General features: G+C 34.6%; 1 long non-coding RNA gene and 1 pseudogene across 1 annotated transcript; one reads left to right on the top strand and one right to left on the bottom strand.

Moving 5' to 3' along the window:
* The first annotated feature begins 28,396 nt into the window (after nucleotides 1-28,396).
* Nucleotides 28,397-136,932, top strand: LOC134731794 (uncharacterized). The gene is made up of 3 exons (XR_010114382.1): nucleotides 28,397-28,618; nucleotides 40,546-40,615; nucleotides 136,832-136,932. It is a non-coding gene; the product is annotated as an uncharacterized lncRNA (long non-coding RNA).
* LOC129457456 (protein tyrosine phosphatase type IVA 1-like) lies at nucleotides 37,424-37,913 on the bottom strand (annotated as a pseudogene).
* Nucleotides 136,933-144,179: the final 7,247 nt, after the last annotated feature.

Here is a 144,179-nt window from a genome sequence, read left to right as displayed (position 1 = left end):
AGCCTGTGTCAGACACTGCGGGTAGAAAACCAAATAAAATGGAATCCCTGCTTGAGGAAGTATACTGATTAGTACATAAAAAATGCTATTTTAAAATCAGCAGTGTCATTAATGCTATGATAGAAATTCAGATAAAGTGAAAAGTCTAAGGAGGAAGCCCTTAATTCTGTAAGTGCAGCCTCAAAAAGCATCAATCACAGAGGACATATGCTGTTGCTAAACATTGACATTTGAGAGGTGCTTTATGTAAAAATAGGAATGTTGGGATATTCTTGCCTAATAGAATAGTGTGAAAAATCACAAGGCTATATACAACGAATGATTCAAAAATTGAGAAGACATGTTTTAAGACCAGGGCATGACTTGCATTGGGCATTGAGGGTGGTAGAGGTAGAGATAAAATGTGTAGCAAGCATAAACAAAAGGAAAAGGAATTTGGAGAAAAGAGACCTTATTTCAGTGAACAGTTTGAGGACCCAGGAGATCTAGCCTTGGGTGTAAAATGAAGGCATCTACCAAAGAACAAAGGGAGGGTTCAGGTTCTATGGCAAATGCTCCTGGCCAGGTTCTCAATCAGGTCTGTTATGCAAATGAAGGATTCAAACTTGCTTAGTTCTAAGTGGTTGATACATTGGAGCCCAGGTTGGTGAAAGCAGATGAAGTCTGATTGATTGGTTTGGGTGAGCTCTAATTGATTAGTTCAGGTGACCTCTGAAAATCTCAAAGTTGAACGGAGGTGTTTGTTTTCAGGGAACTTAGAGCTTACGTGACTCTATTCAGGAAATGGCTGCTTAGCTCTATTTTAAATTTAGGTCTATTTAGCCACTTGGGATCCATCTTGAAAGATTGGCTCATTCAAGCTCACATTTATTCACACAAGATATGTACTTAAAGGGATAAGTACACATATGAGTTGCTGAATTATATAGTGTACTAAAGAATTGGTACTTAATCCTAAAGAAATGGGGAGCAAGGATAGAATTTATGAGTAGATTTTGGTGTTGAGGCAGTTAGGACACTTACAATATTCCAAATGATGACAAACATGCACTGCCGGTAGCAGTAATTATATTGAGAAGCAGTATCTTCAAAATCTTCCTTTGCTGAAGTGATTATTCAGTTTACAATGATATTTGCCTTACATTTTAAGAGGCCACTCTCTAATTTTTTGTTATTTATCTCTTATGAATCTCTTCTCAACTGGATTTTTAGGGAATAAAACTTGACCAATTTATTTATTTTTCTATTTTTCATCATATATTCCTTTTTGAGTCAGCATATAAAGAAATGTCAATATTAATTTTTGCTAGTCCAGTCTCTTTTGATTATCACCCTTCAAAGGACATATTTTATGGTATCTTATCTTGAAAAAAATACAAATCAAATACAATGTAAGTTTAAATCAAAATGTCTGTTTTACTTCACTCTGAGTTAACAATTAAATAAGATCAACAGTGAACAACAATGAGTTGTTGAGGTGGTAGCTTGACTACCCCCAGTGGTTGACATTATCAAAATCATAACCCTTCTAACCTGTTAGAACTCAGACAGAGGGCCAAGGTCAATGAAACATGTCTCCACTGGGCTTCTCTTACATTTACTTAATACATGTCATTAAGGAATCTTTGAAATTCCTTAAAGGATTTGGTTAGATATATTTATTCTGATAAGAAGTAAACACATACATCCAATAATTATTTTTATCTTCAAGGTAAACATTAAATATTTGTTGAGTGAATTTTAGCAAGTTAGTTGCTTTTAAAAATTATCATGGAATAGAAAATAAAAAATAATGTTGATATTCTAGAGAAGTAATATTCCCTTGGGTGTTATAATTTATTTTCTGTGGAGTTTAATAGTGATCACTAACTTTCTACCTGTTGATAAGAGTATTTCTTTTACATTTATTTTTGAGTATTTGGTTCATTTTATAGCTAATTTTGCATAATTGCATTAACATCTACAGTTCTGAAACTGAATCAATTTACAACTAATTGTTAAAACTCTCAATTCTCCATTAGGATAATAAAAGGAATTTTACTGTGACATAAAGTTATTTAAAAAGCTAATAAACGTGAGAAAGAGAGCAAGGTATAGGAACCATATTTCTTGAAAATTATTTGTTACATATAATGATCCTGTATAATTACCACTTGGTGTAATTAATATTGTTTTGCATGCATTTATCTTTTCAGCATAAAGAGGCTATTATTCTCTTACTAGAATGTGTTTTCTGCCTATGGCAGTCAGTCAAAGAAAGATTTAAGGAAAAATACTTATAGAAACAATACTTTATATTGTGATTATTTGCATTTATATGCAGTTTAAAACAATTTTTAAGTATTTTTGCATTACTCTCATATATTGACAGTAGCAGAGCAAATACATTAGATATATTTTGAAGAGAAAACTTTGGTTTATGGATTGCACACCATTCAGAGCATATCAAATACTGAATCTCTCTAAAATCTTCATTTTGAAGATATGAATATAGAATATATTTTCAGAGGCAAAACCATATTATGCTCTGATTAATGTGAAACATTTAAGAAGTATCTAGAAAAGTGTAGTAACTTTCTGTTACTAAATTGTGGGATGATTATTTTATTTTACCATCCTGCACATCTTTGCCCTGCATTTCCTTGTAAAATAGCCCCTGGGCTGAGATTTATTCTATTATTTCAGTAAAACAAACAACACAACAGACCATCAGGATAAAAAAAAAAATCATCAATTATTTTTGGAAGAAACCTTTTTACTTTTATCTAGTTCTTCAGGTAATATCACCAAAATTTTGAAATTATATGATTCTCTTATCATGTATGTATTAAACCACCTAAGAAAATGTACAGATGTTCATGTGTCACCCTTTGCTTTCACACCGATTTAATTTTTCATATTCCTTTATACAGGTGTGCTGTTCAGCTTGTTAGTTTGGTGATTACCCCAATAATTTTGTAAGCTGTGCTTCATCTCAGATTCAGGTAGATAGTAATTTAGTTAAATAAATCTGTTAAAACATTACTATATCAAATTGTTTAAGGTTATTTGATTATATAGCACTTGGTAATTTTATTTTATGGAAATATTTCCATAAAAGTTTCAAAAAATCAAGTATACAATTTCTCTAGCTCATGCCTTTGCTGCATGTGTTTGTTGTCTGTCTATATTGATTGAGTTGTGTAATGAATAATTGTGCACATAATCCCCACATATTTTCAGTCTCACCCAAAGATATACTCAGTTCCATGTGAAAAAGCCATACCTTCACCTAGTACTTGATGTTCCATCTTACATATAGATCACTAATTAATTTGTTGGAATAAAACACATCTCAGATCATTTTATTATACCATCACTATGCACTTCATTGTTTTTACTATATACTCAGTACTTTCTTCAGTTCTATTCCATCAAAAGAAGCTGTAAAGACATTGGCTTTGAGTTTGAATAGTTATGTATTACTAAATTACTGTTTTGAGACTGGATTTAATGAAATTTATATGTTGTTTCAGGAAAGATATTGAGTGTGTAAATAAAATATGTGGAATTATTTATTTGATTCTTTTCTGAGTCATGTTAGAAGTCTATGGAAAGATTATAGGTATTTTAATTTTCATCCATTGCTTTCTGTATATTTCAGCACTTTCAGGATGATATGCGTGTGAAATGAATAATTCAATTCCCACTTCATCCTTTTCCATCAACTTGGAATATAGTTTTGGCCAATTAATAAACATTAAAAGATCAAAAGAAAAACACAGCTACATTCTTATCCTTAATACATGTTTCTTCTCACAGGAAAAACAAACAAATAAGTCAAGCTAAATTTCAGTCTTGGCTCATGAATAAATTCATGCCCATTCAATTAGATCAGAAAACAATATGAGGCAAGGTAAGTTGTTGCCCCTTGCCTGTAGTCTCAGTACTTTGGGAGGCTCAAAAGGGAGGATCATTTGAGGCCAGTAGTTGAAGACCATTTGGGGCAACATAGTGAGACCCTCTCTTTACACACACCCACAAATATGTGGGCATGGTGTTGTGGGCTTATAGTCCCAGTTACTCGGGAGGCTGAGGTGGGAGGATCACTTGAGCTCATGAGTTTGAGGTTACAGTGAGCTATAATCACACCACTGCACTCCAGTTTGGATGAAAGCATGAGAACTTGTCTCTAAAAAAATAAAATGAAATTTAAAAAGTGAGATGATTAAGATAGGATGCATACTCATTTTAGGAATGTGCTACAGAAAGTAAAATTAGAGCATTTTAAATATATGTTTGAACAATGTTTTCTATTTTTCCTCAGACTTTGAGACAATTAAATTGAAACGCTTCTAAATAGACACATAATACATTCTATGATTCAAGATGAAAACTTTCAAATCCATCTTTTCTGTTTGGAAATAGCTGTCCTCCTAACTAATGCTCAGAATAGACGTGTCATGTTTTTCCAAGCACTTCCTTATGTTGGCCAATTTCTTTGCTGCTGAAGAAGTACACATATGACAGAAATAGGAACATGTAAGGGCATTTGGAGTTCAGAAAATATCAAAGAACTCAAAAATGTACTTGCTCTTTTTATTTAATTTTGATAGCTGTCCTCATTTCAAAGTAAGTTGTATCTATATATCTCTGTTTCAGTGCTATTGCTATCAGAAATATTATTTGGCAAGGGTTTTCTTATCCATACAATTTTTCTGAATATGCTTATGTGGCTCTCCAAAGTTTTATGTGAATCAGAAAATTGTTGTTTCCATGGATTGATAAGCTAAAAATAAAAAATTGTCATATAAGATAAATTTGCATCCCACAAGTTTGCTCCTAGTGAGACAAGTTTGTTCAGTGAAAGCAAGAATAAGTGCTGACCATAGCTAACTTTCAGTTCAGGAAGTCACCTTTGGATTCAAACATGTTTATAATATTTATGCAAACATAAGGATTTTTAGAAGTTTTAGACTAAGAGACTAATCTCTCAAATGTAGGTTTGTTAATTTTACTCTTGCTCTTTCATAAGTGGGTCTCTATCTTTCAATTTGGAAATTATATCCAGTATTGATGGTCATTTTATTTTTGAATTTTCAGCATAAGCTAAAATCTATATTTTACAATGATTTAAAATAGATTGGGAACATTTTAGTAGATATTCACATATTATTTTAAATAACATTTTTAAATTATTTGTAAATAATGTTCATTAGTAAATAGTCTTCTTCTTCAAAAAAACATTACTATTACCTATATTTAAGCAATTTGTGTGTGTGTGTGTGTGTGTGTGTGTGTGTGTGTGTATGAGAAAGGGACTTAAGACACTGCCCAGGATGCCCTAAGATGTTTTCCCCACCACCCCTCCCAGAAAGAGAGGCTCTCACTCTGTTGCCCAGGCTTAAAGTGGGATCATAGCTCACTGCAATCTTGAACTCTTGGGTTCAAGCCATCCTCCTACCTCGTGCTCCCCAGTAGCTGGGACGATAGGCTCCTACCACAACACCTGACTCCAACATGCTCTTAATACTACCCTCAGCTGGACTAAACTTTGGAGGGGCTTCTTTCTAACTCTTGACACTGACCTCACTTTTCTTTGAACATTTACTTTAAAAACAACAACAACAAAAAAGTATAAATTCTTTCTCAGCCATTGCAGATGTATGTAAACCTATTCAAAAACCTCTTGTCCATTTTACTATACAGGAATGTTTTCCTCAAAGACCTTGGAGTCATCCCTTTAAAAAGTAGTTACGAAAAGACAACAGTTTTATCTCCTAGTTTTCTAGATGGGTGAAAGCCTAACATCAGTGGGCACTCTGTTCCAAAATTATAAAGCTACCTCCTATCAAAAAGATACAAGAGGCTGGGTATGGTGGCTCACACCTGTAATCCCAGCATTTTGGGAGGCTGAGGTGGGCAGATCACCTGAGGTCAACAGTTTGAGACTAGCCTGGCCAACATGGTGAAATGCCGTTTCTACTAAAAAATAAAAATAAAATAAAAAATTAACTAGGCGTGGTGTCAGGCACCTATAATCCCATCTAGTGGGGAGGCTGAGGCAGGAAAATCACTTGAAAATGTAACTAATAATTCTACAATTTTAAGCATTCTATATCTTCATTGCAGAAAATGTGCAAAATATTTAATTTTTAAAAAATATGTAGTTATTGCATTTGGTAGTTATTTTTAGGTTTAAATTACTCCTATAAGAAACTGTAGATTGGAAAATATGGTGGATGTTTAATAATATCATTAAAGAATGAGAAGTATGGATGTGGTTAATCTTTATGTATTAAGAGTTGTATGCTGTAGTGGGCTGAATGTTAGTCTCAAAATAGATATGCCCATGTTCTAATCTCCAGAACCTGTGAATGGTAAAATAGTAAATGTTAACTTATATAGCAAAACTTATGTGGTAAATAAATTAAGGATTCTGAGAGGATGAGTTTATCTTGAATTATCCATATGGACCCTAAACCCAATGACAAGTAAGAATGAGGCCAAGGGAGGTTTGACAGATTTAAGAGGAGGCCATGTGACCATGGAGGCAGAGATTGGCGTGATGTGTCCACAAGTCAAGAAATGCTGACAGTCACCATCAAAGGGAGTATGGTTCTGCTGACATCTTGGTTTTAAACTTCTGGCCTCCAGAATTGTAGGGGAAAAATTTTTGTTGTTTTAAGTCATCGCATTTGTGGTAATTTGTTACAGCAGCCACAGGAAACCAAACCAATGTAATGCCCTTTTTCTAGAGTAATATAAAAAAATGCCATCTACTTGTTAACACAGTAAATGGCCATGTTATTCCTCTGTGAATCTTTCTAAGTTTACAGGGAGAATAATCATAATTGATGAGTTCATTTTTCTGCTAGGGCTGCCATAACCAAGTACCCAAAACTGGGTGGCTTAAAACAACTGAAGCTTATTTTATCAGAGTTCTGAAGACTAGAAGTCTGGAATCAAGGTGTCAATAAGACCATGCACTCCCTGAGGGCTCTAGTTTCTGTACTTGGCAAACATTAGAGTTCCTTGGCTTGTAGATACATCACTCCAGCATCTTCCTCTGTGTTCTCTCTGTTCATATGAGTTTTTGTGTCCAAATTTCCCTTCTTTAAGGACACCAGTTACACTGAATCCAGGACCATTCTAATGGCCTTATCTTAACTTGATTATATCTGCAAAGTCACTATTTCTAAATAAGGTCACATTCACAGTTACTAGGAGTTAAGACGTCAACATATTATTTGGAGAGTGTATGAGTCCATTTTCATATTGCTGATAAAGACATATCTGAGACTGGACAGTTTACAAAAGACAGAGGTTAATTGGACTTACAGTTCCATGTGGCTGGGGAGACCTCACAATCATGGCAGAAGGTGAAAGGCAAGGAGGAGCAAGTTACATCTTACAGGGATGATGGCAGGAAAAGAGAGAGCCTACACAGGGAAACTCCACTTTTAAAATCATCAGATCTCATGAGCCCCACTCACCATCATGAGAAGAGCACGGGAAAGATCCACCCAAATATTCAATCATCACGTGGTCTCTTCCACAACATGCAGAAATCATGAGACCCACAAGATGAGATTTGGGTGGGGACACAGAACCGAACCACATTATCCTCATTATCCTGCTCTGGCCCCTTCCAAATCTCATGTCTTCACATTTCAAAGCAAATCATACCTTTCCAACAGTCCCCCAATGTCTCATTTCAGCATTAATCAAAAAGTCCACAGTCCAAAGTTTCATCTGAGACAAGGCAAGTACCTTCCACCTATGAGCCTCCAAAATCAAAAGAAAGTAAGTTACTTCCTAGACACAATGAGGGTACAGGCGTTGGGTAAATACAGCCATTTCAAATGGGAGAAATTGGCCAAAACGAAGGGGCTGCAGGCTCCATCCAAGTCCACAATCCAATGGGGCAGTCAAATCTTAAAGCTCCAAAATGATCTCTTTTGATTCCATGTCTCACATCCAGGTCACACTGATGTAAGAGGTGGGCCCCCACAGCCTTGGACAGCTCCATCCCTGTGGCTTTGCAAGGTATTTCCCCCATCCTGGCTGCTTTCTCAGACTGGCATTGAGTGTCTGCAGATTTTCCAGGTGCACGGTGCAAGCTGTGGGTGGATCTACCATTCTGGGGTCTAGAGGACAGTGGCCCTCTTCTCACAGCTGCACTAGGCAGCACTCCACTAGCCCCAGTGGGGACTCTGCATGGAGCTCTGACCCCACATTTCCCTTCTGCACTACCCTAGCAGAGGTTCTCCAGGAGGGCCCTGCCCCTGCAGCAAACTTCTGCCTGGGAATCCAGGCATTTCCATATATCTTCTGAAATATATGTGGAGGTTCCAAATCCCCAGTTCTTGACTTCTGTGCACTCTCAGGCTCAGCACCACGTGGAAGCTGCCAAGGCTTGGGGCTTGCACCCTCTGATGCCATGGCCCAAGCTCTACATTGGCCCCTTTCAGCCACAGCTGGAGCAGCTGACATGCAGGGCACCAAGTCCCCCGGCTGCACACAGCACGGGGACCCTGGGCCTGGCCTATGAAACCACTTTTTATTCCTATGCCTCCAGGCCTGTAATCGAAGGAGGTACCATGAAGGTCTCTGACATGCCCTGGAGATATTTTCCCCACTGTCTTGGGGATTAACATTCGACTGCTCGTTACTTAAACTAATTTCTGCAGCAGGCTTGAATTTCTCCCCAGAAAAATGGGTTTTTCTTTTCTATCGCATTGTCAGGCTGCAAATTTTCTAAACTTTTATGCTCTGCTTCCCTTATAAAAATGAATGCTTTTAACAGCACCCAAGTCACCTCTTGAATGTTTTGCTGCTTAGACATTTCTCCTGCTAGATACCCTAAACCTAAATTATCTCTCTGAAGTCCAAAGTTCCACAATTTTCTAGGGCAAGGGCAAAATGCTGCCAGTCTTTTTGCTAAAATAGAAGAAGAGTCACCTTTGCTCAAGTTCCCAACAAGTTCCTCATCTCCATCTAAGATCACCTCAGCCTATATTTCATTGTTCATATCATTATCAACATTCTGGTCAAAGCCATTCAACAAGTCTCCAGGGAGTTCCAAACTTTCCCACCTTTTCCTGTCTTCTTCTGAGCCCTCCAAACTGTTCCAACCTCTGCCTGTTACCCAGTTCCAAAGTTGCTTCCACATTTTTGGGTATCTTTTCAGCAGCGCTCCACTCTACTGGTACCAATTTACTGAATCAGTTCATTCATTTTCATGCTGCTGATAAAGACTTACCTGAGACTGGGCAATTTACAAAAGAAAGAGGTTTATTGGACTTAAATTCCAGGTGGCTGAGGAGGCCTTACAATCATGACAGAAGGTGAAAGGCGAGGAGGAGCAAGTCTCATCTTACATGGATGGCAGCAGGCAAAGAGAAAGCCTGCACAGGGAAACTCCCATTTTTAAAACCATGAGATCTCAGGAGACCCACTCACCATCACAAGAACAACACGGGAAAGACCCACCCCATGATTCAATAATCTCCCACCAGGTCCCTCCCACAACATGTGGGAATCATGGGAGCCACAAGATGAAATTTGGGTGGGGACAGGGAGCCAAACCACACCAAGGAGAAAATAATTCAACCTATAACAGTGCATATTTGCATTTTGCTACAGCTTTAAAACAGGAGCATGACTTCCCTTCTCAAGAATTTTCTTTTCATGAGAATTGAATATGTATAATTTCATACAAATGAAAATACCAGATGTACACATAAAGAGAAAAGACATCAAATTAGTTTTTGGAGAATGATTTTTTCATAAAAAAGATTTCAAAAGATCATTTAGTTGTATATATTTATATTATAAATGATGATAACAATGTCCCAGAGAGGTTATGTGGCATGCCTTGAAAGTGACTCCATAGACAAACAATATATACTGAATACTGCAGTAACTAGAGTATTTATATACATTATGAGACTTTGTTATACACTAGCAGCAATTGTATTGTAGTTATTGCTCAGTTGTGCAGAGTGTTGAATTAATTCTTTCAAATATAGTGTCCAGTTTTTAACATTTAAAAATGAATTACAATCATAAAAAGATTGAGAACTACTATAGACATTTCTTCAATAATAAAGTGATATTATCTCTGCATTTTATCAAATTTTGTGTACCAGCTGTGGAACCATAATTTATATTTCAAATTATATTTGAATTGGAATATTTTTAAAGCATGCATATAGAAAGAGAATAGTGAATATGGAAACACCCAATATATAGACTAAATGTTTGCCTAACACTTTTTCAATAATTTAAAATTTCAAGAAAAAAAAGTAATAAATATTATTCTGTCATAAGAAATCAAAATAATTTATGATATGTTGTAATGTTAATCTTATACTTTTCTCTCTAAAATCAGATGAAGGAGTGTTTGGCACTTTGGCAGATTATACATCGACAGGCACAGGGCTTTGGTCTTCACGTTAATTTCACTTATGATAGGCCAATAAAGAATGGTTTAAGTGGGATTGCAAGTAAGTTCCAGGATTTCTGAGTTAAAACAGTGTCTGAACAGTTTTTGTAAATATCCCAAATTATAAAAGTGGTTACTATTTCTCATGAATACTGTATATGTGAAAGCAATCAGCATTAAAACCGACTAGAAATAATCCTTAAACATTTGTTTGCTGTTTGCAAAACCTGAGTGTTAACAGAACCCTAAATCCTGAAACCATACAACTACAGAAATTCAGAATAAATTTTTAAAATATATTGAGAAATGCAAAAATATAACCCAAGATAGATCTTAGTAAGTATAAAAAGTCCTTAGATGAATTTACACATTTCATTTTTATATCAAATAATTACAGGTACATTAAATATTTTGAAGTATTTTAATAAGATGTTCACTGAGGGTTTGGAGCTTTTGGAAAGACTGTATGAAGTAGCTGAGATTTGAATAATGAAAGAAAGAACAACTGCCCAGATTTTAAGGAGATAGTCATGTCTTCAAAGAAGGAAATTAAGGCAAGATATCCCATTTCTAAAATAAGCGAACACTGGGGATCTAAAAAATTATTATTAATCAACTTTAATGAGACTCAGTTTACATGCAATGAAATGCACCCATTTAAGTCTTTATTTTTATCAGTATATAAATATATATAAATATAAATATAAATATAAATATTTATATATATAATAAAGCTAGAGCACCAGAAAGTAAACAAGTACTTAAATATAATGCTCACAATTTTTAAGGACATGCTTTAGAAATAAAAGAATGAAGATTTATAAAATCAAAAGTATGGGGTATGTCAAATGGAGACTGGAGCTAACCTGAAAGAGTTCCTTATGGATAAATCTAGAATAATTTGAGCAACAAAATAAATAATATGTTATATTATATTCCAACACATAAGTATCCCTAAGTTTATACTATACTTATATACAAATGACTGAATAAATATATGAATAGAGGAAAAGAAAAAACATACTTTTCCAGAAAAATTGCTTTTAATATATGTAGGCACTTCCCACCTCCTGGCAATATATATGTATGTATGTATATATATATGTATATATATATATATACATACATATATATATTTGTGTAACCACCACCAAATTAGAATATGAAATATTTCCATCACTGATAAAAGACCTTTAGTGATCTTTCCCATTTAATTTCTCCCTCCCCAGTCCCAGAAAACCACTGCTTTACTTCTCTCAATATAGATTAGATTTGTCATTTCTAGGGTTTCCTATAAATGTAATCATACAGTATGTAGCCTTCTGTTCTGGCTTCATTTGCTTAATATAACGTTTTTGAGATTCATCCACATTGCTGCATTTATTAGCATATCATCAGTCATCCCACTCTGAAAGGCAAAGCGCTAACTAAGATCTGCCAGGAGGTGGAAAGTGCCTACATATATTAAATGCAATTTTTCTGGAAAAGCATGTTTTTTCTTTTCCTCTATTCATATATTTACTCAATCATTTGTATATAAGTATAAACTTAGGGATACTTACGTGTTGGAATATAACATAATACTACATTATTTATTTTGTTGTTCAAATTGTTCTAGATTTATCCGTAAGGAGCTCTTTCAGGTTGGCTCTGGTCTCCATTTGACATACCCCATACTTTTGATTTTATATATCTTCATTCTTTTATTTCTAGAGCATGTCCTTAAAAATTTTGAGCCTAATATTTAAGTATTTGTTTACATTCTGGTGCTCTAGGTTTATTTTACAATATTTTCCCTGTCACTTTCCTAGTATCAGCCATTTATTCAAGGGAGCCAAGTTTCTTTTATTGGGCATTGTATATGTACCTTGCTACAAGGTTTCATTGTTCCTAGTTTCTTTCAGGAGATAAAGCTAGGTATTACATGTATGTACATTAACATATGTGTACATATATATTTATAATTGTTTCTATATTTATCCATCTGAATATGAATATAGCTAATTATGAATCCACACTGGTATCTCTGATAGTAATTCAGTATCCCACAGGCTTCTAGTCTTTCTTGCTTGCCTATTTATTTATTTATTTTTGAGATGGAGTCTCTGTCGCCCAGACTGGAGTGCAGGGGTGCAATCTTGGCTCACTGCAACCTCTGCCTCCCAGGTTCAAGTGATTCTCCTGTCTCAGCCTCCGAAGCAACTGGGACTACAGGTGCATGCCACCACGCCAGGCTAATTTATTTTGTATTTCAGTAGGGACGAGGTTTCACCATGTTGCCCAGGCTGTTCTCGAACTCCTGAGCTGAGTCAATTCACCCTCCTCGGCCTCCCAAAGTGCTAGGATTACAGGCGTGAGCCACCGCACCCGGCCTGCTTGCTTCTTTTTAACTTCCTTCTTTCAGTGAGAGAAGCTTGGCTCTCAGCATCCACTGTCCATAATCGTTCAACCCCAGTATACATGTAAAGCAGTTTCAGAAGTTTATTAACCAATATAATCATGATAAATAGTTGCCAGTTAGGGTACTGTGTTTGTGTACAGTTTCTTTTACATTTAGTATTAAATCTCCAACCAAAGCACCATTTTCCAAAGTTATTTAGGTCAGTGCTTCTCCATTCCTTTTAGTTCTGATATAGCATATATTTATAATACAGTTAGATTCATTTGCCACAGTGTACATTTCTTCCTGGGATCTCCTGACAAATTGGTTGCTTTGTTTTAGCATCCACTAAAGTTCACTCTTTATGATTTGCATTTCTATGAGTTTTCCCAATCACAGAAAGTCAGGTTTTCACTATCCAATATCACATAGAATAATTCCTTTACCATAAAATTTTCCCAGTACATGTCATTTGTAATCAATCACTTTCCCTTTCCTTAATTTCTGGAAATCATTAAACTTTTCATCTCTATAGTATTGGCTTTCCCAGAATGCCACTTAATTTCATTTTTTTGTAGAAATATCATTGACTTTGTTACTGACCTTGTGTCCTGTGACTGTACTATACTTAGTTTCTGTGACTTTTTGGGTAAATTCATTAGGATTTTCTACGTATGTGATCATTTTGTCTGAGAATAAAGGTTTACTTCTTTATTCCCAATATGTAGTTTAATTTTGTATTCTTGCCTTATTGCACTGATTACTTCATTCAGGAAAATCTTGAATGTTAAGTGTTGAGTAAGCACATTAGTACCTGAATCCCAAGTCTTAGGGGAAAACATTCAATCTTTTACCACTAAGTGTAATGTTAGTGGTAAGTATTTCATGGATGCTCATCAGTTTGAGGAAGTTCTTTTGTATTCCTAGTTTGCAGAGAGATACATATCATGAATTTTCATTAAATAAGACTACTGTAGCTGGGCACAGTCACCCCCAGTATTTGGGTAACTGAGGTGGCCAGATCACTTGAGGTCAGGAGTTCAAGATCAGCCCGGACAACACAGTGAAATTTCATATCAACTAAAAGTACAAAAAGTAGCTGGATGTGGTAGTAATGCCTGTAACCTCAGCTACTTGGGTGGCTGAGACATGAAAATTGCTTGAACCTGGTAGGTGGAGGTTGTAGTGAACCAAGATTGCCTGGGTGACAGAGGGAGACACTGTCTCAGACAAAGGAAAAAAAAAAAAGACTACCGTGCTAAAGAGAAAAAGTAAAGCATGTTTTTGCTTAAAAGTCATTTTGAATTGGAGAGAGTTTTTTGTGTTTGTGTCCAAAGGTCATATATAAAATGTGCATTTGTTTCCAGAAGATTAGATTTTATTTTTCAAATACAATGTTTCACTAAAGTAACCAATGTTCTTTAAACAAAGAGCTTATTCCAAGCCTGGGGAAGAAAATACGAAATGAGTACATGGAACATTTTGTCAGGACATAAAGCAAGAAAGCTTTCAAAGGTTAATATTACTTCAGCATGAAAGGACTCAGAGGCCAACTTCAAAAGGTTTCCACTAGCTAATTTGGAAAAATTGAGCAGCAGTAAGATATCTGAAATATACCACAACACATAAAATATATTTAGTTCATAACATAATAATGGTAAAAACTGCTGAGTATCTTGGGGTATTTACCAGGAAACCAATTTATTTTGAAAACTTGAAAAAGTTTAAAAAAAAAGAACAAACTACCAATAAAAAATAAGCACTTTTTTGCCTTTCCTCTAGTAATTACATGTGAATAAAATCAAAAAGTTAAAGATGGGAAGTTTCAACTTTCAGAGGTATTGCTGCTGAATGAAGTAGAAAAAAATAGAATTTGGATATTACCAATTTGCAAGTTACTAAATAATAAAATAATGAATCTAGGCAATGAATATCAATCACTGCTAATACCAAAAAAATGAGAAAAATCATTTAATGTGTATTCTTCTATATCACTTGTAAAGTTATTTTCAAAAAAAAAAAGAACCAAAATGTAGTGACGCCTTTACATAAAACTACCAGTTTACAGAAAATCTGAGGGAGAGTGGAACTCTGTAATATAATCACTGTACTGATACAATCAGCAAGATTCAGAATTTAAGAACAGGACAAAACAACTTGTCTCTTTAACAAACATATTGCAAAAATATTAAAATAGAGAAAGCAAAATTATTGATTTATAAAAATTGTAAAGAAATATATGCATGTGAAAATTAGGGGTATATGCATGTGAAATTGTAAAGAAATATATGCATGTGAAAATTAGGGGTATATGCATGCGAAAATTAGGGGTATTTGAACACCAGTGGATGCACGATTTTTGTGACCCTTCATCAGACTTGCAATAGTGGTGTCATGTTTACTTGGCCTGCCATACTTAACCTCTTACAGGAGGGAGCACGTGAGGTGAGCAAGTGAGGCTGGCCGCACGAGGAGGGGCCTGCAGAGGTGCCCATGTGGGAGTGCCTGCAACCCCGAAGCCCCAGAGGGTGTTACAGTGGTCACTTAGCACTGCTGTCCATAGACTTCAGTGTATTATCAGCTCAGTTGGCCCCTTGCCTTGTCGTGTGGGGAAGCTGCCCTCTGCCTGTGAGGGCAAGAGGCCAATGTGACAGCCTTTTTTGGGTAACCCCACTTGGTGGGTCCTGAGCTTTTGTTCGGCACCCAGGAAGAATGAGGTTGCACAGACACCTGAATGATGGTGAAGGTAGAGAATCTTTTTTTCTTTTTCTTTTTTTTTTCTTTTTTTTTTTTTTTTTATTATACTTTAGGGTTTTAGGGTACATGTGCACAATGTGCAGGTTTGTTACATATGTATCCATGTGCCATGTTGATTTCCTGCACCCATTAACTCGTCATTTAGCATTAGGTGTATCTCCTAATGCTGTCCCTCCCCCCTCCCCCCACCCCACAACAGTCCCCGGAGTGTGATGTTCCCCTTCCTGTGTCCATGAGTTCTCATTGTTCAATTCCCACCTATGAGTGAGAACATGCGGTGTTTGGTTTTTTGTCCTTGCGATAGTTTACTGAGAATGATGTTTTCCAGTTTCATCCATGTCCCTACAAAGGACATGAACTCATCATTTTTTATGGCTGCATAGTATTCCATGGTGTATATGTGCCACATTTTCTTAATCCAGTCTATCGTTGTTGGACATCTGGGTTGGTTCCAAGTCTTTGCTATTGTGAATAGTGCCGCAATAAACATACGTGTGCATGTGTCTTTATAGCAGCATGATTTATAGTCCTTTGGGTATATACCCAGTAATGGGATGGCTGGGTCAAATGGTATTTCTAGTTCTAGATCCCTGAGGAATCGCCACACTGACTTCCACAATGGTTGAACTAGTTTACAGTCCCACCAACAGTGTAAAAGTGTTCCTATTTCTCCACATCCTCTCCAGCACCTGTTGTTTCCTGATTTTTTAATGATGGCCATTCTAACTGGTGTGAGATGGTATCTCACTGTGGTTTTGATTTGCATTTCTCTGATGGCCAGTGATGAGGAGCATTTCTTCATGTGTTTTTTGGCTGCATAAATGTCTTCTTTTGAGAAGTGTCTGTTCATGTCCTTTGCCCACTTTTTGATGGGGTTGTTTGTTTTTTTCTTGTAAATTTGTTTGAGTTCATTGTAGATTCTGGATATTAGCCCTTTGTCAGATGAGTAGGTTGCGAAAATTTTCTCCCATTTTGTAGGTTGCCTGTTCACTCTGATGATAGTTTCTTTTGCTGTGCAGAAGCTCTTTAGTTTAATGAGATCCCATTTGTCGATTTTGGCTTTTGTTGCCATTGCTTTTGGTGTTTTAGACATGAAGTCCTTGCCCACGCCTACGTCCTGAATGGTATTGCCTAGGTTTTCTTGTAGGATTTTAATGGTTTTAGGTCTAACATATAAGTCTTTAATCCATCTTGAATTAATTTTTGTATAAGGTGTAAGGAAGGGATCCAGTTGCAGCTTTCTACATATGGCTAGCCAGTTTTCCCAGCACCATTTATTAAATAGGGAATCCTTTCCCCATTTCTTGTTTTTGTCAGGTTTGTCAAAGATCAGATAGTTGTAGCTATGCGGCATCATTTCTGAGGGCTCTGTTCTGTTCCATTGATCTATGTCTCTGTTGTGGTACCAGTGGAGAATCTTATTTAGAGATGGAAATGGCTTAGTGGAGAGGGGAGCTGGAGAGGGGACAGGACAGGAAGGTTGACTTCCCCAAAGTCTGGCCATCTCTTCTTCCCCAAAGTCTGGCTGTCTCTTCCCTGAAGTCAAGTCACCTCTCTCCGGTCAAGCCACCTCTCTCTTCTCTAATTACTGAGTCTGGGTCTTTATAGGCACAGGATGGGGCCCGGCTGTAGGTAGTTTTGGAAAAGGCAACGGTTGATTGGCAAAAGGGCATTATTCAGAAATAACCAATCGGGAGAGAGTGGGCAAACAGGAACAGAAGTTCTCACTTTGGGCCGTGTGTTTCAGGCTTTTTGGCTTGAAGGTTGGAGTTTCACCAGGGATTCTCCACTGTCTGCCTGGGATTTATCTGCCTCCTGCTTCTATCAAAATGAGATATTTCATGCTAGTAAACTATTATTGTATTTTTTTCTTTTTGTTGTGATATTGTGAAAATATTGTGGTTATATTTGAAAAGTGAGTCTTAAACTCTTAGAGAGTGGCCATAAGTAGATAATTTTTGGTTCATTATACTATTTTTTCCTCTTTTGTAAGAATTTCATTAATAAAAATAAACACTTTGGGAGGCCGAGGTGGGTGGATCACCTGAGGTCAGGAGTTTGAGACCACCCTGGCCAACATGGTATCTACTACAAATACAAAATTAGCCAGGTGTGATTGTGCATGCCTGTAACCCCAGCTACTCAGGAGGCTGAGGCAGGAGAGTTATTTAAACCTGGGAGGCAGAGGTTGCAGTGAGCCGTGATCATGCCACTGCCCTCCAGCCTGGGTGACAAAGTGAGAATCCATCTCAAAAAAATAAAAAAGAATACATAAATAAAAATAAAATTATATGACATTAATTTGTGTGTAATGTACGTATGTATACACATACAGATATGTAAATATAATTTTTATACCTCCATATAAAGAGGAAGGAGCTAAAAGAGCTGCACTATGATTCATTCAAGACCTTTACATGGAGGGATTCTCAACGAAGTAAAAGGAAGACAGATAACCAAATATAATTTTTATGTCAATCAGATCTCTGGAAAAACATACTACTAATATTTGCTTAGAGAAAGATATCTTATCTGCAGAGGACCCTTTGCAGTGTATACTTGTCATAAGGTAGGGAGAACAGGGAACAATTTTCTTGGTTTGCCCAGGAATGATTTTGTCTTAGCACTGAAAATTCAGTGTCACAGCATATCCCTCACTGGGATTCAAAATGTACTCGTTTTGAGGTTTGAATGCAGTGGTGTGGAGGTGTGTGGAGAGGTAGGAGGTGGAGTAGAGAGAATACAAGACCCATATAGTAGCCATCCCCAAAACAAGAGCTAAAAGTAACATGTTTTCAGTATTAAATGGATAGGGCATGGATTTGCCATCTTCCATAGTTACTGTTGCTGTTTTGTTCTATAAAAGGTGATGTTGGGAAGGTAATTTGTGCCTTGCAATAATGGATCATCCATTGTTGCATCACTATAAGTAATGAGACTTAAGTGCACAATTTAAGTGTATTATAATCCTTAGTGTTAACTGTCCTTTGACATTGCCTGCACATAAAATGTTATGTTATCAATATAGTGATACTTTCATAATTTGAATATTGTGATCATGATCATATTTTATAAAAGTTCAAATAATGAAAATGAGAGCCATTAAAATACCAATGCCAGCATGATCCATACATCACCATAAATGCAGGCTAAATAGATCTGTTATTTTACTGATAGATGGAAGGTCATATGCAACTGAATTTGGGAAATAAAAAATCAAGACAGAGTATATTGCAAAATATGCAGAAAGGAATTTGAGACTGGACATGGTGAAGAAGTGGATATGGAAATACATGTTTATACTGACCCTCACAGTTCTAGGGTGAGACATATGTACTTTTAAATCAAGCAAAGGTTTTTGTCTCCCATATAAGGCTCAGTCGCAAACAACACCAGCTGAGTTAATGTGTGTGTACCACATGAGCAAATAAGCATTATCATATAGTTTCCTTGATTACTTCATGAATCTGTTTAAAGCAACATTTCCTGATTCAGAGGTTGCACCTAAGTATAAAGAAAGGGGGGATTTGATAAGAAGTGTGTTTGCCTTCTACAAATACAGCTGATATGTCAGACATTATTAACAATCATGCTTTCTACAGTATATCAACTAATGTGTCAAATGAGAGCAACAATAAAACTCTCCTTACATATTTTGGTTTGAAAAATAGAGTTTTATATAATCTATTTCTAAAAGATTTTAATAAAGCTGCAGAAAACATAAAATGAAAGATCACTGATACCTTGGCCAATATAAACTAGACTTTGTCCAACAATATGTATATTCAATAGAAAGTAAAAATACAAATTTGGGCAAATTTCATTTAACTAGAGTTAAGAAATAAAGAGAAAAGATCTTCTGTACTAAATATCCTCTAAACTTTATAGCCTTCACTCCTAAAAAGGGGTGTGATTTGTGTACCTGTGATAGTAAGGATGTCATAGTGATAATTTTGGGTGACATTTTGGTTTCCTAAAAACTTAAGGAATCGTTTATTGAGACTTTTTTTACGTTATAAAAATGGAAGAAGATAAACTTGTAGACTTGTGCCTACGAGACTGCTATCACTGCAGCCATTGATAGAATAAATATTACAATACTGACCTAATATGAAATCACATTTTCAAAGTGCAGAACAAGAAGAATGTTATTCTTTAATTTGAAAACACATTGAGCATAAGAATGGAGAAAATGGATTACTGTAAGATAAACAATTTATATGCTATTTCTCAAAAACTATTTGATGATTTTTGAAGCAGCCATAAGGAAGCATTCTAAAAAAGATGAATTGATTTCACCTGAGTGTTAGATGTTAGTGTAGGTTACAACAAAACCCAGGCAGTAAAAATATAATGATTCAATTTTTTTTTAGAAATAAGATTGTTTTTGTACACACACACACACACACACACACGTCACGAGCCACCAGCAAACTTAAGACTTTCTAAACTTCTTTATTAAAATTATAACTTTTTGGAATCCAGCTTCAATTCAAGAGTTCAAATTACCTCTCTTTTTCTGAACAAATTTCACTGAAAAATAGAAGCTTAGCTTATGAAAACATTCGATATGCTTCACAGTGTTTAAATATGATGGGCATTTTAGACATGAATAGCACATATAATGAACAGACACAAAGAACCTGATTAACAAACAGCTAGTCTGCAAAACAAGCCTGTAGATATAATGTGGATAAAAATTTTTAGAGTAATGAAAAAGGATTCCTACAAGCCTGTAGATATAATGTGGATAAAAATTTTTAGAGTAATGAAAAAGTATTCCTACAAGCCTAACCTGCTCTTGCTAGTAGGTAAAATCCTAAATACTTCATTCTCAAATGATTTTGTTGAGAGACTATTTAGCTTGAAATAATTACACTGGACTGACGCCAGAAATCAGTGTACCGTTAGCTTGATAAGAGCACAGCTATAAGTCAGAATGAATTTTCTGTTTGACTGAATTGAAATTTAACACTACATAAAAGAAAAGAAGAATGTTCTAAATGCTTCAGTCAATTTAGAGAAGTATTATTGGAAAAGGAAAAAGAAAAAATAAAACATAGTCAATCTTGCCATTGGATATAAAGAAATGTCATTGTTATTCGTTATTAAGTATAGATAATATCTCTTTAATTAATCCCATAGTATTTATGTTCTGATCTTTTTAACAGACTTGATTTTTACAGCAGCTGTAGATCCACTCTCAAAATTGAGCAGAAGTTACAGAGATTTCCCATATAATCACTTCCCCCACACGTGCACAGCCTCCCCCAATATAAACATATCCCACTAGGAGATACATTTGGTATAACTGATAAAATTAATTGATACATCTTAGTCACCCATAGTCCATAGTTTACATTAGTTCATTCTGTATGTTGTATATTTTATGAGTTTGGACAAATGTGGAATGATAAATATCCACCATTAGGGTATCATACAGAATAGTTTCACTGTCCTAAATATACTATGCATTACACCTATTCATTCCTCCCTCCCCCCAGCCCATGACAACCACTGGTCTTTTTACTGTCCCTATAGTATGTTCTCTTCTGAAGAAGTCTTATATTTATGTGTCAAGAATGCTCAGTAGTATAGCCTATATGATTTAAATATATAACGAAGAGTTTCGAAAGAGTTAAAAAACATTCAAACATGAGAGGAATTGTTGGTGACCATCATTGCAGATAATATCTTACATAACCTATAATCCAGCATATCTATCCTTTCTAGGTAAATAGTCAACAGAAATACAGGCATTTTGTGCATGTATGCGTGAATGCAACAGCAATTTTTATAATAGCTTAAAGCTAGAAATAATATAAATGTTAAGAACATTAAAATGTGAGTTAATTTTGGAATTTATGTATCACTCAATAGTCTAGAAAATGAGTGAACTAGATATATATCACAAAATGAATCTTGCAAACACAATTAGGAGCAAAATTAATCAGACACAAAAATGTACATAAAAATAAAGAGGTAAAATTAATTGCATTTTAAAGAAGGAAACATTTTAAAATATTATAATTTTCTCAGAGATATTAGTATAACCAGTCCTGCTATTATTACTGCTAATTGCCTTTGTTCCCTAATCCTATTTTTTATTTGTTTAAATAATATTTATTTAACTGAAACATAAATGGTATAGGGTTATATGTTATTTATAATAAACTCAATATTTGATATTTAAAGCATTAAATATATATAATTATTATAGATGAATTTTTTTGTCTGATATGGTTGTCTGAGTTGGCTAAGTTGATCATACTAGGTAAAAATTTTTTAATTAGTAAAAAATTACTATTTTACTAATAGTAAAATAAACCAGAATCTATTAATTTGTGAGTCAAAGCTCCTTGAAAAATGTTGGATAAGTTCTATAACTCTGTAAGATACAAAATATAAATGTTTTTAACTGAAATTCTTCCTTCTATTTGAGATAACCTCATAAACTTCACTTATATATCTCTTCTACTATTCCAGAGGAATACACCCCATGCAGGAAGGAAGGATCTGGGAGCTTTCCTTTTATTGTCAGAACTCTCCCTCTTTTCCCTGTGTTGCTTGATTGCCGGTATCCTTGAAGTTATTAATAAATCTTTAAAATGCATAAGATCTGTAATTTGCATGGGCTTTACTATGAAGTCATTCGTGTTAGTTCAACTATTATATATTAATTATAAGAGGGTACATTTAATATAATGATTTTTGCATCTGACAAGTGACGTTTCAATCTAACTTCGCCATCCTGAACTTTGTCAATTCCTTAACCTGTGAGCCTCAGTGAATCCTAAATATAAGATAAAAATAATATTATTAACTAAACAAATTTGGTGTGATGATTAAAGTAATGAAAAGAACACAGAGACTAAAACATAATAATGACAGTGACGGGAGGCAGCCAAATGCCTAGGTAGATAGAGGCGGGCTCCCGGTGAAACCCCACCTCCAAGCCAAAGACAGGTTAACGCCTGAAAGCCAAGCTACAAGTAAAATCATCTGACCACATTGAGAACTTATCGTCCCATTTGTTGCACTTTCCTCTGATTGGTCCCCACCCTTCACCTATTTTTACACATACCTACCCTTTTCTAATTGGTTTTTCTACACTGTCGTGCCCACCTTTGAATGGTGTCCTCGCTTTAACTTTTTTTGCGTACTCACAAACCTATAAGCACACACTCCCCATTCTGAGTCCATAAAAGTTCCCTGACCCAGCCACACGGGGAACTTTCCTACCTTCGGGTAGGGGAACCACCTGCCACATCCCCTTTCTGCTGAGAGCTGTTTTGTCACTCAATGAAATTCTTCTCCGCCCCCCTCACCCTTCAATGTCCAGCATATCCTTATTTTTCTTGGGAATAGTACAAAAGCTCCGGAACCTCCAAATGCAGTTACAAGCTATTACACAGCTGAGCTGGGACATGCCAGTGTGGCTGATGAAGGCCTGGCTGAGGCATCACCGGCAGAGGGGTCCCCGGTTTTCAAAGTACCCAAGAAAAAAAATCCTCCATCAATAACAAATTTGGGTATTTGCTATGTTAATTAGACTGGAGTGCAATGTGCAAATGCAAAATTTCATTCACAAAATATTTCTAATGTTTGTTTCAAAATATTTCTTCCTTCTGGTCAGATTGTGAGATTGCACTTCTCTATCCCATTTCAAGTCTAATGTTGTCATGTGACTTGAATAAATAGATAACATAGTAGTTTAGATGACATAAATAGAAATTGTTGTTTAGGAATGGTGAAAGGGAGTGGTGATTCACCAGTCTCCTGACTTTATCCCTCAGGGTTACAGTGGTCATGGTAGTATATGGGGATATTAACTTTTCCTTTACTGAGCTCCTGAGTGACGAAGCTGAACAAAGCTCCCTGATAGCCAGCACTGGGCATGTACTATGAGAGAAAATCAAAGTTTTGTTTTGTTAAACCATTGAGATTCAGGATTTGTTCTTATAGCACTACCTAGGCTAAAGTGTTTGGCTCAGAAGAAAAGAAATGCTATTTGAAAGGAAACTGTAAAAAAGCCTTTGGCAGTAGTTCTGTTATATTTTGGAGAACTCCTAATAAGATGGTACTTCAGAACGAGGTTAATTGAAGAAATGTTTCAAAATATGACAGCAAACTAAAATTTGCTTAGGGGGTAAGAATCTAAAAGAGTCAAAGAAACTCCTAAAATAATATGAAGTGATGAATGATGAAGTGATTAAACAAAGGTAGTGATTAAGTAGAATTTTTAGGTAGTAGGTAATTTATATTTAGAACATAGTGTCATCATTTAGATTCAATAAAGCAATAAAGATTAAAAGAGGCAGACAAAGAACAGTTTTCCCAGGCTAGGCACTTGGAAGATGCCCAAAGCCGGAAAGTCTAACTCGTAAAACAGAAAAATCTTTATTAAAGGAAATACTAAAATGGCATATGAAAATATAAATATGTATTTTATTTCCTCATATAGTTGTAATTATATTTTAATCTTTTGAGTATTCATTCAATTTTCAAATCGATGAATTACTTATATGCAAAGAACAAATTCTGTATTATGTGCCATTTATGTCACTTAGTAAAATACAAAACTGGAAAAAAATTTTGTGACATATTAGGCACTTAAATTTTACCTTTTTATTCTTAAACTTTTGTAATCCTATAATTACATTTTCTAACAATAAAACAAAAAATATGTAATTTGTGTTAAAGGCATATTTACATTTTGAATTTATGATCTCAATTAATTCCAGTTGTGATGGAAAGTCCATATTGATTATACTTAATTTTTCAGTATGTATCAATAATCACTCTTTATAATAAATAAAACTGGCAAAGAGATTATATCTGAGATTTTTGGTATAATAATTATTAAATATTGGATAACACAGAGGACACTCAACCCTTTTTTTTTAAATAGAGTTTATAACAAATTGGGAAGGAAAAAGAATGTACTTAACATAAATATTCACATATTTATAAAGCAACTTAGGAAATAGAAAACAACAATGATTAATTAAGGGTAGATAGTTGCAAAGGGAAGATGGCATAAATAAGCAGAGTTAATTGAGAAATTTTCTCAGAAAATAATTTTGATTGGATTTTCAACATTTTTAAAAAAAATTGTATAACATATATGGAAATATCAGGAAATTCTGGAGGGCATAAACATGAATCTCACTCCATCTGTAACTGATGGAGTGAGATTCTTCTTTCTCCAGGGTCTCTGGCTTTAACGGTAACATAAAGCATTTGTCACAATACTCCTTTCCAATAATTCATTGACTACACTTGTTTTTCTTTTTTCCTCTTACAAGACTCCAAACCTTGAGGGCATGGATTGATCATGAGAGTTGCATATTAGCTGAACTAAAGCAACTAATGAAGCAGGCTAGAACAACTGTTTTGACTGTCAAAGACAGACAAAATTGTCTGAGTGTGGAACTTTTCCAAAATAAACCAACTGGAACCAAATATTTGGATGACTTTTGTATAGAGAATGTGATATGAGCCATTAAGTTACTACTGCCCGGTTTGAGTTCACTGGCTAATTATTATAAATCATTTCACTTTTCATCATGTATAAATGATTTTCAAACGGAAAATTATATATTGAAAATGACACTGATATTCCAAAATAGCTTGCTATGATAGCCAAAGTCTTTTAATCTGCGTAGGTAGTTTGCCTCTGGAATAAGGAAAGAGGATAAATTCCTTAAACATTTTTCATTTAATACAGAAAAAAGAAAATTGGTAGAAAATGGATGGCAAAAATGACAACAAAGAAAGTAATCTTAGGCAAGTCTATAATCTTTCTCAATACATTATTTTATAGCAGCATTGGCAGTTGCAATATGCTACATTTACAGAGCAGTAATTTAAGTCTCAAAAGCAACTAAAGTACTTTGCAAATTTAAATGCATTTCTTCAGGGACCACTCAAACCACCACAAAAATAATTGTTGCATTTCACCCCTAGGTAGTTAACAAATGAAAGTGCAAAATAATTTTAAATGTTAGTTAAAGGATGGAGAAAAACACTAAAAGTAATAGTTGCTGCATAGAGAAGTTAAGTAGGCAGAACATAGTCATCTGAGAGTTAGATAATTTAGCCAGGGCTCTAGGATGGCAATCCATGTATGTCTCCATTAAATGTAAAATGTATTACACTTTATGTGCTCAATGGATAAGACTTCTGGATTTCAGATAAAGCTTTCCACTTGATTTAGCTCCTTAGGCACTGATGAAACAGAAATGGCCAAAAAGAGGCTGATTGTGCACTGTAATCTAGTGGTGAAAAATAATACATATTTCACTTAAAAAGTAAGTTATAATGTATGTTATGTTGTGGAAACCAATTAGATGGCAACTAACTGTTTTATTATTTACGTGTTCATCCATCCATCCATTCATTAATTTTTACAAATATTTTTTAGGGGTCTTCCATATGCCTAACCTAGGCAGCAAGGCAATGCAGCGGTGAAGGTGGATATGGTCTCACTTTCTGGTTTTAAGGACCGTAAATAATTGAGGAAGAGACTGTAGGACTCATTTTTTACCCCCAGGATAATTTAATACAATAAACATCTAAGGTTCAGCTCATAGATGATCAGGACATGACAGATGTGAGGCTATTCGATTTTATTTTGCCCAGCACTCTGTCCCTAACACTGTTCCCCCAGGAAAAGCCTGTCTCTTCACAAAAATACATACCTACCTATTAATTACTGCCGTGAAGAAACAACCTTGTAAATTCTAGAATATTGTTTTGTTTCATGAAATGTTTAATATAAATACACAGAAGGTGAAAGTCCTGGGAATAGCACTCACAGCTTTAGGACAACTCAGAATAACATACAGTGGAGGAAAAGGAACAGATTCAGAAGTCAAAGGTGACACTAGAAAGCCTAGATTTTCCTGCTGACCAACTCATTCTAAATAAAAGTCATGATATAAAAATAAACATTGGGTAGCCACATTGTTCTGTTCTGTGAGTTTTTAACTGAGTGAAATAAATGAAGACATAACCCTGTGAACATCTGGCTCCCGACGCTCCCTGATTCAGAATCAGGTTTTTAAATTTAGGGTACAATACAGGTAGGCTCTTTTTAAAGAATAGGCAGGCAAAGAATATTTCCTGTGGTTCCTTTCCAAATTGTTATTGTCTTTATATTTTATTGAACTCTGCATAATGTGGTTTTTAGAGCTTAAAGAGAAGGCCTCATCATATTTATAATTTTATAATGTTCATATCTTGAAAACACATCTTCAAGGGTTAATCCTTTAACCCTCTTTTGGATTCTTATGTGTGCCACTGAGCCGAAAATCCTACAGGAGGAGATGTTTACCCTTGCTCTTGACCACAGAATGCTGATGAAGCTATAAGCAAGCTCACCTCTAAGCAAGACGCTAAGGTAGCCTCTCTAGTTCCCCACAGTTCATGGGGTCTCCAAGAGAACGGTGTACCAAAACTTCTCCAGGTCTGTGTGTATGTGCTGTTCTCATCCTTTAGCACAAGCAGGGAAGAGAAAACATTTTAGCATTCACCAACTTAAAGTATACTATGGTCTCCTATCTTGTTTTATGAATGCTTTATTATCTATTTTGAAAATATTGACTTGTGGTTTGATTAATAAATGAAATGCATTTTATTCTTGTTTATCCTGATGGATTTGTTTCCTCTCCTCCTTGTTTTGATCCCGGATGTTTTCTGCACATCTGAGCAAGCTGAGCAAGTTGGGAGTGCATATATAAAACCCACATAGATTGATTGCATTTCATAGATTTCCCTCATAAAAAATATAAGAATTGCCAAGGAGATCATGATGAGAGGTGACAGCGTGCTAGCAGTCCTCACAGCCCTCACTCGCTCTCCGCGTCTCCTCTGCCTGGGCTCCCACTTTGGTGGCACTTGAGGAGCCCTTCAGCCCACCGCTGCACTGTAGGAGCCCTTTTCTGGGCTGGCCAAGGCCGGAGCCGGCTCCCTCAGCTTGCAGGGAGGTGTGGAGGGAGAGGCGCCAGCGGGAACCGGGGCTGCGCGCGCCGCTTGCGGGCCAGCTGGAGTTCCGGGTGGGCGTGGGCTTGGCGGCCCCGCACTCGGAGGAGCCGGCCGGCCCCTGGCAATCAGGGGCTTAGCACCTGGGCCAGTAGCTGCGGCGGGTGTACTGGGTCCCCCAGCAGTGCCGGCCCACCAGCACTGCGCTCGATTTCTCACCGGGCCTTAGCTGCCTTCCCGCGGGGCAGAGCTCGGAACCTGCAGCCCGCCATGCCTGAGCCTCCCACCCCCTCCGTGGGCTCCTGTGGAGCCCGGAGCCTCCCCGACGAGCGCCGCCCCCTGCTCCACGGCGCGCAGTCCCATCGACCACCCAAAGGCTGAGCAGTACGTGCGCGCGCACGGCACGGGATTGGCAGGCAGCTCCACCTGCAGCCCCTGTGCGGGATCCACTGGGTGAAGCCAGCTGGGCTCCTGAGTCTGGTGGGGAGGTGGAGAACCTTTATGTCTAGCTCGGCGACTGTAAATACACCAACGGCACTCTGTATCTAGCTCAAGGTTTGTAAACACATTAATCAGCACCCTGTGTCTAGCTCAGGGTTTGTGAATGCACCAATGGACACTCTGTATCTAGTTACTCTGGTGGGGACTTGGAGAACCTTTGTGTCCACACTCTGTATCTAGCTAATCTGGTGGGGACGTGGAGAACATTTGTGTCTAGTTCAGGGATTGTAAACACACCAATCAGCGCCCTGTCAAAACAGACCACTGGGCTCTACCAATCAGCAGGATGTGGGTGGGGCCAGATAAGAGAATAAAAGCAGGCTGCCCAAGCCGACAGTGGCAACCTGTTCCGGGGTGGAAGCTTTGTACTTTTGCTCTTTGCAGTAAGTCTTGCTACTGCTCACTCTTTTGGTCCACAATGCCTTTATGAGCTGTAACACTCACTGTGAAGGTCTGCAGCTTCACTCCTGAAACCAGCGAGACCACGAACTCACCAGAAGGAAGAAACTCTGAACACATCCGAACATCAGAAGGAACCAACTCCGGCCACGCCACCTTTAAGAAAGGTAACACTCACAGCGAGGGTCCGCGGCTTCATTCTTGAAGTCAGTGAGACCAAGAACCCACCAATTCTGGACACAATGAGGGGAACAAATGAGTGCCAGGCACTTAGGCATTGTGAAGGAATTTTTCTTATAAATTAACTTACTAAAGTTAACTGTCCAAAAAGACAAAAAAAAAAAAAAAAAAAAAGAATTCCTGGTGCAATCTCTGAATTTTCTAAAATAAAGCAGACACCTTAAAAGAAAAGAACAAAGATTTCTTAAAATGGCTGCCAAGTGAAACCTAGTTCAGAAATATACTTAGCATTATACTAGTCTACTACCTACAACTAAAACAAAGACATTGATTACCATAAATAAAATGAGAAAGAAAATGTACTGCTAATTTCTGGACATTGTTTAGCTTTCCAAGACAAGTAGAAATTGAAATCTTAGACTTTCATTCTGTATTGCTAGTCTTCAGCTTTCAATATCTTTAAAGGCAATTTAAAAAATTGTAGTGGTTTGCTTATTATTGTTGCTTTTGCTGTTGTTGTTTTGTCTTGCTTTTATTTGGCTGGAGTGACAGTCCTTATTAAGCTCTCAGGTTGTTAAGATGTTTATTTGAACTTCATTTTACTGAGACTATACCTAGAGGATGCCATTTACCTCTTTTGTGCCTAAGTATTCTTACTGTGAAGAAAAAAAGATAGGGTACTTATAAAATTCTGTGGTGAGGTAAAATGTTCTGTAAAAGTGCATCTCAAGAGAATTCCTTATATGATATTTGATAGAGAGGCTGGTTTTTCTTCCCTGCATAACACCTTATGACTACTATATATTTTCAAGCAAACTTATTTAACTTTTGAAAAGCAGATGAAATATGAATGTTTTTACAAATTTAAGTTACAGGTTGTAATCAGAACACCAAGTTTACAGCAGGTCATTATTATTTCTAACTTTTAAAATAATTTTATTTCTTTTTAAAAAAATAAAAATAGTAGCTTAAAAAATTCAGTTTAATTTTTAGTCCAAGATGGTGGCCTGAAAAATTATACTTAAATTTGTTTCCACCATAAAACTCTACTTAAATTACAGTAAATATTTAGTGGAATAGGTAAAATTCATAAAAACATAGAGAATATTTTAAGCTGCCTGAACAATTTTTCCCTCACAAAATCTTGAGATAATATAAAGAAGATGGGATTGAGGAAGTAAATAAACCAAACTGGAGAAAACTGCAGACCAGCAGACCAAAAGAAGCACAAGAAAAATCACCACTAGTAAAACCCATTCTACTCAAGGGTCTCAAGTATAAGATAACTTTATAATATTTGTGGAAAAAATAAAAGATAAAATAAAAAATATAAAACTTTATTTCCCAACAAAAGCTCCATAAAAGTCAAGGCAATTTCGAAAGCAGGGATACCAGCTTTTTAGTCTGTCCCTAAAGAACTTTAACCACATCAATGAATTTAACCACATCAGTGCTATCTTTTTACATTATTAACTGAAGAAAAATGGGTACCCATTATAGATTTTTTTTAAATTAGAAAACAAGAAATGCTAGAAAATGTCAAATCAGGACTGTGACGTGTATGACTAATAATTTCCCATCGAAGTTCTCACTAAATTACTCTTGTTTCATGAGAGAAATGAGCAAGAGCGTTATCATGGTGGAGTAGGACTCTGTTGAAGCTTTCCCATGTGTCTTTTCTGCTAAAGCTGGCTAACTTTCTTAAAACATTCCCATAATAAGTAGATGTTATTGTTCTTCAGCCATCCAGATAATCAACAAGCAAAATCCCTCGAGCATCCCATATAGCTTTTGCCATGATCTTTGCAATTGACCAGTCTGCTTTTGCATTGACTAGACCACTTCCTCCTCTTGGTAGTCATTGTTTTGATTGTGTTTTGTCTTCAGGATCATACTGGAAAAGCCATGTTTCACCTTCTATTATAAATTCTTTGAAGGAATTCTTCAGGATTTTGATCTCAGATGTTTAAAATTTCCATTGAAAGCTCTGAGTTTGTCTGCAGCTGATCTGGGTTGCAATTGTTTTGGCACCCATCAAATAGAAAATTTTCCAAACTTAAATTTTTCAGTCAGAATTGTTTAAGCTGAACCAATTGAAATGCCTATGATGTTGGCTATTGTTTGTGCTGTTAGGTGTTTTCGTTTTTTGCGACAGAGTCTTGCTCTGTCACCCAGGCCGAAGTGTGGTGGCTCAATCATAGCTCTCTGGAGCCTTGACTGCTGCTTCACTGCAGTGATTCTCTCAACTCAGCCTGCAGAGTGGCTGAGACCACAGGCAAGCACCACCAGGACTAACTAATTTTTTTTATCTTTTGTAGGGATGGGGTCTCCCTATGTTGCCCAGACTAGTGTTTCTGCTGTTAATAACTGTTTTTCCTCAGTTAGAACATGAACAAGGTTAATGTTTTTCCTCACAGGTTGATGTGGTTGGTATGTCACTGAGGGCTTCAATTTCAACTTCAATTTCAATTTCTGGCCCCTTCTTACAAGTTATCAGCTAGTTATCCATTATTAAACCGCTGATTTATTTGGGGCATTGACCTATAAACATTTTGGAAACCATCTATGATTTCACCATTCTTCCACAAAAGTTTCATCATAAAGTTGATGTTAGTTCTTGCTTTAATCTTTGTGGAATTCATGTTGCTTTGCTAGGGGACCATTTCAAACTGATGTCTCATTCTGCGTAGTGCCTCAGACTAGATCTTGTTCAGACAAGTTATAAAGAATTAGTAGAAGTTCATTTTGGTGCAAAAAAATTTAAAATCCATGCATGCATAGCTTTTTCATAATATAAATTTTCTTGAACTTTTTAGAGATACTTCATATATTTATTTTAGCGGATACACAGAATTTTGTACTACAGTGTCACTGGTGGAGTGTGATTTTCCCTCTTATCAAATATAAAGTGTTTTTTTGTTTGTTTGTTTTTAAAGAAGTAAAAAAGTCCCCTAGGAAATGGACTAGGCCTCTAAATATAAATGTCGGTAATTCAAAGTAAATCTCATCTTATTTTGGTTTTGGAGGAAATGACAATATATTGCAACCTGCCCAGCTGTGCATTCAACTATAATTTTTTTTCTAAATATGTACAAATAACTTCTAAGCAGGTCTTTCATTTCAGGTATAAGACTACTGGGAAAGTAATTAGAATATGCGTACAATTACTTTTATTAAGTATCCTAACCTCAGTTTATAATTAGAGATAGACATTCAAAAAGTAGCAGTAAAGAAAAATAAAATATTAAGACAGAAGGTATGAGATGAGCAAACAGAAAAAATAATACTAGAGAAAAAGAAATACTTTGGGACATATAAAATTATATTTAAAATTCTTATCAATATTCTTAGAGAGATTAGAGAACACAGAATATCTTTAAAGCAAAATCACATTACTACTCACAGGGAAAAGTGTCAGAGAACAAAAAGGATTTCTGGAAATTACAAATATTTTATACAACACTTCCAGCTTCTGCTCTGGGAATAGAGAGCTAAAAGGAGTGCCACATTCACTTTTCTAATGTAATAGCGCTAGATTAACTTAAAATTCATTTTCTTTCAAACCCGTCGGAAAACAAAGCAAAGATCTAGCCTTTAATCTAAGGAAAGATAGACACCTGCAGGGAGAGAAGAGGTGAGTTCACATACTTAACTAGGGTTGATATACTGCAGACTTGTAAGACCTCAACTAGAATAGTTGGTGAGTTGCTTTAGGCCAAATATGTTAGACTTTAAGCCAAGTGTGAAGTTGCTTTAATCCAAGTGTGGAGTCCCTGAAAGGTCACAGAATTTGGGGAAGTTGCTATTATTTGAAAGGTATTTTCTGAACAAACCCATCTAGGCCTTCACAGATAACATCAAAATGTCTAATATCATGTAGACCTGGGAAGAGGAAGCAGCACCTTTGTGGGCAGGGCAAGAAACTCCACCCAGATCCTGTAGCTTTATCTCCCTAATATTTCCCCTATATAATTAGTAAAGGGAGGGTCAATAAACACTGTCACGCTTAGGTTTAAAACTCATTATATCTATGGGAATGAAATAGGAAAAAAAAAAAAAAGCTCTCTTGGAGATTGTCAGGAATAGGCACTGGACTCAGAAAGACAGCTTGGGAAGGGCAAAGAGAACAGATCATGCCTCACCCTAAGATTTAGGTATGTAAAGCTTGCCTAAAACTGAGGCTTATTCAGAGTAACAAGGGATGCCCAATCCCCACTGGCCCTCCCACCATTAAGCAGTGAAGGATTGAATGGGAAGTAATAGTAGAAAATTGCTGAGAAGAATAGGTAAAGAAAAGCATGCCAAGAGGCTTTCTCTGAGGCGTAGCACAAAGGGAGGACTTAAAAAAATGTCTAGCAGGCACTGCTCTGGAAAAGTAACCCTGTCCCTAAACACAAGGTTATCACGACTGAAATTTGAAAAGCGTAACTACGGCAACAGTAAACTCAAATTTAGCTCAGCTTCCCAACCAGTGAAAGACAATATCAGATTGGGTGAAAATCCAAGAACCAAACATATGCTGTCTATAAGAATCCTATTTTAAATATAAGGAGAAACAACAAATAACATAAACGAAAAAAGAAGGAGAAAGATGTATAATACAATCATTAACAAATAAAGATGACACTTTATTTTAAAGTATCAGCTTTAAAGATGACTGCTAAAGTAGCTTTCATTTCAAATAATATTCAGGGGTAAAGGACATAATATTTCCAAGACGATATAATGAAATGTGAATGTAACTAAATACAGAACTCTCCCCACCACAATAAAAAAGGTAGATGTGAAAAAGAAATAGGAAAAGCCCAATTATATTTAAGGAGTTCAATACTTCTAAGTAATTGATAGGCCGGTTTCAGTGAAAAGAAAGAAAAAAAAAAAAAAAAAAAAAAAACCAGGCTAAAATAGACCATAGCAGCACTAGACCATAACAGTCAACTAGAGCTGACTGACTTTTACAGAACATTTCACTTAACAAAAGTAGAATAAACTTTCTTTTTAGGTATTTATGAAACATTCACCAATACTGACCTTATTCTGGGCTATAAAAAAGAGATCAGCAAATTTATAATATTATAAATCATACAAACAATGTGCTTTGAACATAAGAGAATTAAAGTAAAAGACAATAAAAGAAAGATATACATTTTTATGACTATAGCTTTGTACTATAATTTTAAATCAGGAAGTGTGATGCCTCCAACTTGTTTTTTCTTTTTTAGAATTACTTTGGCTAGTTAGGGTCTTTTGTGTTGCATACAAATTTTAGTATTGCTTATTTCTATTTCTGTGAAAAATGTCATTGAAATTTTGAGGGTAGATTGTGTTGAATCTGTATATTGATTTGGGTATTATGGGTATTTTAACAATAAATTGTTTTGATGCATGAGCATGGAATATCTTTTTTATTTATTCCATCTTCTGCAATTTCTTTCATAGATGTTTTACAGTTTTCATTGTACAGGCCTTTTACTTCCTTGACTAAATTTATTCTTAAGTATTTTATTTTTTTTGGATGCTATCATAAATAAGATTGTTTTCTTCATTTTTTTAGCTAGGTTGTTATTTCTGTATAAAAATACTGTAGATGTTTGTATATTTTTTTATCTTATGACTTTACTGAATTAATTAATTTCAACAGTTTTTTTGGTGGAGACTTTTGTGATTTTTACATATAGGATCATGTCACCTGTAAATAGAGATAATTGTACTTCTTTTTTTTCCAATGTAAATACCATTTGTGTATGTATGTATGTAACTATGTATGTAGGTATGTCTGATTGCTCTTGATCATATTTCCAGTACTACGTTGAATAGAAGTGATGAGAGTTGGTATCCTTGCCTTATATCAAATCTTAGATAAAAAGCTTTCAGTTTCTCACTACTAATTATTATGTTACCTATGGGTTTTTCACAAATAACTTTTATATGTTGAGAAACTTTCCTTCTATATATAAACTCTTGAGAGCTTTTATTGAGAAAAGTTGTTGAATTTTGCCAAATGTTTTCCTGTGTCAGTTGGGATGATTATGTGTTTTTGTCTTTCAGTTAGTTAATGTAATTATTACATTGATTGATCTGCATATGTTAAGCCTCATAACACATGCAAATATATGTGCAAATCCATGTGTTATTACTCCATCATGATGTATAATCTTTTTGATACACTGTTGAATTCAATTTGCAAGCTATATTAATCAGAGCAGTATGATACTGGCATTAAAACAGATAGATAGAACAGTGGAACAGAGTGGAGAGCCCCATAATAAATCCAAACAAATTTGATATGGTGAATTAATTTTTGATAAGCACACCAAGAATAAGTAATGGGGAAATGAAAGTTTATTCAAGAAATAGTACTGGAAAAACTGAAGTTCCACATGCAAAAGAATAAAATTGGGCCGGGCGCAGTGGCTCAGACCTGTAATCCCAGCACTTTGGGAGGCCGAGGCGGGTGGATCACGAGGTCAGGAGATCGAGACCATCTTGGCTAACACGGTGAAACCCCGTCTCTACTGAAAATACAAAAAATTAGCCTGGCGCGGTGGCGGGCGTCTGTAGTCCCAGCTACTCCGGAGGCTGAGGCAGGAGAATGGCGTGAACCCGGGAGGCGGAGCTTGCAGTGAGCCGAGATAGTGCCACTGCCGTCCGGCCTGGGTGAAAGAGCAAGACTCCATCTCAAATAAAAAAAAAAAAAAAAAAAAAAAGGAATAAAATTGGATCCTTACCTAATATTGTACGCAACAATCAACTCAAAATTGATAAAGATCTAAATGGAATACCTGAAACCATAAAACTCCTAGAAGAAAACATGGGAAGAAATCTCCTTGACATTGGCCTTGGTAGTAATTTTTTGGATATTACACCAAAAGCTGAGGCTACAAAAGCAAAAATAAATGGGATTACATTAAAGTAAAAATTGTTGGCATCGCAAAGAAGATGACTTTTAAATCAGACAGACACTGTTCTGTGTGTTTTAAGCAATAAAATGACCATGCAACCTAAGGATCTGGAAAAAATATTTGCAAACCATATATCTCATAAGAGTTTATCAATCAAAATGTATAAAGAACTCATACAACTCAAAAATAAAATATATACTATTATATATAAAACAAACTATTTTACTGGTTAATTTCTTAGTTTTGATAATTGTCCTCAGAAGTAAAAACTGGGTAAAAGGTAGGGTGGAACTACATATTATTTTTGAAACTCTTCTCTAAGTCTAAAATTGTTTTAAAAGTATTTAATTAAATTTTTTAACTTTTAAGGTTTTGTAAGGTGACATTGATAAAATGCTCTGAATCTAATGCAAAAGTCAGATAGAAAATATCATAGAAAATTGATTGATGTAAAGTTCAATCTAAGTATGTCCAACTATTAAAGTGAAAACATACAAAGTGGAGGGAGAAAATATTAGAAATAAATTATTCAGAAAAAAACCTGTGTCATCACAGGTTGATTAACTACCTCACAGAAAACATGTAAAAATTCCCGCCCCCTTTTTTCTGCTTTTCAATTTCATTATTTATTTAGATGTTTAAGCTCTCACAGTAGGTTTTTCCAAGTTGGTACACACTGACAAATTATTTCTCCCAAAGAACTATAAAACATGTCCTCAGACAGTATAAATATATAGTTGAACTAATACTAATGCACATCACCATTTATCAAGTACATAATAAAACAAATTATCAGGTATCCAAATATTAAGTTACACAGCTCAAAAGACATATAAAATATTAGATGTTTACTCAATGTATTAGCAGAAACCCACTTCTCTTTTTGCAGGAGAAGTCAAGAAGAAAAGGGAAAAAAATCACAATTCAAACAAAAGTAAGTTGGTAAACAACTTCTGATGAGTACGGAAAAAATTATAAGAATTTCAGAAATGTTATGAATAAGAATTGTTTTATCTACAATAACAAAGCAACTCTACCTTTAAAAATATTTACTAAGCTAAAGAGCATATTCTACAAGTTCTGCACAAGACAAAGACAATATTTTGCTAAAAATAATTAATAGCCCCCTCCCATTCTTTTCTCTGGCCCTCCCTGTTAAGTTGTATCTCAGAGTGCAAACATTAAATTAACTGTAAGGCTGTTTTGTCTGAAGACATTAAAGACAGATGCTTCTGTATAATGTAGGTTTTCAAAATGGAGGCTTTCTCATAACAGCACAAAGTAAGATTTATAGATACATGTTAAGTAATCACTGTAAGACTTGGTAAAAAAAAAAAAAAAAAAATCGGTGTTTAAGTAAACCTGATGTGGGAGGTGTAAACATAAAGTGAGCAAGCAAATAACCATGTAGGCCCTACTTTCAATGTTTGAAAAGATTGAAGGAATAAACCACATAAGGCCTAGATTGTTCATAGTTCCTTGGGATTTTAGTTCTATATGATACTAAAAATATGCAAGTATTGTGCTGGGTATTTTGGCACCTAACCTTAAATTTCGTGTATATTGTTAAGATTCTGGCATGGGAATAGATTTAAATAAGACATAAATCAATAATGCACGATTTCAGGAAAGGTCAATTGGTATAAATGACAAGCACACTTTAAATACTGACAGCCAGAAATCTTTTGCCAAGTGTCCAAATAGTTTGACTGTAACCCAAACACAGAGGTTGTCAAATCTGTCTAGCTTGTGGTCTGGTAAAACTGCCTTTCAGTACTCCTATGGAAGATTCATTAGACTTATTCACTAAGCCAACATGTTGTCTAATATGTATAACAAAAGGTCATCTCAAGTTCCACTTCCAAGTCAATAGCATGAGGCACCCCAGTTTTACTGAATGCAACAGTTGTTTCTATGACCTTTGGAGTCTGTGAAGAGCAGCTGTATTTTGGGAGGATACTTCTCCAACTACAAAAATTTCTTGCTGTTAAATGCTTCATGCTGGTTTTGTCTTATAAATTGTACTGCATCTTCATATTTCATTCCACCTTCAATTAATGCTAAGCAACAAGTATTGGAGCTCTCTGAAGGCCTGCAACGCAATGAATAGCAATACATCAACTAGGTTCTTCACGAAATTTAATTTTTACAATACATAACCAGTCATCAACAATCTAGTTGGATTGTGGTGCACCATCATCAAAAGGCCAATCGAGAACATGGATACCTTCTTCTCCACAAGAGTAGTGCCATAAATTGCTTCACATACTCTTATTATTATGGTAACTCCATACTTCTTAAGTTCCTTTCTAAATTTGTTTAAGGTCACATTGGTTTGATTGTATGTAATAAGAAATCTCATGTTCTTTTGTGTGACTTCCACAGGAGTCAAGCCATGTTAATTTAGTTAAAAAAAAAAAAAAACACACTCAATAGGTTTATGAAAGAATTTTAAAAATTGGATACAGAAATGATGCAAAGAAACTGAAGTCGACTTCAATATACTCCATTTGAAATTTTCAGTGCTTTGAATATGAAGTTGTAAGTAATAATAAATGAAATGAACCTCCTAACAAGAAGCAGTAATTCTTCTATCCAGTAGTACTGAGGCCAACAGAAAGGAAGGGCACTGGGGTTTACCCCATCTAGGTGAGAACTCCTGTAAAATGATCTGTGGGTTTCAATTCAACACTTCTGTGTCCAGGACAAACATTCTTATGGGGCGTTCCCTACAGTTCATTTGTCTGCATAGAGGTCATGCTGTGCCTGGTAGTAATCTCCACTGCCCTTCAGAAATTTCATACATGTGTGACAGAGAACACCACAAAACTGAGGAATATGTTTACTCATTGAAGATTGTGGCCTAATCATACAGCTGGTCCTCACAGGCCACAGCAGTGGCGATGGTTGCTGGGCAGGGGGTGGCAGTGGTTGTCGCAGAGCGATGGGAGCCCCAAATTCCTTCTTTTAAAAATCGTTAAGTAATAGATTTTCAAATCACTGTGGCCAAAGAGAAGGTTGCATATGAACGTCAGACTTCTCGAGAACAATATTGGATGCTATATAATAAAACAATGGAGAAATATCTCCGGAATTTTGACTGTAATAAGTTTGAACCCACAGTTATAAACTAGGAAAGCTAAAACCAAAAGGAAATAAAAATATATTTACAGATAAACAAAGTATAGTGTCAGTGACCATATCTGTTATTTGTAGGAAAAAAAATGAACATACGCTCTAGCAAAATGAGAAAGGAATTCTAACAAGATGAATAGTGGAAAGCAGGAGCTTCCGCTGAAAAAAGATTCCAAGAACAAATGGGCAAGCCCCTTTAGAAAGCAATCAGTAATATGTAAAACATTTTTTTAGTACTATTATAAACAATCTGGATAATGTCATCCGTAGTGTGAGAAGATTTTATACTGCTTCTGCCAAGTAGGAAAAGGTCAAAGTAATCAGAATTTTTTTTTTTTAAAGCTGCACAAAACGTTGTGATCCAAATGAACCAAAATGCAAATGCAGCATGAGTTTTAGCACAATAAAATGTAATATATGTAACTTAAAAACAGATTACTGTTTTTAAAATTTTGCAGTTTCTGTGTGAAAATTAGACCTTCTTCTTTAAGCTTATGCTTTCCTCTTTATGCATTGTCAAGTTCTGTAATAAAAAATATTTACATTAATAATATAAATGCTCTGTTTTCCATTTTAGAATCAAAATATTACAAAACACAGATATTTTAAATTTTATTGCAGTAGGAACTGTAAATTTGATAAACCTTATCAATGGATTTTAGTTGTCTGAGTATCTGAAGTTAGAAGTCGAACTGGGGACAATTTGGGTAGCTAGAAGTAGGGGTATTAGCATTTTTTGTTTTTTTGTTTTTTTTTTCATCTTTTGAAGTCCGAGGTCCAATCTGTCTTTATTTAGAGAAATAAGAAATACAGATTTAAGCATATCACTTAAAATTAGAGGATAAATATATGAAAAACTAAAAATAATTTAATAAAAGGTTTGAAAAGATAAAAGAAGTCTCACAAAGCAGAATTTCTCATATTTCACAAGTAGTAAATAGAAATAGTCTAAAGTTGATAAATCAAGAAGGAAAAATAAAACAATTTTTTTTAGAATTTCATTGAAAATCCCCATAATAGTAATTAAAAGAGTTAAATGTTGTTAAATCAGAAAAGTGATACAGAAACTGGGTCTGAGTAATATGAATTTTGCATTAATTCTGTGGTGTACTGGTTTGAATTTTTTTCTTTTTAAAAAACATTTTCTTGTATTGTTTTATAACAATGTTAACATAATATAGTTGTATAAATAGATTTAATTCAAATTTTCTTAGGGTGAGTTTTCCTTGGAAAATATATCATTTCTATTAAATATGCCACTTATTTCAACTCAGAGCTATGATCTTGTTTAAAAATAATATTGACAAAAATGGCTGTAGAACGTGTGAATAGTGGTATATAAATACAGGAAACTATATATAGGGATATAAAAAAGGCTAGATGATATGTATGCTTAAAAATTTGAACATATTCTGGGGCAAACTCTTGTTATTCTTCACAATGATAATTAACATACTGGATTAAAAATATTTCTGCAATTATTTTGCTATTAACTTGGCTATCATAACAAAAATTAATTTATAAGGATAAGCAATAATGTTAATTGTAATTTTTACCTGTATTATGAAATAAATGGAAAAGAACATGTCAGATTTGGTCATTTTTAAATTATTTGCTTAACATTCAATGTCTTTCCCAATTGCACAAATTAAACAATTAAAATTCAATGCAGAGTAAAGAAAACCAACTGAAAAAAAATAAATCAATTTGATAATGTCACAGTTTTCTTTATTATACTTGTAAGGCTCAATAAGACAAATCTTGAGTTCACTTTGACAAAATTGAGTACACATGTACAAGTATGATTTTTATCCATTAAATATGTAAAAAGTTGCTCATAACTTGGTGAAATATATTTTGTTTTTATTTCTTCTCAGTTCTCTGCATGAGGCCTGATCGCAAGGAATTAAGGACAAGCCAATCAGCACTGAGTAGAACAACACTAAGGTACGAACAGATGTTTTATGGAGTTATTTTCTTCCTAAATATTCTTTACTGAGTACTCCTGAAAAAGCAGATAGCAAACTGCACTCATTAAGACCTATAAACTTTATCAGTAAAGTATGTTACAGTGAATTAAATTGCTGCTCTTCTCAAATAATCCCTTGTCACTCCCCAAATGACAAAGAATTATTACATATCTGTGATGTATAACATAATATATACACAATTAACATTTTTGTTTATACAATTAATGCTTATTCAGAGCCTACTAGGTTAACAGATTCCATACAAGATGCTGACTATATATTAGTGACTACAGCAACTCTGTAGGTGAAAATACAAACAGATGATAATCTATTTTAATAGATATTATGAAGAAAACAAATATTGTGCTGAAATGTTGAATAGTAAGGACAAGTGTCTAGATTGCTAGCCAGGTAAGGCTTTCCTAAGGATATGATGCTTACTTCGAATCATGAAAGATGGAATCTATCTAGTCATATAAAAACGAGATGATGCAAATAAGTGGAAAATGAATTATAGGCAAAGTGTCAACATATGACAAAACTCTGCAGTGGGAGGTTTGGTGGCATCTTTGGTGAAATGAAAGTAAGTTGAGTACAAAAAGAAACAGTTTTGTATATTTAGGCAAAATATATGAACAGTTATACAGAATATGTGTATTCTATAGCTTGTGTGTATGTGTACGTGCATATGTGTCTACATAATAAATATTGAGTGTTTCTATTAAGATTTTCTCACCTTTGGAATTCAAAGTTTATTTATTCTTACTTTGAATGTGCACAACTGCACTACAATTCCTCCTCCTCCCTTCTATTAATGATAGAATATATGTTATTATTGTTACTGCCATTTATTTTATAGCAATAGAAATAGAAGAAACCTTTAATTTGAATCAAACATGCTTTAAATTTGCTGTACCTGTCATTGTGAGGACTTACATATGTTTACAGAGTAATCACTTGGTGCCTAATACTTTGCCCAATGTTATTTTATTATTTAATAATATAAGCGTAGCCCAGAAGAAACTTTAGGAGCTAGAACAAATGGTTGGGTGAAATAATAAAAAAGGTAGACTGACTAGTGCTATAGGTGTTAACTATTGTTAAATGGATGCAGAATTTTAAAAAACACAAAAGCGATGTCTGTTTTTATTGAAAAATTCTATGGTTTACTGATTCTTAGAGCCTGGGAACTTTTTGAATAGTCAAGACAAGCATCGCCTGAGTAAGTCAAGGGAGATTGTTTTCAAGTCCGTATTATCCCACCTATTATAATTAGCGGACATGATAATGTAAAAAAAAAATAATAATAATAATAATTAAATCCCAAACTAGAAAATGGCAGCATTTATTATCTGGTTGTAGTCATGTTATGATTTGGCCTGTGTCATAAACAATGGTCTCTTTTGCTGCCTTAATTATTTTCCTGTTTATGTGAAAGTTTTCTAGCTCACACAAAATGTTTCAGAGAGTGGAAATTTGATTTGATATTCTTGCAAAGCAAACTTTGGTGCTGGCTTTGGGGAAAAAATGACTGAAAGCTTGGAAATAAAACAAATTTGCATAATGCTATAAAATAGAATCATTCGTATCATGGATATGACTTTTTAAAGTACAGACATCATTAACAACATTTCTTGGAACTATATAATATCACAAAAGTTACATGTGTTTTTAAAGCCCAGAAGCAAAAAAATTAAAATTTTAAAATAGTTTTTTAAAATAATATATTCTGGAAAGGATTATTTTTTAATAATTAATGCACAAAATCTAACTTTAATTATGGAATATTTTCCACTTTAACTTTTCACTGTAACTTCTATTTTTTGTTTTTTTTTTTTGATGAGCGTCTCACTGTGTTGCCCAGGCTGAAGTGCTGCAGTGCAGTGGCACCATCTCAGCTCACTGCAAGCTCCACCTCCCAGGTTCACAATATTCTCCTGCCTCAGCCTCCCGAGTAGCTGGGACTGCAGGCAGCTGCCACCACGCCTGGCTAATTTTTTGTATTTTTAGTAGAAACGGGGTTTCACTGTGTTAGCTAGGTTGGTCTAGATCTCCTGACCTCGTGATCCACCCACCTTGGCCTCCCAAAGTGCTGGGATTACAGGTGTGAGCCACTACACCCTACCAGTAGCTTCTGAGTAAGATTCTAATAAAACAAATCTGTTTATAAAGAAATAGATTCCTGCTGTCTGGGCAGGGCATCTCTGAAAAACAAGGCAGCAGCCTCAGTCAGGGTCTTATAGATAAGTCCCAGGGACATAACACCTGGGGAAAGGGGCGGCCGTGGGCGCAGCTTCAGCAGACTTGAACGTCCCTGCCTGACAGCTCTGAAAAGAGCAGCAGATCTCCTAGCACAGCACTTGAGTTCTGATAAGGGACAGACTGCCCCCTCAAGTGGGTCCCTGACCCCCGTGTATCCTGATTGGGAGACACCTCTGAGTAGGGGCTGACAGAAACTTCAAACAGGAGCGCTCTGGCTGGCATCTGGCGGTTGCCCCCTCTGGGATGAAGCTTCCAGAGAAAGGAACAGGCAGCAATCTTTGCTGTTGTGCAGACTCTGCTGGTGATACCCAAGCAAACAGGGTCTGGAGTGGACCGCCAGCAAACTCCAGCAGACCTGCAGCAGAGGGGCCAGACTGTTAGAAGGAAAACTAACAAACAGAAAGGAATAGTATCAACATCAACAAAAAGGACACCCACTCAGAGACCCCATCTGAAGGTCACCAACATCAAAGACCAAAGGCAGATAAATCCACAAAGATGGGGAGAAACCAGCACAAAAAGGCTGAAAATTCTAAAAGCCAGAATGCCTCTTCTCCTCCAAAGGATCACAACTCCTCGTCAGCAAGGAAACAAAACTGGATGGAGAATGAGTTTGACGAATTGACAAAAGTAGGCTTCAGAAGGTGGGGAATAACAAACTCCTCTGAGCTAAGGAGCATGTTCTAACCAAATGCAAGGAAGCTAAAAACCTTGAAAAAATGTTAGATGAATTGCTAACTAGAATAACTAGTTTAGAGAAGAACATAAATGACCTGATGGAGCTGAAAAACACAGCACGAGAACTTCGTGAAGCATAAACAAGTATCAATAGCTGAATCGATCAAGCAGAAGAAAGGATATCAGATATTGAAGATCAACTCAATAAAATAAAGTGAGAAGACAAGATTAGAGAAAAAAGAGCGAAAAGAAACAAACTTCCAAGAAACATGGGACTATGTGAAAAGACCAAATCTATGTTTGATTGGTGTACCTGAACGTGACCGGGAGAGTGGAACCAAGTTAGAAAACACTCTTCAGGATATTATCCAGGAGAACTTCCCCAACTTAGCAAGGCAGGCCAACATTCAGATTCAGGAAATACAGAGAACACCGCAAAGATACTCCTCGAGAAGAGCAACTCCAAGACACATAATTGTCAGATGCACCAAGGTTGAAATGAAGGAAAAAAATGTAAAGGACAGCCAGAGAGAAAGTTCAGGTTACCCATAAAGGGAGGCCCATGAGATCAACAGCAGATGTCTTGGCAGAAACCCTACAAGCCAGAAGAGAGTGGGGTCCAATATTTGACATTCTTTTTTTTTTTTTTTTTTTTTTGAGACGGAGTCTCGCTCTGTCGCCCAGGCTGGAGTGCAGTGGTGCAATCTCAGCTCACTGCAAGCTCCGCCTCCTGGGTTCACGCCATTCTCTTGCCTCAGCCTCTCTGAGTAGCTGGGACTACAGGTGCCCACCACCACGCCCGGCTAATTTTTTGTATTTTTTTAGTAGAGACGGGGTTTCACCGTGGTCTCGATCTCCTGACCTCATGATCCGCCCGCCTTGGCCTCCCAGCGTGAGCCACCGCGCCCAGCCTTGACATTCTTAAAAAATGAATTTTCAACCCTAGATAGAATTTCATATCTAGCCAAACTAAGCTTCATAAATGAAGGACAAATAAAATCCTTTACAGACAAGCAAATGCTCAGAGATTTTGTCACCACCAGGCCTGCCTTACAAGAGCTCCTGAAGGAAGCACTAAACATGGAAAGGAACAACTGGTACAATCCACTACAAAAACATACCAAATTATAAAGACCATTAATGCTATGAAGAAACATCATCGACTAATGGGAAAAATAACCAGCTAGCATCATGATGACAGGATCAAATTCACACATAACAATATTAACGTTAAATGTAATTGGCAAAATGCCTCAATTGAAAGACACAGAGTGGCAAATTGGATAAAGAGTCAAAACCCATCAGTGTGCTGTATTCAGGAGACCCATCTCACATACAAAGACACACATAGGCTCAAAATAAACTGATGGAAGAAGATTTACCAAGCAAAAGGAAAGCAAATAAAAAGCAGGGGTTGCAATTCTATCTCTGATAAAACAGACTTTAAAGCAACAAAGATCAGAAAAGACAAAGAATGGCATTACATAATGGTAAAGGGATCAATTCAACAAGAAGAGCTAACTATCCTAAATACATATGCACCCAATACAGGAGCACCCAGATTCATAACACAAGTTCTTAGAGACCTCCAAAGAGACGTAGTCTCCCACACAGTGATAGTGGAAGACTTTAACTCCCCACTGTCAACATTAGACAGATCAACAAGACAGAACATTAAAAAGGATATCCAGGACTTGACCTCAGCTCCAGACTAAGCAGACCTAATAGACATCTATAGAACTCTCTACCCCAAATCAACAGAATACACATTCTTCTCAGCACCACACCACAATTAGGCTAAAATTGACCACATAATTGGAAGTAAAACACTCCTCAGCAAATGCAAAAGAACAGAAATCATAACAAGCTGTCTCTCAGACCACAGTGCAATCAAATTAGAACTCAAGATTAAGAAACTCACACAAAACTGCACAACTACATGGAAACAGATCAACCTGCTCCTGAATGACTACTGGGTAAATCACGAAATGAAGGCAGGAATAAAGATGTTCTTTGAAACCAATGAGAACAAAGACACAAGGTACCAGAATCTGTGGGACACATTTAAACCAATATGTAGAGGGAAATTTATAGCACTAAGTGCCCACAAGAGAAAGCAGGAAAGATCTAAAATTGACACCTTAATATCACAATTAAAAGAACTAGAGAAGCAAGAGCAAACAAATTCAAAAGCTAGCAGAAGACAAGAATTAAGATTAGAGCAGAACTGAAGGAGATGGAGACACGAAAATCCCTTCAAAAAAATCAATGAATTCAGAAGCTGTTTTTTTGAAAGGATCAACAAAATAGACAGACTGCTAGCCAGACTAATAAAGAAGAAAAGAGAGAATAATCAAATAGATGCAATAAAAAATAATACAGGGAATATCACCATCAATCCCACAGAAATACAAACTACCTTCAGAGAATACTATAAACAGTTCTACACAAATAAACTAGAAAATCTAGAGTAAATGGATAAATTCCTGGACACATACACCCTCCCAAGACTAAACCAGGAAGAAGTCAAATCCCTGAATAGACCAATGGCAAGTTCTGAAATTGAAGCAGTAATTAATAGCCTACCAACCAAAAAAAGTCCAGGACCAGACAGATTCACAGCCAAATTCTACCAGAAGTACAAAGAGGAGCTGGTACTATTCCTTCTGAAACTAATCCAAAATATAGAGAAAGAGGGAATCTTCCCTAACTCATTTTATGAGGCCAGCATCATCCTGATTCCAAAACCTGGCAGAGAAACACCAAAAAAAAAAAAAAAAAAAAAAAAATCAGGCCAATATCCTTGATGAACATTGATGCAAAAATCCTCAATAAAATACTGGCAAACTGAATCCAGCAGCACATCAAAAATGTTATCCACTACGATCAAGTCGGCTTCATCCCTGGGATACAAGGCTGGTCCAACATATGCAAATCAATAAACATAATCCATCGCATAAACAAAACCAATGACAAAAACCATATGATTATCTCAATAGATGCAGAAAAAGCCTTTGAAAAAATTCAACAGCCTTTCATGCTAAAAACTCTCAATAAACTAGGTATTGATGGAAAGTATCTCAAAATAATAAGAGCTATTTATGACAAACCCACAGCCAATATCATATTGAATGGGCAAAACCTGGAAGAATTCCCTTTGAAAACCAGCACAAGACAAGGATGCCCTCTCTCACCACTTCTATTCAACATAGTATTGGAATTCCTGGCCAGAGAAATCAGGCAAGAGAAAGAAATAAAGGGTATTCAATTAGGAAAAGAGGAAGTCAAATTGTCTCTGTTTGTGGATGACATGATTGTATATTTAGAAAACCCCATCATCTCAGCCCAAAACCTCCTTAAGCTGATAAGCAACTTCAGCAAAGTCTTAGGATAAAAAATCAATGTGCAAAAATCACAGGCATTCCTATACGCCAATAACAGACAAACAGAGAGTCAAAATATGAGTGAACTCCCATTCACAGTTGCTACAAAGAGAATAAAATACCTAGGAATACAACTTACAAGGGATTATCTCAAACTATCTATATATGAAGGACCTCTTTCAGCAGAACTATAAACCACTGCTTAACGAAATAAGAGAGGACACAAATAAATGGAAAAACATTCCATGCTTATGGATAGGAAGAATCAATATCATGAAAATGGCCATACTTCCCAAAGTAATTTATAGACTCAATGCTATCCCCATCAAGCTAACACCAACTTTCTTCACAGAATTAGAAAAAAAAAAACTACTTTAAATTTCATATGGAACCAACCAAGAGCCCTCATAGCCAAGACAATCCTAAGCAAAAAGAACAAAGCTGGAGGCACCATACTACTTGTCTTGAAACTGTATTACAAGGCTATAGTAACCAAAACAGCATGATACTGGTACCAAAACAGATAGACCGACCAATGGAACAGAACAGAGACCTCAGAAATAACACCAAACATCTACAAGCATCTGATCTTTGACAAACCTGACACAAACAAGCAATGGGGAAAGCATTCCCTATTTAATAAATGGTGTTGGGAAAACTGGCTAGCCATATGCAGAAAACTGAAACTGGATCCCTTCCTTACACCATATACAAAAATTAACTCAAGATGGATTACAGACTTAAACGTAAGACCTAAAACCATAAAAGCACTAGAAGAAAACCTAGGCAATACCATTCAGGACATAGGCATGGGCAAAGACTTCATGACCAAAATACCAAAAGCAATGGCAACAAAAGCCAGAATAGACAAATGAGACCTAATAAAACTAAAGAGCTTCTGCACAGCAAAAGAAACTGTCATCAGAGTGAGCAGGCAACCTACAGAATGGGAGAAAATTTTTGCAATCTATCCATCTGACAAAGAGCTAATATCCAGAATCTACAAAGAACTTAAACAAATTTACAAGAAAAAAACAACCCCATCAAAAAGTGGGGTTTGAGACACTTCTCAAAAGAAGATATTTATGCAGCCAACATACATATGAAAAAGGCTCATCATCACTGGTCATTAGAGAAATGCAAACCAAAACCTCAATGAGATACCATCTTATGCCAGTTAGAATGGTGATCATTAAAAAGTCAGGAAACAACAGCTGCTGGAGAGGATGTGGAGAAATAGGAAAGCTTTTACACTGTTGGTGGGAGTGTAAATTAGTTCAACCATTGTGGAAGACAGTGTGGCGATTCCTGAAGCATCTAGAACTAGAAACACCATGTGACCCAGCAATCCCATTACTGGCTATATACCCAAAGTGTTATAAATCATTCTACTATAAAGACACATGCACATGTATGTTTCTTGCGGCACTGTTCACAATAGCAAAGACTTGCAACCAATCTAAATGCCCATCAATGATAGACTGGATAAAGGAAATGTGTCACATATACACCATGGAATGCTATGCAGCCATAAAAAAGGATGAGTTCATGTCCTTTGCAGGGACATGGATGAAACTGGAAACCATCATTCTCAGCAAACTAACACAAGAACAGAAAACCAAACACCACATGTTCTCACTCATAAATGGGAGTTGAACAATAAGAACACATGGACACAGGGACGGGAACATCACACATGGGGGCCTATAGGGGTGGGGACTTGGGGAGGGATAGCATTAGAAGAAATACCTAATGTAGACAATGGGTTGATGGGTGCAGCACACCACCATGGCCTGTATATACCTGTGTAACAAATCTTCACATTCTGCCTATGGCCCCCAGAACTTAAAGTATAATAATAATAATAATAATAATAATAATAATAATAAAAGAAATAGCATAGGATTATGCAAAAAAAACCTAAAAAATTAACCTTATACACCTTCTGGATCACATGTTTGATAAATAACACATTTTGATAAATAATTTTGATGTTTTTCATGTGTTTGTGTTTCACCATAGATATGTTTTTCAACTTTTCCATCACATTGATTTCCAAAAACAGGTATAGATTCTACTAATGGAATCAAATTAGAAAATAAAAGGTGAATAATGAGATAACCTTTATATGAATCTTTCCTTGATCTCTGTTTTCTTATTATTGTTTTGAAAGCCATCAAGTGGTAAATGTTTTGAAAAATCTGCATTTGATATTAGTGGCAATTTTATATATAGAGTCCATTTTCTATTACCAAATGTGTAATGTGTGCTTTTCAGAAGGTCTAGTATTACTCAATCTAGATGACAGAATTTTGAATGCAATGTGAACAGAGAATATAAAGGGTAACATTTTCCTTCTGAAAATCTAGGACTGAAAATGGTACTATGCTTTGTATGCAAAATAAAAAATATTTATAATTAAAACCTGTTATTACTCTCCATCACCTGAACATATTTCCAGTTTTAAAGCTGGAAAATTACTGGTATGATAGATGTTGAGAAGAGAAATAATCTTAGAAGTTACATTTTGTAATTCATTCATTCTTCAATTAGTGAAACAGAACCAGAGAAATGTAGTGTTTTTCTCATTACTACATAACTGATTCATCAAGGCAACTAGAATGAGATTCAATCCATGGGCTTTAATTATTCTCTTACCCTTTTTCCATGCTTCAATTTTTGCCCAACACAGACTGATCATTTCTCATGGGTTATCAAGGCTTGCCTTTTGTGTATGTATCAGCAACATAAGTTTTTTCATAAACTGGTTATAGGAAACTTTTATAACCTACAGTTGAAGAGTTTAATGATAACTACAGCTAATAACTTTTATAGTCACTTAAATAAATGTAGGCTGCAAAAATATCTTCAGGCTTAGATAAAGATTTACAATGCAATGACCGAAAAACCCACACTTGCTCCCGTCGTCAATTCTGACTTCTAATGCGCTTGTGTATGTCACGCGGAGTCTTGATTTATACCAGCCACACAAAGGAAGTTGGTTAATAAGAAGCCAGCTAATTCTCAAGAAAGTATATTTTCTTAAGTGTAATTTACTATCTTGTATATGCATGGAAAATAGACTGTAACATTATACTTTAACATCTATTGGTTACTACAGAGTGAGCAGAGAAAGATTAGAAACTTACTTTATAAAGCACACCAAGACACTGTTGTGCACAGTACAAAAATACTGGGAAATCATAAATGCATTGAAACCATCTGGCCTATTGTGATTGAATTTGGGGTGAGTATTTTTTTTAAGAGAAAACACGTGTTGGAATGTAAGATTAAAAAAAGCTTCAGAGTATAAAAGGCTTCTGTGCTGAAGTTATCAACATGTAATGTAAGAGGACTTTAGAGATCAGTGAAATACGAGTACAGTACGCAGATGGAGGTAATGTAAAAGGAAAGGAGGCTTAAAATCTTCTATCAAGTTTAGAAAAATGTTAGGACAATAGTGTCCACATAAAGGTATGTTTTGTTAAGATCAATGGTAGCTCAGGAGTTTATGCTTGCCTTGAAGTAGAATCAGTGTTGAATTGAATAGAAAGGGTCAGCTGTCGATGGTGCCTTCTGAAAACCTGATAACTTTGAGAAAATAGAATAAAAATTAAAGTATAAACAGTAAAGAAGTGATGAGTACTAGAGATATTTTGAAGAAAATTCAATAATACTTTCTGACCAATTCAATAAAGAGAATGAAGAAACTTTAAATTGATACTCTTTCTTTAAAAATCCCAAATGTTTTTACTCATCATAAAGTTGGGTTTTCCTATTATGACCCTATCAACAATATTTTTCTCTTTTTTCCCCAATGAATCAGTTCATTACAGATTTTAAGCCAACATATCTTTAACCACTTTTCTCATTAATCTAACCTGTCTCCACACCCTACATAGGTAGTTCGCAGATTTGTATCATCCACCTATCTATGTAAGGTCGACTTTTTGCTTTCTCTGTGACAATATTCAATCCCTGAACACAGTGGGACAAAAACACCTACTTCTTCAGCTAAGAACCAATACTTAGTTGCAGTTTCAGGTGACATTTGGTCTTTCACTACCAGATTCAGAGCCTTCCTAGGAGTCTACGTCAGCAAACTTTCTCATGCAGCCAATTTTGCATACTCATTGCACACTCACTGGTAGCAGCTCTCTTTTGTTTCTTCCCATGAACATGCATACAAACACACAGTATGGACATGCTCCAATAAATTAAGGGCATCATCTTGGAACTCTTCTGTTTTTCTGCCTAAACCAAATTTTCTGCATCCATACTCCTGCTCTCCTCTCTTTTGTTATTAAAGCTATGTGAAACAAATATATCTGTGGAAAGTCCTTATGGTTCTCCTTTTACTGGGTGGCTTGGTTTTCAATCAGTAATCACCATGAGTTCTGCTTATTCTCACATTATAATTTTTCTCTGTGTCTCCTTAAATATGGATATTAGTAATACCATTACATATAAATAGTTTTTTAAAAAAAATTCCTTATCTTTCGTAGTTGAATACTTTCGTATTGCCTTTGCATGCCACTCTTGGTATTCACTTTGGTTTTCTCCTCTCTGTATTGAAATTATCCTATCTAAATTAGCTCACTTATGTTCATGATTTCCTCTCAACAGTTAAGTCTTGATAACAAATTATATAAGCATGCCAAACTTCTCTCCAAGTTTTCAGAAAATTATAGTCAGTTGATAACTAGACATCCCAGTTGCCCCTAACTTAACAATCATATACGAAATTTAAATTACCTGCCTCATACCCTTAGCACTACAGCCAGAATGCTCTTGTATTCTCTGTAGCAGTGACCACCACAGACATCACTGTCAGTGACATCCCTTTCTACTAAGTTACTTGGGTAGAGTGTAACATACTTTAATTTCCTTTCATTATCTCTCATATCCAATTTATGCCCATGTTTTGATGACAGCACAACCTAAATATTTTGTTTCTTCATTCTGACCCTGATTCCTTCATTCGTTTTCCTTCTCTCTCCCTAACCTCTATCTCTCTGTTTCTTACCTGTTGTCCAGCACTTGGAACTTTCCTCCAATTCATGTATTACAAATGTTTAGTAAGATTTTTCCTTCCAAATCTAAATCTGGTTACACAGTTCTACTGTTTACAAACCTTCAGTGCTTCCCCATTTTCTTCAGAATTTTGGTAAAATCCCAGAGCAGAAATACTTTGGGTTCTTCTCTACCCACTTACAGCTTCATCTCATGCCTGTCATACCAGTGTAAATCTAAAGGTCCCATTTGACAGTTTCCTTTAAAAATGTACAGGTTTCAAAATCAACCCACCTTGGGAAGAACTTGTGATTCATGGAATCATTCTGTCTCGAGTAAAAAAAAAAAATGTGTATATATATATATCTATATATATATATTATATATATATTTTATATATATTATATATTATATATATTATATATTTATATATTATATATATTTTATATATATATTATATATATAATATATATATAATCATGATTTCCTCAAATTATTGACATATTGATTAATGTATGACATGCCCACATTGAAAAGGATGATTTATTTCTGAGTCATGAAGTTTTGCTGCTTGTTTCCCACTTAGATATTTTAGCCTGTATGTTGCAATCTATAGCTGTTTGTAACTTCTGTATTATACCATAAATATAAAAGGACAACTAGAGTACAAGGAGCCCCTCCTCTCTTCTAATCTCTACTGTAAAGAGCTTTCCAATTTGTAACAGACTGTGGGACACTCTCACCTTTGTTGGTATGTCTTCTTAAGTTAATCCTCACATTTGCCTTCCAATAAACCTTTATCAAATTATTTCTGCCTCAACAGCCTTAATTCCAATTGATATTCACAAGTATTTCTTCAAAAATAGTCCAATGCTTTCTTAAGCCTCTTATTTCTTAAATATCCATCCCACTTTCCAGAGCAATTCATTCCACTATCTCTGTCCTATTCTTACCTTCCCAAACAGCACTCCCTTCTCAAAAACAAACAAAAAACAGTTTTCCAGGTTTTTAAATTAGGTCTCTCCCTTCTGGTCTCTGATTTTGTACTTTAATAATTATTTTCTGTGTTCCATACTTATTTGACTCCAGAAACCATATCTTACTTATCCCTTACTTCACAAACTTGGTATATTTATGATGTTATTGACACCCAGAATGATTTAATTGAATAAATCAATGACAAAGTGGCTATTTAGCAAGACGGAGACAACTAGGAGAAGGGTATCTACACTGGAAAGATAGAGAAAGAGAGGGAAAAAAGTAGTTTTGAAAGCAAGAAAATGGTAACTGTTTTAGAACAACTTCAGCATACCCTCAATTGCCAACTTTAAAAGGAAAAAAATAGTGAAAAAGAGATTTTACACAGTTATCAATCCTATTTTATATTTTAATGCAAATTTCCACTTGATTGGAAATGATAGGAATATGTTATTTTTTAAATTTTATTATTATTATACTTTAAGTTTTAGGGTACATGTGCACAATGTGCAGGTTTGTTACATATGTATACATGTGCCATGTTGGTGTGCTGCACCCATTAACTCGTCATTTAGCATTAGGTATATCTCCTAATGCTATCCCTGCCCCCTCCCCCAACCCCACAACAGTCCCCGGAGTGTGATATTCCCCTTCCGGTGTCCATGTGTTCTCATTGTTCAGTTCCCACCTATGAATGAGAACATGCGGTGTTTGGTTTTTGTCCTTGCGATAGCTTACTGAGAATGATGATTTCCAGTTTAATCCATGTCCCTACAAAGGACATGAACTCATCATTTTTTATGGCTGCATAGTATTCCATGGTGTATATGTGCCACATTTTCTTAATCCAGTCTATCGTTATTGGACATTTGGGTTGGTTCCAAGTCTTTGCTATTGTGAATACTGCCACAATAAACATATGTGTGCATGTGTCTTTATAGCAGCATGATTTATAGTCCTTTGGGTATATACCCAGTAATGGGATGGCTGGGTCAGATGGTATTTCTAGTTCTAGATCCCTGAGGAATCACCACACTGACTTCCATAATGGTTTACAGTTTACAGTCCCACCAACAGTGTAAAAGTGTTCCTATTTCTCCACATCCTCTCCAGTATCTGTTGTTTCCTGACTTTTTAATGATTGCCATTCTAACTGGTGTAAGATGGTATCTCATTGTGGTTTTGATTTGCATTTCTCTGATGGCCAGTGATGATGAGCATTTTTTCATGTGTTTTTTGGCTGCATAAATGTCTTCTTTTGAGAAGTGTCTGTTCATGTCCTTTGCCCACTTTTTGATGGGGTTGTTTGTTTTTTTCTTGTAAATCTGTTTGAGTTCATTGTAGATTCTGGATATTAGCCCTTTGTCAGATGAGTAGGTTGCAAAAATTTTCTCCCATTTTGTAGGTTGTCTGTTCATTCTCATGGTAGTTTCTTTTGCTGTGCAGAAGCTCTTTAGTTTAATTAGATCCCATTTGTCAATTTTGGCTTTTCTTGCCATTGGTGTTTTAGACATGAAGTCCTTGCCCATGCCTATGTCCTGAATGGTATTGCCTAGGTTTTTTTCTAGGATTTTTATGGTTTTAGGTCTAACATATAAGTCTTTAATCTATCTTGAATTAATTTTTGTATAAGGTGTAAGGAAGGGATCCAGTTTCAGCTTTCTACATATGGCTAGCCAGTTTTCCCAGCACCATTTATTAAATAGGGAATCCTTTCCCCATTGCTTCTTTTTGTCAGGTTTGTCAAAGAGCAGATAGTTGTAGATACACGGTGTTATTTCTGAGGGCTCTGTTCTGTTCCATTGATCTATATCTCTGTTTTGGTACCAGTACCATGCTGTTTTGTTACTGTAGCCTTGTAGTATAGTTTGAAGTCAGGTAGCGTGATGCCTCCAGCTTTGTTCTTTTAGCTTAGGATTGACTTGGTGATGCAGGCTCTTTTTTGGTTCCATATGAACTTTAAAGTAGTTTTTTCCATTTCTGTGAAGAAAGTCATTGGTAGCTTGATGGGGATGGCATTGAATCTATAAATTACTTTGGGCAGTATGGCCATTTTCATGATATTGATTCTTCCAACCCATGAGCATGGAATGTTCTTCCATTTGTTTGTATCCTCTTTTATTTCATTGAGCAGTGGTTTGTAGTTCTCCTTGAAGAGGTCCTTCACATCCCTTGTAAGTTGGATTCCTAGGTATTTTATTCTCTTTGAAGCAATTGTGAATGGTAGTTCACTCATGATTTGGCTCTCTGTTTGTCTGTTATTGGTGTATAAGAATGCTTGTGATTTTTGTACATTGATTTTGTATCCTGAGACATTGCTGAAGTTGCTTATCAGCTAAAGGAGATTTTGGGCTGAGACAATGGGGTTTTCTAGATATACAATCATGTCATCTGCAAACAGGGACTATTTGACTTCCTCTTTTCCTAATTGAATACCCTTTATTTCCTTCTCCTGCCTAATTGCCCTGGCCAGAACTTCCAACACTATGTTGAATAGGAGTGGTGAGAGAGGGCATCCCTGTCTTGTGCCAGTTTTCAAAGGGAATGCTTCCAGTTTTTGCCCATTCAGTATGATATTGGCTGTAGGTTAGTCATAGATAGCTCTTATTATTTTGAGATACGTCCCATCAATACCTAATTTATTGAGAGTTTTTAGCATGAAGTGTTGTTGAATTTTGTCAAAGGCCATTTCTGTATCTATTGAGATAATCATGTGGTTTTTGTCTTTGGTTCTGTTAATATGCTGGATTACATTTATTGATGTGTGTATGTTCAACCAGCCTTGCATCCCAGGAATGAAGCCCACTTGATCATGGTGGATAAGCTTTTTGATGTGCTGCTGGATTCGGTTTTCCAGTATTTTATTGAGGATTTTTGCATCGATGTTCATCAAGGATATTGGTCTAAAATTCTCTTTTTTGGCTGTGTCTCTGCTAGGCTTTGGTATCAGGATGATGCTGGCCTCACAAAATGAGTTAGGGAGGATTCCCTCTTTTTCTGTTGATTGGAATAGTTTCAGAAGGAATGGTACCAGCTCCACCTTGTACCTCTGGTAGAATTCGGCTGTGAATCCATCTGGTCCTGGACTCTTTTTGGTTGGTAAGCTATTGATTATTGCCACAATTTCAGAGCCTTTTATTGGTCTATTAAGAGATTCAACTTCTTCCTGGTTTAGTCTTGGGAGGGTGTATTTGTCGAGGAATTTATCCATTTCTTCTAGATTTTCTAGTTTATTTGCGTAGAGGTGTTTGTAGTATTCTCTGATGGTAGATTATATTTCTGTGGGATCGGTGGTGATATCCCCTTTATCATTTTTTATTGCGTCTATTTGATTCTTCTCTCTTTTCTTCTTTATTAGTCTTGCTAGCAGTCTATCAATTTTGTTGATCTTTTCAAAAAACCGGCTCCTAGATTCATTAATTTTTTGAAGGGTTTTTTGTGTCTCTATTTCCTTCAGTTCTGCTCTGATTTTAGTTATTTCTTGCCTTCTGCTAGCTTTTGAATGTGTTTGCTCTTGCTTTTCTAGTTCTTTTAATTGTGATGTTAGGGTGTCAGTTTTGGATCTTTCTTGCTTTCTCTTGTGGGCATTTAGTGCTATAAATTTCCCTCTACACACTGCTTTGAATGTGTCCCAGAGATTCTGTTATGTTGTGTCTTTGTTCTCGTTGGTTTCAAAGAACGTCTTTATTTCTGCCTTCATTTTGTTAGGTACCCAGTAGTCATTCAGGAGCAGGTTGTTCAGTTTCCATGTAGTTGAGCAGTTTTGAGTGAGTTTCTTAATCCTGAGTTCTAGTTTGATTGCCCTGTGGTCTGAGAGACAGTTTGTTATAATTTCTGTTCTTTTACATTTGCTGAGGAGTGCTTTACTTCCAACTATGTGGTCAATTTTGGAATAGGTGTGGTGTGGTGCTGAAAAAAATGTATATTCTGTTGACTTGGGGTGGAGAGTTCTGTAGATGTCTATTAGGTCTGCTTGGTGCAGAGCTGAGTTCAATTTCTGGGTATCCTTGTTACCTTCTGCCTCGTTGATCTGTCTAATGTTGACAGTGGGGTGTTAAAGTCTCTCATTATTATTGTGTGGGAGTCTAAGTCTCTTTGTAGGTCAGTCAGGACTTGCTTTATGAATCTGGGTGCTCCTGTGTTGGGTGCATACATATTTAGGATAGTTAGCTCTTCTTGTTGAATTGATCCCTTTACCATCATGTAATGGCCTTGTCTCTTTTGATCTTTGTTGGTTTAAAGTCTGTTTTATCCGAGACTAGGATTGCAACCCCTGCCTTTTTTTGTTTTCCATTTGCTTGGTAGATCTTCCTCTATCCTTTTATGATTGGTCTTTGTTCATGTGGCATATTACTAGGGGTATTTAAAAGATGGTCATCTAGTGAAACAAAGTTCTAAAATTATTATTTTCCTTTACTTGTTTTATATTAATCTACTAAAATTCTTATCAATCTATTTGTTGTTTGGAATTGCCTATTTCGAGTGGGCAAGATCTGCTTTCTTGTTTCATTTAAAAAGTATTATATCTGAAATTTTTTACACTAAACTGCCTGATAAGAGATAATTGAAAATAAAGGTAATTAAAATTAAATAGTTAAATTGATTCACAAAGGGGTTAATTGACTATTGTCGAGTTTAACAACTCTGAGTAAGGACCTTTCCAAAATTGCAAATAACCAAAATTAGTCTTTATTAATATATTACCTTATGTAGACAATATTTTCCTGGATTATTAATTTCCTTTTGATACTATACAATACAACAGAATAGAAAACCATAGGAGATTATATTTGGAAGACATTTCAAATATATTTTCCTTCATTTGTTATATCTTTGAAGATATTTTAAGACCATTTATTTTCTGTAAGCATAAATGTATAATGTACGTTAGAACTGTGTAAGGTGCAAAATAATAACCATTTCTATGTTACACTTTCACTTATGCATTCTGTTAATATTTATCAAGTTCCTACTTTATGTTAGATATTATTCTAGGCATGAGATATTCAGTAATAAGTAAACGAACAAACAAAACAAAGCAAATAAAACCGCAAACCATTCATGGAGTTGTACAGTTTAATATTTGTGAAAATGAATTTTCTTACATAATGTTAACAGTATACCTCTGGAAAAGGAGTAGTAGCTTATATGCACGTAGTAATTGAAAACTTACTCTATAATTTTATTGTGATACTTTAAACAAGTTGTATACAGAACCCAAATTTTATTCTTGATTCTCTATCATTTCTAGGTGCCCTTATTTTTAATATCTAGATGATGTAGAGCAACAAATACATTCTTATTACTTATGATAGTTTTTTAAATATTTGAAAACAACACTAGTATTATCTTCTGTTTATCTGTAACCAATGGTGTATAATCTGATTTTGGATCACTCTTTTTATCAAAGTAGTACAGTAACAAAATTAAATAGTGAGAATTTAATCAATGCTGCTTTAATTTAAATGCAGAACTTAAATGTATTTCTCTAACATTCTGTCATTCATCTTATTTAGTATGACAACCTGTCAAAAGTATTTTGAATCATGATTGTTTAATTTAACAAATTAGTCTTTTCCTTCTTCATTCCTATGCAACAGAAGCAAGAATAGTTGTGTTCCTTATGGTTTAAAATCTTACTCTAGATAGCAAAAGGCTTAGTCCTACAGGCTCCTCCTCACTTCTTTAGCTGATAGAATCCTACTTCTCCTTAAATACCCTGTTAAAATGCCATGATTTTTGTTCCTTTTTTGTTTTGTTTTGTACCTCCTTACTATTTTTGGGGACATCTATAAATACACACACACACATACATACATGTTATACCTTTAGTTTTATTTTTTCTTCAATGCTTTATTTCATATGTAATGTCAAAATAATATTTAAGCCACCTTTTGTCTAATTGTGACAAATTCCAAATTATTAAAAGACTGACTATAGTTTGAATGCTTTCCCACAACAGTTTTTTATATTACTTATTCCTTATCATGTATTTATTCTTCTCTTCAAAAGCTGTAAAGTTTGGAAATAAATATATTTTATTCCATTACTATTGGCAAGGGAGCTAAAATTAAACCATAAAGCTAATAGGTAGATTTCAAGTTATTGCCAGCTTCAACCCTTGAAATTCCCAGCAAGTAAGCATATGGCATTGATATTATCTAACTCAGTGAGTAATTTTCTGAATAATAAATAGGTTATTTTGCTTCTAGCTGAGAGGAAAGTAATATCAAGCTAGGAGTTTGAAGATTACAGTAAAGAATTTTTTTCATTAAAATTTGTGTCATCCAGATTTGTGTTGTTTTAGCTACCACTCAAAGAAGGAAATGGTGTCCAATGTAATACTAATTGCTGGATGCATGCTTATGCACATGTCCTTGACCCCGTCTCTGGTGCAGCCGTTTGCTTTCAGAGATTGAGTACACCTGTCTTTGCTTTGTGTTCAGTCTATGACTAGCTTGGAGATGAGATAAATGAACATAAATATGCAGACAGAAGACGAATTTCATCTTTTTCTCTGCTATAGATGAATTATTTTGCATGGCAGAGAATTCACTAATTTTTTCACACATGTTCAATAAAGAAAGGTAACATTCCCACATATCTATAGAAAACCTAGCTATATTCTACTTTGCCAAAGCCTATAAAATTCTATATTCCCACTATGTCCGTGGCACCTTGTATTCAGAACATTGTTATATTTGTGTGAATTGGTTTTCAATTAATATTGTGTCATTAAAATATCTTGAATTCAAATTTCATTTGGATTATGGTAAATAACTAGAACAATGTTTGTAAAGGTAGGTATTTAGAAGATGAGTGACATGTTTAAAAAGAAGAAAACTGGCAAAATAATATCTAAAAGTAAGAAGACATAGCAAGAAACTTAAGGAAAACTGAAGATGCCCAAAATAAATAGGGCAACCCACATTAGTGGCTGGGAAGAAAGTGGTCAAGTATAGTGGGTTGTGTCATAATGGGGACATGCCATAGAAAAAAGTCAGAAACATACTGTAGTATAAATGATTCCTTTTATGGTGAAAAAAAGCATACTGATTAAATAGGAAGAAAAAGCAAGGGACTACAATGTTCAATATTCATGTGGTAGGCACAGTAGCAGCCCAAATCTCTGCATTATACAATATGACCATGTAACAACCTTGCACATGTATCACCTGAATCTATTTTTTAATACATTTTTTCCTGTAAATCAGAAAGGAATATTGACTTTATTATTTAGGAAAGGGAGACAATTATCACTAAGATTTGTTACTGTACCCAAAATAAAGATACATAAATTGACAGAATATAAAATATATTACATGATTAGGCATTAATATTGTACCCTCCATATAACTGAATTTTTGAAATAAGTGGTTACAAATTGAAATTTCAGCTAATTCATTGGTTATTATGTTTCTCCCTAAAATGCCTTTGAATGAATATGACTAGTACTATAATCTCATTTATGCATTTAATAATGAGCAAATTGGTTATTGTCATTGAAATAGAATACTGAACAAAAAGTAATTATAATACAATTATCCTTTCTTCACTTTCTTCTTTTCTAAATCTACAACTTTTAAATCTCCTTACCCTGAATCCATGCTACTTCTCCCAGTCTATGCATACAAATATTCTGCCTATTGTGAAAAGATTTTCAAATCCCAGTAGGAGTTATTCAGCTCAATGTCAGACATGCAGAGTTAAATCCCCATCAGTGAGAAACAACAAAAAATACCACTCTCTTTGGGACACTGTAGAAATGAGTTTGACTGTATGTTCTAGTACAGCAATCACTCAGCAGTGGAAAATAATTACATACTATTTCCTCCAAAGAATAAGGTTATTAGCACTTTGTGTCCCCTTAGAAATTTATTTTTGTTCTCTTACATATATTATATACTGCTCTGCTATAACCTACAAAATTGAAAATGATATTTAAAGTTACCAAAAATAAATAATAACATTTTGGCCAGGCGTGGTGGCTCAAGCCTGTAATCCCAGCGTTTTGGGAGGCAGAGGCTGGTGGATCACACGAGGTCAGGAGTTTGAGATCAGCCTGGCTAATGTGGCAAAATCCTGTCCTACTAAAAGTATAAAAATTGGCCGGGTGCAGTGGCACCAGCTTGTAGTCCCAGCTACTCGGGAGACTGAGGCAGGAGAATCGCTTGAACCTAGGAGGCAGAGGTTGCAGTGAGAGGAGATCGTGCTACTGCACTCCAGCCTGGGCAACAGAGCGAGACTCCATCTCAAAAAAAAAAAAAAAAAAAAAAAAGATTTCAATGACAATGCTTTTCCTTTTTATACTTGTATGCAAATTAATAGTGTTAGCGAAGTCAACTAAGTGACAATTTGCCAAATTGTTAAACACTAATCAAAAAATGGAAATAACAGGTCATCACCATAAATCTGACAAAATTCAATTTTCATCTTCAAATTAAAAACACTCAGCTGCTCATTTTTCTTCTTACTGGTTACCTTAATTGTAGTGTTCAAGAAAACCTACACTACAACAGTAGAATGAAAATGAATATAGTATTTATCTTTATTTTACTTTATTACTTTTGATGAAACATGATTTATTAGAATAGTTAATGAAAATGAAGTGCAGGTTTTGTATTTCAGATAAAGGCAGTGTTTTCAGGAGATGTGTGCACTTAAAGGCAAATAAAGTAAAAAGAATTGAAAGTTTAAGAATAAAAATTTTACTCCACTATTAATGTCCTAAATTTATGATTCTTCCTTACAAATGTGCCTCAGATTTACCCTTTCTTTTCTCTTGCAATCTCATACTGAGATTAAACAACAGCCTCTTTAAAAGACTTCTATGCCTTGACACCTATCTTCTAAGTTATTTTACTATTTAATTCAAATTAACATATCTAAAATAATACTTTTCTATCTATTATGTTCAAAATATCCATCTGAGGTTCTTCTTTTTCTATTTTCAGTGCAATGCTATGAAATCTCACAAAATGTTTGTATTTTTCTAAACCAAACTTATCTTTTATTATTCATCATGCTTTATTCATCTCTTTTCCCCCATACACTTACTACTGTGTCCTACTTGTTTGTTTGTTTGTTTGTTTGCAGGCAATTTTCCCAGCCTGGATAAATTGTGACTCCCTTATTCCCCCATCTTTATTTTCTATTAAGTTTTTATTATCCACCGTGATGCCTGCAGATATCTTATCTCTGAGATATTATTATCTGTGAAAGACAAATTTCAATACTACTCTATGTGATACATATTCTATGTACACTGCTTTACCTTATTATCTTCCTCGTTCTCTTCTTCACACAGTGCTTTCTATCTCCCTCCTTTCTTTTTCTTCTTCCTCTTTCCTTCCTTCTCTTTCTCCCTCCTTCCCTTCCTTTCTTTTTTGCTTCCATCGGTTTTTTCCTTTCTCTCAAAATGTGGTATACCACAGGAGCTCAACTGCATTCTGTGCCAACAGGGGAGATTATCTCCGGAATAAGATTTGTTTATGCACATTATGCTTCTCTGAGAGAAATGTGAGTGTATGCTGTTTTAGGTAGAGGTTTGCAAGACTATGGGAATAAGGCTGGAGTGTATTATCACCAGTGTAGTATATGTGGCTTATTAAAGATGTCTGTAAACTCTTTGACACCATATGCTTCAAGAGGTGGGGATTATTTTCCTCCATGTTGTTTCAAATGAGAGGATGTCATTATTTTTCATGACTGAAAAGAGCTCCTTTGTGTATATGTACCATATGTACCATATGTATATGTACCATATGTACCATATTTTCTTTATGCATTTGTCTGTTATTGGACACTTGCTTCCAAATCTTGGCTAGTGCTGCAATAAACATGGGAGTGCAGATATCTCTTTAATATACTGATTTCCTTTCTTTTGGGCATATACCTAGCAGTTGATTAGCTGGATCATATGGTAGTTCTATTTTTAGTTTTGTGAGGAACCTCCAAAGTGTTCCCCATGGTCATTGTACTCATTTACTTTCTTGAATTCTGTTTGGCCCATAATAGCTATGACCAAAGAATGTGACACAAATAACACTCTGCGCATTTAGACCCTAAAGACGGGCAGTTTCCACCTGGAAGACTCAAAGTCTAAAATCACCAAGAGAGTCTGACTACCCTGCATGAAAGGCTTCTTGGAGATGCCCTAAGATACATGGAAAAGGAAAAAGGCCTAGCTGATACCAGCCTTGCACTTCCATGCCGGGATGGCAGGCAAAGAATGATTGTTTATTCTCTAGACAGTCTTAGAAACAAAGCTGAATACCACACGGTGACCCCAGTCAATGCCTCACAAATCAGATAAATTGACAAACTAAGCTGTAAGTTCTGCTCACAAAACCAGGTGATAAAATAAAATGTTTGTTTGTTAAAGCAACTAGATTTCAGATAGTTTGTTACATAGTCATAGATAACCAGAAAATTAGATAAGACCAACAGAAAGACAATTTTGTCAGGGAGATTGACCTTAGAACTATGATGTGATTGTGATATGATGAACAGACTGGCACAGAAGTGTAACGGATGTGTTCCTGAGAAAATATGGTAGGATCTTTGAGCAAACTGATACAAAGAAATCACAGTGGTGGAGGCTGGAGCCTTTGCAATTCAGAATATCATTTTTTAAATTATTTAATTTCTAATTTCATGGTGTTTACATAATTTAGCTAAAGAAAATTGAACATACTGGCTAGTGCTAAAAGAATCCAATATCTTTACATTAAACTTATACCTCTCTTGAATCATATGGAAATACTACTGGCCTTTTTTTCTAAGCTCTCAGGTTCTTGAAAATTTTCAGGTGATCTCAAGAAAAATAGTTATTTTTCCTTGATTATCTAACTTGTAGGTATTAGAATCAGTTTTAATTTAAAAACTAAATTAACTAGGGCTTTATTATATCAAGGTGGTATTTCCAGTTATAGTCATATTATACAAGTTTATCTTCTATGTAAAATATATATACAAATATTTTGTAATATTTACTGTCTATTATTTATATGAAAGTTTACCTCTCCATCTATCTGCTATACTCTTTTAGTCTTTCTCCTTCTGAATACATTCATGAAAGCTATTTCTTAGAGACAATCTAGACCATCAATCTTTTCTTAAACCTTGGAAGATTATTTCACCAAATGATACAAGGGAGTAAAAACTGGCCCAAGAATAGTGGGTTGGTTATAATTTTAATTTTTTCTCGAAGTCTTATTTTTTGTCAGGGTATGAATTATCATAGGCTTAATCTTACTCTTTTGAAAATCTAAATCCTCTTTCGCACTATGTTGAATCACATTCTTATAAAAAAGTCTCTCTTGGTCTTTTTTTTTGTTTTTGTCGAAATTTTTTTTGTTTGTTTGTTTGTTTTTTTGAGACGGAGTCTCGCTCTGTCGCCCAGGCTGGAGTGCAGTGGCTCAATCTCGGCTCACTGCAAGCTCCGCCTCCCGGGTTCACGCCATTCTCCTGCCTCAGCCTCTCGGAGTAGGTGGGACTACAGGCGCCCGCCACTACGCCCGGCTAATTTTTTTGTATTTTTAGTAGAGGCAGGGTTTCACCGTGATCTTGATCTCCTGACCTCGTGATCCGCCCGCCTTGGCCTCCCGAAGTGCTGGGATTACAAGCGTAAGCCACCGCGCCCGGCCGAGGACAGAATTATTTGAATCTAGATTTTGTCCTACCTTTAAAGAGAAACAAAGTTCATAAACCTTAGCTTGATTGATGATGTCCTGTACAAATTTCTGCCAGTTACCTCTCCCTGTGTCTTTCTTCTCTTCTGTTTGCCCCCGAAATGCTATATGCTTTTTCTGCTTATAAATCTTGGTTCATGATATTATTTATCATTGCTTAAAATGGTCTATCTCTTATTTTTCACATGGTGAAGATACTTAAAATATATGTGTAAATTGAATGATTTTCTCTTTTCCCTTTATATGAAAGGACAAATTATCCTCCTGACAAAGCGGACACTGAACAAAACACCAACATTAGTTTTGCCTCATGTCCAGAATCATAAAAAAATTCTATCATAAGATTTTACTCTTGAGGAAAAAGCTGTACAACTATTAACTCTTATCACTTCAATAATATTCATTTATAATGCTTTTGATTCTCACATCAGAGATTTTTATTTATGTCTTAAATAACTTATTAACCATTAATCACTATAAGACTTCTTCTCTGATCTTTGTAATCTAAAGAATAAGTATATTGTTCAAATGCTTAACTGTTCATATCATTGTATTATAATAATAGATAAAATTGAATGAATATGCAAGTATTGTGTTAAACTTTAGTTTATGTTTTGTAATTTTTATATTAGTTCCATGAGGTAATGGCTATTTTTATCCTCAGTTTACAGATGATGGTTCTGAGGTTTACAGACATTAAATTTATTCATTACAACTAGAGTAAGTGATTTGTCATTCTATCATGAAAAAACATTCTAATTAATAAGCTATCATCCTTCTGTTTTTTGTTAAAGATGTCTTTAATTGCTCATGGACAAGTTTTCATATAATACCTGTGATAGAAGATTCTGTAGTAAATTTAGTTAGGAGACTCACACATATTTAATTTTAGAAATTCTGTTCTAATCTTTTCGTTACTGCTAACAATTCTATTCCTTTGGGCATTATACTGTGACATTATATTTCTGGAGCATCAAAACCTACCAAACTCTCATTAAAATTAAAAACAAAGAAAATACAGGCTACTGCACTTTTCTCTGCATTTTATCCAAAGAATTTCTAGCTTATTTCCAACATATTGTATATAAACTAAGTAACAATGATAATTAAGAGATATTTTAATAGATTGTGATAACTTAAATTTCAAACCTTAAAAATATTAGTAATAATGTTAAAATTTATTTTCTAAATACCCTGTTAGGCACATTACCAAGTGGTTTGCATACATTAGTTCATTGAATAGATTGTGGAAATGTATAAATTTGACAACTGTAATTAAAGTTATTCCCATGTTATAGCTAAGTAAACTGAAGATTAGAAGTGTCAAATAAAAATTGAAAGTAATGCCGCCAGAGACAAAGAGAATTACTATTAAAATCCAGGCCCAAGTTTGGATTCTACTCACTAATTATGCTTTGTATTGAGAAATGTACATTTTCTATTATGTCTTACTAGTTATTGCAAATCATTGATTATTCCATGTGTGATGTTTTATTTCTTAAAAGCAATTAATCTATTAAAATAATGTTAAATCCAACTTTATTACTTTTAAGAAGTGTCTAATATGCTTAATGCTGTAATTTTTAAAAAGTGAGACTTGAAAGGCAAAAGATCAAGTGTTAATTATGTTGGAGAAAGATTTTAAAAATAACATTTCAGTTATTCAAGAAATCTTCATGAGACTTCTACAATGTGCTAGACACATCTAAGTATTGTGAATGAACCAGAGAAAGCCATACTTTCATGGAGCTGACATGCTAAACTATACAGAAAAAAATCAAGTAAATAACAAATTTAAAAAAACACATTAATATTTCTACAGTGATATATGTTACAAAGAAAATAAACCTGATTTATGATTGAACATGAATGAGGAAAACAGATGCATATTTTAGATGGGATGATTTAGAGAAGTCCTTTCCGGAATTAAGACATTTGATGTAAAATCTGAATTACTGTGAGTCACCCCATGCACATATCTGGGACAGCAAGTGTAATTAACCTCAATTTGAAGAAGGTTTGGATTGTTAAAAGGGCAGAGGGAAAAAAGTTTAGTGTTTTTGTCACAGAGCAATAAGGGAGATAGAAAAGAGATGAGATTAAAGAGTCAGACAGGGGCTAGTTCACACAATACTCTATAGATCCTGGTAAGGAATTTGAATTTTATTTGAAAAATGGCTCTAAGTGACTGAAGTGTTTTTACCTAGCGAGTAATATGATTTGTTTTCCAAGAGATTAAATGAGGAAGCAGAGAAGTCAATAGGTGGCTATTTAATAAGAGCTTTGATTAAGGTGGTAAGAGAGAAACAAATGATAAGGTTTAGAATTAGTTTTGAAATAATGATGATGGGACTTTCTGATGTATCAAATCAGCTTGTAAAAAGTGTGAAAATTATGATTTTGGTTTGTAAATACAATATATCATAGTGTCACATTTTGAGTTGGGAAAAATTTGGGGAAGAACAGTTTATAGAGGTTAGAATCACTGGTTTGATTTATTTGAGTGTGAGATGATTATTAGAAATTTATGTGCACAAAACAAGCAGGCAATTAGATATATAAAAGTAGATAATGAAGAAATGCTTTAACCAAATATATATTTAAGAAAACAATAAGCTTGTAGTCGTAGTCAAAGACTTGGATGAGGCTGCTGGAGATAACATAGACAAAAAAGTGTTAAATTATAAGCTCTTGGGTGGTGTACAATTGGAAAGTCAAGCTGAGAAGGAAGAATCAGCTAAAAGGATTAAAAAAAAAAGCAACCAGTGAGATAGAAGAAATATGAGGAAGGGGAAGAAAATGTTAGAAGACAAGGAAAAAACAGTGTTCCCAGAAGTGTGTCAATGTTTTTGAGAGATGGAATAAGAGAATTGACTTTGGCAAGGAGGAGCCTTGGTTATTTGATAAAAGCATTGTAAATCAGGTAGGTGAAAATAGAAATTTCACTAAAACGAGTTCAGGGAGATTGGAAGGTTAGAGAGTAAATAAAGGTAGTATAGAAATTTTGGGGAGTTCTAGTAAAGAAAGCAGACAAATTGGACTTTATCTAAATATGGCTGTATCTAAAAGAGAATTTGGATCATGGAAATGCTTTTTTTTAATTATTATACTTTAAGTTCTAGGGTACAAGTGCACAATGTGCAGGTTTGTTACATAGGTATGCATGTGCCATGTTGGTTTGCTGCACCCATCAATTCGTCATTTACATTAGGTATTTCTCCTAATGCTATACCTTCCCCAGCCCCCCACCCTGCAACAGGCTCCAGTGTGTGATGTTCCCTGCCTGGGTCCATGTCTTCTCGTTGTTCAACTCCCACCTATGAGTGAGAACATGTGGTATTTGGTTTTCTGTCCTTGTGATAGTTTGCTTAGAATGATGGTTTCCAACTTCATCCATGTCCCTGCAAAGGACATGAACTTATCCTTTTTTATGGCTGCATAGCATTTAATGGTGTATATGTGCCACATTTTCTTAATCCAGTCTATCATTGATGGACATTTGGGTTGGTTCTAAGTCTTTGCTATTGTGAATAGTGCCGCAGTAAACATACGTGTGCATGTGTCTTTGTAGTAGCATGATTTATAATCCTTTGGGTATATACCCAGTAATGGGATTGATGGGTCAAGTGGTATTTCTAGTTCTAGATCCCTGAGGAATCGCCACACTGACTTCTGCAATGGTGTAAAAGCGTTCCTTTTTCTCCACATCCTCTCTAGCATCTGTTGTTTCCTGAATTTTTTATGATCACCATTCTAACTGGTATGAGAGGGTATCTAATTGTGGTTTTGATTTGTATTTCTCTGATGACCAGTGATGATGAGCATTTTTGCATATGACTGGTGGCTGCATAAATGTCTTATTTTGAGAAGTGTCTGTTCATATACTTCACCCATTTTTTTGATGGGGTTTTTTTCTTGTAAATTTGTTTTAGTTCTTTGTAGACTCTGGATATTATCCCTTTCTCAGATAGGTAGATTGCAAAGATTTTCTCCCATTCTGTAGGTTGCCTGTTCACTCTGATGATCATTTCTTTTGCTGTGCAGAGTTAGATCCCATTTGTCTATTTTGGCTTTTGTTGCCATTGCTTTTGGTGTTTTAGTCATGAAGTCTTCGCCCATGCCTATGTCCTGAATAGTATTGCCTAGCTTTTCTTCTACGGTTTTTATAGTGTTAGGTCTTACATTTAAGTCTTTAATCTATCTCGAGTTAATTTTTTGTATATGGTCTAAGGAAGGGATCCAATTTCAGCTTTCTGCTTATGGCTACTTACAGCTGGCCAGTTTTCCCAGCGCCATTTATTAAATAGGGAATACTTTCCCCATTTCTTGTTTTTGTCAGGTTTGTCAAAGATCAGATGATTGTAGATATGTGGTGTTATTTCTAAGGCCTCTGCTGTATTCCATTGGTCTATATATCTGTTTTGGTACCAGTGCCATGCTCTTTTAGTTACTGTAGCCTTGTAGTATAGTTTGAAGTCAGGTAGCACAATGCCTCCAGCTTTGTTCTTTTTGCTTAGGATTGTCTTGACTTTGCAGGCTCTTTTTTGGTTCCATATGAACTTTAAAGTAGTTTTTTTCGAATTCTGTGAAGAGAGTCAGTGGTAGCTTGATGGGGGGGATAGCATTGATTCTATAAATTACTTTGAGCAGTATGGACATTTTCACGATATTGATTCTTCCTATCCATGAGCATGGAATGTTGTTCCATTTGTGTCCTCTTTGATTTCGTTGAGCAGTGGTTTGTAGTTCTCCTTGAAGAGGTCCTTCACATCCCTTGTAAGTTGGATTCCTATTTTATTCTCTTTTAGTAATTGTGAATGGGAGTTCACTCATGATTTTGCTCTCTATTATTGGTGTATAAGAATGCTTGTGATTTTTGCACATTGATTTTATATCCTGAGACATTGCTGAAGTTGCTTATCAGCTTAAGGAGATTTTGGGCTGCAACAATGGGGTTTTCTAAATATACAGTCATATAATCTGGAAACACAGATAATTTGGCTTCCTCTTTTCCTAACTGAATATCCTTTATTTCTTTCTCTTGCCTGATTGCCCTGGCCAGAACTTCCAACACTATGTTGAACAGGAGTGGTGAGAGAGTGTATCCTTGTCTTGTGCCAGTTTTCAAAGGAAATGCTTACAGTTTTTGTCCATTCAGTGTGATATTGGCTGTGAGTTTGCCATAAATAGCTCCTATTATTTTGAGATACGTTCCATCAATACCTAGTTTATTGAGAGTTTTTAGAATGAAGCGCTGTTGAATTTTGTCAAATGTATTTTCTGCACCTTTTGAGATAATCATGTGGTTTTTGTTGTTTGTTCTATTTATATGATGGATTATGTTTATTGATTTATGTATGTTGAACAAGCCTTCCATCCCAGGGATGAAGCCAACTTGATCATGTTGTATAAGATTTTTGATGTGCTGCTGAATTTGCTTTGCCAATATTTTATTGAGGATTTTTGCTTCGATGTTCATCATGGATATTGGCCAAGAATTCCTTTTTTTGTTGTGTCTCTACCAGGGTTTGGTATCAGGATGATCCTAGCCTCATAAAATGAGTTAGGGAGGATTCCCTCTTTTTCTATTGATTAAAATAGTTTCAGAAGGAATGGTACCAGCTTCTCTTTGTACCTCTGGGAGAATTCGGCTGTTAATTCATCTGGTCCTGGACTTTTTTTGGTTGGTAGACTATTAATTATTGCCTCAATTGAAATGCTTTTTTCTAAGATAATCGTAGATTATAGAACATAGATGTGATCACTCCTTTCTGTGGTATAAGATCTATAAAAGCAAGAACTATATTTGTCTGTTCAATGTTACTGCATTAGTAAGCTCAATTTTCTAGGAAATAATATAAATAAACATTTCTTAGAGTGTTGGGTAAATCAATGATTGAACTCAAAGATATTTCCTTGCTTAGAATACTTTTCTTTTATTTCAACTATTAGCAGGGTTGATTTTTTTGTTGTGTATGTGAGTACATTCTGAGCAAAAAACAAAACCCAGGGAAAAACTAAAAATTTTACTAGTTGCAAAAAAGTAAAAATTTTTGCAAAGCCTGACCTAGTCTCAGAAGTAAAAGACTGCCATCTCCATAGTAACCTACTAGTAGGACAGATCATCTTTGTGTAGTGTGGGAGGGAGCTACACAATGGTGTGAACACCAGAAAGTTGGCAGAATTGGGAGCCACCATGGTGGCTGTTTCATTACTACAGCTAAAAGTTTATCTGTATGCTAATTGTAAAAAGGATTTTTTTTTGCATTTTATGTACTATCTTTTTTTCTCATTGACCTTGCATGATAGAAATTAGTCACTTAAAATGTATTAGTGTGGAAAAATCATAAGCTGTTGGTTGATTAGAAAAAAAAAAAAAAACTACAGTAGCTATCTGATACCCTTAGAGCCAAGATATTTTTACATTTAAATTAACATCAGAAATAAAGTTCTTGTATGCTATTATTTTATATGAAAACATTTACTGTGCTTACCCGAAATTGATTCTACTTGATGCTGACTATAAAATCATACAAGAATCAACAGACATAGAAGCAACACCAGGGGACCCAATAGGAATAATTATTATCATCCTCCAAGGGCTTTTTTCCTCTTCTCGGAGGTGAAAGAAAGAACTAAGAGAAGTGCAGGAACCAACACAAGAGGCCACATGTCCCAGTGGCCTCTTGACAAGACTTTTCTTTCTGCCTTCATCCCCAGTATGTCAACATCCTCTCCTGTTTTTACCCAGCCCCATTCACACTTAGGCACTCTCCAAACCAAACCAAAATGAACCAAACCAAACCAAAACAAAAAACAACCTTCTCATGATCAATTTAGAATCCTTACACTGGGTGGATGTTGTTTTCTCCCATAACCTGTCCTGAGAAGTACCGCTCCTTGAGCAGGAGTTTGTAAATTGCTCCGCTAATCTGTTAAGTATGGAATGTCAGCATACAACAGATCTTATTCTTGCCACAGTAGAAGGAATCTTTTAGACATCTCTACTTGCAGCATATTTCTTACAAAAGGAAGTGTTATGAAATAGTCTTTAGGTCTTATTTTTAAAATCTAAAGATTTGGATTATATTTGCTGATTTCAGAACATAAAAGTTTTAGCAACATTATCTTGATCAGAACCGCATTCCAATTTCTAAACATCAGACTTGCAAACTTTCCAGCACAACTCAGTCGTTAATTGAGAACATTTTGCAATATAATTGGTTACCCAACTTATATGTAAAATTAAAGATGATAAAAACATGAATTTTAAATATTGGAGTAATATTTAGCATAATGCTTTGTGAGAGAACAATTATTAAAGTTAAAAACATTTTGAGGGTGGAAAATCATGTACATAAGATAATCAGCTTACTCAAAATCATTATTTCTATTCATATATGTATATTTTGTAGAGAGAAAGGTTCATGGCTTTTCTCACATCTGTTCACACTGAATTAAGGTTTCAGGGTACAGGTTTTAGCATTTTCAGTTATTTTGTAACGTATAAACTTTGAGTTATCCACGAAAACGTAATTCGATTTATTCATGCTTAAAGTTACAAATCTTATCCTAAACTACCTCTGATATGTCTGTAAGGTTTCTTGAAACTAACATTTTTTAAAAATTTAAAAATTATTCTATATAATCAAACTCAAGTCTAGAGAGTTTCTTTTAATAGTAGCAATTTAAATGAGTGTTGCCTCTGTCCAAACATGTTCTCCATTTTATATCTGTGTTTTTGAATTAAGATTATTATAGATTATTCTAATTTTCATATGTTTAGTGCATACATTGAAGGAAAAAATCTTTATTTTACATGACATAATTATGTGGTAGAATGTTCCAGTTTCTTGCATCTGTCTCAAAAGACATGCAAAACAACAGAGAGTATCATATTTCCCTTTGACTGATGGATTTATGGCTTTCAATTTCCCTGATAAGCAGCTGTGATATTCCAATGAGCTGATCAGGGAAGCTTGTCATTTCAGTAATTCTCTAGAGACTGTCATGGACAGCAGACTCAAAAACAGGTTTACAATTAATGAAGCAGAAGGCTGTCATAAGGAAGAATCTGAGGAGCTCCTTCAGTAGCTGTCATGGGCAAATAATTCATATTGGATTGATTAGCCTGACTCTCATTCAGCTAGCAGAAGATTAGGTAGTGAGATTGTCAGATGGTATTTGAAATGCTCATGCCTGTAAACTCCAGAGGGTTACTGCTTATCTACATGTTCCGCTCTTTAAAGCTAGTCTCTAAGGAAAAGAAAGTCATCTTAATGTCATATCTAGTACTTTATACAGTCCTCTATTTCATTAGAAAAGGCTGATGTCTCATCATTCAAAACAGTTTCTTCAAAGTCATTACATTCTCTAGGCATCTTTTTTTTTCTCTAAGTTGGCCATTCATTCAGAGAAAATACTTAAAAGGGAGAATTATCAGTCTCTTCCAAACACTATCTCAAAGTGTTCTTGAATCAAATTGATATTAACATAATATTGACATTGAATCTCTTTCATCAAATGCAAAGATGTATATAGTGAATATGAATCGAAAATCTTCCATAATTAAAGTATCATTGATTCGTTCATTAACAAAAACATACTGAGCATTTCCCGAGCACTGGAGAGAATACACAGAACAAGGTAAATCTACTCATTTATTTTATTATGCTTGGAGTCTAATAACTAATATACCAAAAAGTTAACACAAAGGTATTAGTCTGTTTTCACACTGCTATAATGAAATACCCAAGACTGGGTAATTTATAAAGGATAGAGGTTTAATTGACTCACTGTTCCCCATGGCTGAGGAGGCCTCAGGAAACTTAAAATCATGGTGGAAAGTGAAGGAGAAGCAGGCACCTTCTTCACAAGGCAGCAGGAAGAGAAGAGAATGTGTAGGAGGAAACTGTCAAACACTTATAAAACCATCAGATCTTGTGGCAACTCATTTACTATCACAAGAACAGCATGGGGGAAACTCACCCCATGATCCTATCACCTCCCTCACTCTACATGTGGGGATTACAATTTGAGATAAAATTTGGGTGGGGGCACAGAGCCAAACCATATCTAAAAACAACACACAGTTGAAAAAACAGTTGTAGACTTCCGGTTTCCAGTCTGTCATGTAGGAAGCTTGGAAGTCATCATTCCCATTTTGTGGTAAGAAAAAATCTGAACAAACTGAAAATTAACACCTCTTCTTATGTCAACCAGAGAATTATGATGGTCAGACCAACTGGTATTCCAAAATTTGAGAGTTAAACTGGAGGAGACAGAGAATCCCAACTTTCTGGAGCAGGAGCCCAAGAGCAGAAACCACCCTGGGAACCAGTAACAGGGTAAAGCAAATGAAAACTCATTGACAAATTGTTGGAATGGGATTATAGAAGGAGAAGAGAGAAAGAAAAAGTGTTTGCAATACTAATGTCTGACGATTTTCCAGCATTAATGATAGACACAAAACAGCAGACAAAAGATAAAAATTTTAAAGTTTATGACTAAACATATTACACTCAAACTGCAGAAAATCAAAGAGAAAATCCTGAAAAAAATGAGAGGGGAAAATATTAAATCAGGGAAAACCATATCTGTAGAGAAGCAACGATTAGAATGACATCAGATTTCTCTTTAGGAACCATGTAAGCAAGAGACAGTAGAATGAAATACTTGAAGTTTTGAAAGAGAAAAATATTAATCTAGATATCTTTATACAGAGAAATTGTCTTTCAAAAATGTGGGGAAAATACAGACTTGCTCAAACAAACAAAAACTGAGAGACTTCATTGCCAGTAGACTTGTTTTGCCAGACATTTTAAAAGAAGTTATTCAGAAAGTGAGCAGATGAGATAGATATGCCTAATTAAAAGAAGAGTGACAAACAGGAAATAAATAACAGTAAAATACAATATTTTATTTTTCCTATTCTTAATTGATATAGGAAAATATTCAAAATAATAATAGCAACAATGTATTCAGTGATTAAAACTTATGGATAAGTGAAATAAATCGTAGCAATGTTATAGGAATTGGAAAAGGGGAATTGAGAATATTCTGTTATTAGGTATTGGCCCTACCCATGGCATATTATAGTGTTATTTAAAGGTTAACTTGGATTAGTTGTAAATACATATATATATATATATATAGAATATATATATATAGAAATATACATAGAAATATATATAGAATATATATAGAAATATATAGTATACATAGAAATATATATAGAATATATACATAGAATATATATAGAATATAAATAGAATATATATAGAAATATATAGAGAATATATATATAATATATAGAGAGAATATAGAGAATATATATATAGAATGTATATATAAAACAAGCCTAAGATCAACCCATAAAATATTATAAAGAATTATAATTGATATCTTAAGAGAGAAGAAAATTTCAAATCATATAAAATACTCAATTAAATCCAAAGAAGGCAACAAAAGAATAGGATATTAAATAAAACAACAACATGGGAGGGAGGCTGAGACCCAAGAACTGTTTCAACCCAGGAGACAGAGGTTGCAGTGAACCCATATTGCACCACTGCACTCCAGCCTGTGTGACAAAATGAGACTGTCTCCAAAAAAGAATAAATGAGATAACGACAACAAAGAGATGAAAATAATAAATGCAGTAGGTATTAATCTAAATATATGAATAACCCCTTTAACATCAATAGTCTAAATATACCTATGAAAGATGGAGACATTCAAAGTAGATAAAACACCAAGACCCAACTATATGTTTTCCACAAGAAGCCTATTTTAATATTAAGATATGGATATATTAAAATCAATGGGATAGAGACAGACATATCATGCTAACACTGCATGAAATGAAACAGCTGAAATAAGGCTGGGCATGGTGGCTCACGCCTGTAATCTCAGCACTTTGAGAGGCCGAGGCTGAGGAGAGTGGATCACCAGGTCAGGAGATAGAGACCATCCTGGCTAACATGGTGAAACCCCAACCCTACTAAAAATACAAAAAAATTAGCCAGGCATGGTGGTGGGCGCCTGTAGTCCCAGCTACTTGGGAGGCTGAGGCAGGAGAATGGCATGAACCCAGGAGGCAGAGCTTGCAGTGAGCCGAGATCATGCCACTGCATTCGAGCCTGGGTGACAGAGCAAGACTCTGTCCCCCACCAATCCCCCCCCCAAAAAAAGCTGAAATAGCTATATTAATTTTAGAAAAAATAGACTTCAGAGCATGAAAATTATCAACAATAAAGTGGGTCATTACATAATGATAATGAAGTCAATTCCATAAGAAGACAAAATAATCTTTAATGAGTATGTGCCTAATGAAAGTGTCAAAATATTTTGGCAAAAATATATTAAAATGCAAGAAGAAATGAACAAATGCACCAGTAAAGTTGGAGACCCCAAAACCCCCTATCAATAATTGACAGCGACAGAGCGAGACTCCGTCTCAAAAAAAATAATAATTGACAGCTACCACAGGGGGAAAAATCAGTAAATAAATAGTTGAATTGAACAAAATCACCAATCAACTGGATATTCAGTAGAATTAAATAAAACACTTCATCCAACGACATCAAAATACACATTGTTGTCAAGCTCACATCAAACATTCATCAAGATGGATCATATTCTGGGGAACAAAATATACCTTAACAAATATAAAATAATGCATATCGTATAAAGTAAGCTCATAGGTCACAAAATCTGTATATTTGAAAAGTGTAAAGACCAGTGATACTGGAGAACAATAGGTGGAAGGAAGAGGAATGAGGTGAGGCTATGGAACATAACAGAGCTAGATCAGTAGGGTCTTGAAGGCCATGTTAAAACATCAAGTACAAGCAAAAGTCATTGAAGAACTCTTACAGGGTACTGACAAAATTTAATTTACATTTATGAATATCACTGTATTTAGAGACTTGAGTGGAGGAAAGAGACAGAGGAAGGCAGATGATCAGTTAGTTACTTGTATTTTAGAGATGGAATTGAGTGAGAGTTGAAAGTAGGAAACATCAAAGATTTCTGCTTGGTACTAGAATTTTTCTTAAAGCTGTTTTATTGGGTTGGTATATTGGAGGGTAAGCTAATACTTACTTAGTATGTCATATAGTAAAGATATTTCTTAGTTATATTATCATTTCAAAAATCATATTAATTTTTATTTGTATTTATGCATTAGGAAAATACATATTAGAAGTTAAGCAATTTGCCTACGATCACTTACAAAGCGTCAGTTTGGCCTTTGACATGCATCACTGTCTTAGTTCCTTTAGTGTCCCTATAATAGAATAATTGAGACTAGGTCGTTTACAAAGGAAAGAGATTTAGCTTCTGGTGGCTGGAAAGTTCAAGGTTGGGCATCTGCATCTGTTGAGGGCTTCAGGGTGCAACAACTCAAAACAGAAAGCAGTAGGGGAGCTGTCCTATGCAAAGATATCATGTGGCAAGAAAACTAGAGGTGGGAGGGGGAGGTGCCAACCTTTTTTTTTTTCCCAACAATCAGCTCTTGCAGGAACTAAAAGAATAAGAACTCACTCACCCCTTAGGGAGGCCATTAATCTATTCATGAGGGATCTGTCTCCATGACCCAAACACCTCCCATCATACCCCATCTGCCAGTGTTGCCACATTAGAGATCATATTTCAAAATGAAATTTGGAGAGGACAAACATCCAAACCATAGCAATCATCCTGCCCCACCAGCTTTTAAGCTTAGTGGGGTCCAGCTAGAAAGTCATATGAGTCCTTCCCACTTTCAGCAGTAGAACGTTGCCTCCTCAGCATCAGCATCAAGAAATTCCTCCTGAGGACCTTGCTGACCTTCAAAGCACTTTCAACTAATTTATCAATCTCTGACTCATCTAATGAAATCTCCTGAAGAAGTGAAGACATTTACTAAAAAGGAAATGCTAATGTCAATTCAGTAACTTGTACTTTGGGAGTTGAATCAGGAACTGCCACCAAAGCAAAAAAGAATTTCTTTACAAAATGAAATAAAAAAGGAATTGTTTTACAAAACAAAATAAAAAATAAAACAGTAATAAAAGGAAAGGGGATGTTGCTTATCTAATTGACGTTAGAGAAAGGGGAAAATCTACAAAAATAAATTAGTTAAAATTACAATGAATTTTCTTTATTCTAATAGTATTTGTTATTTTAATAATATAATTATATGATGAAATACTTTTTATTTTGTCTTTACTTTCCTGAAGTACAGCCAAATTGGTTGTGACAATATTAATAGGTCTGGAGCAAGTTCACACTGGCTGACAAAATAATTATAAGATATTTTATATTTTCGAATATATTTCCATATATAAACATGTCTAATGTCCGAATTTAAAATCATATAATCGTATTTGGTTCTGAAAAGAAAATGGTTGTTACTATTTTAAAGTAGTAAAATCTTATCTTTTGTTTTGTAAATCCCTTTCTTCTTTTCTTTTCATCTCCGAAAAGTTATATGACATTTAGAGCATCATCACTGTCAATTAAAATTAATTTGAATTTCAGAATGTCATTTTACTTTTTGAAATAAATGGAGACACTCAATTTCTGGATTACTGCTGTGAATTTTCTTGTAATTATCATACATGTCTGATTTTAATTAGAACATTCTGGCTTTACAAAGCCTGATTTTGAGGAGACAGCGTAGAGTGGTGAGAAAAGCTTGATATTTGAAATCAGATAAAACTGAGTTTGAATTCTAGCTGTAACTTTTTTGGTTGAATTCTCAGTTTGACAAATCTCAGTCTCAATGTTCCTATCATCAATCTATCTTTTGCTGCCAGGATTAAAGTAATTTTATATTCAAATTACTTAGAACAATTCCTGGCACATAATAAGTTCCATGTTTTGAGTTAATGTTATTCCAAGAGGAATTAATCTTTAAAGAAAAAAAGTATTTAAAATGCCTAATTTTTCATTTATGTTTAATGTCTGATTCCCATTATTTCAATAAATATCTGTTTTAAAATAAATGATGAATACAAAGTCATATGGTTTTTCAGAATTTATTCACAAAGCCGGTTTGGTAATAATAATTTTCCAGGTCTCATTTATCCTCTCTTTATGTCTGTGTGTGAATCTCCTTTACGATCTTCTTCTTTTATATTGTTATCTCCCATCAATCCTTATCTCTTACGTACTATTTTACTATCAGACATATCAGAACTGGGTTATTCTAAGTAAGTTAAGACAGCATTCAAGATATCACATGATTTGGTTTACAACTCATTTACTGAATTAGAAACTTCACTTTGCTTTCCAACTATTCCAACTAAATGTAACCAATTAACAACGTTTCCTCAGAAAAATGCAAGTAATAGGGAAGTAGCTTAGATCCAATTTGCTGATTATATTAAATCCAACGGTCGCACATACAAAAAATACGTATAGCTAAGTGTGCCACGCTACTATAGAAAATTTAGCAGGGTTTTAATGACAGTGCAATAAAAAGTCAGGAGAACAAAAATAGTTTAAATTGCACTTTATGTCTACAAACAGGAATTTTAATCTTGTATAAGGAACAATTTTAAGAACTCCTACAAGTGTTCACCATTGGAATTGTCTTCAAAAGATTATACACTTTTTGTTATCACAGAGGCATTTAGTTTACCGAAAAATCTAGTCCAGTGTTTATTGGGCAGGAAGTCTGAGCCGTATTGTCTGGGGTCACATACTGACTCCACCACTTCCTTACCACTGGGAAACTTGGACTAATTACTTAATATGTCTGCAATTATCAATGTTGGATAAAAAGTTACCTATCTTAAAGAGTACTTATAAGGACTAAGTAAGCATAAAAAATCATAATACGGGGCCGGGCGCGGTGGCTCACGCTTGTAATCCCAGCACTTTGGGAGGCCGAGGCGGGCGGATCACGAGGTCAGGAGATCGAGACCACGGTGAAACCCCGTCTCTACTAAAAAATACAAAAAATTAGCCGGGCGCGGTGGCGGGCGCCTGTAGTCCCAGCTACTCGGAGGCTGAGGCAGGAGAATGGTGTGAACCCGGGAGGCGGAGCTTGCAGTGAGCCGAGATTGCGCCACTGCACTCCAGCCCGGGCGACAGAGCGAGACTCTGTCTCAAAAAAAAAAAAAAAAAAAAAAAAAATCATAATACGGCTTCTGGCATGAGTAAGTTTTCAGCATATATTGTCTGCTCTCCAGGACAAATATACCCTCTTGTATAATATCAATTATTAAGCAGACTAATTTTTGAAATTACTTTTATATTATTCTTAAGAAATATAGATAAGAATAAATTAATTTGTTTTTAATTTCTGAATTAAAACAGCTTAATACTTCTTATTTATATTTTACACTTTCTGGGATCTAATTTAATTTTTGCCTTTAAAACCATTCTCTGAATTTGTATATTTACATTATTATGTTTATCTGGCTTAGCTTCTGATAATAATTTTTAACAAAAGTTTATAGTTGACAGGAAAGAATATATAAATTAGAAAATTAAGAAACAAGCAATGGGAAAAGGATTCCCTATTTAATAAATGGTGCTGGGAAAACTGGCTAGCCATATGTAGAAAGCTGAAACTGGATCCCTTCCTTACACCTTATACAAAAATTAATTCAAGATGGATTAAAGACTTACATGTTAGACCTAAAACCATCAAAACCCTAGAAGAAAACCTAGGCAATACCATTCAGGACACAGGCACGGGAAAGGACTTCAGAGATACCATCTGACACCAGTTAGAATGGCGATCATTAAAAAGTCAGGAAACAACAGGTGCTGGAGAGGATGTGGAGAAATAGGAACACTTTTACACTGTTGGTGGGACTGTAAACTAGTTCAACCATTGTGGAAGTCAGTGTGGCAATTCCTCAGGGATATAGAACTAGAAATACCATTTGACCCAGCCATCCCATTACTGGGTATATACCCAAAGGACTATAAATCATGCTGCTATAAAGACACATGCACACATATGTTTATTGCGGCACTATTCACAATAGCAAAGACTTGGAACCAACCCAAATGTCCAACAACGATAGACTGGATTAAGAAAATGTGGCACATATACACCATGGAATACTATGCAGCCATAAAAAATGATGAGTTCATGTCCTTTGTAGGGACATGGATGAAACTGGAAACCATCATTCTCAGTAAACTATCACAAGGACAAAAAAACCAAACACCCCATGTTCTCACTCATAGGTGGGAATTGAACAATGAGAACACATGGACACAGGAAGGGCAACATCACACTCCAGGGACTGTTGTGGGGTGGGGGGAGGGGGGGGGACAGCATTAGGACATATACGTAATGCTAAATGACGAGTTAATGGGTGCAGCAAACCAACATGGCACATGGATACATATGTAACAAACCTGCACATTGTGCACATGTACCCTAAAACTTAAAGTATAATAATAATTTTTAAAAAAATTGGACTTTCAGATTTATTCAGTTGTATATTTTTGTATATTTCAAGTATATCTGTCCTCAAAATAAAGTACAAAGGACTTGAAAATCCTTACACAAGAAAAATAAAGGAGATATTTATCACATTGTCTTATGAAAGAGATTTTTAACACTTTTTTTCCTATTTGTTCATTACTGATGTTATTTCAAAATAGCAATGTTTTCAAGCCTGTAATCCCAGCACTTTGGGAGGCCGAGGCGGGCGGATCACAAGGTCAGGAGATCGAGACCATCCTGGCTAACACGGTGAAACCCCGTCTCTACTAAAAAAATACAAAAAAAATTAGCCGGGTGCCGTGGCGGGTGCCTGTATTCCCAGCTACTCGGGAGGCTGAGGCAGGAGAATGGCGTGAACCCGGGAGGCGGAGCTTGCAGTGAGCCGAGATCGCGCCACTGCACTCCAGCCTGGGGGAGAGAGCAAGACTCCGTCTCAAAAAAAAAAAAAAAAAAAAAAAAAAAAAAAATAGCAATGTTTGCAAATTTTCAGAACATGACAGGGAATGTTCTTCTGTATAAAGCTTTGTTCCTGAAAATAATCCTCAGAATATCAACACTGAAGGATAAAATGTATCACAAACATAAATAGGTACAACATTCTAACTATGCAATCATCAAGTAACATATGTCACACTTGCCACATGCTAGATAACATTCATTTGCATTATTAAACATGAAACACAACTGTTATTGCTTTTAAATTTTGTTTCTCGTGCCTCTTTACAGTTTCTTTTTTCCCATTCTGTATTCTTATTCTACTCTCTGCGATTTAGGCGGGTGCTTCCTTTGTCATAGTGAGCCAATTCACTGGAAAGCAGAAAAAAAAATCTGTAACATGGTGACTTCTCAATAAGATATTATATTATAAAAATGGCCATATTGTTTATCCCTTGAGTAGCCAAAGATTTCACCTTGACTATTCCTTCAAGGATGACAGAACTCCAAGGCAAAACTATGCATTTTGTCAGGCAGAAAGTCCCATCTACTTAAATATGATAAAGTATGTGGAATTTGCAGTTGATACTACCAGAATTTACAGTTAATACTACCATATTTTCCAATATACCCTTTTCTAGTATATTGGAAAATTGAATCTGCAAATTATTTTTACTAGAAACAAAGCCATTTTTGTATAGAATAATTATTTAGTTTGAAAATAAAATCATCAAAATTTAAAAGCTAATAAATGTTAAAATGTTATTTCTAATATAATTTTATGTAAATCTGAAAATACATGCAGCAGTTAGGTTGCTTTTAGCAAGTTGTAATGAAATACTAAATGAGGTATAGATTTCTTTATAATTCAATATAAATACCAATTTCTCTTTTAATTACTACAAGTTATCTCAGTTACCAGGCAAATGCATTTCCCCTTGATAAATAACTATCAGCTTCAGTAAATATGTTATTCTTTAATTCACTTGTAACAAATAAAAGGATTTTTTCTATTTGAATCAACAATGGTGAGAGTGAACCATGCCTTTGAAAACATCTTTTATGTAGTGTAGCAGGTCCTTGTAAATAGTTATCATTATCTGGAAAAAAATTGCTGTATTAAAAATGTGCATGAATTTAATTGTTAAAGTTGAGAACAGCTTTCATCTAAGTCAAAGATTCTATCCTTTGAAGACATCAATAAATATGCCAAAATTCATCAATGTTATACCTGACTTCAGGAAGAACATGTTGACATAGATCTAATTTATTGCTTTACTAAGAGTATCAGCTTTACTATAGACTGTTTGCTTTAACAGGAATGGATTTTTTGTTTTGTTTCTTCCCTTTCAGAAGAAGTTTGTTAACTTTAAAGTTAGCAGAAGGTGATTCAAGTCAGTACTCCAGATAACTCCTAATTATATAACTTCACTTTATGTTATCATTTTATTATTTTAGGCTTTTTTATGTAAAAGTAATACTTGATAAAAGTGACTTCTAATAATTGGTATATAAACATGTATTTAATTGCATTTTAAGATAATTGAGGAGAAAAGCAATGATGTATTAATTGAGAGTTTAAGATCTGTTTTCTTCTCATGGAGATTAGACTGTATCAGTTCTCCTGGGAAGGTGATCCTGAAAGCTGAGAGTTGAGAAATAAAAAGATGTTTGCTTAGCCGTAATGTTATTTAGGCCTTCTCAAATAGCATTTTTAATCATTTAATTTCCCCAAAGAACAGAGAGTATGAATCAGACTCTATATTTATTTGCAAAGTAACATAGAAAATTGAGTTAATTATAAGTAAATTTAGAAAGAAAACAAAAGGTTTTTTTCTATTCCAACTACCTAAATATTTGTTTTTAAAATGTGTGTGGGGTGTGTGAGTGTGTGTGTGTGTGTGTGTGTGTGTGTGTGTGTATGTGTTAGTCTTAAACAAACATCTTTATTTGTTACTTAAATTTACAAAAGAAATGTCTTAACTCATATGTAACCTAAGTAATACAGTCAAATTATTCTATTCAATGTACAAATATTGTGTTGACTAAATGTGTGTATTATTACATTTGTACATGTGAATAAATAAATCAGAGTTTTACAGTCTACCATCTTATTGATCATGAATACATAGAACATTTACTCACATTATATTTGTAAATGTATTTTTAGACTTTATAAAACACATTTGACCTTTTAAAATCTTTTCTAATTTTCTTTACTTCCTTCTCTAGAAACACTTAACAAGAAGACTTTTCTCTTTGAATCATATTTTTCATTTGAGATATGCATAGTGTTATCTTTGCTAATTTAATTTATGCAAATTTTCAAGCTGTGTATCTTGAAAATTTACATATTTATACTCTACTAACGTATTTTCCAATGATAACCACATCGATATTTTAGATATTTTATGGAATAAATATTGAGTGTATTATTCATAGTTTTTATGCTCAACAGTACTCTATTTTGACAACAATTAATTTCCTTGAATCTAAGACCTATTTAATAAAAGAGATTACCAGAGAAGTACAGATACTTCTAATAATATTGTGCTCAAAGCGTTAAACTGATGAAAAACAACCACTCAGCAGCTGACTTTTGAATAAAATACATTAATCAAATTTGTGTTTCTAGAGTGAGACAGAAACTCAGACAGAGTATAGTACTTGGAGCTCTCTGATTCTAAATCTTTCTTCAATATGAGATTCTCCTCACTGAGAGATAACGTAAAATTATGTCTTCTTCATGAATATTTAAATCATCTTCAATGCATATGTCTCTAAATTCTATAGAATTATAAATATCTTATATATTTGTTGTTTTATAAGCAGTATAGATAAAGTTGTTTTATACATAGGGAATAGTCTATAACAATTTCCTTAGCAAAAATTTTAGTTCTATCTAATAAACTTTATAATAAGTATCTAAAATTGATTAAATAATTTGAAATATTACCTGGTATTGAAAAAGAAAATGTGATTCACAGTTCAAAGTCCACATTAATTTTGTTGTGGGCAAGAAGGGGAGAGAGAAGCAGATTTGTATTTGCATTGCAAGTTATAGTGATTAAGTAGTTAATCTTGTGAATGTTATATTTAATTCAATTCTCGAATGCAACATTCAATAAGCACTTACTTTGTAGAAGCAATATGCTAAATGTTAACAAAAAATGATAATCAAATATAGTCATTGCATTTGTTTTGCCATAAAATCAAATACCTAAACAATAAATAATTAATAACAATTATTTAATATATGTATAGTTTATATAAAGTACTATAGAAACATAAAAAGAGATATGCCTTTGTTTTGCATTGATAGGGCTAGAAAGATTTCAAGGAAAGTTACAAAGTGAAAGTTTTATTTTTGGAAAATAAGGAATAAAGATAACTTTTTTTTTTTTTTTCTGGTGGCGGACGGAGTCTCGCTCTGTCGCCCAGGCTGGAGTGCAGTGGCGCGATCTCGGCTCACTGCAAGCTCCACCTCCCGGGTTCATGCCATTCTCCTGCCTCAGCCACCCGAGTAGCTGGGACTTCAGGCGCCTGCCACAACGCCCGGCTAATTTTTTGTGTTTTTAGTAGAGACGGGGTTTCACCGTGTTAGTCAGGATGGTCTCCATCTCCTGAACTTGTGATCCGCCCGCCACCGCCTCCCAAAGTGCTGGAATTCCAGGCGTGAGTCACATCGCCCAGCTGGAATAAAGATAATTTTTATGATGTTGAAAACAACGTCGCCAATGATGGTGGTAGGCTGGTGGAGATAATTCCTCAAAAAAAAAAAAAATGGCCATGAGATGAAATGTTATTGTGATGTAAAAAGTTTATGAGTATGGGAATGGCAGGGTGAAGTCTTTTCTGAAGAAAAATCTGTTGACATAGGAAAGAATATAAGGGAGTGGAAGGGCATGAAAACCATCAGATAATCTAAGGGCCTATTATTACAAGACCTTCTACCTCCATAAATTCCACACCATAAACATTTTTAAAAAGTAATCATAGTTCTATGCCTACCAGTATAGCTGAGGAAATTATCTAGAATTATTCTCTTTTTCTCAAAATATTATACTAATCTAAAACTAATCTAAATGTTATTATGTGCATCCTAACAGGTAGCAGTGTTAACTAAGAACATTTTTTTTATGAAAAACAGTGATTTCTTCACTGATTATGCCTGGACAAAAAATACCTATATAAATTATTAGTATTTTAAAATAATATAATGTGATAACATATTCAGTTACTAATGAATTTTCTACTCAAAATGTTACGGCAGATTAAAAAAGTCTTCCTGAAGATCTTACAGTTTTATATTATAGTACTTTAAGGAATTATGGTGTGGAAGATATATTTTAGAAAAATGTACAAATTATTATAATCCAAATTTATTGGGTATGGTTAAATCCAATTGATACCCAAAGACATTTTATCTTAAGGAACTTAGATAATAACAATTACTATCTTCTATCTAAAAGAAAAGGTTGAACTAATTTTCACCAAAATGAGTATGAAAATAATTAAGAGCCAATTTTTTAATGCTCATCTTTTGTTGTTGTTTTCTGATGGAATTATAGAAAACCATAACCATTGTGACTCTTGGATATATTGTATGCCAGGTTATGTATTATGGCATACATTAGGAAGAATTTCACGAAGTATTTTATGACAGTTGATTAGAAAATTAAAAGGAAGGCTATATGACCCATCTTCAATGGAAGAAAAAGGCCCAGGGATTTTTGATTCACCCTTTTTCCATCCACAGCAAAATTATGTGCAACATAATATAAAGATACATACGTGGATATGCTATGCAATGTAAAAAAGCAAAGTGTTAGCCCGTAAGAATAGCTGATGAATGCCAGAAGTGAAGTCAATAACTGATTTATCTTGTTCTACTGGAAAGACAATTACTTTAAGAAAAATATCTTTAAATACCTGTGATTTCATTTAAGAGAATAACATTAGGCACAATTCCTGGAACTATGGTAGCCATATAAATTATTCCTATTCTTCACAATTTACAATCAATATCAATTGATAATGCATGCTGTGGTAAAAGGTAATCTCTCCCTCTCTCTCTGTGTGTGTGTATATATATATATATATATATACATATGACTACATATAAGAATATATATGAATATATATACACACATACCAGCACATCAGCTAAGATTATACATATGCATATTTGAGTTGTGTTTTGTTTTTCTAAGAGGTGTTTATCTTTCTTATCATTAAGGATTTTTAAAAAATTTTCTCTTAGGCAATATTTTTTCTTCTTTAAGTAATGTCATAGATGAATAACTCACTTACCAAATTCTGTCTACCGTTTTACTGTAATTTATAATATTAGAGTCAAATCAATAAGAAGAACTAGATTTATGCACTTTGTTGGCAAATTTTATTTCATTTCTGCTTCTCCTTCTATGTTGAGAACAAAATTGAAGACCATAATTCTTTATAAATTCTTATTACTTTATTTCATTTTCTGGTCTGCTACTGTGCTTTTTTTTTTTTGTTTTGTACTTACTCTTACCTCTTGCTCCTATATTGGCAATTGTTAAAGGTTTTTTTCTTTTACCTTTACTTTTCTTCAAGTAATTTTGCACTAAGGAACTTGCTACCCCTTCTTCAACCCTTCTAAGAATCTATACATTCTAAAATGATTAGTGCTCTATAGATCTCTCTAGAGTCATCTGAGGTTACATGAAACAGTTTATAAAATATGCATGATCATGAATGAAAACAACAAAAATAGTCTCTCAAACTGTTAATCTTAGAGGAAAAAAAATAACCCACAGAGGAGAATAGATATTTTAGTTTGGCGTTCATAAACAGTGGTCAGAAGTTCATAAAGACAATAGGGCATAGGCATCAAGAAAGAGCATTAACACCCAGCTGTGTTATCAGCAGAAATAGTGAAAATAATGGAGGTGTACACAGCACAGCCAGTAATTCCCACACATGACCACAGGTAGGCAAGTTTGGGAAATACATGGCAGGGGTGGCCATAGTCTCAGAGGAAATGATTGTACATTTGTCCTCTGAGGTTCTAGACCCACTACCAGGGAGACCTTTGATGACTATAGCTTTCCGGACCTCCTCTGCCCTGGGAAAAAATGAGGATAAGGGACAGCACATATGAGCCTCAGGGACTGGTGGAGTGGGCTGGCAGTCGTGGCACTTGGGACACACTTAGGGTGATAACTACTACCTACCAGAAGAGAAATAATTTAATAGAATTATTTTTAGTGAGGGAAAGAGCAAGACAACAAAAAACATTGCTGCAGGTCCACTCATGTTGTTCTACTGTTTTTCCCCTTAGTAATTATTCATCGAAATAATTCCTTAGAGACCAATATTGCATCTTGTAATACAAGTCCAGTTATTGGAACCGCTGCTATTTAATTTTACAGCAAATACTTTGTCTTGATTCTCTAAAGATGACCTTCTTTGTATCCTTCAACTCATTAGGAGCCAATTAGGTATTTTATGTCGTTATTCCTTCTATTTCTAGCAATTCAAAACAGAATTTATCACATAATCTAGAAACAAATCTTATTTCTTCCATTTCTAGTATTTAAAGAGAAAATTTGTCACAGAATCTATATCAGAGCTAAATTGCATGGCTCCATTTGTAAACATATCATTAAGGTAGGGATTATAGAGCTAAAGGTATGTTTTAGGAAAATATCTAAATTCTGGATGATACCTAGATAGCCTAAAATATTGTGCCCTTTAGGTAAGGCCCTCTTGATCGTTTCTCCAAGCCTGCTCAATGACTTTGACCTGCAAAGTGTCAAGAACTTACTGTTCCAGGATGGAGCAAAGGTGGGACGAGAGAGTGAAATCTTTAGAAAACAGTTACCTCCTTATGAACGTCAATATTTTAGAGAAGAAGAAGACTATCAAAAGAAACCTACCCTTGTGATCACAGGATTTTTATTTAATTTTTACCACAATCTCCTACTTCCTCTGAGATACAGAGGCTGAATGTATTATCAGGGATTGGCTTGAACCGGATCTGGCATATTCGTAGTTTTCTCTGTTCTGCAAAAGGTGTGGATTCATGGTGCTCACTCGGGGTACCCATCAACCATGTCTTCTATTCTGATTGTCAACTCTGCCAACCCTTAAGTGGATATATCTCCACCAATAAACAAACTCCCTAGAATTTATAGGAAAAAAGATACTTGCTGATTTTAAAGAGATGTCATACGGGATTTAAAGTGCTTTCTTATAATTTATGTTCACAAAGGCTGTTACTCTTCACAACATGACCTATAGTGTAATAACTTATAATGAAATTATAATTACTGATTGAACAATAAAAATATTGGTTGGCACCTTGTATATAATAAATTGCTACATTGGGACAATATATTCTGTTTTGATCTTTTAAAAAGTCAAGTGTAGGAAAAATATAACTACCTTGTGATATATACTCGTTCTTCTATATTATAAACTTTATTAAGTACCTATTACATGTGAGACACAGTAATGAGTGTTGGAAATGCAAACACAATTAAGACAGGAATTTATCTTCTATTGGCAGATAAAAACTAGTAATATGGTTTGATATATGTTATTGAAAATTATCTGGAAGTTAACACAGAAGGGCAAAGGCCAAAGCAAATATTGAATAGAATGGGTCACCAAGGACATAATGTAAAAGTTGGGCCGTAGAAAATTGGGATTTCATAAACTAGAGGAATGAGAAAAAGCACATCTGGTAGTATGAATACAGTAACCACATTAAGACACAAAAGAACATGGCAGGCCTGTGTACCAATGACTCAGTTGCTATACGAGGAACATGTTATTTTAAAAAACATTTCAAAACTGAAAATAAAAATGCAGTACTACATTAAAACTAATTCCAATTCTGGTCTTTTTAAGGACACACTGTGGCCACATTAAACAAACAAACAAACATATAGGCAGGAATCAGCCCCATGACAAGTGGAAAATTCTACAGAAATAACAGCGGACGTGAAGGGAAAGGGCAAGATTTAGGAGATGTTTATAATAAAGAAATGATGGGGCCAGGCACGGTGGCTCACGCCTGTAATCCCAGCACTTTGGGAGGCTGAGGCGGGCGGATCACCAGGTCAGGAGATGGAGACCATCCTGGCTAGCATGGTGAAACCCCGTCTCCACTAAAAATACCAAAAGATTAGCCAGGTGTGGTGGTGGGCGCCTGTAGTCCCAGCTTCTCAGGAGGCTGAGGCAGGAGAATGGCATGAACCCGGGAGGCGGAGCTTGCAGTGAGCCGAGATGGCACCATCGCACTCCAGCGTGAGGGACAGAGTGAGACTCTGTCTCAAAAAAAAAAAAAAAGAAATTATGGGACTTCATGTGTGAAGGGTAGTGATGAAAAGCAAGGAGTAGATAACTCCAAGCTGGATTGCTTTGTCTGGGTAAGTGATAATGTCACTAATTGAGTTAGGACACATAGGACGAAAAACAAGTGCATACATTTTGAGAAGACTAAATGATAATCAGAATTTCTTGAAAATAACTACAAAGGTTTTTTTTTCCTGGTGAAAATCAGACAAAAGACAAAAATTAAGGAGTAGAAAATTTAAAAAAAAAAAATGTAAAAGGTAGTATTGCGTGTGCTGTGATTGAGATCTTAAGAAGAGATGTATCTTGATTTGGTATCCACCAGAAACCAGATGCAGAATCAAAAGCATTGGGGCAACAATCTTTCTGGGAAGTGACCCCAGGAAGTACTGGTGAGATGCCAGGGATATTGAGGTAAGGAGGCAGGAAAGGCCTATAAACTGTACATATTGAACTCACTGCTATAAACAAGGGGGTCTTGATCAGCAGAGAACTGCCTTGAAAAATTGTGCACCCTTCAGAGGGAAGGCTGAGCATTTATTTACAATCATCTTCCCATTGGATGAGGGTTGACTCTCAGTGAATTAATCTCTACTCCATTACTTCTTGACTGAGCTTCAAGAAGAACCCTGAGGCTCACGCTTGTAATCCCAGCACTTTGGGAGGCCGAGGCGGGCGGATCACGAGGTCAGGAGATCGAGACCACGGTGAAACCCCGTCTCTACTAAAAAATACAAAAAAATTAGCCGGGCGTGGTGGCGGGCGCCTGTAGTCCCAGCTACTCGGAGAGGCTGAGGCAGGAGAATGGCGTGAACCCGGGAGGCGGAGCTTGCAGTGAGCCGAGATCGCGCCACTGCACTCCAGCCTGGGTGACAGAGCGAGACTCTGTCTCAAAAAAAAAAAAAAAAAAAAAAAAAACAAAAGCAGGGAGACACTTGGCAGAAGATTGAGATAGGAGTCAGAGTACGTGAAATTAAACATCAGTTCCTAATAAACCTAAAATTTTCAAGGTGACCATGATAAATATTTGGAAATATCTCAAAATTGATTAATAGGCGTATTTCAACTGCTATGGATGTCAATAACTTTTTGCACATTAATTTATTTGTAAATCGAATGAGGTGTTTTAGCTTATTATTATCAGTTGTTTTTTTCAAATGTATTCTACCGTCAATTCATTTTTCTCTTTTTTTGTAGAGACTTATATAGAATTGTCATTTATCCTATTAATATGTATATATTTCATGTTTTCTTTATAAAATTCTTACATTTTTTATTCATTCTGCAAAGCTTCCTTGACAATATCTGTGTGATTTTTGCAACTACTATATTCACTCTGTAACTTGATTCACCTATTTACTTAATTTTTAAGTAAATAGGTTGGCAGATGAAATCTCCTGTCCTCTTTTCCTCCTAATGAGTTGGCATCTGTGTGTGTATTGAGGAGAAGCAAAGATATCCCCAAAAAGCCTAGTGTGGTATTCTGGGCTGAAAAAACTTGGGTTTCAGATAATCTGGCAATTCTATCCCTCAAGGAATCTCTCTGTATGACTTTTCAGAGCAATGCTATTTATGTAAAGCTTACTCTCTAAGATTGTAATGATTTACCTCACAGAGTGAAATAAAAAAGTGAGGGTGAGATGGGACCTGATTATTTGCACTCACCTCTTGTTTTCTGTTTCCCATCCCAGCCTGACTTTTGTTATGTCTTGGGTTATCTTGTTTTCTCTAACTGCAGATACATTGATTCCGAGCCAGGGCTCCTGGATTGTTTTGATTTTGTTTTTGTTTGTGGTGCCCTTGGAGCTGGAAATGATCTTCCTGGGAAAATGTAAGAGAAGGAAAAGGTACAAATTACAGTTAAAATGTCTGTCTCTGGTATCTGCCTTATTTCTACTTGTGGCTGCCATTCCACCTCCCCAGACATCAGACCTACCTACTATATATCAGTTTTGTAAGATATTTCTCACAAGAATTAAGGGAAGTTCAGGAATACATCAACTTTCCTCTTCTTTCTGTTGAATCTCTTAAGCTGTTACATCTACTTAAAACATACTGAATTATGATAGATGTGAGTAGTTATGACTTTTATCCAGTCATCATTAAATTATAGAAAAATATTCCAATGCCTTTTTTCAAATACATGGCCTGTGACAACTGATTCTTGCTTTCTCAGTCATCAGTAATTTATTTTAGGTTCTTATAAAAAGTTGAAATCAATTGAATATAGATTTATTTTTAAATTTATTTTGAGACAAGGTCTCACTCTGTTGCCCAGGCTGGGTGCAGTGGTGCAATCTTGGCTTACGATTGCAGCCTCAACTTCCTGGGCTCAAATGAACCTCCCACCTCAGCCTCCCAAGTAGCTGGATCTACAAGTGTGTGCCACGATTCCCAGCTAATTTTTGTAGAAACGAGATTTCCTCGGGCTAGTCTCAAACTCCTAGTCTCAAGTGATCTGCCTGCTTCAGCCTCCCAAAGTGCTGGGATTACAGGCATGAGTCACCATGCCCAGCCGAACATAGATTCTTAAAAGGTCTTGAAAGGTCATCTGTTCAGTAGCAGAACATATTCCTTTACCTGAAGAGTTCATTTGCTTTGATGACCTATCTTCAGAAGCTTGCACATTGCTGATTACAAAATTTCTGTGAAAGTAAATAATTCATTGGATGAAACTTATTCTACATCCTTTATTTTTAAGAGTGTGAATGCTGGATCAAATAATCTCGTAGAAAATATTTATTATTATATTTTAAATACACTCTGATATCAGATATTTTCCCATTACTTCTGTAGTAATCCCTAATCCCTATAGAATTAACAAAGATAAAAGCAGTCTACATTTATCTTCAATATGCTCAGGAGGTAAATAGACTTTTTGTTCATCACAAGTGCTTGCTGTCTTTCAAAGGCTTGGGCTCTTCAGGGTGAAGGCAGAATGAAATTACAGTGGAAGAGTGATTACTTGAATTTTTATTTGTCTATTATATTAAATATATGGCAAAAACCCTGGGAAACTATAGAGATACAAAGGAAAACGTAGAGGTAAAAAAGTCAAAGTGAAAAACTTTTTTTTTCTCTGCTTACCTCTCATCTATAGTCAATTATGTGGATAAATAGGAAGAATTAGTAAAATTCCCTCTCCCGAGGAAGACAGCTGAATCTTAAGATTTTAATCAAGTCAGAAGTCTTCCCTTGAGTAACGAAGGGAGCCATGCAGAAGATTATGCAGCCTCTTTAATTGGCATAATAACCTACTTACTTCTACTCCTCCCATTCGATGTGGATCAGTAAAGGACCAAATGCTACATTTCCTGCATTATAACGGAGCCACTACAATTTAGGGAGTGTTTCCTTCCTCAAAATGAGCTTCCTACACTAGCCCTGAAAATGATTCTCTGTTTTTTTAAGGGTGACTTGCATTTAATGTAAGAGGCTTAAAAGACTTATAATTGGATCATTCTCAATGGTGGAAAATTTCCTGGAAACTAGACCATGAGAATCTTTTCTTCATGTCAACTCTAGGACCTGAAACACTTCTCTCCTTCTGTTATTTTGAGATGCTTTAGGTCCATCTGATTCTTTTAGACTTATAAAAGGTTCCCAATATGCCGTATTTCATATTAGCAAGGAGATGTTAATAATCTATGTATTTGTGCCCCTTGATGATACCTACTTCCCTCTTTACTGCTATATCATAATGACAAAGCTGAACCCACTCTTTGCTTAGATACCTAGATTTGGGGAGGAAGGACCTTCCAGAGACTTTGAATTTGTCTCTCTTTGGTATGTCTAACTTCTCCATACCTTCACTGGCCCAAGGCTCATGAGCAGACGGTGCATCTGTGCAGTGCATTACTATCTGTGCAGTGCATTACTATTGCAGATTAGAGGGTGCAACTCTCTGAATTGTGATGAAGGGATCATAAACATTTCAGTTTCATATATTTAGTTCAAGGAAAAAAACACGCGGAAAAACTTATATAATTGTTTTTAAATGTCAAGATTTGTATTAAATGTTTAGAAAAATCACTTTTTTTTACTTAAATCTGTGTCAAAACAACTGTATCATTTAATGTGTCCTGCAGATTGCCTATCCTGAGGCTACTTGGGTTCCAGAAAGTTAATTTTATTATTATAGCTCTTTTACCAATTCACTGTGACTCAAAGTGACTCCCCAGTTGCATACCTGAAGTCTTTCCTTTGCCTTTATTTTCATGTGTAAGTATGCTTTGTGCTAATGGTGCCCCAGGATACACAAAATAAATTATATCATACTTTGAATACAAAGAAACACCCTTATCTTAAATCTAATAAGATAAACCAAAACGTGCAGCTATGTGTCCTTCCTACTGTGGCCCTGGTAGATAGACCAAGACATGCAGCTGTATATCATTCCTACTTTGGCCCTTGAATTTATTTGAATATATCAGCATAGTTATTTAAAATGTTTACATAAAGCTCATATTTTTAAAACAAAGCTATCCAATATAATTTTTTTCAAAAATTCTCACAAATAAATATATTTTTAGCAGCAGGTTATTTTAAAATGTTTTATCTCTTAAGCTGATAGTAGTATTAATGACAACATTTTGCATGCATAACGTTGAAACTTAACTTTTCTAGTTATAAAACTGTTACTTAGTGAATTGAAACACACAAGTATAAGGAGAATAAATTTGTGATCCAGAGCACCTGGAAGATTTGAGAGCTCTTGAAGCATGCTAGTCAGCCTATTATAAACTTGTGAGGAAAAACATACTTAAGATTGCCATATACATTTCAATCCTGTTTGCCACAACACCTTTTCCTACCAAGCAATTTAAAATGAAATTATGTTAATTTTTCTTAAATTCAAATGCACTCAATTGAATAATTTTGTAGCACTTTGGTTAGTAGAATTATACAAATGTGTTCACTGAATGGAAAGTAAAAGTAATTAAACAATGAAATAGGATAGCAAAGGAAGTAGTGTTCAATCATCTTTTCTCAAGGTCTTTGTAACAAAGAGCCCCGAAATCTAGGATATTTTAAATATGCTTGAAACATGTTAAATTCTTAACAAACAATTCCTGGTTAACATAAAGAAAGAAAATTAAGCTAGATTGTTTTTCTTGGTTTGTGTTTTTTGTTTGTTTGTTTTTGTTTTTACTTTAGGTTCCAGGATACATGTGCAGTGCAGAATGTGCAGGTTTGTTACGTAGGTATACATGCACCATGGTGGTTTGCTGCACCTATCAACCAGTCATTTAGGTGTTAAGCCCCACATGCATTAGGTATTTGTCTTAATGCTCTCCCTCCCTTACCCCCAATCCCCTGACAGGCTGCAGTGTGTGACTTTCCCCTCCCTGTGTCCACGTGTCCTCATTGTTCAGCTCCCGCTTATGAGTGAGAAAATGTGATGTTTTGTTTTCTGTTCCTGTGTTAGTTTGTTAAGGATGATGGCTTCCAGCTTCATCCATGTCCCTGCAAGGCATATGATCTCATTCTTTTTTTCCAGCTGCATAATATTCCATGGTGTATATGTGCCACATTTTCTTTATTCAGTCTAGCACTGATGGGCATTTCCAAGTCTTTGCTACTGTAAATAGTTCTCCAATAAATATATGTGTGCATGTGTCTTTATAGAAAAATAATTTATAATCCATTCGGTATATACCCAGTAATGGGATTGCTGGGTAAAATGGTATTTCTGGCTCTAGATCTTGGAGGAATCACCACACTGTCTTCCACAATGGTTGAACTAATTTACACTCCGACCAACAGTGTAAATGCGTTCTTATTTCTTCACAGCCTTGTCTTCATCTATTGTTTCCACACTTTTTAATAATCGCCATTCTGACTGGCATGAGATAGTATCTCACTGGGGTTTTGATTTACATTTCTCTAATGATCAATGATGACGAGCTTTTTTTCATGTTTGTTGGCCACATCAATGTCTTCTTTTGAGACATGTCTGTTCATAGCCTTTTCCCAATTTTTGATGGGATTGTTTGTTTTTTTCTTTTAAATTTATTTAAGTTCTTTGTAGATTCTTGATATTGGACCGGTGTCAGATGGATAGATTGCAAAAAAGTTCTCCCATTCTGTAGGTTGCCTGTTCACTCTGATGATAGTTCCTTCTGCGGTGCAGAAGCACTTTAGTTTAATTAGATTCCATTTGTCAATTTTGGCTTTTGTTACCATAGCTTCTTGGTGTTTAGTCATGAAGTCTTTGCCCATACCTATGTCCTCAATGATATTGCCTGTTTTCTTCTAGGGTGTTTATGGTTTTAGGTTTTACACTTAAGCCTTTAATCCATCTTGAATTAATTTTTGTATAAGGTGTAAGGAAGGGGTCCAGTTTCAGTTTTCTGCATATGGCTAGCCATTTTCCCCAACACCATTTATTAAATAGGGAATCCTTTCCCCATTGCTTGTTTTTGTCAGGTTCGTCAAAGATCAGATAGTTGTAGATGTGTGGTGTTATTTCTGAGACCTCTGTTCTGTTCCATTGGTCTATATATCTGTTTTGGTACCAGAATCATGCTGTTTTGGTTACTATAGCCTTGTAGTATAGTTTGAAGTCAGGTAACATGAAGCCTCCAGCTTTGTCCTTTTTGCTTAGGATTGTCTTGGCTATACAGGCTCTTTTTTGGTTCCATATGAAATTTAAAGTAATTTTTCCTAATTCTGCATGGAAAGTCAATGGTAGCTTGATGGGATAGCATTAAATCTATAAATTACTTTGGGCACTATGGACATTTTCACAATATTGATTCTTCCCTCCCATGAGCATGGAATGTTTTTTTTTTTTTCATTTGTTTGTGTCCTCTATTATTTCCTTGAGCAGTAGTTTGTAGTTCTCCTTGAAGAGATCCTTCACACCCCTTGTAAGTTATATTTCTAGGTATTTTGTTCTCTTTGTTGAAATTGTGAATGGGAGCTCATTCATGATTTGGCTCTCTGCTTGTCTATTGTTACTGTATAGAAATATTTGTGATTTTGGCACCCTGATTTTGTATCCTGAGACTTTGCTGAAGTTGCTTATCAGTTAAAGGAGTTTTGGGGCTGACTGCATTTTCCAAATGCAGAATCAGGTCATCTGTAAACAGAGACAATTTGACTTCCTCTATTCCTATTTAAATATCTTTTATTTCTTTCTCTTGCCTGATTGCCCTGGCCAGAGCTGACTTGTTTACTATGATACATTCTAACTTCATGACTCTGAGTATTAACAAATATTTGTAGCTGATGAGATTGGCACAAAATATCATAAACTGCAGGCACTTAAAAATTATTTATACTCTGCAAAGATCTTAAAAAATTACAGCACAACTTGACAAGAGCATTATGAGCTAAGACAATTACCAACAAATATTTCTCATGAACACAGATGCAGAATCTTTAACAAATAAGTGAATGCTCTATCAACATATAAAAAAGTATAATTTCTTATGAAAGTGTTTTTTGTCCCAAACATGCCAAGTTGCTTTAACATTTGAAAACCATTGAGTATAATTTCCAGTATTAGAAGATAAAATAAATTAACATTCCCGTAAATCATTATTTATGATAAAAACTCTGAGCAAACAGAGTGGAAAGAAATGCCCTGAACTTGTTTAAGGGCATCCACCACTGCTCAGACAAAAATGCACACAAAAAAATCATTCAAGTAAGATCATACTTAATGATGAACAATTGAATGTACACCTCTAATATAAGCACCAGGGCAAGGATGTCTGCCATCAACTGCTTTGTATAATTATATTGGAGAAAAGTAAAGAGTGTTAAGATTTAAAACTACGAAGTAAAACCATCTTTACAGAAAATATTATGATGTACATAAAAACATAAATGGATTTAATGTAACTATTAGGACTAAAAAGAGTATTTAGCAAGGTCACAAGAAACAATGTTAATATAAAAATATATTTTATTTCTAGATCATCATATATGAAACTAACATTTGAGAGAAAATGTTAAATTATGTTCTAACTCATTATAAACAAAATACATCAAAATATGGTGTCGTATTTCTTTATTTTATTTAATTTTAATTATACTTCAAGTTCTGGGATACATGTGCAGAATGTGCATGTTTATTACATAGGTATAGACGTGCCTTGGTGGTTTGCTGCACCCATCGACCCATCATCTATATTAGGTATTTCTCCTAATGCTATCCCTCCCCTACACCCCCTGCCCCCTGACAGCCCCTGGTGTGTGATGTTCCCCTCCCTGTGTCCATAAACTCCCACTTATGAGTGAGAACATGCAGTGTTTGGTTTTCTGTTCCTGGATTAGTTTGCTGAGAATTGTGGTTTTCAGCTTCATCCATTTCCCTGAAAAGGAGATGAACCCATCCTTTTTTATGGCTGCATGGTGTTCCATGGTGTATATGTGCCACATTTTCTATATCCAATGTATCATTGATGTGCATTTGGATTGGTTCCAAGTCTTTGCTATTGTGAATAGTGCTGCAATAAAACACGTGTGCATGTGTCTTTATAGTAGAATGATTTATAATCCTTTGGGTATATACCCAGTAATGAGATTGCTGAGTCAAATGGTATTTCTAGTTCTAGATCCTTGAGGAATCACCACATTGTCTTCCACAATGGTTGAACTAATTTACACTCCCACCAACGTGTAAAAGCATTCCTATTTCTCCACATCGTCTCCAGCATCTGTTGTTTCCTGACTTTTTACTGAATGAGAAAAAGCTGGAAGTGTTTCCTTTGAAAACTGGCAAAAGACAAGGGTGCCCTCTCTCACCACTCCTATTCAACATAGTATTGAAATTTCTGGCCAGGGCAATAAGGTAAAAGAAAGAAATAAAGGTATTCAAATAGAAAGAGAGGAAGCCAAATTGCCTCTGCTTGCAAATCCCATGATTATATATTTAGGAAACCCTATCATCTCAGCCCCAAAATTCCTTAAGCTGATAAGCAACTTCAGCAAAGTCCCAGGATGCAAAACAAATGTGCATAAATCACAAGCATTCCTATACTCCAATAATAGACAAACAGAGAGCCAAATCATGAGTGAAGTTCCATTTTCAATTGCTGCAAAGAGAATAAGATATCTAGGAATCCAGCTTACAAGGGGCGTGAAGGACCTCTTCAAGGAGAACTACAAACCCCTGCTCAAGACAGTAAGAGAGGACACAAAAAAATGGAAAAACATGCTATGCTCATGGATAGGAAGAATCAATATTGTGAAAATGGCTATATTGCCCAAAGTAATTTATAGATTCAATGGTATCCCCATCAAGCTACCATTGACTTTCTTCAAAAAATTAGAAAAAAAAATCTACTTTAAATTTCATATGGAACCAAAAAAGAGCCTGTATAGCTAAGACAATCCTAAGCAAAAAGGACAAAGCTGGAGGCTTCATGTTACCTGACTTCAAACTATACTACAAGGCTACAGTAACCAAACCAGCATGGTACTGGTACCAAAACAGATATATAGACCAATGGAACAGAACCAAGGTCTCAGAAATAACACCACACATCTACAACTATCTGATCTTTGACAAACCTGACAAAAACAAGCAATGGAGAAAGGATTCCCTATTTAACAAATGGTGTTGGGAAAAATGGCTAGCCATATGCAGAAAACTGAAACTGGACCCCTTCCTTACACCTTATACAAAAATTAACTCAAGATGGATTAAAGACTAAATGTCAAGGCATAAAACCATAAAAACCCTAGAAGAAAACCTAGGCAATACCATTCAGGATAAAGACTTCATGACTGAAACATCAAAAGCAATGGCAACAAAAGCCAAAATTGACAAATGGGATCCTATTAAACTAAAGCATTTCTGCACAGCAGAAGAAACTATCATCAGAGTGAACAGGCAACCTACAGAATGGGAGAACATTTTTGCAATCTATCCATCTGACAAAGGGCTAATATCCAGAATCTACAAGGAACTTAAACAAATGTAAAAGAAAATGAACAACCCCATCAAAAAGTGTGTGAAGGATATGAAAAGACACCTCTGAAAAGAGGACATTTATGTGGCCAACAAACAAAAAAAACCTTATCATTACTGGTCATTAGAGAAATGCAAATCAAAATCACAATGAGATACCATCTCACATCAGTTGGAATGTTGCTCATTAAAAAGTCATATGTCATTTCTATAAAGAAATAAAAGATTTAAAGTTGTGTCAAATTATAAAAGCAATCATTTTCTGATGATAACTAAAACGTTATTAGAATAACACTTTATTTTAGGCCAGGCATGTTGGCTCAGACCTTTAATTCCAGGACTTAGGGAAGCCAAGGCAGGTAGATCGCTTGAGCCCATGAGTTTGAGACCATCCTGGGCAACATGGTGAAGCACCATCTCTACAAAAAAATTAGCTGGGCATGATGGTGTATGCATGTAGTCCCAAGTACTCGAGAGGCTAAGGAGGAAGGATTGCTTGAGCCTCGGAGGTCGAGAGTGCAGTGAGCTGAGATCATGCCACTGCACCCCAGCCTGGGCCTTAGAGCCAGACCTTGTCTCAATAAAATAAAAAATAAAGAATAACACCTTAATTTAAAGTTATAAATTACTTATAGAGTAGTGAACTCATTGTAGTAAACAAAAACACCTAATTTTTCATTAGCTTAAAATTGTCTCAATTACTATAATTTACTATAATTAGCCAGTTTTGAAATAGAGGACAATGCACAGCTATGCTTCTATAAATGAGATAAAATTCATATGAGAATCAGAAACATCACTCTTAGTGAAATCGTAGCATTGTTTATGTAGTTATGATAAACAGATTACCCCAATAATTAAATCTATCTTTTCCAATATGAGTAATTTCTTCTAAGTAAAGAATATGGCCACTCTAATTTAATGATAGCTATTTAACCAGAAAAATTACCTTTTTTTTGAGATGGAGTCTTGCTCTGTCACCCAGGCTGGAGTGCAGTGGCGTTATCTTGGCTCACTGACACCTCCTCCTCCCGGGTTTGAACTATTCTCCTGCCTCAGCCTCCTGAGTAGCTGGGATTACAGGCGTGAGCCACCAATCCTGGGTAATTTTTTTACCTTTAGTAGAGATGGGGTGTCGCCATGTTGGCCAAGCTGGTCTCAAACTCCTGACCTCGTGATTCACCTGCCTCGGCATCCCAAAGTGCTGGAATTACAGAAGTGAGCCACCGCAACCAGCCAAAAATGACTTTTGTCTTATATTTACACTCATTATAGTCAACTTTTCTAGAAACTAGATATTTCCATTTTTTTCTCATGACCCTTTTGTCTTAATTAATATTCCAAGAATTAAAATTGAATAACATAACTGGGAATTTTTTTAACAAATGAATTTCTTAGGAAACAATTATTTTAAATGTTTTTCTTTTTTTCTTGTTTCTCCTCTTATTTATTCCTTCTTATCTTCTCTACTGTTATAATTCAGTGTATTCTTTCTTGTGTCTTTTTGTCTGTTCTTATATATTTCTCTCTATGTGGCAACATTCTAAAAAGAATTTAATGCAGATTATATGAATAAAAAGAAAATAAGAATAAATGCTATTTTCTGTAAATTGATAGCGGTTTAAAAATCAAACAAAAATATACCTGTACTCATCAGATGGGGCTAACTTCAATCAGTGGTCTGCAAGGTTTTGGTATATATTTCGCCATACTAAAAATGATAGGTACAAAAAAGCCAATATTAATTAAACCCTAACTTCTAACAGGCAAACAGGGATTTAGACCATGGAAAATCCACGGGAGCATGCAAGGGGTGGGGGGGTGGGTGGCGGGGGAGAGAGAGAGGATTTAATACAGTATGTTACAACATCTGAGACATTGTATTAGGTTTGAACAGCCTTGAGTTAACACCTTTTATGTGTCCCCTTGAATTATTTTGTAAAATATAAACAAATGCCTTGGTTTTATCATTTATTAAATTCATTATTTATCATTTTATTTATTATTAAAAGAAAGCTAATTTTAATTATTAATATAGTTGAATTCAAATATATTCTCTTGCGAGTTCTTTTCTATTTGTTCAGTAGGTTCTTTTTGCCATTTTTATCTTTTTTCCCTTCTTTTGACTGGATTCAGTATGGTTTATGAGTCCTTTTATCAGTACAGTTTGCTTATAGCTTATAACCCTTTTTAATTCATTTCAGAGATTGTCGTAAGGCTTATGTTTCAGTAATTTCTGTTGCTATAACAAAATGCTTGAGATTGAGTAACTTAAAAAGAAGGAAATGTATTTTCTCACAGTTCTGGTGGTTGGGAAGTTACAGATCAAGGCACCACAGGTTTAATGCCTGGTAAGAGCCTTGGTCTCTGCTTCCAGGATGGCATCTTGAACAGTGTGTCTTCACATGGCAGAAGGGACAGAAGAGCAAAAAAGAAAGGTGTGCTGTATCCTCCAGGCCTTTAAAAAATATTTTGATTTTATTTTGGTTTAGATTCAGGGGGTACATGTGCATCTTTGTTACATGGGTATTTTACATACTGGTGGGGACTAGGCTTCTAGGGTACCCGTTACCCAAATAGTGAACATTGTACCTGATATGTAACTTTTCAACCCTTGCTCATCTCTCATGCTCTTCACTTTTGGAGTCCCCAGTGTCCATCATTTCTATCTTTATGTCCATGTGTACCCATAATTTAGCTCCCATTTATAAGTGAGAATATACAATACATGGTTTCCTGTTTCTGAATTAGTTCACTTAGGAGAATGGCCTCCAACTCTTTCTATGTTCCTCCAAAGAACATGATTTCATTCTTTTTAATGGCTGCATAGTATTCCTTGGTGTATATATACCATATTTTCTTTATCCAGTCAATCATTACAGGAACTTAGGTTGGTTTCACGACTTTGTATTGCAAATAGTGCTTTGATGAATATGTGAGTACAGGTATCTTTTTTATATAATGATATATTTTCTTTGGGGTGGATACCTAGTAGTGGGATTGCTGGGTCAAATGATAATTCTGTTTTTAGTTATTTAAGAAATCTTCATACTGTTTTTCATAGAGGTTAAAATAACTTAAATTCCCACCAACAGTGCATAAACATTCCTTATACTCCACATCAATGCCAACATCTTGTTTTTTTTTTTTTTAACTCTTTACTAATAATCCTTCTGACTGATGTAAGGTGATATCTCATTGTGGTTTTACATTTGCATTTGTCTGATAATTAGTGATGCTGAGCATTTTGATATGTGTTTTTTGGCCACTTGTGTTTCTTATTTTGATAAATTGTTTGTTCATATCCTTTGCCCAGCTTTTAATGGGATTGTGATGCAGTTGTTTACTTTATTCATTGCTGAGTTGTTTTAGTTTCTTGTATATTCTGAATATTAGTCTTTTGTCAGAAGCATAATTTGAAAATACTTTCTCCCATTCTGTGGGTTGTCTGTTTACTCTGCTGATTATTTCTTCTGCTGCCCAGAAGCTTTTTAGTTTTATTAAGTCCCATTTGTCTATTTTTGTTTTGTTGCATTTGCTTTTGGTGTCTTCATTAGAAATTCTTTGCCTAGGCCAATGTCCAGGAAAGTTTTTTCCTATGTTGTCTTCCAGGTTTTTATACTTTCGGCTCTTACATCCGACTCTGCCCTCATGACTGAATTAATTCCTAGAAGTCCCATTTCTTAATATTGCTACATTGGAAATTTAAATTTCAGCCTGAATTTTGTAGGGGAAACCAAAATTAAAATCATAGCAGTTTACTAGATACATCTTTAATTAATTAATGTTCAAATAATGTTATATCATTTTATTTTTCATTTAGTGTAACTATCTTACAACAGTATATTCCCAAATCCTCCCTCCACCTGTTCTGTTGCTGTTGTCATATAGTTAACTTTTACATATTATTGCAAAACAGGGAATTCCCATTTACCCCACATGCAGTATCCTCTTGGGCTTCTCTAAGGTTGTTGAATTTGGGACTTGCTTTTATTATTCGTGAAATTCATGTGGCCATTATCACTTTGTATAATTCTTTTCCTGCCTCCTTCTCCATCTGAAACCTCATTGTACATATGGCACATCATTTGATATTGTTCTACAGCTCTTAGATGTTCTATTTTGTGTGCTTTCCTCTCACTCTTTTCCATCGTGTATTTCAGATTAACTAATTTTATTTGACTGATATTCAAGTCCTGTATTCAGGTAACATTCTCTTTTGAAGTGCGGTAGCCACGCTCCCAGATGACCCCTGTGATTCTTACATCCTGGCAGTCAAACCTTTATGCAATCTCTTCCTATACTAAATAGAACTTACCTGTGTAATCAGTAGGATATACCAAGCATAATACAGTGTGACTGGGAGGCTAGTTTATAAAATATATTGTGAATTCATATTATACTGTCTTGGGACACTAGTTCTAAGTGTAGAAGCAGCCAGGATAATGCTAAAAATTTCTGCAGAGAGGTTCCTGGGGCAAGAAATTGAGACCTCTGACAGAGACCAGCACTACATTGCCAAACATATGAGTGAGCCACTTTGGAAGTAAATTCTTCAGGCCTAGCAAATTTTCATATGACTGTAGCTCTGACTAACATCTTTACTACATGCTTATGAGAGACCCTGACTCCAAACCATCCAATTAAGTCACTCCTGATTTATACCCCACAGAAACTGTGGGTTTATTTAGGGGATAACATATTATCCCAAAATAGCATGTTATCCCCAAAATAAACCCACAGTTTCTGTGGGTTATAAGTTCAGGAGAAACTTAGTTGCATGTATTAGGCTAATATTGATAACTAATACTAAGTAAATTATTACTTATCACAGATTTTCTTCCCTTCTCTGTTATTATATAAGATATATCCTGGAGTCATAATATGATGGTGGAGATTATGTGACCTTATGGCCAAAAGGTGAGTGAGAGGAGTGGAAATTTCCATATCTTGAAAAATTTAGATTCGTGTGGCCTTTTCTATAGAGTAGCTAATTTAGTATGCTTCCTGACCACTTGTTGGGGAACAAGGTAATAAATATATGGCCTATAATCTACTTGTTTTCTAATTACTAGGGAGACAGCTTTATAAAGAAAAATAAAATTAAAAAAAGAAAACAGATGAATTGGTCTAACATTACTTCTTTGTGTGAACATATTGATAGCTGATTTCTTAGTAAATAGATATATGATATTTTCTAGGGTGGAAAGTACTTATTTACATTATCCACTAAAAAGAATGGCCTTGGTTTTAGGGTTCTTCATAATAAAAGAAAAAGTATCCATGAATTTATTAGACATATCTCTCTGGGAACTCCCTCCTAAACCACATAGAGATCTAAGTAAAGAATGGAGTGGAGCATTGCATAATCTAAATGCTCTTGACTGTCCGAGATGGCCATAGCACCTCATTAGACATTGCACCTTTAATCCTGGTATGGAACTTGTCCAATATGAGAAGGACATACCTCTGAAAGCCATGCAGAATGTTATAGAATCCTCTCTGTTTTTGTCTGTGATTCTCAGTTGTAGCCTTGAAATTATTAGTAAAACTTAATACTGGATAAGAGCTCTGAGTTGGCGAGTCTGATAAGGCAATCTGGCATTTTGGAACATCCTCAATCTTAACTACTACACTATTAGCAATGTATTCTTTGGAAACCTAGATTATAGTGACATGGTGTGTCTAAATGACCATCATGAAGCCCTATGGACCCTAAAACACAAATATTGGAACATATTATTTGTTAAGTGAGGTGGAATGTAAGAGTCAGGAAGCAAATGTTTTAGATTTTGTATTCCTTCTTATTCCACGAACAGTCATAATATTCTTCCTCATGATCATTAAAATACTTGAAAATATTTGCATTATTTTTAATTTTAGTTATCTGTTTTTATGACCCCCAAAGTTAATGATTAGCAAATAAAATTTATGCATGAAAAAATGCATTTTTCTGTGAAAGTTTGATAGAGAAAAAAATAAGAGAGCTTTCCTAAAGAAATGATAAATTCCAATCTACAGCCTATACTCTAGAAGTACATTTCTTATTTGGTGTCCTGATACATTGTGAAAGATTTTACCTTTGAAACATGCAACAGTATATCACCTAAACTGAAATATGGTAAAAGTCCAAGCTAAGCTTTAGTTTTCCATCCAAATTTTTCTAGTCTGAATTTTCTCCTTTCACAACTATAACCTTCAGCTGCTAAATAGATTTGAGGGGTGCTGACACTTATACAAAGCAATTTCTGGGTCAAATCCCACATGAAAAAGTATTTCCTTAGAAATTAATATCTTTATTTTTCTGTCAGCACCTATAAGATGTAGTTTATAAAGGCTGATTTTTTTAAGAAGGTAAATATTGAGGTTTATTTTAAGACTGTTTTAAACAAGTTCTCTAATTTTTTTATAAAATTATATAAAATTATATTACAAAATATTTCAACTACAAAACCTATAAAAGAAATGCTTAATTGTATTACATAAAAGTATTCTATTGAATTTTTTATGTTTATTAAACATGTAGAATGCTCATAATATAAAAGACGAAATACAAAATGATTTTTAAATACTCTCAGATAATTTTTCTTTTAAAGACGTTCATCAATCTTCCTAGTTAAGCTAGAGATCTAGCCTGACTTTTGGGAAAATGGATGATTCTTATAATCATCTCAAAACTGTGTGACTTGGATTGATAATTCCTGAAAGAAAAAAATTGTTTGCTTTGATCACTCTCTGTCTCTGTTCAGGCCTTCAACTATCTATTGGTTTCTATTCTTTCATTCATACATATATCAAGTTATCCAAATGCTTATTTCAGTTATTTGTACATTACATAATACACAAGAGATAATATACATATATATGATGCATTCATTTGTATGGAATTTTCTGGTAACAAAAATAATGTGAGTTTCAGATAAAAAATTTAAATATAAGAAATTTTATTGCTATGCATCCTCATCAACAATTGCTATTGTCCTTTTAAGATTATCATAACTTCCATCCAAGTACTAACCAGGCCTGATTCTGCTTAACTTCTGAGATCAGATGACATCGGGCACATTCAGGGTGATATGGCCATAGCGGTAAATTCATACAATGGAATCTTATTCAGTAATAATAAGAAATGAGCTATCAAGCCATGAAAAGACATGGGGAAAGAAACCTCACATGCAAATTATAAAGTGAAAGATGTCACTCTGAATAAGCTGCAGATTATGGGATTCTAAATATATAACATTTTGTACAAAGCAAAACTATCAAGAAATGAAAAGATCAGTGGTTGCCAGAAATTGGCAAGAGCAGGAAGACAGAAGAGGTAAATGAAGCACTGAGGATTTTTTTTTTGGTTAGGGATGTGAAACTATTCTGTCTGGTATTGTAATGGTTGATATATGATGAATTTGGCAAAACCTATACACCTGTGCAATAGAAAGAGTGAACCTAAACTAGGAACATTAATAATAGTTAATAGTTTATAGTTAATAATAATGTATTAATATTATTTCCTCAGTAGTAAATGTTCCATACCAATAAAATATGTTAATAACAGGAAAATGTAAGGGGTGGGTGTAGGGAGAGAATATATGGGAAAGCTTTGCTCTTTCTGTTGAATTTTTCTGTACACTAAAATCATTCTACAAAATAGTCTATTAATTAAAACCTGCAAGGAAATAAAAAGAAACCTACAATATAACTTGAGATTTCAATATCACTCTTTTAATATGAGATAGTATGCTTAAAATGAAAACCATAAAGGATAAAGTCTTGACCAACATTTTAAATCAATTTAATCTAATTTTTTACTTATAGAATAATCAATTGAAGAACATAAAAAGGAAAATTATTTTCAAGAGTACGTAGGACATTTACCAAAATAATCCGTATTCAGAGCAACTAAACAAATCACAATGAATTTAAAATGATCCAAGCTACATAAATTATTGTCTCTTACCATAATGATATCAAATTAGAAACAAAAAGTCAGAGCTCTCTCTAGAAAATTCCCAAAATATTTGGAATTAAATAACAGATTTCTAATCATTGATTAGTTATAGAAGAAATCAAGAGAAATATTGGGAAGTATTTTACCCTTAACAATGCAACATAACATTTGTAGGATGCCATTTGAAAGCAATATAAGTAAGAAAAAGATTTTGCACTGGTGTGTGATGTTCCCTTTCCTGTATTCAAGTGTTCTCATTGTTCAATTCCCACCGACAAACCTGCACATTGTGCACATGTACCCTAGAACTTAAAGTATAATAAACAAATATAAAAAAGGAAAAAGGTTTTGCACTGTAATCTATATTAGAAAGAAGAAATTTCTCACTTCAATTACCACAGCTTCCACTCAAACTAAAAAAAAAATCAAACAAAAATTATAGCCATAGTAAGCAGCAGAAAAAAAATCTAAATGAAATAAAGATAAAAAAATTAAAAATTAATGAAACCAAACCTGATTCTTTTAAGATAAAGTTTGAAATAAACTTGTCATATTAATCAGGAAAAAAGAGACGTGAATCACCACCATTAGAAATGACAAAAATGACATGGATTTTAACAAGCTCTTCAGCTAATTTTGATGCCTGACAGCCATAGAATAATAGAGTCCGATTAGCTTTCCCTTTTTCTCCTTTTTACCCCTTTATCCCCACATTGACATTTCGTATCTAAAAGTAAGTTTGTCTATACACCCCTCACATATTTTTTCTACCTGAATTCTGTATGTTACCTCACTACATAGAAGAAAAATAATAACCTTTATAAATCAAGTAAATTAAAGCAATTTAAATATATGTATAATTTTGTTATAAAATAAAATCTACATTTTTACCTTGAGCTGAAATCATTTGCCCAGTTTTGTGTGGTTTGGCATGTCTGAGTCATTAAGAGAGATGTTAAATGAAGGTAAATCATCAAGATACTGAGGAATTATGTGCTTTGATCCTCTGGGTTTCTTCAGTTCTAATAACTATATGTAAACAATTATCTATATAGTGTGCTTAGTGTTCAAAGTGTGTTTATACACATTACAGTGTCTCGTTTTTTATTGAAAGTTATAAAGCCCACAAAATAAAAGTATAAGCTTAATTTCCTTAATAACATCTTAGGTATAACATTATCTATTTAGTTTGAATTTATTCTAATTTGCATGTGATATTATTAGTTTTATTTTTAAATGATTATTTTTCATATATTTTAGTTAAACACACACAGAGAAAATAATGAGATATTTCAAACAGAATTTAAAGAAGAGCTAAAAATGAGGTTTGTCTTAGAATACAAGTATAAATAGAAATTCAACATCAGAATTTACCAAAATTGCTAACAGAATAAAACAAACCAAACAAATGGGAAAAACAAAGGACATCACTTATGGGAATTTCCTTGACAGAAAGTCAGATATGGGATAAGAAAGGTCAACAAGAATGGCATAAAAATATGTGGACGTGTAGCTGGAAATATAATGAAAGACTTACTTTTTCAGAAGTCTCCATTTTTTTTTTTTTTTTGACAGCCATTCTAAAAATCGTTTGGCAAGTGTTAGAATATCAAGATGCAAAAATCCACTCATTCAAGGGCCACAATAATCCAGAGTGGGTGTTACCATGTTTTTAGCTTTCAATTCCTTTATACTCTACTCAAATCTTTGTGAAGCTCTCAGTTGGAATCAAAGGTTGACTACATACAAGAACTTGGCAGACAACAGAAGTTAAAATGTCTTTAGTTGTTATATTACATTTTCTTCCAATGAATTTTCCAAATATGTGTAAATGTGGTCTCAAGTATACACTGCAGACTACAGACAGTAGAAGCAATGATTTTTTAAATATTTCTTCTATCTACAGAATGAATAATTTTAAGGTTTTGTGCACTATAATTCAAAATTAAACAAAGTATAACTTAAAATGACAGGATAGGCATATAGGCAATTTCCAGCCTCTGGGTGACTCACTCTTGAATAATATTATTCAATAGTAAATATAATAAAATTATATAATATGTAATAGTAAATTATTTATAATTCTATCATTTGTACTTATGCTAATCTAATTCCAATAATATTTATATTTTGTTTAGTACTAAAAATCAGTTGCAATGTTTCAGAAAATCATACAAACATGTAGCCAACCAACATATGCATTATCTCACAGTTATCATTTTTGTATTGAGAACACTTTATATTCCTAGTCTTAGCATAAATATTTACTCAGTTTAATTGTGCAGTTTAATAACTTTAGTTAACTGTATGCAGCTATGTGGGATCATCCACAATCAAGATATAGAATAAGTCTATCACCCTAAAATGTTTCCTTATGATCCTTTGCAATTGATTACTTCTCCCTGACAGCAGCCACAGGCAGACACTGATTTTTCTCTTACTATTGTATTGCTCTAGAATCTTATAGAAATTTAACTTTAAAATGTTTAATTTATGTTTTTTTCTTTCACTTTCAAAATGCTTTTGATATTAAACCAGGTTTTTTTGTAAATCAGTTGTTCATTTCTTTTAATTTTTAGGTAGCATTTCTTAGTTTGGCTATAACATAATTTGTTATCCGTTACTTGATGGATATTTTGGGTTGTTTCCAGGTTGGGGTTATTGAAAACAATGCTGGCATAAACCTTTGCATTCAACACTTTTTGTTAATGTGTTTGTACTTATCTTGGTTAAATATCTAGGAGTACCACTGATAAGTTACATGGTCTAGGTGTATTTCTGTGTTACCACCATACTGTTTTCCAAGGTGTCTGTATCATTCACATTCCCACCTGCTATGCATTTGAGAATTAAACTTGCTCCACTTTCTCACCTATACCTGATGTTGTCAATCTTTCTACTGTAATCATTTCACTGTGTAATGGTTTCCTATTGTTTTAAATTTCACTTCTCCAATGCATAGACAAACTGAGCATCTTTTCATATGATTTATTTGAATATAGGCCCATTGTTAAAAAATGTTAAATTTTGAGACAATGTTCTTATGTATATTTCAAGTTTAGTAGAAACTCTTGTAGGTCAGATATTTTAATTTCAGATAATCAAAAATCATTTTATTTTGTTTACTTTTAAATTTTTCTATTGCTATATAATTGTACATATTTTGAGAGTACATGTAGTATTTTGATACATGTATATAATGTGCAATGATCATCTCAAATATTTATCATTTCTTTGTATTGGGAACATTGCAATTCTTTTTTAGCAATTTTGAAAAATACTATAAATTATTGTTAACTATAATTTATGCTTTCAATCTCACTATATTTTTCTACCTCTTAACCAACTTCTCTTTAACCCCTTCCTGTTTAGAATTGTGAAAATTCTTCTACATGAGTAACATTTTAAAGTAATAATTCATGGCCAACACATTTTTAGAGTGTATGTCCATTCATTGGAAAATGAAGGCAATATTTGACCTTAATAATTTATTGAATTTTGACAACACTTTTAATCTTATAAGAAATAGTAATTTTATTTTATTTTTAATGTTCATACTTTATTTTGGTGGCTATCTCGTTCTAAGTTCATAATTTTTTTTAAGAATATCATTTAAAACAATAACTCTGCTCTAAAGATGCCACATCATGCTCCATGGATGAGTAACTGCTTAAACTTGTGATATATACACACACATGCAATATACATATATACACACATACATAAATATTTTATATATAAACACTATGTATATATTTGCACACTGTATATATACCCCATATACTATATATACACACAATATTTATATATACATATTTATACATATATAATACATTCAGATAAACACAAACTATATATAATATTTGTTCCTAACATAGAGTTTGGTAGTATATATATTATTGGTTTCTATATTAAACAATACAGGCTTCTTTTGTATAATAGAGTAAAAAAATTGTCACTTATTTCTTTTTAGTGCCGTGGGTAGTGACCCAAAAGGGAACTGCTGAGAAGGGTAGACTTAGATGTTGTAGTCAGATTGGGGCATAATAGGAAGTAAAAACTAAACAGAAGGAAAAACCAAACTAAAGAGCTTCTGAGCAGGAAAAGAAACTATCATCAGAGTGAACATGCAACCTACAGAATGGGAGAAAAATTTTGCAATTTATTTATCTGACATAGGGCTAATATCCAGAATCTATAAGGAACTTAAACACATTTACAGGAAGAAAACAACCCCATCAAAAAGTAGGTGAAGGATATGAACAGACACTTCTCAAAAGAAGACATTTATGTGGCCAACAAACATATGAAAAAATGCTCATCATAATTGGTTTTTAGAGAAATGCAAATCAACACCACAATGAGATACCATCTCATGCCTGTTAGAATTGTGATCATTAAAAAGTCAGGAAACAACAGGTGCTGGAGAGGATGTGGAGAAATAGGAATGCTTTTACACTGTTGGTGGGAGTGTAAATTTGTTCAACTATTGTGGAAGACAGTGTGGCAATTCTTCAAGGATCTAGAACCAGAAATACCATGTGACCCAGCAATTCCATTGCTGGGTATATACCCAAAGGATTATAAATCATTGTACTATGAAGACACATGCACATGGATGTTTATTGTGGCACTATTCACAATAGCAAAGACTTGGAACTAGCCCCAATGCCCATCAATGATAGACTGCATCAAGAAAATGTGGCTCATATACACCATGGAATACTATGCAGCCATAAAAAAGGATGAGTTCATGTCCTTTGCAGGGACATGGATGAAGCTGGAAACATCATTCTCAGCAAACTATCACAAGAATAGAAAACCAAACACTCCGTGTTCTCACTCATAAGTGGGAGCTGAACAATGAGAACACATGGACACAGGGAACAATGAGAACACATCACACACTGGGGCCTGTTGAGGGATGGGGAGCTAGGAGAAGGATGGCATTAGGAGAAATACCTAATGTAGATGATGGGTTGATGGGTGCAGCAAACCACCATGGGACATGTATATCTATGTAACAAAACTGCAAGTTCTGCACATGTACCCCAGAAGTTAAAGTAATATAAATAAATAAATAAATAAATAAATAAATAAGAAAAAAAGCCCCCTCCAAAAAAATTAGTAAGCTGAGTTTAGCAGTAAATATAATTAAAATTATAAAACACTTACTAAGAGGAATTAAAGAGTGGGATGATATAATGGAACGCTCAACATTACTAAGATGTCAACTATTTCCAAATTAATCTAAAGATCAAAAAGCGATACCAATTAAAATCCAATCAATCATTTCCTTGAAATTATGAAATGTATACTAAATTTTATACAAAAATGCAAAGGATACAGAATACCTAAAACATTTTTCAAAAAAGTACAGAATTAGCATACTTACACTACATGGTTGCAAGGCTCAAAAATTATTAAGGCTGTATGATATAATCATAAAAAGCAAATAAATAAATAGAACAAAATAGCAAATCCAGAAATAAAACCACTCATATAGAATCAATAATTTTTACACACATTCAGTAAAATTCAATGAGGAACAAAAAAAATCTGTATATCCATATGGGGAAAAGTGAGCAATGGCCTCACACAATATGAAAATAATAATTTATGAAGAATAAATGTAAATATCTTTACTACTTGCTAGCATGCCAAGATATTCTAGGCAGGACACAAAAAGATAAAACAAAAGAAAAATATATATAAATTGTACTTTGTCATCATTAAAAACTTGGCCAATAAAAACACTCAGCTAAGAACATGAAAAAGCAAGTCTTAAAAGTTTTCTGTGTTGTTGAAGAGCTTTAGAGCAGCATGGCTGTACCCAGACAATCCTGGCACTGGGGTTAAAAGCTTCATTAAAAAACTCTGTACTTGAGCTTGATTAAAAAAGAACAGAGACACCCTCTTTAGGGACCACAAAAGGTTAGAAAATGTGCATTAATTCAGTAGTGTGGCTTTATACTATAAACCTTATGCCAAAAGTTTGCATTTTATCACAACATTGAGACCTTCATTTCACCTCAAGAGTTTATTAGAAAAACAGAAGAAATATCAATAGCTGAGCTTAAATTTCCCAATACTATAATGAAAACAAAATTACGTATTTCTTGAACGTTGGTGCTGGCAATATGATATTCATGCCTTATGCAAAATATATAGTCCCCTACACACATATTTTAAAGAAATTATTCCTGGTTTTTACCAGGAGCAAAAGATGCAAAACTTTCGCAAATATTCACATAGACTTTCTTTGGAGTTCATTTTAACTCTATGTCAACAGCATAGAAAATATTGAGTCAGACCAATGACTTAATCCACAAAGTAGTCTGTGGATAGCGTGGATATTTCTCAGAGCAGAACCATCACAAATGTATTGTGATTTTATTTTAAAAGAAAGCAATAATTTCTAACCCTTGTTTTAAGTAGAAACAAAATGTAAATAGCCCTATTAACAAAATATGGATTTTGATTTTCAGAAAGATATAAATGGATGATAGTAATAGCTTTCCAAATAACATATTTTTTTCCTTGGGTAAATTCATCAGGCAAGTAAAAAAAGAACAAAGTTTTCTGAAATGGGAGAAAAGATAATAGGTAAATTTTGGAAAAGTCGAAAAAAGAGTTACTGATTTTTAGTTACTTCTAGACTGTCCTTGTACATTGTTAAATAAATAATTAAAATATTGATCCAAGAAATACTAGCAAGCAGCACAAATTATCCATAAAATAATTTACCTTCCTTTGTAAACAATCAGCAATTAGCTCAGAAAATATTATCTCTATACATAATACTGCAGAACAGTTCTCTGGGTGGCTGTGGACCCACCTAGTTTTCCCCCATTTCTTGTTCATGGTTCTCAAATAACTCAAGAATGTTCCGAGAATGCATTATTCTGAGATAGGGTAGTACTGCTTAAAACAGCTCATACCTTGTTACTGTTCCTTCAATGAAACATGGCATGTTGAGGTAGGAAGGAACTGCCCAGGACAGCCTGAGTTTCATTCCTCTCTCTCCTGGAGGCAGGATATTTATCTAGGCTTTACCCACTAATTCTCATGGTCCCCAGGTGGCTCCAGGCCTTTGGGGGGTCCTTTATCTATGGTGCAAGTGGGGCATGTGCAATCAAGGCTCCATCTACCTAGGACAGCTTTTTGATCTATGGAGGACCAACTCACAATGGATCCTAGACTCCTTTTATTGTTGCCTAACTCTAAGCAATAAATCCACTTCTTCTAACTTGTTATATATGAGTATGTTCTGTATCACTGGAGTCAGACAGATTGGTAACCAGTGCACAGTAAGCCTGCTTCACGAATCTGTGGTTTGTGAAATAAATAAGTATCACAAGTAAATTTTGCTTTTTCCTACCCTCTCTACTGCTGCGTAGTGACATGTCAAATGATTAATATATGAAGTTTTATGTAAATGTTTATAAATAAAATAAGCTAGTAAGTACAAACTTTACATTAATATTGGACTTAACAGATTTAATCAAATTAGAATTACTGCAAGAGGTGAGTAAGGCAAATAAATTCGAAAAATACACAAATTACTCTCTTTAAAAGTTTTCCTATTTAACTATCCTTTGTCTTCTGTATTTTTCTTATTAATATTAATGTATATTTCTGCTAGAGTAACTTAAAATATTTGGACTATTGCTTTTGTCCATGTAAGAAAATCTAGGGAACTAGAAATCTCATCAAGATTTTTATGCGCCTATCAAGTGACTTCGAAATCTTTTTTCCTCCACCTTTCTCTCAAACTGTGCACACATTTCAGAAAAAAAATAAAAATACTCAACTTTGCTTCTGGTTAGGATGCATATGTGAAAAGCCAGCTATCCTACCATTACAATGAAAGAATACCATGTAATTCATGCAATCAGAACTTTAATAAAACCTATCAGTGAGCTAAAGACAAAGAAATCTAAAAGACAGAGTGCTTTGGGCATTTCTTAGGTGAGCAGAGCCTAGCCTATTTTTATTCGTGGTGACAGAGGTGGATGAAGAAGCTAATCTCCCATAGAAGAAATAAAAGAATAAGTAGAGAAGGACACTCTGTTAGAGCTAGTATCCTAAACAAAACTAGACCTTAAAGTTCACCAAATCACCCACATGAGATTTTACTAATTGTGCACTGGTGCTGAGCAGGGAAGTTGAAAAGGCTCTTGTCTTCTTAGGATGGCTAGGTCCCAAATACTGATAGTACAAGTGTCCTCATTCCACCCTGAGATGCAGGAACTCAGTATAGAACTGACACTTTAAAAAGTTGCATTTCAGCTCTGGCTCAATTCAATTCTTAGTCTTATGAAAGAGAACAAATCCTCATTCTAGCCATCTGGGAAAAAAAAAGAACAAAGCCTTCCATGAGAAAAGATACTATTCTCAACTGTTATTTTATGCAAAGTGCCTTGCATCTTACGCAGATGTATGTGTGTGTGCGTGCGTGTGCACATGTGTGTGACTGTGAATTAGGAAAGTGTGGACTATAGTCAAATAAAAAAAACTGACAATAAAAGATGTCACAAAAATTGTCTAGATTACCCAGAAAATGGCAGAACTTACAGGAAAAATTAAGATAGTGAATAAAAGAATATGTACAGAATTTCAGCATAAAAACAAAAACTTTAATAAATGAACCAAATAAAAATTCTAGAACTAAAATTCTGCAGTGTTTGATCTTAAAAATATTAGATGGGTGTAACAAAAGATAAAAAAGAAGAAAAGAGAAGTGATTCATCAGTAGGTTAATATAAATTAGCTAAATCGAAGAACAGACATTTTTAGAAAAAGAATAGAGACTCTGTCATATGAAAAGATGTTCAAGATATCTAACATACATGGAAATGGATTTCCAGAAAAAGAGAAACAAAAGCTTTTAAAGTTACAATGTCTGAATATTTTCTGAAATTAGTAAATAATATTTACCCGTAGATCCAAGATCAGCAACACCCAAGAAAAGCATAACCTTTAAGTAAAAACTGCTGAAATGCAAAGATAATCAGAAAAACCTTCAAAGCTGCTAGAAACAAAAAAAATTACAGACACCTAATAATAAGAATAATGTCAAATTTTCATTAGAAACAATGAAAGCTAGGAGGTGATACAAGCATCAATAAAATATGGAAAAGAAAAAAATGCATAAGAAAAAATTATAGGCTAGATTCCCAATACAAAGAAAAAACGCTTAAAGAAAATAAAGACATAGGCAGACAAAACCTGTATACTTGTACAAGAATTGTTAAGTTCTTCAGGTTAAAGTAAAACAAAACCAAATTAAAGTATGAATTTACACTTCTATAAAAAAGAAAAAGATCCTTAAAGAGAGTAAAAGTGTGGACCAAATGAATAACAATCAATGTATTGCGTGGTTAACAATTTAAAAGTACGATATATGAGAAAATACACAAACAGTGGAAGAAAAGTTGAATGAAAGCACAGTATTATAAAGTTATGATTTTCATTTTGAAGGAGTATAATTTAAATAAATTTAAATTTTGATAAATTAATATTGCATATTTTAACCTCTGTAGTAATCAGACACACACCCACAGAAATGCAAATATACATGAAAAGAATAATTTATAAAATAGAACACTACTTAGGAATAAAAAAATGAGCAAACTCCTGATGCAGTCAGCAATGTAGAGGAATCTTAAAAACACAATGTTGCTCAAAAGAAGCCAGGCATAGAGATCACACTGTAGGATTATATGTATATGAAGTTCAAGAATATATGGAATTTATCTATGGTGAAATAAGTCAAAAAACATTGGTAAGGAAAATTAGAAATGGGCACAGAAAACTGTCTGTGGTTATGGAAATGTTTTATGTATTTACTCTTATTTTACATTGGTATATAAATATAAAATACATCAAGGTATATTCTTAAATAAGGCCTCACTATTGTGTGAATATTCATTATATTTTCCATATTTTCTGCTTTATATTTTTTCAGTGTTCTTTCTACTTAATCCCCACTTTCCTGCCATATTTATCTTTTAACCTCATAACCAAGGTCCAGATATGTATTATATATTGTTTTCTGTCATGTTTCCCATGAAGATTCATCTATAACAATTTGCCTATAACTTCTTAAATTATTGATTTTACAATAAATATGCCTATACAAATATCAGATAGTATTGTAGATAACTATTTTCTAAACTTTTGTTTTGTGTTCACAGTTCAACACTTACGTGTACTTTGCAAACAGAAACCACAGTCCTACATCATGTATCAAACATTCCCTGAAGCCATACTTATTTTATGTACAATATTCTCGTATACATTGAATTTTATTTTAACCTATTCTGTTACATTCTATTACATTTTTATTTTAATAAAAACATAATCCTGGTGGCAGTGAGTTTATGACCCACAATATGCCAAGAAATGCAATAAAAAAAACATAACTCTAGATTCCACTCTAGAGAGGTTTCTTATTCATTTCCATTTCCCTCCCAAAATGTATCTCAAGGGCAGAGCAAGATGGCCGAATAAAAGCCTACACCGTTCTTTCCTCCCAAACCCCCACAGGAACATCATATTTTAACAACGACCTGCACACAGGAAAGCACCAGTATAAGAACTAAAAATAAGATGAGCAATCACAGTGCCTTGTTTTAACTTCATATCATTGAAACAGGCATTGAGGATGGTGGGAGAAACAGTCTTGAACTGCCAATGCCGCCTCTCCCACACCCCCTGGCAGCAGCTGTGCAGCATGAAGACAGAATCTGTGCAGTTGAGAGATGGAGAGTACAGTGACTGGAGGACACCACATTGAACTCAGTGCTGCCTTGCCATAGCAGAGAGTAAAGCCTTATTGGGCTCAGTCAGTGCCCATACACAGAGGGAACATTTAGACCAGATCTAGTCAGACAGGATTGCCTATCCCATGCTTCGGAGCTTGAGTATCTCAGCAAGCCTCGCCACAGTGAGTCAAAATGCTCTGGGGTCCGAGGTAAACTTGAAAGACAGTCTAGGACACAAGAACTACAATTCCTAGGCAATTCCTATTTCTGGGTTGGGCTCAGAGCCAGAGAACTAGGGTGGCACATGATCTATGGTGACACCAGTCAGGGCGTCTAATGGAGTGCTTCAGTCATTCCTCCTCTAAACCCAGGCAGTGCAGCTCAGAGCAATGAAAGTGTCTCCTCCCTTCTGCTTAAGAAGAGGAGAGTGAAGACTAAAGAGGATTTTGTCTTGCATCTTGGATACCAGATCAGACACAGTAGAGTAGGGGACTGGGCAGTGTCTTGGGGCCGCCATGCCTAGTTAACAGACAAATTTCTAGACACACCCTGGGCCAAAAGAGAACCTATTGCCTTGAAGGGAAGGAGTCATTACCTACTGACTAAATAGCCCTTGGGCCCTCAATAAACACCACTGATACCCAGGTAGTATGTCGTGGGCCTTGGGCTCTGAGACGTGCTGCCTACAGGTGTGACCCAGCATATTCCTAGCCATGGCAGCTGTGGTGAAAGACTCCTGTTTGAGAAAAGTAGAAGAAAAAGTAAAAGGGACTCTGTCTTACATCTTATGTACCAGCATGGCCACTGGGGGTAGAGCACTAAGCAGGCTCTTTGGGTCCGCAAGTCCAGGCCCAGGCTCTTGGACAGCATTTCTAGACCTGCCTTAGGCCAGAGGGGAGCTCATTGCCCTGAAGGGCAAGTCTTAGGCTTGGCAGAATTCACCACAAGCTGACTGAAGAGCCTATGGGCCTTAAATGAACATCAACAATGGCCTGGCAGCACCCCCTCCTCCCCCGGCCCTTGGCTGGTGGTAGTGGTGACAACAAAGGCTCCTCTTCCTGTGGAAAGGGGAGGGAAAGGCAGGAATGACTTTATATTTTGGTTTGAGTGCCAGCTTGGCTGCAGTAGAAAACAACATCAAGCAAGTTTCAAAGATTTTTGACTATAAAACCTGGCTCCCAGGCAGCATCACTAGACCTTCCCACAGCCTGGGGGAACTTGCCACCCAGAAAAGAAGGTGACAAACTTGGCTGGCTTTACCACCTGCTGGTAAAGCCCTAGACCCTTGAGTGAACATAGACGGTAGCCAGGGAGTGGTTACAGCAGGCTTTGGGAAGAACCAGGGCTCTGCTGGCTTCAGGTCTGGGCCAGTGCAGTCACAGTGCTGGTGGTCACAGCAGTGCTTGCATTACCACATCTCCAACTCCAGGTGAACATCTACAAGCATCAAGATCATCCAGGCAATCATGACTTCACCAAATGAAACAAAGAAGTCGCCAGGGACCAATCAGAGAAATAGAGAAATATGGCCTTCAAGACAGAAAATTCAAAATAGCTGTTTTGAGGAAACTCAGAGAAATTCAAGATAACAGAGATAATTAAATAGGAATTCTGTCATGCAAAGTTAGCAAAGAGATTGAAATAATTTTAAAGACTCAAGCAGCTTCTAGAGTCAAAAAATGCAATTGACATGCTGAAGAATGTATCAGAGTCAATAGCAGAAATGATCAAGCAGGAAAAAGAATAAATGAGCTTGAAGACAGGCTATATGAAAATAAATAGAGGAGATAACAGAAAAAAAGAATAAAAAATAATGAAGCACGCCTATCACATCTGGAAAATAGCCTCATAAGGGCAAACTAAGAGTTACTGGCATTAAAGAGTTATTTATCTACTACTATTTATCTATAAAATAACGAAAGAGTTATTTATCTACTATTTACCTACTAAAAGAGTTACTTATCTACTAAAAGTAGAGGAAGAGATAAGGGTAGAAAATTTATTCAAAGAGAAAATATCAGAGAACTTCTCAAACCTAGATAAATGTATCAACATTCAAGTACAAGGTTATAGAACACCAAGCAGATTTATTCCAAAGAAGACTACCTTAAGGCATCTAATAATCAAACTCCAAAGGTGAAGAATAAAGAACGAATCCTAAAACTACAAGAGAAAAGAAACATATAACATAAAATGCATCTCCAATACATCAAGTCTATTATCGATGGGCATTTAGGTTGACTCCATGTCTTTTCTCTTGTGAATAATGCCACATGTGTGAATCGGCATTTCTTCAAAGAAGACACACAGTTGGAAAACAAGCATATGAAAAAGTGCTCAACGTCATTGATCATATGAGGAAGCAAATCAAAACTACAATGAGATATCATCTTACCCCAGTTGAAATGACTTATATCCAAAAGTCAGGCAATAACAAAGGCTGGAGAGGATGTGGAGAAAAGGGGTCCCTTGTACACTGTTGGTGGGAATGTTAATTAGTACAACCACAATGGAGAACAGTTTGAAGATTCCTCAAAAAATTAAAAATAGATCTACCAGATAATTTAGCAATCCCACTGTGGGGTATATACCCAAAAGAAAGGAAATCAGTATATTGAAGAGATGTTCACTCCCATGTTCGCTTCAGCACTGTTCACAATAGCCAAGATTTGGATGTAACCTAAGTGTCGGTCAACAGATAAATGGATAAAGAAGATGTGGCACTTATAAACAATTGAGTACTATTCTGCCATAAAAATGAATGCGATCCTGTCATCTGCAACAACATGGATGGAACCAAGGTTATTATGTTACGTAAAATAAGCCAGGCAGAGAAAGAGAAATACCTCATATTTTCACTTATTTGTGGGATATATAAATTAAAACAATTAAATACCTGGAGATAGATAGTAAAAGAATGGTTATTTAAGGCTTGAAAGGGCAGTGGGGGCTAGGGGGTAAGTGGGGACAGCTAATAGTTACCCCCAAAAATAGGAAGAATGAATGATACATAGTATTTGATAGCACAACAGGGCGACTATAGTCAAAATAATTTACATGTACATTATAAAATTACTAGGAGTATAATTGGATTGTTTGTAACACAAAGGATAAATGCTTAATGGAGTGTACACTTCACTTTTGTGATGTGATTATTACACATTGCATGCCTGTATCAAAATAGCTCATGTATCCCATAAATATATAAAGCTATTATGTATGCACAAAACTTTAAAAAAATTAAAAAGTATCTCATTCATCTGAGTAAAAGAATTAATCAAGAAATGAATAAAAGAAAAGATACATCATGTCTAAATTTTAAATATAAGTAGATTTATAATCAAGAATAAAAATTAGATTAATTCATATCACTATGCATTCTAATTAAACAACCCTAAACCGTTTTACTAATGTGATAAAATGTTATTTATTCAGAGCACAAATAATAAAGCCAAATACTGTGTATATATGAGACAAGTTCATCAATAGTCAGGAGCTAATTTATTATACTTTTTTTTTTCTATTGTGGTAAGAACACAACATCAGAGCTACTCTCTTAACAGATTACTTAGCATACAATACAATATTGTTATCTACAGGCACAATATTGTACAGAAAATCTCTAGAACTTACTCATCATGAATACATGAATCTTTATATCTGTTAATTAGTAACTCTCCATTTGCCCTTCCCCCAGACTCCTGACAACTCCCATTTTACATTTTGCTTCGGTGAGTTTGGTTATATTTGTTACTTCATGTAAATGCAATGGTGTAGTATTTGTACTTGTATGATTGGCTTATTTCATTTAGTGTAATGTTTTCTGGCTTTATCCATATTGGCTCATAATGTAGGATTTTCTTTTTTTTTAAGTTGAATGATATTCCATTGTATATATATACCACATTTTGTTTTGTCCATTCCTCTTTTGATGCACATTTAGATTGCGCATCAACACCAAAATTACTATTACGGAGAGTACTGCTGCAATGTACATGGGAATGCTAATATATTTTTGAGATCCTGATTTCAATTCTTCTAAATAAATACTGAGAAGTGGGATTGCTGGATCATATAGTGGTTCTATTTTTAACCTTTAGAGGAATCTCCATGTTCTTTTCATAATAGCTACACCATTTTGCATTCCCCCAAATGTGTACAAGGTTTCCAAAAATGTTTACTTAATTATCTGATCAATCTTTTTACTTACCAAAAAGATGGTAGCTAGTATTATATAGTAGTACATTTGCTACTACTGGCTATAAAAATACTTGTCAGCAAATAAAATGATTTTATATTTTGACTTTTTATTATTAAGATATGTGTAATTCTCTTTAGCTAGGTCATCATGATATATAAATGTACATTAGTTTCAGTTACAGACTCTGCATGGTCAATTATCCTAATTAGTTACCCTCTTCAAGAATTCTCCCTGCAAAAGTGATCAGCTAGCATTGCTACACTTCAAAGAAAGCTATCAAATGACTTAACTATTCATGTTCCTCTAATGCTTTATAATGTACTCTGATTAAATACCAAAGCTCTTAAGTAAATCTACAAGGTTCTTCAAAATAGCCTACCTTAACCCACCACTCTTCTCCCTTCCCTTCTGCTCTCACCAGAGAGGCTCTAACCTGAGAGGGCCTCCTGTTACTCCTCCAAAACACATGAAGCAGGTGTCTACTTCAGAGTCTTTCACTTGCTGTTTCTTCTGCTCCCTCTGCCTTACGCCAAATGTCTGCAAGACCCCATTCTCTCTGGGTCTTTATTCAAATGTTAACACAAGGAGGTCTTTTAGTTTCTCATTTAAACATTTTCAACTGACCTTCATTTTTGTATTCCCTTTTTTTGTTTTTTGTTCTTAATGGCTGTTATCACCTTTATTGCCTGTTATCACCTTTAATATACTATTTACCTTCCTTTTCTCATTCCCTTTTCTTGCTTTTTCTTCTTAATGGCTCTTATCATCTTTAATACAGTATTTAAGGTATTCATGCAGACTTTTAAAATTGTTAGTCTTTCCTCTTAGAGTGTAATTTCTATGAGTAAAGATTCTTTTTATTGATAGTTATATTTTCAATTTATAGAACAGAGCATGACTCAGAGTAGGTGCTTAATTAATATTTATTGCATGAGTAAATGATCCATAATATAGCTTTTGGTAAGTGACATAATGAATGTTAGAATTAGGTATAGGGTTGCCAGATAAAATATAGGACAACCAATTACATTTGAATTTCTGCTAAGAAAGATAATGTGTTATTTTTGTGTAACTATTTTCCCAATTAATGCACAAGCCATATATATATATTCTTTAAAAATTGTTTATTTGAAATTTATATTTCATTATTCGTATATCTGTTTGCTAAATCTGGCAAACCTAAACAACTATCACTGGTGAAATGAGTAGTTTTTTATTCAGTATCATAAATTCTTATTAATGAAATTGGTGATGTTTAAGATAAATAAATAGTATAAATAAAGTATATTTTGTCTTTGCATGATAGAGTATGAGGATCTAGTGAAACAAGTAACCTAATTTAAAACATTTTGATGGCATACTAGATGTAATCTCTAATAAACCTAATTTCAATGGTGGGACATTTAATGCAAATTTTCATCAGAAAGGAAAGGGATGGACGAAAGTTTACCAAGCAAATGGAAAATAGAATCAAACAGGGTTTATAATCGTAGTTTCTGACAAAACAGACTTTAAACCAACAAAGACCAAAAAAAGACAAAGAAAGGCATTATATAATGGTAAAGGGTTCAATTCAGCAAGAAGAGCTATCTTAAATATATATGCACCCAATACAGGAACACCCAGATTCATAATGCAGAGACTTTCAAGGACACTTAGACTTCCACACAACAACAGTGGAAGACTTTAACATCCCCCTGACAATATTAGATAGATCATCAAGACAGAAAATTAACAAAGATATTCAGGACCTGAACTCAGCTCTGGATCAGGTGGACCTGATAAATATCTACAGAACTCTTCACCCCAAAACAACAGGATATACATTCTTCTCATCACCACATGGCACTTACTCTAAAATTGATCACCTAATCAGAAGTAAAACACTCTTCAGCAAATCCAAAATAACTGGAACATAGCAGTCTCTCAGACCACAGCACAATCAAACTGTAACTCAAGATTAAGAAATTCACTCAAAACAATACTGCTACATGGAAATTCAGCAACCTGCTCCTGAGTTACTTTTGGGTAAGTAATGAAATTGAGGAAGAAATCAAGAAGTTTATTGAAACTAATAAGAAGAAAGATACAACATACCAGAATCTCTGGGATGCAGCTAAACCAGTGTTAAGAGGGAAATTTATAGCACTAAATACCCACATCAAAAAGCTAGAAAGATCTAAACTTAGTAATCTAACCTCACAACTAAAAAACTAGAGAACCAAGAGCAAACAAACCCCAGAGCTAGCAGAAAATAACAAATGACCAAGATCAGAGCTGAACTTAAGGAGATAGAGACAGGACAAATCCTTCAAAGTGTCAACAAATCCAGGAGTTGTTTTTTTTTTAAAAAAAATTAATAAAATAGATCACTAGATAGACTAATAGAGAAGAAAAGAGAGATGATTCAAATAAACACAATCAGAAATGATCAGGAGGATATTACCATTGACTCCACAGAAATACAACCATCAGAGAACACTATCAACACCTTTATGCACATAAACTAGAAAATCTAAAAGAAATGGATAAATTCCTGAACACACACACCCTCACAAGTCTGAATCAAGAAGAAATTGAATCCCTAAATAGAGAAATAACAAGCTCTGAAATAGAGGCAGTAATAAATAGTCTACCAAACAAAAAAAGCCCAGGACAAGACAAATTCACAGCTTAATAATACCAGAGGTACAAAGAAAAGCTGGTACCATTCTTACGGAAACTATTTCAAAATATTAAAAATGGAGGATTCCTCCCTAGCTCATTCTATGAGGCCAGCATGATCCTGACACAAAAACATGGCAGAGGTACAACAAAAAAGAAAACTTCTGGCCAATATGTTTGTTGAAGATTGATGCAAAAATCCTAAACAAAGTCCAGGCACCATGGTTCATGCCTGTAATCCCAGCACTTTGAGAGGCTAAGGTGGGTGGACCACCTGAGGTCAGGAGTTTGAGACCAGCTGGGCCAACATGATGAAATCCTGTGTCTACCAAAAATAAGGAAATTAACTGGGCGTGCTAGCAGGCACCTGTAGTGCCAGCTACTTGGGAAGGTGAAGTAGAAGAATCGCTTGAACTCGGAAGGTGGAGGTTGCAATGAGTTGAGATCATGCGCCTGCACGCGAGCCTGGGCAACAGAATGAGACATTGTAGTCTGAAAAAAAAAATAAAGCAAAACATCCTAAACAAAATATTGGCAAACCGAATCCAGCAGCTCATCAAAAAGCTTATCCACCACAATCTAATTGGCTTCATCTCTGGGATGCAAGGCTGATTCAACATGCACAAATCAGTAAATGTGATTTGTTATATAAACAGAACTAAAAACAAAACCACAAGGTTATCTAAATAGCTGGAGAAAAGGCCTTTGATAAAAGTCAACATTCATTCATGTTAAAACTCTTAATAAAGTAGCTATTGAAGGAACATACCTCAGAATAGTAAAAGCCATATATGACAGACCCACAGCAAATATCATACTGAATGGGCAAAGCTGGAAGCATTCCCCTTTAAAACCAACAGGAGACAAGGGTGCCCTCTCTCATAACTCCTATTCAACACAGTATTAGAATTTCTGGCCAGGGCAATAAGGCAACAGAAAGAAATACAGAGTACTCAAATAGGAAGAGAGGAAGTCAAACTATCTTTGTGTGCAGATGACATAATCCTATGTCTAGAAAACACCATCATCTCAGCCCAAAAGCTTCTTAAGTTGATAAACAACTTGGCAAAGTCTCAGAACACAAAGGCAATGTGCAAAAATTGCTAGCATTCTGATACACCAACAATCAAATCAAGAACACAATCCCATTCACAATTGCCACAAAAAAAATAAAATACCTAAGAATACACCTAATAAGGGAAGTGAAGGATCTCAAGGAGAACTACAAACCACCACCCAAAGAAATCCGAGATGACACAAACAAATGGAAAAAGATTCCACATTCATGGATAGGAAGATTCAATATCATAAAAATGGCCATACTGCCCAAAGCAGTTTATAGATTTAATGCTGTTCCCATTAAACTACCATTGACATTCTTCATAGAATTAGAAAAGGGCTATTTTTAAATTCATAGGAGCCAAAAAAAGCCCAAATAGCCAAGGCAATCCTAAGGAAAAGAACAAAGCTGGGAACATCGCATTATCCAACTACAGATTACGCTGCATGGCTACAGTAACCAAAACAACATGATACTGATACAAGAACAGACACACAGGCAAATGGAACTGAATAGAGAACTCAGAAATAAGACTGCACACCTACCACCATCTGATCTTTGACAAACCTGACAAAAACAAACAATGGAGAAAGGATTCTGTATTCAATAAATGGTGCTGGGAGAACTGGCTGGCCATATGCAGAAAATGGAAACTGGACCCCTTCCTTAAACCATATACAAAAATCAACTCAAGATGGATTAAAGACTTAAATGAAACCCAAAACCATAAAAATTCTAGAAGAAAACCTAGGCAATACAATTTAGGACATAGACATGGGCAAAGATTTCATGATGAAGCTGCCAAAATCATTTGCAACAAAAGCAAAAATTGACAAATAGGATCTAATTAAACTGAAGAGCTTCTGCACAGCAAAAGAATCTATCAACAGAGTAAACAGACAACCTACAGAATGGGAGAAAAGTTTTGCAATCTACCCATCTAACAAATGTCTAATATCCATCATCTATAAGAAATTTAAAGAAATTTACAGAAAACAAAACCAATTAGAAAGTGGGCAGAGGAAATGACCAGACACTTCTCAAAAGAATACACACATGCACCCAACAAACATATGAAAAAAATCTCAACATCATTGATCATTAGAGAAATGCAAATCAAAATCACAATGAGATACCATCTCACACCAGTCTGAATGGCAATTATTAAAAACTCAAAAAACAACAGGTACTGGTGAGGTTGTGGTATAAAAAGGAACACTTTTACACTGTTGGAGGGAGTGTCAATTAGTTCAACCATTGCTGGGTATATACCCAAAGGAAGATAAATCATTCTATTATAGACACATTCATGTGTATGTTCATTGCAGCACTATTCACAATAGCAAAGATATCAAATTAACTTAAATGCCCGTCAATGATAGACTGGATAAAGAAAATGTGGTACATATACACTATGGAATACTACACAGCCATAAAAATGAATGAGATTAGGTTCTTTGCAAGGACATGGATGGAGTTGGAGGCCATTATCCTTAGCAAACTAATGCAGAAACAGAAAACCAAATACCTCGTGTTCTCACTTTTACGTGGGAGCTAAATGATGAGAACAAATGGACACATTGTGGGGAAGAACACACACTGGGGCCTATCAGAGGGCAAGGAGTGGGAAGATGGAGAGGATCAGTAAGAATCGCTAATGGATGCTGCGCTTAATACCTGAGTGATGAGATTATCTGTGTAGCAAATCACCATGGGACATGTTTACCTATGTAACAAACCTGCACATCCTGCACGTGTACCTCTGAACTTAAAAGCTGGAAATAAAATACAGTTTATTTTTGTAGCTGACATTCTAAATTTAATCCCTAATAGACCTAATTTCAATGACTGGACATTTAATGCAAATTTTAATCAGAAAACTGAAAATAATAGACAGCTAGGACTTCGCGAAAAGGTTGTATGACTATATTTATAGTGTGTTCCTGCTCCTCGCCCCCACGCTGACACATGCTAAAGTTTGTATGTACATGTGTTGCAATATTGTCAGGAAATTGCTCTGTGAATAAGATTGTGGTGGAAAAGCAATAATACTTACCTGTATCCAATTATCGTAGTAAATTAGAAAAATCTAATGGCTCTGTTTGACCTAATTATTTTGAGTCATTTTACAATGAAAAAGAAGCACTGTTCATCACTATCAAGGTGATTGTGTAAAATGCATTAAATTTATAACATTAAATTACATTATATAATACATAAACTATATCTAAGTAAAGTTCAGAATTTGCTTTACCAATTTGGGAATAAATGCTTATTTGTCAGAAATAAAGTAAATTAACTATATTTGCATATATTTCTCATCTCAATTCAAGTAATGTGTGATTTTTTCTGTCAATAATCAGATGTTCTCTTTCACAGTGTATGACAAAGGCAAAACAGTAATTTCTATACAACTACACAGACTCATATAGACCTCATAAATTGAGAGTGGAACCAAGATAGAATATGCTTCTGGGTATTATTTTAATTTAATTTTTAAAATGTACTCCCGCTTGTAGTCAGATGAAAAAATGCATTAAAAATGGCTTTTCATCTTTCTAGAATTTTTTCCTCTCCTGAATAGAAGCCCCAAAGCAAAAATATTTGTAAAACACAAGAAGTTAAGTAGCTATATACTTTCAACCTTATCAACTGTTTGGCTCTAGGTATAAAGGTAAGATAGTTCATTCTTTTAAATGAAAGCACCACGTTTGAATATTCAGGCCTATCTTAAGGCTAAATTTTGAATTTGGAATATACTTTCTGATTCATTTTTTAAACTAGAAACATCTTATGTTTGGTCTACGTCTAGACTTTACTTTTCAAATGCATAAAGTACCAAAATTCTATAATTTACCTATATATCATGTTCCATTATTAACTCTTATCCCAATACAACAGCCATGCAGGACAGCATTTTCTATTGTAGGTCTTGATACTTTTCACGGTTTTCAAAATAGTTTTTGGTGGTATATGAATATATTCATGTATGTTAATATGTTAATACCTGGCACTATAAAACTATATCATAGACCTATCCTTTAAACCTGAAATTGCCTACTAAAGTGGGCTATAAGGTGAAAGTATCCTGTCTCAAAATAAATCCCTTTATTGCTGCAAATACTAGAATGATAATTCACTGAGCTTAGAATGCACAACTCTTGAAATAGTTAATGGCACTGCTTTGATGTAGTTTTTGTGTATTCATATTAATTTTACCTTAACTAAACTGTGATTGTCTAGATAAATGTTTCCCAAATAGTCCTTTAATGACATTTGAACAATTTTGTTCTTTCTGTGTACCATTTGTACTTTTACTTACTTAACATGTTTATGTTCAATGCACATATGGAAAAATATATCTAGTCCATGAAGCCAGGGATTTCATTTCAGGGACAGTATTGGTAAGTATGAGGCAAAATTTAAAAATTTAAAAAGCAGATTGATTAAGTCTACTGACATGTTAAATAATGAAGAGTAAAGATGCTATATACAAAATGCAAAATTGTTCAAATGGTTATTAGAAGACTGTTTGGGAAACGCTTATATAGACAATCAGAAATTAGCTAAGATAAAATAAGTATGGATACGGTAAACCCACACTAAAGCAGTGCCACTAAACTCTTTTAAGAGCTTTGCATTTTGTAAGATTCAGTGTATTTTTATTCTAGCATTTGCAGTAATAAAGGAACTTATTTTGAGGGATTATGCTTTCACCTAGTAGGCAACCTTAGTGGGCAGTTTCATGTCTAAAAGACTAGTTTATGCTATAGTTTTGTAATATCATGCCTTGGTACAAGAGACTATCAACAAATAGTGAAAGGAGATGTTACTTTGAAGGAGAATTTACATGTCAAAAAGAATAGTGTAAATAAATATAGGATGCAATATTGCATTAAATGTTCTCTAAGGTCTAAATTTAATTCAGCTGATACAAAATAAAGCAAAAGGTAATAACTGTTAATACTACAAAACCAAATTAATTGTCAACAATTTCAATGTCCCAAATAAAATATCTTTCTTCTATAAAATATGGCAATTATAATTTATTTAAGTAGCCTATCCCTATGAAATATTAGGTTAAAAGTTAATAATGATTACCATATAGCTTGGAAATTCTTTTCAACATAAAATTATCAGCTCTGACTTGTAAAAAATTATGGATTCTAAATTCTTACCTATTGTTAATCTTCATATCCTATAAATTAGTGTTATCCAGTACTTAGCATTTATTACCAATGTGCTGTCTTCTAATAATATACTTGATAATTTATTTGTTGATAACTTGAAAATTAAATTATCACAATCATACAATGTTACTTCAGCTTCATAATCTAATTATGAACCTAGGGCAAATGAAACTAAAGGGTATCAACATAGAGTTTGGAACAAATTTATCATTATATCAAGAGGTCTTATATTAATTAGGTATCAGGAGCATTCTAGTTAGTTCAATGGTAGTTAAACTAGAAAATAAGCAGGCCGGGCGCGGTGGCTCAAGCCTGTAATCCCAGCACTTTGGGAGGCCGAGGCGGGCGGATCACGAGGTCAAGAGATCGAGACCATCCTGGCTAACACAGTGAAACCTCGTCTCTACTAAAAATACAAAAAATTAGCCGGGCGTGTTGGCGGGTGCCTGTAGTCCCAGCTACTTGGGAGGCTGAGGCAGGAGAATGGCGTGAACCCGGGAGGCGGAGCTTGCAGTGAGCCGAGATCGCGCCACTGCACTCCAGCCTAGGGGACAGAGAAAGACTCCGTCTCAAAAAAAAAAAAAAGAAAATAAGCTAGCAAAATAAAGGAAAATAATGTATTACGAACAAAAATGTCACAATGGGAAAAAGATGACATTGAATTTGTCCTTAGGAAATGCTTATATTTAAAAAGAATGTATTGCTGTAGTGTAGTCTTTTTATTCTAACGCTGTAATTTTATTCTGTAACTCCCATAGAGTTAATTACAGACCAGTTTATTATTATTAGATATTTATAACCCCTCAGTACTGTTTTCAAATCTCTTGCTTTTTCTATCCCCAGATAACCGCTTCAAAGCTCAGCAGAATTTTTAATCACTTCCTTATAATAAGAAAACAATTTTAACATACAAACTAATATTGCCTGTAGAGAGAAACCTGGAGTCACAAATGATAAAAACATAATATGAAACCATTAAATAATTGTGCTTCAGTTATCCTTCTCAGTCTAGCATAGTTATATCCAGATTTCTTATTTCAGCTTTCATTTTTAAAGAGGCACTTAAACTTAAAAATCGTACTGTATTTCATCATGTATTTCCTGAGACATTCAAAAGCAAATACTCAATGTGTGCCTACTACTGAATATTTTAGAAGAGGAGATAGGAGAATACAAAAGAAAGAAAGATATACAGTTGACTGTTGAGCAATGTGGTGGGAGTGGGGTTTAGGGCCATTGACCATCCCCGCCATACAGTTGAAAATTCATGTATGACTTTTGACTTTCCAAAATCTTAATAACTAATAGCCTACTGTTGACTGGAAGCCTCACCAGTAACATAAACAGCCAGTTAGCACACATTTTATATACTATATGTAATATATATTCTATTTTTACAATAATGTAAGGCAGAAAAAAATAAGAAAGAGAAAATATATTATCTATTAAGCAGAAGTGGATCATCATAAAAGTCTTCATTCTCATCGACTTCATATTGGATAGGCTAAGGAGGAGGAAGAGGAAAGGTTGGTTTTGCTGTCTCAGTGTTGGCAGAGACAGAAGAAAATCTGCATATAAATGAACCATGTAGTTCAAACTCATGTTGTTTGAGTCAACTGTTGTTACAAACTTCAATAAGTTTATATCTTATGAGTACTATACAACATAAAACTATGGAAACAATTTAAGGATTCTCTCTCTCTCTCTCTTTATCTCTCTCCCTGACTTGCCTCCCTCCTTCCCTCACTACACACACACACACACACACACACACAGACACACAGTCACAAAATATATCTTCAGTGTGGGTATAAATTGATATCAACATTCTAAAACCATTTATCATGAGACTTAAACAATGTTTTATCATTTGACCTGTAAGTTGTCCTTTTGTGAAATTATACAATATCATATTCGTAGCAAAAAATGTATGAGCTAAATTATTTACCACAGCACGTTTCATAAAACAAATAGAAAAGAATCAGCTTATAACAGTATGCAAAAAAAAGGGATGACTCTAATGACTTTATTCAACAGACAAAGTAGCAATAAGCAAGAGAGTACATATTTGTGATTCCAGTTATATAGGAAGATTGTAAATAAAAAAAAACTAATCTATACTAACAGTAGTCAGAATAGTGGTTATTTGTCTGGAAAAGAAATGACTGGAGACAGATGGGAACAAACTTTTGTGTGCTGGGACTGTTCTAAATCCTGATATGTTTGATGGTTACCTGAATGTTTGCAAATATAAAAATTCGTTCAAATGGTGGTTAATATTTGCACATTTTAACATTATTCAGGATAGATATTATAAAATATGAAAACATCTAAATGTTCACAAATGAATGAATTAAAAATATGGTGGTTATTTATACATATTTTCAATGTATAAAATGAAATATTGTTCAGATTTATAATGGAAGGAAATCCTGCAATATGCAACAACATGGATGAATCTTGAGGACGTCATTGTAAGTGAAGTAAGCCAGTCATAGGAGAACAAATACTGCGTGATTCCACCTATATGAGTTATCTAAAATAGGCAAACTCATAGAAGCAAAAAATAGTAGAAGGATTGCCAGGGGCTGAGGGTAGGGGAAATGAGGAGTTGCTAAGGGTATAAAATTTCGTTTGTGAACAATGAATAAATCCTAGAGATCTGCTGTAAAACATTGTGCCTATAGAAAACAATACTGTATTGTATACTTAAAAATCTATTGAAAGTAGGCCAGGAATGGTGGCTCATGGCTGTGATCCCAGCACTTTGGGAGGGCAAGACAGGCAGATCACTTGAGGCCAGGAATTCAATACCTGCCTGGCCAACATAGTGAAACCCTTTTCTCTACTAAAAATACAAAAATTAGCCAGGCATGGTGGTGCATACCTGTTCTGTACTAAAAATACAAAAATTAGTCAGGCATGGTGGTGCATGCCTGTAATCCCAGCCATTTGGGAGGCTGAGGTATGAGAATTGCTTGAGCCTGGGAGGTGGAGGTTACAGTGAGCCGAGATCACACCATTGCACTCTGGCTTGGGCAACAGAGTGAGAGTCTGTCTCAAAAAAAAAAAAAATACATACATACATATATATATATATAGATAGATAGATAGGTAGGTAGATAGATAGATAGATGATAGATATCTGTTGAGAGTATAATTCATGTTAAATATTCTTAGCACAATGAAATTTTTAAAAGATTTGTGCATTTTAGTGCATAAATGTCGTTTCTCAATTTTTTTAACGTATAGCCTCAAAAGTGTTAAAATACTCTTGGTGAAATTCATTTTCTATATCATTATCTACTTTATGCCCTAATACAATAATATTAAAACACAGGTTGATAAATGTACTTTATGCATAGTTAGTTCTATGAATTGAATTATTTTTATTTAAAAACAGAATGAATATTAAATACCATATTGAAAGCTTTCTTATAGTTGCTGGATAGCAGTCCTTTGTCAGATGCATAGTTTGTGAATATTTTCACTTCCTCCTTGAAGAAGCTCTTTAGTTTAATTAGATCCCACATGTCAACTTTTGTTTTTGTTGCTATTACTTTTGGTAACATGACCAAAAATTATTTGTCAAGGTGGAAATCCAGAAGGATATTTCCTACATTTTCTTCTAAGGTTTTTGTAGTTTGATGTCTTACACTTAAATCTTTATCTTGAGTTAATGTTTTAAATCTCTATTTATTTATTTATTTTACTTTAAGTTCCAGGATACATGTGCAGAATGTGCAGGTTTGTTACATAGGTATACATGTGCCATAGTGGTTTGCTGCTGCACCTATCAATCTGTCATCTATGTTTTAATCCCCACATGCATTAGGTATTTATCCTAATGTGCTCCCTTTCCTTGCCCCCCACACCTTGATAGCCCCCAATGTGTGTTGTTCCCCTCCCTGTATCCATGTGTTCTCATTGTTCAACTTCCACTAATGAATGAGAACATGCTGTGTTTGATTTTCTGTTCCTGTGTGAGTTTGCTGAGAATGATGGCTTCCAGCTTGATCCATGTCCCTGCAATGACATGATTCCTTTTTATGGCTGCACGGTATTCCGTGGTGTATATGTGCCACATTTTCTTTATCAGTCTATCATTGATGGGCATTTGAGTTGGTTACAAATCTTTGCTATTGTTAATAGTGCTGTAATAAACATGCATGTGGATGTGTTTTTATAGTAGAATGATTTATAATCCACTGGGTATATACCCAGTAATGGAATTGCTGGGTCAAATGGTATTTCTGTTTCTAGATCCTTGAAGAATCGCACACTGTCTTCTACAATGGTTGAACTTTATCTTGAGTTAATTTTTGTATATGATCCAGTTTCTTTATTCTGCATATGGCTAACCAGTTATCCCAGCACCATTTATTAAATAGGTAGTCCTTTTCCTATTGCTTTTGTCCAACTTGTTAAAAACCAGATAGCCATAGGTGTACTGCTTTATTACTTAGTTTTCTATTCTGTTCCATTGGTCTATGTACCTGTTTTTGTACCTGTACCATGCTGTTTTGGTTACTAGAGCATTATAGTATAGTTTGAAATTGGATAATGTGATGCCTTCAGCTTTGTTCTTTTTCCTTAGGATTTCTTTGGCTATTCTGGCTTTTTTTGGGGGGGTTCATATATATTTTAGAATAGTTTTATTCTAACTGATTTAAGAATGATGTTGACAGTTTGATAGGAATAGTATTGAATCTGTAACTCACTTGGAGCAAAATGGTCATTTTAATCATATTGATTCTTCCAATCGATGATCATGGAATATATTTCCATTTATTTGTGTCATCTCTGACTTCTTTCAGTAGTGTTTTGTTGTTCACCTTTTAGAGATCTTTCACCTCCTTGGTTAACTGTATCCCTAAGTATTTTGTTTTCTTTGGGGCGATTGTAAATGGGATTGTGTTCTTGATTTGACTCAGTCTGGATGTTATTGGTGTATAGAAATGCTACTGATTTTCGTACATTGATTTCTTATCCTGAAACTAAAGTCATTTATCAGATATAGGTGTCTTTTGGCAGTCTTTGGGGTTTTCTAAGTATAGAATTACATAATCAGCAAAGAGAGATAGTTTGTCTTCTTTTTCTATTTGGATGCTGTTTATTTCTTTCTCTTGCCTTATTGCTGTGGTTGGGACTTCCAGTATTATGTTGAAGAGGAGTGGTGAGAGTGGGCATCCTTTTCCTGTTTCAGTTCTCAAGGGAATGGTACCAGCTTTTGTTCATTCAGTATAATGTTGGCCGTGGGTTTGCCATAGATGGCTCTTATTATTTTGAAGTATGTTTGTTTCATGCCTAGTCTGTTGAGGGTTTTTATCATGATGAAATGTTGGATTTTATCAAAAGCCTGGTCTGGTTCTATTGAGATGATCACATAACTTTTGCCTTGCATTCTGTTTATGTGTTGAATCACATTAATTGATTTGTGTTTTGAACCAGCTTTGCATTCCAGGAATAAAGCCTACTTAATCATGGTGTATTAACTTTTTGATGTGCTGCTGGATTTGGTTTGCTGGTATTTTGTTGAGGATTTTTGCATCTAAAATCATCTGGAATATTAGCCTGAAGTTTTCTTTTTCTATTGTATTTCTGCCAGAGCCTGGCATCATGCTGATTTTGGCTTCTTGAATGAGTTACAGAGGGGTCCTTCCGCCTTGATTTTTTGGAATATGTTCAGTTGGACTGGTACAAGTTTTCTTTGTACGTCTGGTAGAATTCAGCTATTAATTCATCTGATCCAGGGTTTTCTTTGGCTGATAGGTTTTTTATTACTAATTTGAATTTGGAACTCAAAATTGGTCTGTTTGATGTTTCAGTTTATTCCTAATATAATATTGGGATATTCAGTGTAATTTATCCATTTCCTCTAGATATTCTAATTTGTGTGCATACAGTCCTTCGTGTACCCTGAGCCTCTTTTGTATTTCTGTGGGATCAGCTATAATGTCATCTTTGTCATTTTTTATTGTACTTCATTGTATCTTCTCTTTTTTTGTTGTTAATCGACCTAGCAGTCTATCAATCTTGATTTTTTTTTGAGAACCAGTTCTTTGTTTCATTGATCTCCCATAAGAATTTTTACATCCCAATTTTCTTCAGCATTTTTCTAATTTTAGTTATTTCTTTTCTTCTCCTAGCTTTGGGTTTGACTTTTCCTTTGTTTTTTAGTTCTTTTAGGTTCCTTTAGTTTTTTTTTTTTTCCTTTGGAGATGGAGTCTCACTGTCATTAGGCTGGAGTCCATGGCACAATCTCGGCTCACTGCAACCTTCGCCTCCCTGATTACTAGAATCACTTGATTCTCCTGCCTCAGCCTCCCAAGTAGCTGGGACTACAGGCACATGACACCATGCTCAACTAATTTTTGTATTATTAGTAGAGATAGGGTTTCATGATTTTGGTCAGGATGGTCTCAATCTCTTGACCTCATAACCTTTAGATTTTATACTACCTTTAGTTAGACTGTTAATTTGAAATCTTTCTAACTTCTGGATGAAGGTGATCAGTGTTGTAAAAATTCCTCTTAAGACTGCTTTTAGTTGCATCCCAGAGGTTTTGGCAAGTTGTGTGCCCGTTTTCATTAATTTCAAAAAAGTTTTTATTTCTGCCTTAATTTTGATCTTCACTGACAAGTTATTCAGAAGCAAGTTGATTAATTTCCATGAATTTGTGTAGTTTTTAGTGATCTTCTTGATAGTGATTTCGATTTTTATTACACTGTGGTCTGAGATTATACTTGCTGTATTTGGATTTTGTTTTAATTTGTTGAGAGTTACTTTATGACCAAGCATGTGATCAAACTTAGGGTATGTTCTTTGTGTAGATGTGAAAGATGTATATTCTGTGGTTTTGGGGTGAAGTGTTCTGTGTATACTTCCTATACTCCTGGCTTTTCTTTTTATTTTTCTCCAAAGATTTGCTCAAATCATGTTGATTTACTAGAAATTGTCATCTCTCTCAGTGGAAGAGGCACTTCCTGGTTGCATCTAATTGGCCATCTCCTCCTCTCTCTCTATTAAATATTTTGCTTTAACTAAATACTTCATTAACTAGTAATATTACATCTTTTTATTATATAACACGCTTAAGCAGTTTCTTCTCTCAAATATATATATATTGTTCATATATTTCTAATCATTTTCTCACCAAAGTTTTTTTTTTAAATAAACACACATTTTGAATACCTTTAAAGTCTTGTTATTTCTTCATTACTATTGTTACATATATTGAATATATAGAAACATATCACTGTTGTACATTTTCAATCATCAGTATAATTTTCCATAAAATTCCATGATATTAAATATATGCCACCCAATTTACAGTGTTGAGTATTACTAGAAACCAAATATATAATAGTGCATGGGTGTTTATTTTAACAGAAATAAGCTCCAGATTAGGTGGATCCATCTCTTCTTTTAAAATAGTGTTACAGATATTTAATAAAAAGAAATGATCTAACTAGCTAAGATTCCACTGAATAATTTAGGACAACAAAAATTAATGCAGAATATAACACAGCTGCAAAATAAAAACTTTTCGTTAAATTATTTACTTAAAGATCACCATTCATAAATCAATGTCTTAAATATTCTCTTAGATATTTAATTTGTAACTTTTCTCCAAAGTTTATTTTGTCTTTATTTTCTGCAACTGAAAATATAATTTTCATCAACTTTAATTTAACTGATGTTTCCTGTCAAAATCCCTTTTACTACAACAGACAGTATACATCAGAGCAGGCAGATAGGAAGAATAGAATTGAAGAACAGATATTTAGGTTTCACTGACATTTCAGGTTCAGGATACGTGAGAGTATGTAAGGTAAAAAAAATCACATTGAAGACATACATTCAAATATCTCCACAAAGACTTTTTAAATTCTCCTCTATAATTTGCTTAAACTTGACTCCAGAGACGTGGACTAGTTTTTTTAACTTTACTTTTTATAATATTGCTACTTTTTTTTCAGTAATTCAGAATTATTAAATTCATTATGTCCAATTCATTGCATAAGAAGCTATCCTACAGGGATTTTTTTTTTTATTCTACATATTCTGTTCAGTTAGAATGTTGGTTATGTGGAGTAGTTTCCCTAAGCATTGCTGGGATTGGTCTAAGATTTTCTGTAGTTGTTGGAGCAAGGAATTGCCCATATTTCTGCACAATTCTCCACACACCAGCTACAGTTTCTATTATTGTATTCCTCAGAGAAGCACTTTCAACTTCAGAAGATTTGGAATTTAGAAATGGTAATACATTACTATTATTAAGTTATAGTAAATATTTTTATGTTCAGGAGATATTTATACACATTTTGGCTTTGTATTCACTTATAATTTTTAAGATAATTTGACCTAAGTGACAGCTTCCCTACATCAACATGAAATGTATAATTGAATAACTACTTTAGACATAGTGCTCTACATTGTAAGAGCACTAAATTTGTATTCAGCATCACAGTATTTAAGCGACTAATATTCACGGTATATATACATTTAATTTTTGAAAAAAATATTATGTACTTCAATGGAAAACTATGATTTGTCTAGAGAATACCTCTTGAGATTATCTAATCTAGCCTTTCGTTGCCTTTGTACAAGTTTCTAATTCTGTATATTGTAAATAAATTATAGACATTCAAATTCTGTTCTATGCAGTAGAAATTTAATAGACTTCCTTCTCTGATGTGCAAAAATCAGTCTGCCTTCAATTAAACGGGCATTTCAATATTCTTGATCTACAAATGTAACTCTTCTTCAGATTCTTCTTGAACCAGTTATATAATCTATGTGGTTCCCTCATTGATTAATGAGTAGAATATAGCTTTTAACATGCGTTCATTTTTTATATCTGTATGAGAGTCATTATATTACCTTGTTCTAAAGTTATATTTAACATTTCTTGTTTTTATTATTTACTACTTAACAAAATTGTGTTTGTTAATCCATCTAATAAAAGTATTTAAAATGGAAACCAAACTTAGTAAATGTATAAATGCAGTTTGAAATGTTTTAATGTATTTATGTTTTCAAGTGTGAACAAACGTTATCAAAGACCTATTGAAATTTTCTAGACTTATAAATAGAATAGTTTACATAGTATAAGTTTAAAATTTATAGATTTAATTATATTTTAAAATTCATAACATTAATTAGAAATAATTATATATCTAAACCTTTTAAATCATGAGCAAAGAAAATTTATGGTTGATTTAAAATACAGTACTCTCCGCTGGGCGCAGTGGCTTACACCTGTAATCCTAGCACTTTGGGAGGCTGAGGGGGTGGATCACCTGAGGTCAGGAGTTTGAGACCAGCCTGGCCAAACTCGTGGTGAAACCCCGTCTCTACTAAAAACACAAAAATCAGTAGGGTGTGGTGGCGGGTGCCTGTAATCCCAGCTACTCAAGAGGCTGAGGCAGGAGAATTGCTTGAACCTGGGAGGCAGAGGTTGCAGTGAGATGAGATCAGGCCATTGTACTCCAGCCTGGGCAATGAGAGTGAAACTCAGTCTCAAAAAATATAAAATAAAATAAAATAATAAAATAATAAAATAAAATAAAATAAAAATAAATAAATAAAATAAAATAAAATAAAATAAAATATAAAATAAATAAAACAATACTCTTAATCTCTAGTCAGCATGTAAACGAGAATAATTCCTTCCACCCTCAAGTTTCCTGTCTAGAAAAGTAAACAAAGTTACCCACTATACTTCAAACATAAAATTGTCTGTCTTCCTTTCTTCTATGCTTTCTTCTTTCATTCTCTTGTTTTTTTCCTTACTTCTTCCCTTCATTCTTGCCTTCTTCTTTCTCCCCCTCCTCTTCTTTCTTTTTTTCTCCCTCACTAATCTCAGGCAAAGAAATAGAGGCATCTAACTTTCTGCCTTAACAAATTATGTTTACTCATATGCAATGTAACGTTCACTATATATGAACTATGTTTGATTCATGGTGCATTTTGAACCCAAACGCATTATCTGAACCCACAATGTTGAATTTGATTCTGCATTTTTCTCCAGTGAAAAAAATCAATAAAAATCCCTGCATAAAACTTATAAATAAAGGCATTTTAAAACATTTACTTATTACTTACATTTCAGCAAAGGTTAAGTAATCACAATCATAAGTTATAGAAATTGCTATAGCATTTAGTTTTAATAAATATTAATATACTCAAGACTGACCTCAAAGAAATGTGAGTTTCGTGTTTGTTTTGTGCATGCATAGTCAACTCTATATATGTATATTTACGTTTATATTCATTATTATAACTATGACAGAAACTATACACCAATATAATAAGTCAGTCAGAATATATTAGACTATTATAATCAGTACAAGCAGAGAAATAAAGGGAATAATATATATTTTTAAAAACTTGTGTATGTTTTATTTATTAAAAAGATGAACACATTATATATTCAAATGGAAACATTAATAAAATACAAATAATGAAAATATTTGTTTTCTTTTGTTGTACTATTAATATATTTTTTAAATTATCTGATTTAATTTATAATATCAATTTAAAAAATAATAAAACATCACACTTCCCAACCCTAATTTTTAAGTTCAATTTTATTCCAAAATTTTAAAAATATGTACTTATATGTAATCATCATATAATCACAAATTATTCTCCAAATAACAAAGCCTTTCTTGTGTATGCCCCAAAAGATGAGAATAGAGCCTGTCATCTTCACCTGCATTCCTCAAGGCATTACCCCAGGCCTCACACATATTTTTCATTAATGTTTTGTTAATGAATGTAAACTAAATATATGAAGTGTTGAATCCAAAGAGGAAATGATTGAGGAACAATATTTACATTATTTCATAGTTTCTGAGACATATATGAAAATTAGCATAATATAAAATATTTTGTTTTATTGACAGTGTATATATTTGAAGCAAACAGTCTAACACACTGTTGGTATATTGCATATGATTACTAGAAATGGCCAGAGAAAGTATGTGTGTACATTAAACATCTCCAGGCCAAACTCTAGAAAACAATGATAATTTTTTTTAGATAATTTATGTATAGAAATTACCCTCCCAAACAGAAACATTTTCCCCATTCAGGAATTCTTGGGTTGATGTGATTAAAGTTCTAATGCCAGTGAGCCAAAAGATAAAAAGAAAAAATTAATACAGAATACTATATGGATGCTTAGATTTTATTTATCTCCATACTGCATTCATCTCAAGAGTATAACAGTGATATGAATCTATTGAAGAACTGTAATGTGTGTGACATTGTATAATGGTTATAATCACTTGGAAATTCCCTGAAGCTTGTGTCCATGTACCCTATTAACCTTTGAGGCTGAGATAAAAAGGAAAAAATATATGATTCAGAGGAGTCTTTATTAGCTGTATTGGTCAGGTTTCTTGAAATAAGTAGAAACACTGTCATACACACACACACACACACACATATATATATATAGAGAGAGATTTATTATAAGAAATTGGCTTACATGATTAAAGAGGTTGGTAAGTCCAATTTACAGGGTAGGCCAAGCACAGGCAATGTTCCAGGTTGAATTCCCGCAGGCAGGAAAAGCCAATATTGTAGATGAAGTTCAAAGGCAGTCCATTGAAGAATTCTCTATTACTCGGGAGAGGATTAATCATTTGTTCTATTCAGGCCTTCATCTGATTGGATGAGATCTAGTCACGTTGTAGAAGGCAATCTTTTTTATTCTACCAATTAAAATGTTAATACCATTCAAAACCACCCTCACAGAAACACCCAGGATAATAATATTTTACCAAACATCTGAGCACCATCTGACTCATTCAACTTGACATATACATTTAACAATCACATTAGTGGGAAAGGGAAAATGCAAGAATAACCTGCCCATGTTCTCTGAGATAAGGTGGACATTTAAGATAAAAGGCAGAGGTAAGACAAAGGGATCATATACAGGGGTTCATATTTCTAGATCTCAGAAACATAATTTGAAAAATCTTTAGAAATATCCTGTCAATTGTTACTAATCTGAATGTACTAATAGAATAAACTGAAAAGTCATGGTCATCACAATATAAGCATAAAAGGCATGTGGTATAATCCAATATTCTTTCCTAATAAAAACACTAAACAAACTAAGAATAAACGGGTGTGTATATTATTCCATTTTCATACTGCTATGAAGAAATACCTAACACTGGGTAATATATACAGAAAAAGAGATTTAATGGACTCAGAGTTCCACATGGCTGGGGATGCCTCACAATCATGGTTGAAGGCAAAAGAGGGGGAAAGGCATGTCTTATATGGTGACAGGTAAGTGGGCTTGTGCAGGGGAACTGCCCTTTATAAAACCATCAGATCTCATGAGACTTATTCACTATCATAAGAATAGAATGGGAAAAACTCACACCCATGATTCAATTACCCCCCAACCCCCTTTCCTGATGTCTCTCTCATGACATGTGGGGATTATGAGGCTACAATTCAAGAAGAGATTTGATTCTCATGAGAATCATGAGATTCTGCCCCTGGCTCCGCCAAAATCTCGTTCTCACACTTCAAAACCAACCATGCCTTCCCAATGGTCCCTCCAAATATTAACTTATTTCAGCATTAATTTAAAAGTTCACAGTCTAAAGTCTCATCTGAGACAAGGTAAGTCCCGTTCACCTATGAGCCTATAAAATCAAAAGTGAATTAATTACTTGCTAGATACAATGGGGATACAGGCATTGGGTAAATACACCCCTTCCAAATTGGAAAAATTGGCCAAAATGAAGGGGCTACAGGCCCCACACAAGTCTGAAATTCAGTGGAGTATCAAATATTAGAGCTCCAAAATGATCTCCTTTGACTCCATGTCTCATATCCAGGTCACGCTGATGCAAGAAGTGGGTTCCAATAATCTTGGGGAGCTCTGCCCCTGTGGCTTTGTAGGGTACAACACTGATACTGGCTGCATTCACAGGCTAGCATTGAGTGTTTGTGGCTTTTTCCAGGCCCGTGGCAGAAGCAGTGGGTGGATCTACCATTCTGGGGTCTAGAGTGTGGTGGCCCTCTTCTCACAACTCCACTAGGCAGCGCTCTAGTGGGGACTCTTTATGGGGGCTCGTACATCACATTTTCCTTGCACACTGCCCTAGCAGAGCTTCTCAATAAGGGCTCCATCCATGCATCACACCTCTGCTGAGATATCCAGGAGCTTCCATACTTTCTCTGAAATCTAGGTGGAGGTTCTCAAACTTCAGTTATTGATTTCTGTATATCTGCAGACCAAACACCATTTGTAAGCCACCAAGGCTTGGGGCTTGCACCCTCTGAAGTAATGGCGAGAGCTGTACATTGGCCTTTTTTAGCTATGGCTGGGACTCCAAGTCCCAAGACAGCACAAAGCAGCAAGGCCCTTGGCCCAGCCCAGGAAACCATTCTTCCCTCCTAGGCCTCCAGGCCTGTGATGGGAGGGGCTTCTGTGAAGACTTCTGACATGCCTTGGAGACATGTTCCCCATTGTCTTGGATATTAACATTTGGCTCCT

Source organism: Symphalangus syndactylus, chromosome 11 (assembly GCF_028878055.3).
Source record: "Symphalangus syndactylus isolate Jambi chromosome 11, NHGRI_mSymSyn1-v2.1_pri, whole genome shotgun sequence".
Taxonomy (NCBI): Eukaryota; Metazoa; Chordata; class Mammalia; order Primates; family Hylobatidae; genus Symphalangus; species Symphalangus syndactylus.
Note: the sequence above shows the minus strand (reverse complement) of the source record. Positions and strands in the feature narration are given on the sequence as shown.